The sequence below is a fragment of the Mustelus asterias genome, unplaced genomic scaffold (assembly GCF_964213995.1).
Source record: "Mustelus asterias unplaced genomic scaffold, sMusAst1.hap1.1 HAP1_SCAFFOLD_379, whole genome shotgun sequence".
In the NCBI taxonomy this organism is placed as follows: Eukaryota; Metazoa; Chordata; class Chondrichthyes; order Carcharhiniformes; family Triakidae; genus Mustelus; species Mustelus asterias.
The window spans coordinates 287,592-431,770 of record NW_027590335.1 but is presented as its reverse complement, the minus strand read 5'-3'; the positions used below and the strand labels follow the sequence as shown (position 1 = coordinate 431,770).

Here is a 144,179-nt window from a genome sequence, read left to right as displayed (position 1 = left end):
GGTGTCAGTGTGTTACAGTGTAACAGGAAGGTGTCAGTGTGTTACAGTAAACAGGAAGGTGTCAGTGTGTTACAGTGTAACAGGAAGGTGTCAGTGTGTTACAGTGTAACAGGAAGGTGTCAGTGTGATACAGTGTAACAGGAAGGTGTCAGTGTGTTACAGTGTAACAGGAAGGTGTCAGTGTGTTACAGTGTAACAGGAAGGTGTCAGTGTGTTACAGTGTAACAGGAAGGTGTCAGTGTGATACAGTGTAACAGGAAGGTGTCAGTGTGTTACAGTGTAACAGGAAGGTGTCAGTGTGTTACAGTGTAACAGGAAGGTGTCAGTGTGTTACAGTGTAACAGGAAGGTGTCAGTGTGTTACAGTGTAACAGGAAGGTGTCAGTGTGTTACAGTGTAACAGGATGGTGTCAGTGTGTTACAGTGTAACAGGAAGGTGTCAGTGTGTTACAGTGTAACAGGATGGTGTCAGTGTGTTACAGTGTAACAGGAAGGTGTCAGTGTGATACAGTGTAACAGGAAGGTGTCAGTGTGATACAGTGTAACAGGATGGTGTCAGTGTGTTACAGTGTAACAGGAAGGTGTCAGTGTGTTACAGTGTAACAGGAAGGTGTCAGTGTGATACAGTGTAACAGGAAGGTGTCAGTGTGTTACAGTGTAACAGGAAGGTGTCAGTGTGATACAGTGTAACAGGAAGGTGTCAGTGTGTTACAGTGTAACAGGAAGGTGTCAGTGTGTTACAGTGTAACAGGAAGGTGTCAGTGTGTTACAGTGTAACAGGAAGGTGTCAGTGTGATACAGTGTAACTGGAAGGTGTCAGTGTGTTACAGTGTAACAAAAAGGTGTCAGTGTGTTACAGTGTAACAGGAAGGTATCAGTGTGTTACAGTGTAACAGGAAGGTGTCAGTGTGTTACAGTGTAACAGGAAGGTGTCAGTGTGATACAGTGTAACAGGAAGGTGTCAGTGTGTTACAGTGTAACAGGAAGGTGTCAGTGTGTTACAGTGTAACAGGAAGGTGTCACTGTGTTACAGTGTAACAGGAAGGTGTCAGTGTGTTACAGTGTAACAGGAAGGTGTCAGTGTGATACAGTGTAACAGGAAGGTGTCAGTGTGTTACAGTGTAACAAAAAGGTGTCAGTGTGTTACAGTGTAACAGGAAGGTGTCAGTGTGTTACAGTGTAACAGGAAGGTGTCAGTGTGATACAGTGTAACAGGAAGGTGTCAGTGTGATACAGTGTAACAGGAAGGTGTCAGTGTGATACAGTGTAACAGGAAGGTGTCAGTGTGTTACAGTGTAACAGGAAGGTGTCAGTGTGATACAGTGTAACAGGAAGGTGTCAGTGTGTTACAGTGTAACAGGAAGGTGTCAGTGTGATACAGTGTAACAGGAAGGTGTCAGTGTGATACAGTGTAACAGGAAGGTGTCAGTGTGATACAGTGTAACAGGAAGGTGTCAGTGTGTTACAGTGTAACAAAAAGGTGTCAGTGTGTTACAGTGTAACAGGAAGGTGTCAGTGTGTTACAGTGTAACAGGAAGGTGTCAGTGTGTTACAGTGTAACAGGAAGGTGTCAGCGTGATACAGTGTAACAGGAAGGTGTCAGTGTGATACAGTGTAACAGGAAGGTGTCAGTGTGATACAGTGTAACAGGAAGGTGTCAGTGTGATACAGTGTAACAGGAAGGTGTCAGTGTGATACAGTGTAACTGGAAGGTGTCAGTGTGTTTCAGTGTAACAGGAAGGTGTCAGTGTGTTACAGTGTAACTGGAAGGTGTCAGTGTGATACAGTGTAACAGGAAGGTGTCAGTGTGATACAGTGTAACAGGAAGGTGTCAGTGTGATACAGTGTAACTGGAAGGTGTCAGTGTGTTTCAGTGTAACAGGAAGGTGTCAGTGTTTTTCAGTGTAACAGGAAGGTGTCAGTGTGTTACAGTGTAACAGGAAGGTGTCAGTGTGTTACAGTGTAACAGGAAGGTGTCAGTGTGATACAGTGTAACAGGAAGGTGTCAGTGTGATACAGTGTAACAGGAAGGTGTCAGTGTGATACAGTGTAACAGGAAGGTGTCAGTGTGTTACAGTGTAACAGGAAGGTGTCAGTGTGTTTCAGTGTAACAGGAAGGTGTCAGTGTGTTACAGTGTAACAGGAAGGTGTCAGTGTGTTACAGTGTAACAGGAAGGTGTCAGTGTGTTACAGTGTAACAGGAAGGTGTCAGTGTGATACAGTGTAACAGGAAGGTGTCAGTTTGTTGCAGTGTAACAGGAAGGTGTCAGTGTTATACAGTGTAACAGGAAGGTGTCAGTGTGATACAGTGTAACAGGAAGGTCTCACTGTGTTACAGTGTAACAGGAAGGTGTCAGTGTGATACAGTGTAACAGGAAGGTGTCAGTGTGTTACAGTGTAACAGGAAGGTGTCAGTGTGTTACAGTAAACAGGAAGGTGTCAGTGTGTTACAGTGTAACAGGAAGGTGTCAGTGTGTTACAGTGTAACAGGAAGGTGTCAGTGTGATACAGTGTAACAGGAAGGTGTCAGTGTGTTACAGTGTAACAGGAAGGTGTCAGTGTGTTACAGTGTAACAGGAAGGTGTCAGTGTGTTACAGTGTAACAGGAAGGTGTCAGTGTGATACAGTGTAACAGGAAGGTGTCAGTGTGTTACAGTGTAACAGGAAGGTGTCAGTGTGTTACAGTGTAACAGGAAGGTGTCAGTGTGTTACAGTGTAACAGGAAGGTGTCAGTGTGTTACAGTGTAACAGGAAGGTGTCAGTGTGTTACAGTGTAACAGGAAGGTGTCAGTGTGTTACAGTGTAACAGGAAGGTGTCAGTGTGTTACAGTGTAACGGGAAGGTGTCAGTGTGTTACAGTGTAACAGGAAGGTGTCAGTGTGATACAGTGTAACAGGAAGGTGTCAGTGTGTTACAGTGTAACAGGAAGGTGTCAGTGTGTTACAGTGTAACAGGAAGGTTACAGTGTAACAGGAAGGTGTCAGTGTGATACAGTGTAACAGGAAGGTGTCAGTGTGATACAGTGTAACAGGAAGGTGTGAGTGTGTTACAGTGTAACAGGAAGGTGTCAGTGTGTTGCAGTGTAACAGGAAGGTGTCAGTGTGATACAGTGTAACAGGAAGGTGTCAGTGTTTTTCAGTGTAACAGGAAGGTGTCAGTGTGTTACAGTGTAACAGGAAGGTGTCAGTGTGTTACAGTGTAACAGGAAGGTGTCAGTGTGTTACAGTGTAACAGGAAGGTGTCAGTGTGTTACAGTGTAACAGGAAGGTGTCAGTGTGTTACAGTGTAACAGGAAGGTGTCAGTGTGTTACAGTGTAACAGGAAGGTGTCACTGTTTTTTATTCATTCCTGGGGCATGGGCATCGCTGGCTGGGCCAGCATTAATTGCCCATCGCTGGTTCCCCTGGAGGGTAGTTGATAGTCAACCACATGGCTGTGGCCCTGGAGTCACATGCAGGCCAGACCAGGTAAGGACGGCAGATTTCCTTCCCTAAAGGACTTCAGTGAACCAGGTGGGTTTTTCCGACAATTGACAATGGTTTCATGTCACCAGTAGATTCTTAATTCCAGATTTTAAAAATTGAATTCAAATTCTGCCGTCTGTTGTGGCGGGATTCGAATGCTGGTTCCCAGAACATTATCTGCGTCAGTGGAGCGGTGGAACCGCAGGGTAATATAGGAGGACTCCTGTTGAGGGGGGATTTATCATTCTGGGTTTTGTTTCTTATTGACTCTGTGTTGAATGAAAGAGATTGTAACAGGAAACATCAAACCATTCATGAGGTGGACTCATTGCTGCTGTCAAAATGTAGAATTCTGATTAAATATTCGGATCCTTTGAAAGGGGTGTGTCGGAGCAGTGGGAAAGCAATCATCTCGCAAGATTAATTGAATGTGAATAGTGCCGTGTGTGACAGGGAAATGAGGAAGATTGGGTTTGGGTGTGATTCTGGCTCTGGAACGATCACTGCTAATGATTGAATATCGCTGGGATGTGTCGAAGTTAAATGAAGAAAGCAAAGTGATCTGTCCCAGGGTGTGGGGACTCTGTCCTCACTCACACTGGTTCTCTGTCTCTGACTCTCTCTCTCTGTCACTCAATCCCCTCCTGCCTCTGTCCCCAGCTCTCTCATTAACGCAGAGCCTGACTCGTTATTCTCTGTTTTGCTCCCAGTATCAATGTCAATGGGGCTGCTGACAGAGTGAGTTTTGCTTGATCCTGCGTGTCCCGTTCTATTGTATTAACTAGAAAGCATTAGAAATCCACTTTCAGATTCAGACAGACAAGATGATTAGATTGAAGAAAGGCACAGTCTTTGGGCTTTGATCTGTATTGCTTCATGGAGTTCCAGGGCAGGTGTGATCTGAGTGATGGAGCTTCCCAGAATAAAGACTAAAGCTGATTAAACACAAATCAGTGAGATACACACAACCTGGAGGGAACTCTGTGCAGCCGTTAACTGTATTATGCTGGTGAATGACATTGCTCTGTTAGACTGATCTATTCTCAATCTTCGATAGGGAACACAGATCATTGTGCAGAGAGAGATCCCGTGGGTCCACTTTGCTTTAATGCACCCAGCGCTACCTGATCCTGGCCAGAGAATCACCTACAATCACCTTCCTGTTCCCACACTGCTTCCTTGGCCTCCTGTTTCTGATCTACACACTGCTCTTTACTGCAATCATCTGAAAACACAGTAAGAAGTCTCACGACTGTGTTTACCCCAGTCCAACACCGGCATCTCCACATCATCATCTGAAAACACAGCGTTAGTGTTTACATGTCCCCGACCATTCCCCAGTCAACAGCCCCGACACCTCCCTCAACTCCTGCACTGTCCACTAATGATCTGACTGCTTATTCACACCCAGTACCGGAGGCGCAGAAATTCCTCCAATTAAATATTGGGATTGTTTCCCATTCTTGCTCAAACCTCTGTCCTGTTACATTGATAACATTCTTTGACTTTATTTACTGTATAATACACAAGACACCAAGAACCAAAAGAGAAAATGCTGGAAAATCTCAGCTGGTCTGGCAGCCTCTGTGAGAAGAGGAAAGACAACCCTTTGTTGAAGGGTTGATAAAGGGCTGTCAAAGGGTCATCTGGACTTGAAGCGTCAGCTCTTTTCTCTCCTTACAGATGCTGCCAGACCCGCTGAGATTTTCCAGCATTTTCTCTTTTGGTTTCAGATTCCAGCATTTGCAATAATTTTGCTTTTACACAAAACACCAATTATAGACTCTGCGCGTTCTCCCCGTGTCTGCGGGGGTTTCCTCTGGGTGCTCCGGTTTCCTCCTACAGTCTGAAAGATGCACTGGTTAGGTGCATTGACCATGCTAAATTATCCCTCAGTATACCCGAACAGGTGCCGGAGTGTGGCGACTAGGGGATTTTCACAGTGACTTCATTGCAGTGTTAATCTCAGCCTACTTGTGGCACTAATGGATAAACTTTAAGTTTAAGCTGATAAAAACACTGTGGGTAGGTACATGAGAACAAATATGCAGAATTAGAAGGCTTGAAAACATCAGAGCTGTGTGTGTGATCTTTGCTCAAAACAAAAGTGTAACTAAGACTTGATCAAATGACACATTCCCCTTCCAATGATGCCATGCTGCTCTCTCTTAAAGGCATGTTACAACATCCCCCTTTCTGTTTTAGAGATGCTTTCCCCCCTTGCAAATAATTATAACTATCTACAGTACATGTTTGTGGTTAGCTACCATTAGAAAGTACATCGAATTGATGAATCTATCACTCTGTGAAGTGGAGAGGTAATCTGCTGGTGCACTCAGATCTTGGAATGGTGACCTTCCTTGTCTGGAGATTTCTTTAATTGCTCACAGTGATCTATGGGGTCATCATTCTTCAATCTCGTTTCTGGTTCCATTTGGGATCTTGTCCCAACGTGAAAGGGGTTTCCAATGGTTGAGGAACTAGAATCGATCTGATTTGTCCTCAGCTCTGTCTCACAATTGAACTTGACTCTGTGGCCTGGTGCTCGGCTCCTCCCTCTGCGACTGGATCCTGAATTTCCTAACCCACAGGCCACAATCAGTAAGGATAGGCAACAACACCTCCTCCACAATCATCCTCAACACCAGTGCCCCACAAGGCTGTGTTCTCAGCCGCCTACTATACTCCTTATACACCTATGACTGTGTGGACAAATTCCCCTCCAATTTGATTTTCAAGTTTGCTGACGACACCACCGTAGTGGGTCTGATCTCAAACAATGACGAGACAGAGTACAGGGATGAGACAGAGAATCTGGTGAACTGGTGCGGCAACAATAATCTCTCCCTCAATGTCAACAAACAAAAGAGATTATCATCAACTTCAGGAAGCGTAAAGGAGAACATGCCCCTGTCTACATCAACGGGGACGAAGTAGAAAGGGTCGAGAGCTTCAAGTTTTTAGATGTCCAGATTACCAACAACCTGCCCTTCACGCTGATACCATAGTTAAGAAAGCCCCACCAACGCCTCTACTTTCTCAGAAGACTAAGGAAATTTGGCATGTCAGCTACGACTCTCACCAACTTTTACAGATGCCCCATAGAAAGCATTCTTTCTGGTTGTATCACAGCTTGGTATGGCTCCTGCTCTGCCCAAGACCGCAAGGAACTACAAAAGGTTGTGAATGTAGCCCAATCCATCACGCAAACCAGCCTCCCATCCATTGACTCTGTCTACACTTCCCGCTGCCTCGGCAAAGCAGCCACAGAATTAAGGACCCCACGCACCCCGGACATTCTCTCTTCCACCTTCTTCCATTGGGAAAAAGATACAGAAGTCTGAGGTCACGTCCCAACCGACTCAAGAACAGCTTCTTCCCTGCTGCTGGCAGACTTGTGAATGGACCTACCTCGCATTAAGTTGATCTTTCTCTACACCCTAGCTATGACTGTAACACTACATTCTGCACTCTCTCCTTTCCTTCTCTATGAATGGTATGCTTTGTCTGTATAGCCTGCAAGAAACAATACTTTTCACTGTATGTTAATACATGTGACAATAATAAATCATATCTCTCTCTGGGCACATGCAAATTGAAAATAGCCCTTTGGGTGTGCAGGACAGTTGTGCTTGACGTTTGGAAAATTGTTGAATAATGGGGTACTTGGTACTTCAACAAGATGATGCCGGTGAAGTTAGTAAGACATGAGAAAGGTCGGATGTGGTTTTTGGATCGAGGATGGGCAGGAACTTCATGTGGAATGAGTGGTGTTTCGTTCTGATTTGGCAAATGCTCTTGAATGACTCACATTTCTTCAATATCATTGTTCTTTCCCAGCCAATAGACTGCCTCTCTTGTGAGTCTTCTTGTCTGATATATGCCCATGTGATGAATGATGGCCGTGTTGAAGAGAATCATGTTGCAAAGATTCCAGTATGATGACCTGGCTGCCTTTAAAAATGACTCCCAGGAGATGCCTCCTTCAACCGGTCAGGTCAAAATCACCTGTTGGTGGACATACTGAATTGAGTCTGGCCATCTAAGGATGCGGAAGCTTTGGAGAGAGCGCAATGAAGGTTCACCAGGATGTTGCCTGGTCTCGAGGGTGTTGACTATGAGGAGAGGTTGAATAAACCTGGATTGTTTTCACTGGAAAGACGGAGGCTGAGGGGAGACCTGATAGAGGGTTTACAAAATGATGAGAGGCACAGACAGGGTGGAGAGTCAGAGGCTTTTCCCCAGGGTGGAAGTGTCAGTTACAAGGGGCACAGGTTCAAGGTGAGAGGGGGACAGTTTATGGGAGATGTGCGGGGGGGAGGTTTCTCACGCAGAGAGTGGTGGGTGCCTGGAACGCGCTGCCAGAGGAGGTGGTGTAAGGAGGCACATTGGCAACATTTAAGAGGCATCTGGATGGGTGCATGAATAGGGAGGGAATAGAGGGATACGGACCGAGTAAGAGCAGAAGGTTTTTTTAGTTTAGTTAGAGCATCATGATCAGCACAGGCTTGGAGGGCCGAAGGGCCTGTTCCTGTGCTGTACTGTTCTTTGTTCTGTCCTAGTTTTCCACAGTCTCTGTGGTGTTGAATCTTTTGCTGTTTCTTCCTGAAGCTGTTGACATTTGCATTGTGTAAAATGCACCACGTCAGTTATAGAGTCAGAGAGGTTTACAGCGTGGAAACAGGCCCTTCGGCCCAACTGGTCCATGCCGTCCTTTTTTTAAGCCCCTAAGCTAGTCCCAATTGCCCATTTGGCCCATATCCCTCTATACCCATCGTACCCATGTAACTGTCTAAATGCTTTTTAAAAGACAAAATTGTACCCGCCTCTACTACTACCTCTGGCAGCTTGTTCCAGACACTCACCACCCTCCTTGTGAAAAAATTGCCCCTCTGGACACTTTTGTATAGAACATAGAACATAGAACATTACAGCGCAGAACAGGCCCTTCGGCCCACGATGTTGCACCGACCAGTTAAAAAAAAACTGTGACCCTCCAACCTAAACCAATTTCTTTTCGTCCATGAACCTATCTACGGATCTCTTAAACGCCCCCAAACTAGGCGCATTTACAACTGATGCTGGCAGGGCATTCCAATCCCTCACCACCCTCTGGGTAAAGAACCTACCCCTGACATCGGTTCTATAACTACCCCCCCTCAATTTAAAGCCATGCCCCCTCGTGCTGGATTTCTCCATCAGAGGAAAAAGGCTATCACTATCCACCCTATCTAAACCTCTAATCATCTTATATGTTTCAATAAGATCCCCTCTTAGCCGCCGCCTTTCCAGCGAAAACAATCCCAAATCCCTCAGCCTCTCCTCATAGGATTTCCCCTCCATACCAGGCAACATCCTGGTAAACCTCCTCTGCACCCTCTCCAAAGCCTCCACATCCTTCCTGTAATGTGGGGACCAGAACTGCACACAGTACTCCAAGTGCGGCCGCACCAGAGTTGTGTACAGTTGCAACATAACGCTACGACTCCTAAATTCAATCCCCCTACCAATAAACGCCAAGACACCATATGCCTTCTTAACAACCTTATCTACTTGATTCCCAACTTTCAGGGATCTATGCACACATACACCTAGATCCCTCTGCTCCTCCACACTATTCAAAGTCCTCCCGTTAGCCCTATACTCAACACATCTGTTATTCCTACCAAAGTGAATTACCTCACACTTCTCCGCATTAAACTCCATCCGCCACCTCTCGGCCCAACTTTGCAACCTGTCTAAGTCTTCCTGCAAACTACGACACCCTTCCTCACTGTCTACCACACCACCGACTTTGGTGTCATCAGCAAATTTGCTAATCCACCCAACTATACCCTCATCCAGATCATTAATAAATATTACAAACAGCAGTGGCCCCAAAACAGATCCCTGAGGTACACCACTTGTAACCGCACTCCATGATGAATATTTACTATCAACCACCACCCTCTGTTTCCTATCCGCTAGCCAATTCCTGATCCAATTTCCTAGATCACCCCCAATCCCATACATCTGCATTTTCTGTAGAAGCCTACCATGGTGAACCTTATCAAACGCCTTACTAAAATCCATATATACCACGTCCACTGCCTTGCCCCCATCCACCTCCTTGGTCACTTTCTCAAAAAACTCAATAAGGTTAGTAAGGCACGACCTACCTGCCACAAAACCATGCTGACTATCACCTATCAATTCATTACTCTCCAAATAACTATAAATCCTATCCCTTATAATTTTTTCCAACATCTTGCCGACAACAGAAGTGAGACTCACCGGTCTATAATTCCCGGGGAAGTCTCTGTTCCCCTTCTTAAACAATGGGACAACATTCGCTAACCTCCAATCTTCTGGTACTATACCAGAGGCCAACGACGACCTGAAGATCAGAGCCAGAGGCTCTGCAATCACTTCTCTTGCCTCCCAGAGAATCCTTGGATAAATCCCATCCGGACCAGGGGATTTATCTATTTTCAGACCCTCCAGAATATCCTGCACATCCTCCTTATCAACTGTAATACTGTCTATTCTACTCCCCTGCAACCCAGTGTCCTCCTCAGCTATATTCATGTCCCCTTGCGTATCTCTCCCCTCTCACCTTAAAACTATGCCCTCTAGTTTTAGACTCCCCTACCTTTGGGAAAATATATTGACTATCTCGCTGATCTGTGCCCCTCATTATTTTATAGACCTCTATAAGAGTCTTCTATGCTCCAGAATATTTCTAATAGGGACGGCACGGTAGCACAGTGGTTAGCACTGCTGTTTCACAGCTCCAGGGACCTGGGTTCGATTCCCGGCTTGGGTCACTGTCTGTGTGGAGTTTGCACATTCTCCTCGTGTCTGCGTGGGTTTTCTCCGGGTGCTCCGGTTTCCTCCCACAGTCCAAAGATGTGCGGGTTAGGTTGATTGGCCATGCTACAATTGCCCTTAGTGTCCTGGGATGTGTAGGTTAGAGGGATTAGTGGGTAAATATGTAGGGATATGGGGGTAGGGCCTGGGTGGGATTGTGGTCGGTGCAGACTCGATGGGCCGAATGGCCTCTTTCTGTGCTGTAGGGTTTCTAAGATTCTTTCTAAGATTCTAATCCAATGACTACAATTTAATCACTGCCGGGGGAGGTAGTGGAAGCGGATACGGTAGTGAGTTTTAAGGGGCGTCTGGACAAATACATGAATAGGATGGGAACAGAGGGATATGGTCCCCGGAAGGGTAGGGGGCACTGTCTAATTTACAATTAAACTTGTTTGGAGAACAAGTTTAATTTCAATCCCAATGAAATTAATCTGTAGGTGTGAGGAAATGTCTTCTGTTTTGACTGGGTTGGCAATCTGCTCAGTGTATCTGACCTGGCCTGTACCCTATCTCATAGTCCTAACCTTCAATCTTTACCAAGAGACATTGTAAATCTTGGCAGTGCACTGCTCAATAGTTTTACCAAATCATATCCAGTGACTTGTAGTTGGTCTCCACCACAAATCTTTCACCAAACAGATAGGTATGAAGTCGCATTGTTCCAAATACTAAAGCTAATGTTTCCCACTCAATGGTGAACAAAGAACAAAGAAAATTACAGCACAGGAACAGGCCCTTCGGCCCCTCCAAACCTGCACCGACCATGCTGCCCGACTGAACTAAAACCCCCGATCCTTCCGGGGACCATATCCCTCTATTCCCATCCTATTCATGTATTTGTCAAGATGCCCCTTAAAAGTCACGACCGTATCCACTTCCACTCCCTCCCCCGGCAGCGAGTTCCAGGCACCCACCACTCTCTGTGTAAAAGATCTGCCTCGTACATCTCCTTTAAACCTTGCCCCTCGCACCTTAAACCTGTGCCCCCTAGTAATTGACTCTTCCACCCTGGGAAAAAGAGTCGTAGTAATTGGATTAGAAACATAGAAAATAGGATCAGGAGGAGGCCATTCGGCCCTTCGAGCCTCCTCTGCCATTCAATGTGATCATTGCTAATGCTTGATCTCAATGCCAGACTCTCCCTATCACACCTTGAGCGACGAGAAAGCTGTCTATTTCCTTCTTGAACACATTCAGTGACTTGGCCTCCACAGCTTTCTGTGGTACAGCATTCCACATGTTCATCACCCTCTGAGTGAAGAGGTTTCCCCTCATCTCAGTCCTAAATAATCCACCCTGTATCCTGAGGCTGTGACCCCTTGTTCTAGATCCCCCAAGCCCCCCACACAGCCAGAGGAAACAGCACACGTTACACCCAGTCTGCCCCGCCCTGTCACAATTTTATACCTTTCAATTCTATGATGCACAGAGGTTTTGAAGACATTGTAACCACTTTGCCTTTTTGTAGTGTGCTTGCGCCCAGACATTTCTGTGAGGCACCTATCTCCAGGATAGCTGTTGTCTCCCTAGGATGAGAACATTGCATTGGCAGTGCTCCTGTTAGTGACTGTGTCACTGCTTTGAAGAGGTGCTGGTGACCTTCCAGCTCCTTTAGTCAGGAGATTTCTTTAGTGAAATGGAGACTGTGTGGAGATAAGAAATTGAGGAATCCCAGACATCTTTGAAGCTGGTCATTAACTTGAGGAGTTGGGATTGTCTGTACTTGGATCAGGAAAAATGCCAGAACGGGAATAGGTAAAATGGATGAATGTGACAGCAGCAGCAGGGTACGGCTGGGATGAGAACTAGTTTACTTTAACACAACTGTCCTTTCAGAAAAATGCCACACATATTGTTAAACTCCCTCAGTACTGACCCTCTGACAGTGCGGCACTCCCTCAGTACTGACCCTCTGACAGTGCGGCACTCCCTCAGTACTGACCCTCTGACAGTGCGGCACTCCCTCAGTACTGACCCTCTGACAGTGCGGCACTCTCTCAATACTGACCCTCTGACAGTGCGGTACTCTCTCAGCACTGACCCTCTGACAGTGCAGCACTCCCTCAGTACTGACCCTCTGACAGTGCGGTACTCCCTCAGCACTGACCCTCTGACAGTGCAGCACTCCCTCAGTACTGACCCTCTGACAGTGCGGCACTCCCTCAGTACTGACCCTCTGACAGTGCGGCACTCCCTCAGTACTGACCCTCTGACAGTGCGGCACTCCCTCAGCACTGACCCTCTGACAGTGCAGCACTCCCTCAGTACTGACCCTCTGACAGTGCGGTACTCCCTCAGTACTGACCCTCTGACAGTGCGGCACTCCCTCAGCACTGACCCTCTGACAGTGCGGCACTCCCTCAGTACTGACCCTCTGACAGTGCAGCACTCCCTCAGTACTGACCCTCTGACAGTGCGGCACTCTCTCAGTACTGACACTCTGACAGTGCAGCACTCCGTCAGTACTGACCCTCTGACAGTGCGGCACTCCCTCAGTACTGACCCTCTGACAGTGCAGCACTCTCTCAATACTGACCCTCTGACAGTGCGGCACTCCCTCAGTACTGACCCTCTGACAATGCGGCACTCCCTCAGTACTGACCCTCTGACAGTGCGGCACTCCCTCAGTACTGACCCTCTGACAGTGCGGCACTCTCTCAATACTGAACCTCTGACAGTGCGGCACTCCCTCAGTACTGACCCTCTGACAGTGCGGCACTCCCTCAGTACTGACCCTCTGACAGTGCGGCACTCCCTCAGTACTGACCCTCTGACAGTGCGGCACTCCCTCAGTACTGACCCTCTGACAGTGCGGCACTCCCTCAGTACTGACCCTCTGACAGTGCGGCACTCTCTCAATACTGACCCTCTGACAGTGCGGTACTCTCTCAGCACTGACCCTCTGACAGTGCAGCACTCCCTCAGTACTGACCCTCTGACAGTGCGGTACTCCCTCAGCACTGACCCTCTGACAGTGCAGCACTCCCTCAGTACTGACCCTCTGACAGTGCGGCACTCCCTCAGTACTGACCCTCTGAGAGTGCGGCACTCCCTCAGTACTGACCCTCTGACAGTGCGGCACTCCCTCAGCACTGACCCTCTGACAGTGCAGCACTCCCTCAGTACTGACCCTCTGACAGTGCGGTACTCCCTCAGTACTGACCCTCTGACAGTGCAGCACTCTCTCAATTCTGACCCTCTGACAGTGCGGCACTCCCTCAGTACTGACCCTCTGACAATGCGGCACTCCCTCAGTACTGACCCTCTGACAGTGCGGCACTCCCTCAGTACTGACCCTCTGACAGTGCGGCACTCTCTCAATACTGACCCTCTGACAGTGCGGCACTCCCTCAGTACTGACCCTCTGACAGTGCGGCACTCCCTCAGTACTGACCCTCTGACAGTGCGGCACTCCCTCAGTACTGACCCTCTGACAGTGCGGCACTCCCTCAGTACTGACCCTCTGACAGTGCGGCACTCCCTCAGTACTGACCCTCTGACAGTGCGGCACTCCCTCAGTACTGACCCTCTGACAGTGCGGCGCTCCCTCAGTACTGACCCTCTGACAGTGCGGCACTCCCTCAGTACTGACCCTCTGACAGTGCGGCGCTCCCTCAGTACTGACCCTCTGACAGTGCGGCACTCCCTCAGTACTGTCCCTCTGACAGTGGGGCACTCCCTCAGCGCTGACCCTCTGACAGTGCGGCACTCCCTCAGTACTGTCCCTCTGACAGTGGGGCACTCCCTCAGTACTGACCCTCTGACAGTGCGGCACTCCCTCAGTACTGACCCTCTGACAGTGCGGCACTCCCTCAGCACTGACCCTCTGACAGTGCAGCACTCTCTCAGTACTGACCCTCTGACAGTGCAGCACTCCCTCAGCACTGACCCTCTGACAGTGCGGCACACCCTCAGCACTGACCCTCTGACAGTGCAGCACTCCCTCAGCACTGACCCTCTGACAGTGCGGCACTCCCTCAGCACTGACCCTCTGACAGTGCGGCACTCCCTCAGTACTGACCCTCTGACAGTGCGGCACTCCCTCAGTACTGACCGTCTGACAGTGCAGCACTCCCTCAGCACTGACCCTCTGACAGTGCGGCACTCCCTCAGTACTGACCCTCTGACAGTGCGGCACTCTCTCAATACTGACCCTCTGACAGTGCAGCACTCCCTCAGTACTGACCCTCTGACAGTGCGGCACTCTCTCAATACTGACCCTCTGACAGTGCGGCACTCTCTCAATACTGACCCTCTGACAGTGCGGCACTCCCTCAGTACTGACCCTCTGACAGTGCGGCACTCCCTCAGTACTGACCCTCTGACAGTGCGGCACTCCCTCAGTACTGACCCTCTGACAGTGCGGCACTCCCTCAGTACTGACCCTCTGACAGTGCGGCACTCTCTCAATACTGACCCTCTGACAGTGCGGTACTCTCTCAGCACTGACCCTCTGACAGTGCAGCACTCCCTCAGTACTGACCCTCTGACAGTGCGGTACTCCCTCAGCACTGACCCTCTGACAGTGCAGCACTCCCTCAGTACTGACCCTCTGACAGTGCGGCACTCCCTCAGTACTGACCCTCTGAGAGTGCGGCACTCCCTCAGTACTGACCCTCTGACAGTGCGGCACTCCCTCAGCACTGACCCTCTGACAGTGCAGCACTCCCTCAGTACTGACCCTCTGACAGTGCGGTACTCCCTCAGTACTGACCCTCTGACAGTGCAGCACTCTCTCAATTCTGACCCTCTGACATTGCGGCACTCCCTCAGTACTGACCCTCTGACAATGCGGCACTCCCTCAGTACTGACCCTCTGACAGTGCGGCACTCCCTCAGTACTGACCCTCTGACAGTGCGGCACTCTCTCAATACTGACCCTCTGACAGTGCGGCACTCCCTCAGTACTGACCCTCTGACAGTGCGGCACTCCCTCAGTACTGACCCTCTGACAGTGCGGCACTCCCTCAGTACTGACCCTCTGACAGTGCGGCACTCCCTCAGTACTGACCCTCTGACAGTGCGGCACTCCCTCAGTACTGACCCTCTGACAGTGCGGCACTCCCTCAGTACTGACCCTCTGACAGTGCGGCGCTCCCTCAGTACTGACCCTCTGACAGTGCGGCACTCCCTCAGTACTGACCCTCTGACAGTGCGGCGCTCCCTCAGTACTGACCCTCTGACAGTGCGGCACTCCCTCAGTACTGTCCCTCTGACAGTGGGGCACTCCCTCAGCGCTGACCCTCTGACAGTGCGGCACTCCCTCAGTACTGTCCCTCTGACAGTGGGGCACTCCCTCAGTACTGACCCTCTGACAGTGCGGCACTCCCTCAGTACTGACCCTCTGACAGTGCGGCACTCCCTCAGCACTGACCCTCTGACAGTGCAGCACTCTCTCAGTACTGACCCTCTGACAGTGCAGCACTCCCTCAGCACTGACCCTCTGACAGTGCGGCACACCCTCAGCACTGACCCTCTGACAGTGCAGCACTCCCTCAGCACTGACCCTCTGACAGTGCGGCACTCCCTCAGCACTGACCCTCTGACAGTGCGGCACTCCCTCAGTACTGACCCTCTGACAGTGCGGCACTCCCTCAGTACTGACCGTCTGACAGTGCAGCACTCCCTCAGCACTGACCCTCTGACAGTGCGGCACTCCCTCAGTACTGACCCTCTGACAGTGCGGCACTCTCTCAATACTGACCCTCTGACAGTGCAGCACTCCCTCAGTACTGACCCTCTGACAGTGCGGCACTCTCTCAATACTGACCCTCTGACAGTGCGGCACTCTCTCAATACTGACCCTCTGACAGTGCAGCACTCTCTCAGTACTGACGCTGTAACGTTTCCATTGGGGGCTGCTCTTCATTTCAGCCTTTGTGTTTTCACACTTTGTTGCCATGGTAACGGTTATGTCCTCTTGTCGGTTTTTAATTGTTGAACAAGGGGAAGTAAAATTCCTGGTGATGAATTGGTGCTGGGATCACATCGCCAATGTGTTACCGACACTTCCGGAGGTTCCACTGGGAAATCACGGATAAGCTGATTGAGAAAGATCTGACTGAAGAAAAGGAATGATCTGTCAATGTACAGGGAGCCCGGCTGATCGGATCCCACCCTGGAGGTTTGAAGGTCACACCTGCAGTGAAGGATGTTCGCAGTCACAGCATTATTACAGTCATCAGGTTTAAATCTGATAAAGGGGTTGAGTGTTGTGCATATCAGACTGGGAAAGGTCAGGACAGAACCCTCACCGTGTCTGTGCCTCCAGTCCCTCAGAGATTGCTCTGCCACAATGCGATGGAAAAGCACTCCAGATAGAATCTGGATTCAGTCCTGTTCGATCAGACACAGTGACAGTGTCACGGTTTAATTCCAAATCACAAAGTCAAGGATGCGGGGCTGCCTGACAGAATCCACACTGACATTCGCTTCCGGTACTGAGGGAGACAGTGTTTTCCAGCAGCAAGCCTCAGGGACCACTGCACTGTCAGAGGGTCAGTGCTGAGGGAGTGCCGCACTATCAGAGGGTCAGTGCTGAGGGAGTGCCGCACTGTCAGAGGGTCAGTGCTGAGGGAGTGCCGCACTGTCAGAGGGTCAGTACTGGGGAGTGCCGCACTATCAGAGGGTCAGTGCTGAGGGAGTGCCGCACTGTCAGAGGGTCAGTGCTGAGGGAGTGCCGCACTGTCAGAGGGTCAGTGCTGAGGGAGTGCCGCACTGTCAGAGGGTCAGTACTGGGGAGTGCCGCACTATCAGAGGGTCAGTGCTGAGGGAGTGCCGCACTGTCAGAGGGTCAGGACTGAGGGAGTGCCGCACTGTCAGAGAGTCAGTACTGAGGGAGTGCCGCACTGTCAGAGGGTCAGTTCTGAGGGAGTGCTGCACTGTCAGAGGGTCAGTACTGAGGGAGTGCCGCACTGTCAGAGGGTCAGTACTGAGGGAATACTGCACTGTCAGAGGGTCAGTGCTGAGGGAGTGCCGCACTGTCAGAGTGTCAGGACTGAGGGAGAGCCGCACTGTCAGAGGGTCAGTGCTGAGGGAGTGCCGCACTCTCAGAGGGTCAGTACTGAAGGAGTGCCGCACTGTCAGAGGGTCAGTGCTGAGGGAGCGCCGCACTGTCAGAGGGTCAGTGCTGAGGGAGTGCCGCACTGTCAGAGTGTCAGGACTGAGAGAGTGCCGCACTGTCAGAGGGTCAGTACTGAGGGAGTGCCGCACTGTCAGAGGGTCAGTGCTGAGGGAGTGCCGCACTGTCAGAGGGTCAGTACTGAGGGAGTGCCGCACTGTCAGAGGGTCAGTACTGAGGGAGTGCCGCACTGTCAGAGGGTCAGTACTGAGGGAGTGCCGCACTGTCAGAGGGTCAGTACTGAGGGAGTGCCGCACTGTCAGAGGGTCAGTACTGAGGGAGTGCCGCACTGTCAGAGGGTCAGTGCTGAGGGAGTGCCGCACTGTCAGAGGGTCAGTGCTGAGGGAGTACCGCACTGTCAGAGGGTCAGTGCTGAGGGAGTGCCGCACTGTCAGAGGGTCAGTGCTGAGGGAGTGCCGCACTGTCAGACGGTCAGTGCTGAGGGAGTGCCGCACTGTCAGAGGGTCAGTGCTGAGGGAGTGCCGCACTGTCAGAGGGTCAGTGCTGAGGGAGTGCCGCACTGTCAGAGGAATGGAGTGAGGTGGAAGATGAATGTGTGGCTGAGGGACTGGTGCAGGGGGCAGGGATTCAGGTTCCTGGACCATTGGGACCTCTTTAGGGGCAGGGGTGATCTGTATACAAAAAACGGGTGGAACTTGAATCACAGGGGGATTATCCCCGGGTCCATCCCCGGGTCCGGATGGATTGCATCCCAGGGTATTGAAAGAACTGTCAGAGGTAATAGTGGATGCGTTAGTGATTATTTATCAAAACTCGTTGGATTCTGGGGTAGTGCCGGTTGATTGGAAAACGGCTAATGTTACGCCGCTGTTTAAAAAAGGAAGGAGACAAAAGGCGGGTAACTATAGGCCGGTCAGCTTAACGTCTGTAGTAGGGAAAATGCTGGAATCCATTATTAAAGAGGAGATAGCAGGGCATCTGGATAGAAATGGTTCGATCAATCAGACGCAGCATGGATTCATGAGGGGAAAGTCGTGCTTGACGAACATGTTGGATTTTTATGAAGATGTGACTGGGGCGGTTGATGGAGGAGAACCGGTGGATGCGGTGTTTTTGGATTTCCAAAAGGCGTTTGATAAGGTGCCCCATAAAAGGCTGCTGAAGAAGATTAGGGCACACGGAGTTGGGGGTAGTGTGTTAAAGTGGATTGGGGACTGGCTATCCGACAGGAAGCAAAGAGTCGGAATAAATGGGTGTTTTTCCGGTTGGAGGAAGGTAACTAGTGGCGTGCCGCAGGGATCGGTACTCGGGCCGCAACTATTTACCATTTATATAGATGATCTGGAGGAGGGGACGGAGTGTAGGGTAACGAAGTTTGCAGACGACACAAAGATAAGTGGAAAATTGAATCGTGTGGAGGACGGAGAAGATCTGCAGAGAGATTTGGACAGGCTGAGTGAGTGGGCGAGGATATGGCAAATGGAGTATAACGTTGATAAATGCGAGGTTATACACTTTGGAGGAAATAATAACAAATGGGATTACTATCTCAATGGAAACAAATTAAAACATGCTACCGTGCAAAGGGACCTGGGGGTCCTTGTGCATGAGACGCAAAAGCCCAGTCTGCAGGTACAACAGGTGATCAAGAAGGCAAATGGGATGTTGGCCTATATTGCGAGGGGGATAGAATATAAAAGCAGGGATGTCTTGATGCACCTGTACAGGGCATTGGTGAGGCCGCAGCTGGAATACTGTGTGCAGTATTGGTCCCCTTATATGAGGAAGGATATATTGGCATTGGAGGGAGTGCAGAGAAGGTTCACCAGGTTGATACCGGAGATGAGGGGTTTGGATTATGAGGAGAGGCTGAGGAGATTGGGTTTGTACTCGTTGGAGTTTAGAAGGATGAGGGGGGATCTTATGGAGACTTATAAGATAATGCGGGGGCTGGATAGGGTGGAGGCGGAGAGATTCTTTCCACTTAGTAAGGAAGTTAAAACTAGAGGACACAGCCTCAAAATAAAGGGGGGTCGGTTTAAGACAGAGTTGAGGAGGAACTTCTTCTCCCAGAGGGTGGTGAATCTCTGGAATTCTCTGCCCACTGAGGTGGTGGAGGCTACCTCACTGAATATGTTTAAAGCGCGGATGGATGGATTCCTGATCGGTAAGGGAATTAAGGGTTATGGGGATCAGGCGGGTAAGTGGTACTGATCCACGTCAGATCAGCCATGATCTTATTGAATGGCGGGGCAGGCTCGAGGGGCTAGATGGCCTACTCCTGCTCCTATTTCTTATGTTCTTATGTCAGTACTGAGGGAGTGCCGCACTGTCAGAGGGTCAGTACTGAGGGAGTGCTGCACTGTCAGAGGGTCAGTACTGGGGGAGTGCCGCACTGTCAGAGGGTCAGTAGTGAGGGACCACTGCACTGTCAGAGGGTCAGTACTGAGGGAGTGCCGCACTGTCAGAGGGTCCGTACGGAGGGAGTGCCGCACTGTCAGAGGATCAGTGCTGAGGGACCACTGCACTGTCAGAGGGTCAGTACTGAGGGAGTGCCGCACTGTCAGAAGATCAGTACTGAGGGACCACTGCACTGTTAGAGGGTCAGTACTGAGGGACCACTGCACAGTCAGAGGATCAGTGCTAAGGGAGTGCCGCACTGTCAGAGGGTCAGTACTGAGGGAGTGCCGCACTGTCAGAGGGTCAGTGCTGAGGGAGTGCCGCACTGTCAGAGGGTCAGTGCTGAGGGAGTGCCGCACAGTCAGAGGGTCAGTACTGAGGGAGTGCCGCACTGTCAGGGGGTCAGTGCTGAGGGAGTGCCGCATTGTCAGAGGGTCAGTGCTGAGGGAGTGCCGCACAGTCAGAGGGTCAGTACTGAGGGAGTGCCGCACTGTCAGGGGGTCAGTGCTGAGGGAGTGCCGCATTGTCAGAGGGTCAGTGCTGAGGGAGTGCTGCACTGTCAGAGGGTCAGTGCTGAGGGAGTGCCGCACAGTCAGAGGGTCAGTGCTGAGGGAGTGCCGCACTGTCAGAGGGTCAGTGCTGAGGGAGTGCCGCACTGTCAGAGGGTCAGTACTGAGGGAATGCCGCACTGTCAGAGGGTCAGTACTGAGGGAGTGTCGCACTGTCAGAGGGTCAGTACTGAGGGAGTGCCGCACTGTCAGAGGGTCCGTACTGAGGGAGTGCCGCACTGTCAGAGGGTCAGTACTGAGGGAGTGCCGCACTGTCAGAGGGTCCGTACTGAGGGAGTGCCGCACTGTCAGAGGGTCAGTACTGAGGGAGTGCCGCACTGTCAGAGGGTCAGTGCTGAGGGAGTGCCGCACTGTCAGAGGGTCAGTGCTGAGGGAGTGCCGCACTGTCAGAGGGTCAGTACTGAGGGAGTGCCGCACTGTCAGAGGGTCAGGACTGAGGAAGTGCCGCACTGTCAGAGGGTCAGTGCTGTGGGAGTGCCGCACTGTCAGAGGGTCAGTGCTGTGGGAGTGCCGCACTGTCAGAGGGTCAGTGCTGTGGGAGTGCCGCACTGTCAGAGGGTCAGTACTGAGGGAGTGCCGCACTGTCAGAGGGTCAGTACTGAGGGAGTGCCGCACTGTCAGAGGGTCAGTGCCGAGGGAGTGCCGCACTGTCAGAGGGTCAGTGCTGAGGGAGTGCCGCACTGTCAGAGGGTCAGTGCTGAGGGAGTGCCGCACTGTCAGAGGGTCAGTGCTGAGGGAGTGCCGCACTGTCAGAGGGTCAGGACTGCGGGATTTCGCCCTGTCAGAGGGTCAGTACTGAGGGAGTGCCACACTGTCAGAGGGTCAGTACTGAGGGAGTGCCGTACTGTCAGAGGGTCAGTGCTGTGGGAGTGCCGCACTGTCAGAGGGTCAGTACTGAGGGAGTGCCGCACTGTCAGAGGGTCAGGACTGAGGAAGTGCCGCACTGTCAGAGGGTCAGTACTGAGGGAGTGCCGCACTGTCAGAGGGTCAGTGCTGCGGGAGTGCCGTACTGTCAGAGGGTCAGTGCTGTGGGAGTGCCGCACTGTCAGAGGGTCAGTGCTGTGGGAGTGCCGCACTGTCAGAGGGTCAGTACTGAGGGAGTGCCGCACTGTCAGAGGGTCAGGACTGAGGAAGTGCCGCACTGTCAGAGGGTCAGTACTGAGGGAGTGCCGCACTGTCAGAGGGTCAGTGCTGAGGGAGTGCCGCACTGTCAGAGGGTCAGTGCTGAGGGAGTGCCGCACTGTCAGAGGGTCAGTGCTGAGGGAGTGCCGCACTGTCAGAGGGTCAGTGCTGAGGGAGTGCCGCACTGTCAGAGGGTCAGGACTGCGGGATTTCGCCCTGTCAGAGGGTCAGTACTGAGAGAGTGCCGCACTGTCAGAGGGTCAGTACTGAGGGAGCGCCGCACTGTCAGAGGGTCAGGACTGAGGAAGTGCCGCACTGTCAGAGGGTCAGTACTGAGGGAGTGCCGCACTGTCAGAGGGTCCGTACTGAGGGAGTGCCGCACTGTCAGAGGGTCAGGACTGAGGGAGTGCCGCACTGTCAGAGGGTCAGGACTGAGGGAGTGCCGCACTGTCAGAGGGTCAGTACTGAGGGAGTGCCGCACTGTCAGAGGGTCAGTACTGAGGGAGTGCCGCACTGTCAGAGGCTCAGTGCTGAGGGAGTGCCGCACTGTCAGAGGGTCAGTACTGAGGGAGTGCTGCACTGTCAGAGGGTCAGTACTGAGGGAGAGCCGCACTGTCAGAGGGTCAGTACTGAGGGAGTGCCGCATTGTCAGAGGGTCAGGACAGAGGGAGTGCCGCACTGTCAGAGGGTCAGTACTGAGGGAGTGCCACACTGTCAGAGGGTCAGTACTGAGGGAGTGCCGCACTGTCAGAGGGTCAGTACTGAGGGAGTGCCGCACCGTCACAGGGTCAGTACTGAGGGAGTGCCGCACTGTCAGAGGGTCAGTACTGAGGGAGTGCCGCACTGTCAGAGGGTCAGTGCTGAGGGAGTGCTGCACTGTCAGAGGGTCAGTGCTAAGGAAGTGCCGCACTGTCAGAGGGTCAGTACTGAGGGAGTGCCGCACTGTCAGAGGGTCAGTACTGAGGGAGTGCCACACTGTCAGAGGGTCAGTACTGAGGGAGTGCTGCACTGTCAGAGAGTCAGTACTGAGGGAGTGCTGCACTGTCAGAGGGTCAGTGCTGAGGGAGAGCCGCACTGTCAGAGGGTCAGTACTGAGGGAGCGCCGCACTGTCAGAGGGTCAGTACTGAGGGAGTGCTGCACTGTCAGAGGGTCAGTACTGAGGGAGTGCCGCACTTTCAGAGGGTCAGTGCTGAGGGAGTGCCGCACTGTCAGAGGGTCAGTACTGAGGGAGTGCCGCACTGCCAGAGGGTCAGTACTGAGGGAGTGCTGCACTGTCAGAGGGTCAGTGCTGAGGGAGAGCCGCACTGTCAGAGGGTCAGTACTGAGGGAGCGCCGCACTGTCAGAGGGTCAGTACTGAGGGAGTGCTGCACTGTCAGAGGGTCAGTACTGAGGGAGTGCCGCACTGTCAGAGGGTCAGGACTGAGGGAGTGCCGCACTGTCAGAGGGTCAGTACTGAGGGAGTGCCGCACTGTCAGAGGGTCAGGACTGAGGGAGTGCCGCACTGTCAGAGGGTCAGTGCTGAGGCAGTTTAACAATATGTGTGGCATTTTTCTGAAAGGACAGTTGTGTTAAAGTAAACAGCCGTACCCTGCTGCTGCTGACCCTTCCACTGCTGCGGGGGTGCTGAGGCACTGCAAAAAACAGGGGCCTGGAATGCGCTGCCAGGCAAGGTGGTGGAGGCGGACACACTGGGAACGTTTAAGACTTATCTAGATAGCCACATGAACGGAGTGGGAATGGAGGGATACAAAAGAATGGTCTAGTTTGGACCAGGGAGCGGCACGGGCTTGGAGGGCCGAAGGGCCTGTTCCTGTGCTGTATTGTTCTTTGTTCTTTATTCTTTGTCTCCGTCCCGCTGGCATCGTCCCCCGTCCCTGACGAAGGAGCAGCGCTCCGAAAGCTTATGGTATTTGCTACCAAGTAAACCTGTTGGACTTTAACCTGGTGTTAAAACTCTCACTGTGTTTACGCCAGTCCAACGCCGGCATCTCCACATCAGAACTCGGCGCTGACGGACCGGCGCAAGCGCAGTGGCGCCCTCAGCATTGCGCTGCCGGCTTCTCCAGCGGAAATAGGCCCCACCCACAGAAATCTAATGATATTCACATTGGGGGCCTCTGCAGTGCACAGAGTGTGGGAGTTTCTTCTCTGAATTCCCCCTGAAAAAACAGCGTGAATTACTCCAGTTTTACCGTGGGTTCGACATTTTGTGGGAGAATTCCAGCTCTAATGCCTCTCCTGACACAGGCTGAGTGAGCACTGCTTTTCAAACAAACAATTAAAACTTTACAGACACATGGAAGACATTTTCCCAAGGCCTTGGTGATAGATTGGCAGGTGAGGGAGCAGGGACCTGAGACCGGTGGCACATTCCTGTCTCCGGCTGTTTTCCTGGGGACTGCCTGTCTCTGACTCCAGTGATCAACACTGACACTGCCACAGCAATGAAGCTGCTATATTCACCCTCCCAGCTCCCAAACCCAGCCACGGCACTCCAAAACCTGGTTCCTTTATAAAGCAACTTGCATCATTTCACATTGAAATCCCACTGCTTCTGCACATGGCATCAAGACCATAAAATGGCCCTGACATCTGCAAACATCCAGGCATTGAGCAAGTCTTTAAACAATCAATATCCCAGCTCGATAAATCTGCACTGGTCTCTGCAATAGAAGAGCTAATTTGCCTTTAAGCTTTGCTGATTCCTGATGTGTTGTTTCATACTGATCCTTTGTGTGTTAAACTTTACTAGACTTTGTCAGCATTTAATCAGTTGTTGGATCGAACAGTGGCTCATTAGAAACAGGCCAACAATAGGATCATCCAGAGTCATTCACAGTTCAACTATCGATCCCCCTGCTGCCACTGGCTGATGGCTACAGGGCCACACCATTGGTTTGGTTTTCAAATATCTCTCCCCTGAATAAGAACCCATCACCTGGGGTTTTAATCCATTCATGGACGAAAAGAAATTGGTTTAGGTTGGAGGGTCACAGTTTTTTTTTTTAACTGGTCGGTGCAACATCGTGGGCCGAAGGGCCTGTTCTGCGCTGTAATGTTCTATGTTCTATCCCAGCAGCAACATCCACACAACAACACACACAGGCTGCCTGGCAGCTCTGCGCGCCTTTCATTTGTATAGCGCCGGTGGCAGCCTTGAAGATTCCCAAAGCGCTTTACGATCAATGAATACACTGTTTCCAGCGTCACTCAAACAGCATTGCCAAAAAAAGACAGACGCAAAGCTTGTGTTGGGAACTGAGTCCTTCAGTTAGATTTTGATGGAAGTTTGAATATTTAATTAGATTTCATGGATAAAATGTATAAGAGAAAAGGGGAGGCCGTGGTGTGATGGTATAGTCCTTGGGCTAGTAATCCAGTGACCCAGAGTAATGCTCTTGTGATCCAGAATTGAATCTCACCACGGCTAAAAAGTGGAATGTGACCACGAAACCATTGTCGATTGTCGGAAAAACCCATCTGGTTCACTCATGTCCTTTAGGGAAGGAAATCTGCTGTCCTTACCCGGTCTGGTCTACTTGTGACTCCAGAGCTACAGCAACGTGGTTGACTCTCAACTGCCCTCTGAAATGGCCGAGCAATTTCAGACAGACAGAGGCCGAGACAGAGGGTGGTAGTGGAAGGGTCTTTTTCCGGCTGGATGCCTGTGACTAGTGGTGTTCCGGCAGGGCTCTGTATTGGGACCTCTGCTGTTTGTGATTTATATAAACGATCTGGAAGAAGGTGTAACTGGGGTGATCAGTAAGTTTGCGGACGACACAAAATTGGCAGGACTTGCAGATAGTGAGGAACATTGTCAGAGGCTACAGAAGGATATAGATAGGCTGGAAATTTGGGCAAAGAAATGGCAGATGGAGTTCAATCCAGATCAATGCGAAGTGATGCATTTTGGTAGAAATAATGTAGGGGGGAGCTATACGATAAATGGCACAACCATAAAGGGTGTAGATACGCAGAGGGACCTGGGTGTGCAAGTCCACAGATCCTTGAAGGTGACGTCACAGGTGGAGAAGGTAGTGAAGAAGGCATATGGCATGCTTGCCTTTATAGGACGGGGCATAGAGTATAAAAGTTGGGGTCTGATGTTGCAGTTGTATAGAACGTTGGTTCGGCCGCATTTGGAATACTGCGTCCAGTTCTGGTCGCCACACTACCAGAAGGACGTGGAGGCCTTGGAGAGAGTACAGAGGAGGTTTAGCAGGATGTTGCCTGGTATGGAGGGGCTTAGTTATGAGGAGAGATTGGGTAAACTGGGGTTGTTCTCCCTGGAAAGACGGAGGATGAGGGGAGTCTCAATAGAGGTGTATAAAATTATGAAAGGCATAATTTGGACTTCACTTGCTCTCTGTCTTGCTTTTGCCTGACCTGTCTGGTACTAGGATTACTGACACTGCCTTTACTACTTAATGTGCTCTCTTTAACTCCTGTGCTGTCCTCAACCTTCTCTTCTGTCTCCCGACTGCTTTGGGTCCCACCCCCCTGCCAAACTAGTTTAAACCCTCCCCAGTGGCTCGAGCAAATCTCCCTGCCAGGATGTTAGTCCCCCTCCAGTTCAGGTGTAACCCGTCCCTCTTGAACAGGTCACCCCTTTCCTAGAAGAGATCCCAATGATCCAAAAATCTAAATTCCTGCCCCCTGCACCAGCTCTCAATTGTCCACCACCATTCACGGCTGGATGTGGCAGGACTGCAGAGCTTAGATCTGATCCATTGGTTGTGGGATCGCTTAGCTCTGTCTATCACTTGCTATTTTTGCCATTTAGCACATGTGTTGTCCTGTGTTGTAGCTTCACCAGGTTGACACCTCATTTTTAGGGATGCCTGGTGCTGCTCCTGACATGCCCTCCTGCACTCTCCATTGAACCAGGGTTGATCCCCTGGCTTGATGGTCATGGTTGAGTGGGGTTATGCCGGGCCATGAGATTGCAGATTGTGCTGGAGTTCTGCTGCTGTTGATGGCCCACAGCGCCTCCTGGATGCCCAGTCTGGAGTTGCGAGATCTGTTTGAAATCTGTCCCATTCAGCACGGTGATAGTGCCTCATAACACGATGGAGGGGTCCTCAATGTGAAGTTGGAACTTTGTCTCCACAAGGGCTGTGCGGTGGTCATTCTTACCGACACTGTCATGGACAGATACATCTGCGGCCGGCAGGTGAGGATGAGGTCAGTATGTTTTTCCCTCCAGGCAACATCCTTGTAAATCTCCTCTGCACCCTTTCAATCTTTTCCACATCCTTCCTATAATGAGGCGACCAGAACTGAGCACAGTACTCCAAGTGGGGTCTGACGAGGATCTTATACAGCTGCATCATTATCCCCAGACTCCTAAACTCAATCCCTCGATTGATGAAGGCCAGCACACCATACGCCGCCTTAACCACCTCCTCCACCTGCGGGGCCGATTTCAGAGTCCTATGGACCCGGACCCCAAGGTCCTTCTGATCTTCTACAGTACTAAGAGCCTTTCCCTTTATATTGTACTCCTTCATCCCATTTGACCTGCCAAAATGGATCACTGTGCATTTATCTGGGTTGAAGTCCATCTGCCACTTCTCCGCCCAGTCTTGCATCCTATCTATGTCCCTCTGTAACCTCTGACATCCCTCCAGACTATCCACAACTCCACCAACCTTCGTGTCATCGGCAAACTTACCAACCCATCCCTCCACTTCCTCATCCAGGTCATTTATGAAAATAACAAACAGCAAGGGTCCCAGAACAGATCCCTGGGGCACACCACTGGTGACCGACCTCCATTTAGAAAAAGACCAATTCTATACCCACTCTCTGCCTCGTTTGGGCAAGCCAGTTCTGGATCCACAGGGCAGCAGCCCCTTGGATCCCATGCCCTCTCACTTTTTCTAGAAGCCTCTAGAAGCCTTTTCTAGAAGCCTTATCGAATGCCTTGCTAAAATCCATATAAACCACATCGACCGCTTTCCCTTCGTCAATGTGTTTAGTCACATTTTCGAAGAACTCCACCAGGCTCGTAAGGCACGATCTGCCTTTGACAAAGCCATGCTGAGTATTCTTGAGCATACTAAACCTCTCTAAATGCTCATAAACCCTGCCCCTCAGGATCTTCTCCATCAGCTTACCAACCACTGAGGTTAGACTCACCGGTCGGTAATTTCCTGGGCTATCCCTATTCCCCTTCTTGAAATAGGAACCACATCTGCAATCCTCCAATCCTCCGGCACCTCTCACGTCTCCATCGACGACGTAAAGATCATCGCCAGAGGCTCTGCAATCTCTTCCCTCGCCTCCCACAGTAACCTGGGGGTACATCCCATCCGGACCCGGCGACTTATCTATCTTGATGCCATTCAAAGATTCCAGCACAACCTTTTTGTTAAAGTCCACATACTCAATCCTTTCAGTCCACCGCACGCCCGCAGTACATCCACCCAGGTCTTTCTCCTCTGTGAAAACCGAGGCAAAATACTCTTCAAGCACCTCTGCCATTTCTACTGGTTCCGTACAGATTTTCTCACCTTCACCTTTTATAGGCCCTATTCCTTCACGTCTCATCCTTTTACTCTTCACATATTTATAGAACGCCTTAGGGTTTTCCTTAATCCTACCTGCCAAGGCCTTCTCGTGACCCCTTCTGGCTCTCCTAATTTCCTTCTTTAGTCCCTTCCTTCAAGCCGTATACTCATCTAGATCCGTATCTTTTCCAAGCTCTCTGAACCTTTTGTACGCTTTCCTTTTCTTCTCGACTAGGTCCCGCACAGCTTTCATGCACCACGGTTCCTTTAACTGACCAGCTCCTCCCTGTCTGCTCAGAACGTTATCCTGTAGAACTCTAGACAGACATTCCTTGAAAAACTGCCACCTCTCTTCAGTACATTTCCCCAAGAATACCTCCTTCCAATTCAACATAGAACATAGAACAGTACAGCACAGAACAGGCCCTTCGGCCCACGATGTTGTGCCGAGCTTTATCTGAAACCAAGATCAAGCTATCCCACTCCCTATCATCCTGGTGTGCTCCATGTGCCTATCCAATAACCGCTTAAATGTTCCTAAAGTGTCTGACTCCACTATCACTGCAGGCAGTCCATTCCACACCCCAACCACTCTCTGCGTAAAGAACCTACCTCTGATATCCGTCCTGTATCTCCCACCACGAACCCTATAGTTATGCCCCCTTGTAATAGCTCCATCCACCCGAGGAAATAGTCTTTGAACGTTCACTCTATCTATCCCCTTCATCATTTTATACACCTCTATTAAGTCTCCCCTCAGCCTCCTCCGCTCCAGAGAGAACAGCCCTAGCTCCCTCAACCTTTCCTCATATGACCTACCCTCCAAACCAGGCAGCATCCTGGTAAATCTCCTCTGCACTCTTTCCAGCGCTTCCACATCCTTCTTATAGTGAGGTGACCAGAACTGCACACAATATTCCAAATGTGGTCTCACCAAGGTCCTGTACAGTTGCAGCATAACCCCACGGCTCTTAAACTCCAACCCCCTGTTAATAAATGCTAACACACTATAGGCCTTCTTCACAGCTCTATCCACTTGACTGGCAACCTTTAGAGATCTGTGGATATGGACCCCAAGATCTCTCTGTTCCTCCACAGTCTTCAGAACCCTACCTTTGACCCTGTAATCCACATTTAAATTAGTCTTACCAAAATGAATCACCTCACATTTATCATGGTTAAACTCCATTTGCCATTTTTCAGCCCAGCTTTGCATCCTATCTATGTCTCTTTGCAGCCTACAACAGCCCTCCACCTCATCCACTACTCCACCAATCTTGGCGTCATCAGCAAATTTACTGATCCACCCTTCAGCCCCCTCCTCTAAGTCATTAATAAAAATCACAAAGAGCAGAGGACCAAGCACTGATCCCTGCGGCACACCGCTAGCAACCTGCCTCCAATCCGAAAATTTTCCATCGACCACCACCCTCTGTCTTCGGCCAGACAGCCAGTTACCTATCCAATCGGCCAACTTTCCCTCTATCCCACACCTCCTCACTTTCATCAAAAGCCGACCATGGGGGACCTTATCAAACGCCTTACTAAAATCCATGTATATGACATCAACTGCCCTACCTTCATCAACACACTTAGTTACCTCCTCAAAAAATTCTATCAAATTTGTGAGGCACGACTTGCCCTTCACGAATCCGTGCTGACTATCTCGGATTAATCCGCATCTTTCTAAATGGTCGTAAATCCCATCCCTAAGGACCCTTTCCATCAATTTACCAACCACCGAAGTAAGACTAACCGGTCTATAATTACCAGGGTCATTTCTATTCCCTTTCTTAAACAGAGGAACAACATTCGCCATTCTCCAGTCCTCTGGCACCATCCCCGTGGACAGCGAGGACCCAAAGATCAACGCCAAAGGCTCTGCAATCTCATCCCTTGCCTCCCAAAGAATCCTAGGATACATTTCATCAGGCCCAGGGGACTTATCGACCTTCAGTTTATTCAAAACTGCCAAGACATCCTCCCTCCGAACATCTATTTCCTCCAGCCTATTAGCCTGTAACACCTTCTCTTCCTCAAAAACATGGCCCCTCTCCTTGGTGAACACTGAAGAAAAGTATTCATTCATCACCTCGCCTATCTCTACTGACTCCATACACAAGTTCCCACTACTGTCCTTGACCGGCCCTAACCTCACCCTGGTCATTCTTTTATTCCTCACATAAGAGTAAAAAGCCTTGGGGTTTTCCTTGATCCGACCCGCCAAGGACTTCTCATGTCCCCTCCTAGCTCTCCTAAGCTCCTAAGGGGCGGCACGGTAGCACAGTGGTTAGCACTGCTGCTTCACAGCTCCAGGGTCCCGGGTTCGATTCCCGGCTCGGGTCACTGTCTGTGTGGAGTTTGCACATTCTCCTCGTGTCTGCGTGGGTTTCCTCCGGGTGCTCCGGTTTCCTCCCACAGTCCAAAGATGTGCGGGTTAGGTTGATTGGCCAGGTTAAAAAAAATTGCCCCTTAGAGTCCTGGGATGCGTAGGTTAGAGGGATTAGCGGGTAAAATATGCGGGGGTAGGGCCTGGGTGGGATTGTGGTTGGTGCAGACTCGATGGGCCGAATGGCCTCCTTCTGCACTGTAGGGTTTCTATGAAGCCCCTTTTTCAGCTCATTCCTTGCTAACTTGTAACCCTCAATCGAGCCATCTGAACCTTGTTTCCTCATCCCTACATAAGCTTCCCTCTTCCTTTTCACAAGACATTCCACCTCTTTTGTGAACCATGGTTCCCTCACTCGGCCATTTCCTCCCTGCCTGACAGGGACATACCTATCAAGGACATCCAGTATTTGTTCCTTGAAAAAGTTCCACTTTTCATTAGTTCCTTTCTCTGACAGTTTCTGTTCCCAACTTATGCCCCCTAATTCTTGCCTAATCGCATCATAATTACCCCTCCCCCAATTGTAAACCTTGCCATGCCGTCCGGCCCTATCCCTCTCCATTGCAATAACAAAAGACACCGAATTGTGGTCACTATCTCCAAATTGCTCTCCCACAACCAAATCTAACACTTGGCCCGGTTCATTTCCCAGTACCAAATCCAATGTGGCCTCACCTCTAGTCGGCCCATCCACATATTGTGTCAGGAAACCCTCCCGCACACACTGCACAAAAACTGCCCCATCCAAACTATTTGACCTACAAAGGTTCCAATCAATATTTGGAAAGTTAAAGTCCCCCATGACAACTACCCTGTGACCCCCACACATATCCATAATCTGCTTAGCAATTTCTTCCTCCACATCTCTATTACTATTTGGGGGCCTATAGTAAACTCCTAGCAACGTGACCGCTCCTTTCCTATTTCTAACTTCAGCCCATATTACCTCAGTGTGCAGATCCCCCACGAAGTGCCTTTCCGCAGCCGTTAAACTATCCTTGATTAACAATGCCACTCCTCCACCTCTTTTACCAGCTTCCCTACACTTAGTGAAACATCTATACCCCGGAACGTCCAACAACCATTCCTGTCCTTGTTCTACCCACGTCTCCGTAATGGCCACAACATCGTAGTCCCAAGTACCAATCCACGCCCCAAGTTCATCTACCTTGTTCCGGATGCTCCTTGCATTGAAGTAGACACACTTCAACCCACCTTCCTGTCTACCAGTACCCACCCTTGACCCTGAAACCTTCCCCAATACCTCACCACCCTCACTGACTTCTGGACTACAACTCCCTTTCCCACTCCCCTGACAAATTAGTTTAAACCCCCCTGAAGAGCCGTAACAAATTTCCCTCCGAGGATATTGGTGCCCCTCTGGTTCAGGTGCACCCCGTCCTGTTTGTACAGGTCCCACCTTCCCCAGAATGTGTTCCAATTATCCACGTATCTGAAACCCTCCCTCCTACACCATCCCTGCAACCACATGTTTAACTGCACTCTCTCCCTGTTCCTCAACTCGCTATCACGTGGTACCGGCAACGTACCAGAGATGACCACATGTTTCATCTTGGCTCTCAGCTTCCAGCCCAGCTCCAGAAATTCCTGCTTTAAATCCCCGTCCCTTCTCTTACCGATGTCATTGGTACCAATGTGCACCACGACTTGTGACTGTTTCCCCTCCCCCTTCAGAATCTGGAAAACACGGTCTGAGACATCACGGACCTTGGCATCCGGTAGGCAACATACCATCCGTGAGTCTCTTTTGCTGCCACAGAACCTCCTATCTATCCCTCTAACTAACGAGTCCCCAATAACTATCGCCCTCCCGCTCTCCCCCTTTCCCTCCCGAGCCACAGAGACGGACACAGTGCTGGAGATCCTCTCACTGCGGCTCCCCACTGGTATGTCATCCCCCTCAACCGTATCCAAAGCGGAATACTTGTGGCTAAGGGGAACGACCACCGGGGATCCCTGCACGGACTGCTTCCTCCCAGCCCCTCTCACCGTCACCCATCTGTTTTCAATCCTCGGAGTAACTGTATTCCTAAAGCTTGTGTCTATGGCCATCTCTGCGTCCCTGATGATCCTAAGTTAATCCAACTCCAGCTCCAGTTCCCTAACACGGTTTTGGAGGAGCTGCAGATGGGTGCACTTCCCACAGGTGTAATCAGTAGGGACACTGTCGTCGTCCCTCACCTCAAACATAGTGCAAGAGGAACATTGCACTGCCTGCACACCCATCCCCTCGAGATACCTTGCCAGTACCAGGTAGAAAGTGCAAAAATGAATTCAACTCACCCCTGCTCGCCCTTTCAGCCTAAGCCCTGTGAGCCAAAGTCTTATAGCTCACACTCTGCTTCCCACACACTACACTGCCCGCTCCCGACGCTGCCCGCTGTATACTGCAGCCTACCTTTTATACTTCACGCGCTTAAAAAACCCTTCCCAGACTCCTTTGCTGCCCACTTCTAGTTTTCACTTTAAACTTGAAAAACTGCTGTTAAAGTAAAGGCCAAAAAAATACACACACTAGCTGACTAATTAAATAAATAAACAATTCAATTAATCTCTCACCAGCACTGCTGTCTTCAATCACCCCTCTCAGCTTGCTCCAGTGGATCAATGATTCACTCCTCTAATTGGCTGCCTTATGTCTTCATATTTCCCCTTACTCCATATAAACGCTTTCCTAGCTTGCCTGATCCTCTCTTTTTCCAATGCAAGCCTAAAGGAGATAGAGTTATGATCGCTATCCCCAAGATGCTCTCCCACTCCCATTACATCTCTTGTCTCCCTGAGCAGTCTAGGATAGATGCCATCAGGCCCTGGAGATTTGTCAGTTTTAAGGTTCCCTAAAAAACCTAACACTTCCTCCCTTGTAACGGAGATTCTAACGGGTCAACACCTCCCTCTGAGACACTCCCAGTCAACAAGTCCCTCTCCTTCGTGAATACCGATGCAAAGTATTCATTTAGGATCTCCCCTATTCCCTAGGGTTCTAAGCATAATTCCCCTCCTTTGTCCCTGAGAGGTCCGACTTTTTCCCTGACAACTCTTTTGTTCCTAACGTATGAATAAAATGCCTTAGGATTCTCCTTAATCCTGCCTGCCAAGAACATTTCGTGACCTCTTTTTGCCCTTCTAACTCCCCGTTTGAGTTCCTTCCTACTCTCTCTGTATTCCTCCAGAGCTCCATCTATTTTCAGTTGCCTGGACCTAACGTACGCCTCTCTTTTCTTTTTGATCAGATCCTCAATTTCCCTGGTTATCCACGGCTCTCGAATCCTACCTTTCCTATCCTTCCTTTTTACAGGCACATGCCTATCCTGCAGCCCTAACAACTGTTCCTTAAAAGACTCCTACATGCCAGATGTGGACTTACCCCCGAACAGCCTCTCCCAATCAATGGCCCCCAATTCCTGCCTAATCCGGCTATAGTTAGCCTTCCCCCAATTTCGCACCCTACCCTTAGGACAACACTCGTCCTTGTCCATTACTATCCCAAAGTTAACAGAGTTGTGGTCACTGTTTGCCACATGTTCCCCTACCGAAACTTTGACGACCTGACTGGGCTCATTTCCCAGAACTAGATCCAGTATAGCCACCTCTCTAGTTGGGCTATCTACATACTGTTCCAAAGAACCTTCCAGTACTCATTTTACAAATTCCTCCCCGTCCAGACCCCCAGCCCTAAGCACTTTTCAGTCTATACCAGGGAAATTGAAGTCTCCCACTACAACAACCCTATTTTTTCTGCACATATCCAGAATCTCCTGACATATCCGTTCCTCCACTTCCTGTGGGCTGTTGGGTGGTCTGTAGTACACCCCCAGCATAGTGACTGCACCCTTCCTGTTTCTGAGCTCCACCCACAGCGACTCATTACATGACCCCTCTAAATTGTCCACCCTCTGCACCGCTGTAATATGCTGCCTAACTAATACCGCTACTCCCCCACCTTTTTTATCTCCTTCAAACAAGGACAGCATTAGGAGTTAATATAGGGAATATGTTACCAGCATAAATTGTTCCAGACAGCAAGTTAATCACAGCTGTGTTTGCAAACTTCAAAAGTTCAAGCACACATTTTTTAAAAAAATCATAGGAGATTCATAGGATGTTAACCCCTTAACATCTCATTCCCTCCTTTTATCATTCCATGATAACACTAACCTCTTTAGAGGTGAATTTGTGCTCTATGATATGCTAGGCATTGGCAGACACTCTTCAATAAGCCTAGCAGTAAGCAAATTACCAGGATAATGACTCCCAGGTACTGGGAAACTGTTGTCATTGGGGCATGTAATTTTTCTCCCTTCCCAACCCCAACCTTCACATTCCTTTGATAAGATGAAGGCGTTCTGTATGAACATCCCAGTTTGTGTAGTGGAACAAGAAACCTTTTTTCTTTCCGACTGGGATAGGTAATATTAAACTGCTGAATGCAGTAGCCACGGCCAACGGGTATGGCCCCGTTTCTTATCAGGCAGATAGATCCTCTTTGTTGATTTTTTTTACAACAAAGGGGGGTGGGGAGTCTGATCTACCGTAGTTGGGTTGGTAATGGTTCTTAAAGGAATTCGTTATATTACACCTCTCTGCAAGTTGAGCAATATTTTTGCCCGGAGGTACCCATAGAGGGGCGTCCTGTCCGTTAACTTTTATGAAGCCTATAGGATCGAACACAGCCCTCATTCCGTTTTTAGTCTCGTTTTGATACAAAATCCATTCCATCATTTCCTGGGGGTTGAGAGGAATAGGGAACAGAGGAATCCCTTCTTTAGCATGTGGTGCTATGTGTGAGCAGACCCAACACCCACTTATATTAAACTTTACAGCAAACTCGTTAGACATGAACAAAAAGGTGTTGGAGTGAAATCGTCCATTAGTCAGTCCATCTTTCAAACTTCTCTTCTGTACTGATTCGGAGGGCGGAAAAAGGGCCAAGAATTAGGAAACACACCTTCGTGATTATTCACTCAGCTGTGGGGGTCCCCTGCTTGCAATTACTTAAATGGATCCAGCGATTCTGTCCTTTAACTGCCGTCGGAGTTTGGAGAAGCACTCGAAACGGTCCTTTCCACTTAAAGAGGCCATTTGGCCCATCGAGTCTGCACCGACCACAATCCCACCCAGGCCCTACCCTGATATTCCCACATATTTACCCGCTAATCCCTCTAACCTACGCATCCCAGGACACTAAGGGGCAATTTAGCATGGCCAATTAACCTAACCCGCACATCTTTGGACGGTGGGAGGAAACCGGAGCACCCGGAGGAAACTCACACAGACACGGGGAGAATGTGCAAACTCCACACAGACAGTGACCCAAGCCGGGAATCGAACCCAGACCCCTGGAGCTGTGAAGCAGCAGTGCTAACCACTGTGCTACCGTGCCGCCCACTTATCAGCACGAGGTCTCCTATCTGTGGTCCAGGGAAGTAGTCCTGTGGGTTAGAACCTTGATCCGGTGTCCGTGGAGTTGATCCAAAAGCGCACTGTACCTGTGAATGAAGAAACTTTGAAGACGATGTTAGCTGTCGGAAGTACTTCTGCATTTCATCACCCACAACGTGTAAATCTATCTGGGTGGGCAGGCTTGTATTGGCGTCCCAAGGTGTTCTACTGGGTCGGCCATAAATTATCTCTGCCGCCGAGAGTCCAGTGGTAGAGTGGGGCGTTATTCTCATGTGGTACAGAGCTAGGGGCAAAACCTTTAACCAGTTAAGGCCGGTTTCAGATGTTAACTTAGTCAATTTAGCTATGAGAGTTCCATTAGCTCTCTCCACTATTCCTGCTGCCTGGGGGTGGTAGGCACAGTGGAATTGTTGTTGGATGTGTAATGCATCACACAATTCCTTGTTGACTTTTCCTACAAAGTGGGGGCCATTATCTGAACTAATTTGTCGAGGCACCCCAAACCTTGGTATTACTTCAGCTAGCAACAATTTTACTATCGTCGAGGCCTTGTTATTTGTTGTTGGGAAAGCCTCTATCCGTCTACTAAATACATCAACAATCACAGGACAATACTTATAGCAATGTACACACGGCAATTCAATAAAATCTAGCTGAATACATTCAAACGGTCCACCTGGCAAGGGTGTTCATCCTGGCGAGCATCTCACCCCTTGACCAACATTGTTTTGCTGGCATGTCAAACATGATGCTATACGAGACTGGGCTGCCTCAGCTAGTCGGGGGTGCCACCAGGTACGGAGCATAAGGGGGATTTTAACTTGACTAATATTGACTGGAATTGTTATAGCTCTAGCTCGTTAGAGGGGTCAGTTTTTGTTCAAAGCGTGCAGGAAGGTTTTTTGACTCAGTATGTAGACAGGCCAACTAGAGGTGAGGCTATATTGGATCTGGTGCTGGGAAATGAGCCAGACCAGGTGCTAGACTTGGAAGTTGGTGTGCATTTTGGTGATAGTGACCACAATTCGGTTACGTTCACCTTAGTGATGGAAAGGGATAGGCATGAACCTCGGGCCAGTGGTTTTAGCTGGGGGAAGGGTAATTATGAGGCTATTAGGAGAGAATTAGGAAACATAGGTTGGACTAGGAGATTACAGGGACTGGGAACGTCCGACATGTGGAGTTTTTTCAAGGAGCAGCTACTGCGAGTCTGTGATAGGTATGTCCCTGTCAGGCAAGGAGGAATTGGTAGGGCTAGGGAACCGTGGTGCACCAAAAAAGTTTCTTTGTTGGTTAAAAAGAAAAAGGAGGCTTATGTTCGGATGAGACGTGAGCACTCGGGTAGTGCACTAGAAAGCTTTAGATTGGCTAAGAGGAAGTTGAAGAGCGAGCTTAGAAGGGCTAAAAGGGGACATGAGAAGACTTTGGCGGATAGGGTTAAAGAGAATCCTAAGGCGTTCTATAGGTATGTCAAGAACAGAAGGTTGGTTAGGGCAAGTTTAGGGCCAGTTATAGATGGCAGAGGGAAGTTATGTGTGGAACCGGAGGAGATTGGTGAAGCATTGAACCAATATTTCTCTTCGGTGTTCACGCAAGGGGACATGAATATAGCTGAGGAGGACACTGGGTTGCAAGGGAGTAGAATAGACAGTATTACAGTTGATAAGGAGGATGTGCAGGATATTCTGGAGGGTCTGAAAATAGATAAATCCCCTGGTCCGGATGGGATTTATCCAAGGATTCTCTGGGAGGCAAGAGAAGTGATTGCAGAGCCTCTGGCTCTGATCTTCAGGTCGTCGTTGGCCTCTGGTATAGTACCAGAAGATTGGAGGTTAGCGAATGTTGTCCCATTGTTTAAGAAGGGGAACAGAGACTTCCCCGGGAATTATAGACCGGTGAGTCTCACTTCTGTTGTCGGCAAGATGTTGGAAAAAATTATAAGGGATAGGATTTATAGTTATTTGGAGAGTAATGAATTGATAGGTGATAGTCAGCATGGTTTTGTGGCAGGTAGGTCGTGCCTTACTAACCTTATTGAGTTTTTTGAGAAAGTGACCAAGGAGGTGGATGGGGGCAAGGCAGTGGACGTGGTATATATGGATTTTAGTAAGGCGTTTGATAAGGTTCACCATGGTAGGCTTCTGCAGAAAATGCAGATGTATGGGATTGGGGGTGATCTAGGAAATTGGATCAGGAATTGGCTAGCGGATAGGAAACAGAGGGTGGTGGTTGATAGTAAATATTCATCATGGAGTGCGGTTACAAGTGGTGTACCTCAGGGATCTGTTTTGGGGCCACTGCTGTTTGTAATATTTATTAATGATCTGGATGAGGGTATAGTTGGGTGGATTAGCAAATTTGCTGATGACACCAAAGTCGGTGGTGTGGTAGACAGTGAGGAAGGGTGTCGTAGTTTGCAGGAAGACTTAGACAGGTTGCAAAGTTGGGCCGAGAGGTGGCGGATGGAGTTTAATGCGGAGAAGTGTGAGGTAATTCACTTTGGTAGGAATAACAGATGTGTTGAGTATAGGGCTAACGGGAGGACTTTGAATAGTGTGGAGGAGCAGAGGGATCTAGGTGTATGTGTGCATAGATCCCTGAAAGTTGGGAATCAAGTAGATAAGGTTGTTAAGAAGGCATATGGTGTCTTGGCGTTTATTGGTAGGGGGATTGAATTTAGGAGTCGTAGCGTTATGTTGCAACTGTACACAACTCTGGTGCGGCCGCACTTGGAGTACTGTGTGCAGTTCTGGTCCCCACATTACAGGAAGGATGTGGAGGCTTTGGAGAGGGTGCAGAGGAGGTTTACCAGGATGTTGCCTGGTATGGAGGGGAGATCCTATGAGGAGAGGCTGAGGGATTTGGGATTGTTTTCGCTGGAAAGGCGGCGGCTAAGAGGGGATCTTATTGAAACATATAAGATGATTAGAGGTTTAGATAGGGTGGATAGTGATAGCCTTTTTCCTCTGATGGAGAAATCCAGCACGAGGGGGCATGGCTTTAAATTGAGGGGGGGTAGTTATAGAACCGATGTCAGGGGTAGGTTCTTTACCCAGAGGGTGGTGAGGGATTGGAATGCCCTGCCAGCATCAGTAGTAAATGCGCCTAGTTTGGGGGCGTTTAAGAGATCCGTAGATAGGTTCATGGACGAAAAGAAATTGGTTTAGGTTGGAGGGTCACAGTTTTTTTTTTAACTGGTCGGTGCAACATCGAGGGCCGAAGGGCCTGTTCTGCGCTGTAATGTTCTATGTTCTATGTTCTATAATACCATTCATTCCCTCCTTGCCAAAGTGGGTATCGGAATGAAGACAATCAAGCAATAAAGGCAGTAATGCATCAGGTATACACACTTGGCCAATTGGAGTAACCCAAAGGCCTAATGACGCAGAATGCGAACATCCATGCTCCTTCCAAATGTCCTTTTCAGAGGCAGGGGCGTCCCCCCTGTAAGCGCTGAACAGTGACAATATCTGGCATGCCTGGTGTGTTCAAAGAAAATTAAGCTCTTCATGTGAGTCAACCAAAGTATTACCGTCAGAACAGTAAGGCAGTGAAAGATGTACCCAGACACTGGTCTTAATACTTTTGTACAAATTCTAATACAAAGAGTGTTTAATTTTTTCAGGGATCATGTCACAGTGAGAGATCTAACCTTTTTAAACAGGTAATTTTATTATTGATCCTGATTGGCAGATTATTAATTTATTCCTGAAAACTTCAGTTCCTTTGAGGATAAATTTAATCCCTGTTAATATTGTTCAATATTCACTCTGCAGGAACCGGTTCCCAGGTGCAGGCATGGAGTTACTGAACTTGTCTGAAGTCCACAAAAAGCAGCACCTGCAGTAGCTGTGAGCCACCAGCAGATGGTGGCATTGTGTCACTTTAATCTCAAGACAGTGAAAGAGGGTTTTTCTCTGGTTTCCCCTATGGGTTTTAAAAGGATCCTGTCCCTCTCTCCCTGATGTAACTTTATTGTTGGAATCGGAAGGGGGAAATACCACTGCCACAAATTTAACATCACGCAATTAATTATACATAAAAGGAGTGTTTACTGACTTTGAAAAGTGTTGAATAAGCAAGGTGGGACAAACACAAGTCTATAAGAAGGTGCATCTGTTCCCTCTTTCCCTCAATATGGAGAGTCCGAGAGCGGGAACTGCGAGAGGTTAATTTACGAAACCAACAACAGCACGAGGGCTGAGAAGGACTTGGAGTATTTTTACACAATGTTGCCTTCCTCTGTGCACTTCCTATTCATGTTTCTCTCAACAGTAAGTTGACCAATGTGGATTCAGGAGCGTTTACACAAACCACTTTCTGCCAATTTAATACAAATTGTCTGAATTCATTTCCAAATGTTTCAGCGAACTTAATTGCTAATCCTCAGAAAAAACTGAGCAATGTTGAAAATTACACTGGAAATTATTGAGCCAATGAGACATTTTCTAATTGAATTAGCGAAATGTAAATGACTCCTGGACACAATGGGCCATTTACAGAGTAAACTTCAATTGGCATCTTTCAAATTGATCTAAAAAGGGCTGGAAGAGTTGAGCCTCAATATACTGGTTACATTGTATAAGTTCCAGTTAACTCCAGTTTTATAAACTTGTGTTACTAATTGTGTTGCTATCTTCCCCGACACATTATTTTCAATACCCTAATCTGGTAAAGTTGGCTCCCATTTTGCATAAAAACCTTCCTGGTTTTTCACACATCCGAGGTGGAAAGGAAAGTTTCTGACTCAAAAAATGCAGAATGGGTACTTAATCTGCCATTGAAATGTCTTCAGTTTGGTGTCGGTGAGCCGGGAATACATGCTGAAGCAGCTGTTTTTTAACTTGTATTTATATATTTTTAAACTCTTTCCTACAGTTCCACATCTTCCTCCTGCAACCAACACTGAAAAGGCTGAGCTTCCTTCAGTTTTCCTGAGTGAAAATATTTTGGTGTTACAAATATAAATTGTTTAATGAGCCACTGAAGTCTAGAAATTCAAAACTCACCACCACTGCATTCACTAACTTTATGAGCACCTCACCAGTATTTATTTTGTTTTACTGTAACTCCTGACAAGATCAGAGGTTGAAAATTTAAATTTTTGGGCAAGTATTTGTTTCATAATGAGGCCAAGTAGGGATTTGTTTGCAGTCCCTCCATGTGAAAGTAGTTCATTGTACCTGGAGCAGCCGGAAATATTTCTGTAGCAATGTCATCAAGTGCTGCGCAAATGCAAGTTTTCTTTTACTGTTTGGTTGGGGTTGGATTTGGGGAGCGGTCGAAGGGCGAGGTTACCGTCTCCAATCCTCCTCCTCCTGTTCATCCGTATCGGTATTTTGGAACAACATTGGCAGACCTGATATGTCAGGAGATACCTCCGGTTTTTTACCTTTCCTTTGTTCGGCTTGCCGTTCTAATCCTTGTTTTCTGTTTCGTCTTTCCCTTTCCAGCCTTTCTTGTTTAACCCTTTCACTCATTTCATGATCCTCACACTGCAACTTCAATTGTTGGGTTTATCACATTCACTGATCCCTCTCCGACGTGTATTATCCCCCCCAGGCCGCCCCCCCCCCTCAATCTACCAAAATGCATCACCTCGCATTTGTCTAAATTAAACTCCATCTGCTTTCTATAATAGGGTGACCAGAATTGCACACAGTATTCCAAGTGTGGCCTTACCAATGTCTTGTACAACTTCAACAATACGTCCCATCTCCTGTATTCAATGTTCTGACTGGTGGAACCAAGCATGCCGAATGCCTTCTTCACCACTCTGTCCACCTGTGACTCCACTTTCAAGGAGCTATGAACATATACCCCTAGATCTTTGTTCTGTAACTCTCTCCAAAGCCCTACCATTAACTGAGTAAGTCCTGTCCTGGTTCAATCTACCAAAATGCATCACCTTGCATTTGTCTAAATTCAACTCCATTTGCCATTCGTCAGCCCACTGGCCCAATTGATCAAGATCCCGTTGCAATTGGAGATAACTTTCTTCACTGTCCACTATGCCACCAATCTTAGTGTCATCTGCAAACTTACTAACCATGTCTCCTATATTCTCATCCAAATCATTAATATAAATGACAAATAACAGTGGGCCCAGCACTGATCCCTGAGGCACACCACTGGTCACAGGCCTCCAGTCTGAAAAACAACTCTCTACAACCACCCTCTGGCTTCTGTCAAGAAGCCAATTTTGTATCCATTTAGATACTTCACCCTGGATCCCATGAGTTTTAACCTTATGTAACAACCTACCATGCGGTACCTTGTCAAAGGCCTTGCTAAAGTCCATGTAGACAACATCAACTGCACTGCCCTCATCTACCTTCTTGGTTACCCCTTCAAAAAACTCAATCAAATTTGTGAGACATGATTTTCCACTCACAAAGCCGTGCTGACTGTCCCTAATCAGTCCTTGCATCTCTAAATGCCTGTAGATCCTGTCTCTCAAAATACCTTCCAACAACTTACCCACCACAGATGTGAGGCTCACCGGCCTGTAGTTCCCAGGCTTTTCCCTGCAGCCCTTTTTAAACAAAGGCACAACATTTGCCACCCTCCAATCTTCAGGCACCTCACCCGTGACTATCGATGATTCAAATATCTCTGCTTGGGGACCCGCAATTTCCTCCCTCGCCCCCCCACAACGTCCTGGGATACACTTCATCAGGTCCTGGGGATTTATCTACCTTGATGCGCTTTAAGACTTCCAGCACCTCCTTCTCTGTAATATGTACACTCCTCAAGACATCACTATTTATTTCCCCAAGTTCCCTAACATCCATGCTTTTAGGATCTCACCCATCTCTCGTGGTTTCCTTGTCCATGTTTGATCTGAAGCCATGAGACTTCATGGAGTCCGGAATCGATGTTGAGGAGTGATTTTAACTTCCCCCTTCATAGACTGGGATTCCTTTTGTGTCAGGGGCTTGGACGGGGCAGAGTTTGTTCAGTGTGTCCAAGAGTGCTTCTTGAGGCAATACGTAGATCGTCCAACTTGGGAAGGGGCTATCTTAGACCTGGTTCTGGGAAACGAGTCGGACAGGTGATTGGTGTCTCAGTGGGGAACCATTTTGGGAACAGTGATCACAATTCTATAAGTTTCAAGGTACTTGTAGAATAGGATAGAAGTAATCCCAGAGTGAAAGTACTAAACTGGGGGAAGGCTAACTACGAGAGTATTTTAACAAAGAGGTTGTGCTGGAATCTTTGAATGGCATCAAGATAGATAAGTCGCCGGGTCCGGATGGGATGTACCCCAGGTTACTGTGGGAGGCGAGGGAAGAGATTGCAGAGCCTCTGGCGATGATCTTTGCGTCGTCGATGGAGATGGGAGAGGTGCCAGAGGATTGGGGGATTGCGGATGTGGTTCGTATTTTCAAGAAGGGGAATAGGGATAGCCCAGGAAATTACCGACCGGTGAGCCTAACCTCAGTGGTTGGTAAGCTGATGGAGAAGATCCTGAGGGACAAGATTTATGAACATTTGGAGAGGTTTAGTATGCTCAAGAATACTCAGCATGGCTTTGTCAAAGGCAGATCGTGCCTTACGAGCCTGGTGGAGTTCTTCAAAAATGTGACTAAACACATTGACGAAGGGAAGGCGGTAGATGTGGTTTATATGGATTTTAGCAAGGCGTTCGATAAGGTCCCCCATGCAAGGCTTCTAGAAAAAGTGAGAGGGCATGGGATCCAAGGGGCTGCTGCCCGGTAGATCCAGAACTGGCTTGCCCAAAGGAGGCAGAGAGTGGATGGAGATGGGTCTTTTGCTAAATGGAGGTCGGTCACCAGTGGTGTGCCCCAGGGATCTGTTCTGGGACCCTTGCTGTTTGTCATTTTCATAAATGACCTGGATGAGGAAGTGGAGGGATGGGTTGGTAAGTTTGCCGACGACACAAAGGTTGGTGGGGTTGTGGATAGTCTGGAGGGATCATAGAAATCATAGAAACCCTACAGTGCAGAAGGAGGCCATTCGGCCCATCGAGTCTGCACTGACCACAATCCCACCCAGGCCCTACCCCCACATATTTACCTGCTAATCCCTCTAACCTACGCATCTCAGGGGCAATTTTAACCTGGCCAATCAACCTAACCCGCACATCTTTGGACTGTGGGAGGAAACCGGAGCACCCGGAGGAAACCCACGCAGACACGAGGAGAATGTGCAACCTCCACACAGACAGTGATGTCAGAAGTTACAGCGGGACATAGATAGGATGCAAGACTGGGCGGAGAAGTGACAGATGGACTTCAGATAAATGCATAGTGGTCCATTTTGGCAGGTCAAATGGGATGAAGGAGTACAATATAAAGGGAAAGACTCTTAGTACTGTAGAGGATCAGAAGGACCTTGGGGTCCGGGTCCATAGGACTCTAAAATCTGCCCCGCAGGTGGTGGTTAAGAAGGCGTATGGTGTGTTGGCCTTTATCAATCGAGGGATTGAGTTTAGGAGTCCGGGGATAATGATGCAGCTATATAAGACCCTCGTCAGACCCCACTTGGAGTACTGTGCTCAGTTCTGGTCGCCTCATTACAGGAAGGATGTGGAAAAGATTGAAAGGGTGCAGAGGAGATTTACAAGGATGTTGCCTGGATTGAGTGGCATGCCTTATGAGGATAGGCTGAGGGAGCTCGGTCTTTTCTCCTTGGAGAGACGTAGGATGAGAGGAGACCTAATAGAGGTATATAAGATGTTGAGAGGCATAGATCGGGTGGACTCTCAGAGGCTTTTTCCCAGGGTGGAAATGGCTGCTACGAGAGGACACAGGTTTAAGGTGCTGGGGGGTAGGTACAGGGGAGATGTTAGGGGGAAGTTTTTCACACAGAAGGTGGTGGGTGAGTGGAATCGGCTGCCGTCAGTGGTGGTGGAGGCAAACTCAATAGGGTCTTTTAAGAGGCTCCTGGATGAGTACATGGGACTTAATAGGATGGAGTCATGTCTCTGTGATGCCCACAACATCGTACCGGCCAATTTCAATGTGCGCAACAAGCGCATTAACCGTGTTCCGTATACTGGGCGCATTGAGGTACAACACCCTCAGTCCCGCATTGACCACCTCCCGTATCATACTTGGCACCTTTTTTGCTCTGCCTGAGGTTAGATTCCTGCCACCTTCTATACTCTGCTCTATTACGTGGTCTGGAAACTTTACTAACCTCTCCTGAGCCCCCAGCTCCATTAACCTGCACTTCTACCCTCTCCTTTAACTTTGATTTTCTACTGTGGAGCCAGATGAGGTGGGTGAGGTCCTTAACGAGTACTTTGCATCAGTATTCACAAAGGAGAAGGAAGTGGTGGATGGTGAGTGTAGAAAGGAGGATGTTGACATTCTCCGACATGTTGAGATAAAAAGGGAGGCGGTTTTGAAAAACAGTAAGGTGGACAAGTCCCCAGGGCCAGATAGGGTCTATTCCAGAATACTGAGAGAGGCGAGGGGAGAAATTGCTGAGGCCTTGGCCAAAATCTTTGTATCCTCTTTAGTCACGGGCGAGGTACCAGAGGATTGGAGAGTAGCTAACATTGTTCCTCTGTTTAAGAAGGGAAATTACAGCCTGTGAGCCTCACATCAGTGGTGGGGAAATTATTGGAGAAGATTCTTAGGGACAGGATGTACTCACATCTGGAAGAGAATAGGCTTATTAGCGATAGGCAGCATGGTTCTGTGAAGGGGAGGTCGTGTCTCACAAACTTGATTGAGTTCTTTGAGGAACTGACAAGAAAAATTGACCATGGCAGGGCAGCGGATGTTGTGTACATGGACTTTAGTAAAGCCTTCGATAAGGTTCCTCATGGCAGGCTGATACAGAAGGTGAAATCATATGGGATCCGAGGTGAGCTGGTAAGATGGATACAGAACAGGCTTGGGCACAGAAAGCAGAGAGTAGCAGTGGAAGGATACTTTTCTAACTGGAGGTCTGTGACAAGCGGTGTTCCACAAGGATCAGTGCTGGGGCCTCTGTTGTTTGTAATATATATAAATGATTTGGAGGAAAATGTAGGTGGTCTGATTAGTAAATTTGCAGATGATACAAAAATTGGGAGAGTAGCGGATAGTGAGGAGGATTGTCAGAGGATACAGCAGGATGTAAATCGCCTGGAGACCTGGACCGAAAGATGGCAGATGGAATTTAACCAGGACAAATGTGAGGTGATGCGATTTGGAAGGTCTGCTGCAGAAGGAAAGTATTCAGTAAATGGTAGAGCCCTTAGAAATATTAGCACAGAGAGGGATCTGGGCGTGCAGATCCACAGTTCCCTGAGGTGGCAACTCAGATGGACAAGGTGGTCAAGAAGGTATATGGCACGCTGGCCTTCATCGGTCGGGGAGTTGAGGAATTGGAAAATCATGTTGCAGCTGTATAAGACTTTGGTTCGGCCCCATTTGGAGTATTGTGAACATTTCTGGTCACCACACTACTGGAAGGATGTTGATGCATTGGAAAGGGTGCAGAAGAGATTTACCAGGATGCTGCCTGGTTTGGAGGATATGGACTATGAAGAAAGATTGAACAAACTTGGATTGTTTTCACTGGAGCGTCGGAGGATGAGGGGGGACCTGATAGAGGTTTACAAGATTACGACAGGCTTGGATAGAGTGGAGAGTCAGAGTCTTTTTCCCAGGGTCAAAGGGTCAACTACTCGGGGGCACAGGTTGAGAGTGAGAGGGGGAAAGTTTAACAGAGATGTGAGGGGCACGTTTTCCACACAGAGGGTGGTGAATGCCTGGAACGCGCTGCCGGAGGAGGTGGTGGAAGCAGATTCTATAACAACGTTCAAGAGGCATCTGGATAGATACATGAATAGGCAGGGAATAGAGGGATATGGACCACACAGAGACAAGAAAATATTAGAGAGGCATCTGTGTTGGCACAGACTTGGTGGGCCGAAGGGCCTGGTCCTGTGCCGTACTGTTCTTTGTTGAGTCCCATGGAAACATCCTCCTGACTGTATAACCACTGTGCCACCACCTCTGCTGGGTCTGTCCTGCCGGTGAGACAGGACCTACCCAGGGATGGTGGTGTCTGGAATGTTATCTGGAAGGTATGGTTCCGTGAGAATGACGATGTCAGGCTGTTGCTTGGCTCGTCTCTCCGAATTTTGGCACTGGGCCCCAGATGTTCGGAAGGACGATGTTACAGCGTTGACAGGGCTGGACTTCCCGGTATTGTTTCCGGTGCCTCAGTCGATGCCAGATAGTCCGTCTGGTTTCATTTCTTTCAAAATTCATCATGTTTTGAGACAACGGAGTATCTCGCTCGGCCAGTTCAGAGTCACCCACATTGCTGAGGCTCTGGAGTCACAGGTAGGCCAGACCGGGGAAGGACGGCAGATTCCCTTCCCTCAAGGACATTAGTGAACCAGATGGGTCATGGTCACCATTACTAAGAGATAAATTTCACCAGCTGCTGTGCTGGGATTCGAACCTGTGTCCCCACAGTATTAGCCTGGGGATTAATAGTCCAGTGACATTACACCAGTGTCTCTCCCTGCTGTTAGCAAATGGCAGAGCAGGCTGGAGGGGCTGGAACATCCGCATGGACAGGAGGGGCTGGAACATCCGCATGGACAGGAGGGGCTGGAACATCCGCATGGACAGGAGGGGCTGGAACATCCGCATGGACAGGAGGGGCTGGAACATCCGCATGGACAGGAGGGGCTGGAACATCCGCATGGACAGGAGGGGCTGGAACATCCGCATGGACAGGAGGGGCTGGAACATCCGCATGGACAGGAGGGGCTGGAACATCCGCATGGACAGGAGGGGCTGGAACATCCGCATGGACAGGAGGGGCTGGAACATCCGCATGGACAGGAGGGGCTGGAACATCCGCATGGACAGGAGGGGCTGGAACATCCGCATGGACAGGAGGGGCTGGAACATCCGCATGGACAGGAGGGGCTGGAACATCCGCATGGACAGGAGGGGCTGGAACATCCGCATGGACAGGAGGGGCTGGAACATCCGCATGGACAGGAGGGGCTGGAACATCCGCATGGACAGGAGGGGCTGGAACATCCGCATGGACAGGAGGGGCTGGAACATCCGCATGGACAGGAGGGGCTGGAACATCCGCATGGACAGGAGGGGCTGGAACATCCGCATGGACAGGAGGGGCTGGAACATCCGCATGGACAGGAGGGGCTGGAACATCCGCATGGACAGGAGGGGCTGGAACATCCGCATGGACAGGAGGGGCTGGAACATCCGCATGGACAGGAGGGGCTGGAACATCCGCATGGACAGGAGGGGCTGGAACATCCGCATGGACAGGAGGGGCTGGAACATCCGCATGGACAGGAGGGGCTGGAACATCCGCATGGACAGGAGGGGCTGGAACATCCGCATGGACAGGAGGGGCTGGAACATCCGCATGGACAGGAGGGGCTGGAACATCCGCATGGACAGGAGGGGCTGGAATATCCGCATGGACAGGAGGGGCTGAAAGGCCAGGTTATTTTTTATTGAATATTGAGATACCCATTCAGGAAAAAACATTCAACCAATGGGAACGGGAACAACATTCCTGACATTATATTTCAAAACAGAACGGAGTGTCAGACCCTACGGCCGAGCACAGAGTGAGAGAGTTCAATCAGACTCTACGGCCGAGCACAGAGTTCAATCAGACCCTACGGCCGAGCACAAAGAGTGAGAGTTCAATCAGACCCTATGACCGAGCACAGAGAGTGAGAGTTCAATCAGACACTACGGCCGAGCACAGAGAGAGTTCAATCAGACCCTATGGCTGAGCACAGAGAGAGTTCAATCAGGCCCTACGGCCGAGCACAGAGTGAGAGAGTTCAATCAGACCCTACGGCCGAGCACAGAGTAAGAGAGTTCAATCAGACCCTACGGCCGAGCACAGAGTGTCGTCAGGGGTAAACAGTATTTACAGATGTTACAAATCAGAGATAAATGAGGAGCCGAATTCTCCAAGTCCTGGTGTGACAGCTCATAGAGTCACCTCAATTAATTCCCATCCAATCCCAGCACAGGTCAGTGTGATGTCCGTCCAATCCCAGCACAGATCAGAGAGATTTCTGTCCAATCCCAGCACAGATCAGAGAGATTTCAGTCCAATCCCAGCACAGATCAGAGAGATTTCAGTCCAATCCCAGCACAGATCAGAGAGATTTCAGTCCAATCCCAGCACAGATCAGAGAGATTTCTTGCCGGGTAGTTTGCGGCGGTCCTTGATGGCATTTCTTTTTCTTTTCTTAGCGAGGAATGTCTCCACCTTGCCACTCCTCTTCAGCTCCAGGTATTTCTCCTTCAGCTCCAGTTTCCGCTGCTCAGCTGTGAACAGGAACAGACATGGAGTTTCCTCACCAGCAGAGTTCAGACAGCAAGTCAAATACACTTGGCTCAGGAACGAGACTATAGAACAGTGTGTGTGCGTGTGTGTGGGAGACCCGTACCCCAGTGAGAGTCAGTGTGTGTGTGGAACCCGTACCCCAGTGAGAGTCAGTGTGTGGGAGACCCGTACCCCAGTGAGAGTCAGTGTGTGTGGAACCCGTACCCCAGTGAGAGTCAGTGTGTGTGGAACCCGTACCCCAGTGAGAGTCAGTGTGTGTGGGACCCGTACCCCAGTGAGAGTCAGTGTGTGTGTGGAACCCGTACCCCAGTGAGAGTCAGTGTGTGTGGAACCCGTACCCCAGTGAGAGTCAGTGTGTGTGGAACCCGTACCCCAGTGAGAGTCAGTGTGTGTGGGACCCGTACCCCAGTGAGAGTCAGTGTGTGTGGGACCCGTACCCCAGTGAGAGTCAGTGTGTGTGGGACCCGTACCCCAGTGAGAGTCAGTGTGTGTGGGACCCGTACCCCAGTGAGAGTCAGTGTGTGTGGGACCCGTACCCCAGTGAGAGTCAGTGTGTGTGGAACCCGTACCCCAGTGAGAGTCAGTGTGTGTGGGACCCGTACCCCAGTGAGAGTCAGTGTGTGTGGAACCCGTACCCCAGTGAGAGTCAGTGTGTGTGGGACCCGTACCCCAGTGAGAGTCAGTGTGTGTGGAACCCGTACCCCAGTGAGAGTCAGTGTGTGTGGGACCCGTACCCCAGTGAGAGTCAGTGTGTGTGGAACCCGTGCCCCAGTGAGAGTCAGTGTGTGTGGGACCCGTACCCCAGTGAGAGTCAGTGTGTGTGGAACCCGTACCCCAGTGAGAGTCAGTGCGTGTGGGACCCGTACCCCAGTGAGAGTCAGTGTGTGTGGGACCCGTACCCCAGTGAGAGTCAGTGTGTGTGGGACCCGTACCCCAGTGAGAGTCAGTGTGTGTGGGACCCGTACCCCAGTGAGAGTCAGTGTGTGTGGGACCTGTACCCCAGTGAGAGTCAGTGTGGGTGAGACCCGTACCCCAGTGAGAGTCAGTGTGTGTGGGACCCGTACCCCAGTGAGAGTCAGTGTGTGTGGGACCCGTACCCCAGTGAGAGTCAGTGTGTGTGGGACCCGTACCCCAGTGAGAGTCAGTATGTGTGGGAGACCCGTACCCCAGTGAGAGTCAGTGTGTGTGGGACCCGTACCCCAGTGAGAGTTAGTGTGTGTGGGACCCGTACCCCAGTGAGAGTCAGTGTGTGTGGGACCCGTACCCCAGTGAGAGTCAGTGTGTGGAACCCGTACCCCAGTGAGAGTCAGTGTGTGTGGGACCCGTACCCCAGTGAGAGTCAGTGTGTGTGGGACCCGTACCCCAGTGAGAGTCAGTATGTGTGGGAGACCCGTACCCCAGTGAGAGTCAGTGTGTGTGGGACCCGTACCCCAGTGAGAGTCAGTGTGTGGAACCCGTACCCCAGTGAGAGTCAGTGTGTGTGGGACCCGGACCCCAGTGAGAGTCAGTGTGTGTGGGACCCGTACCCCAGTGAGAGTCAGTGTGTGTGGGACCCGTACCCCAGTGAGAGTCAGTGTGTGTGGAACCCGTACCCCAGTGAGAGTCAGTGTGTGTGGGACCCGGACCCCAGTGAGAGTCAGTATGTGTGGAACCCGTACCCCAGTGAGAGTCAGTGTGTGTGGAACCCGTACCCCAGTGAGAGTCAGTGTGTGTGGAACCCGTACCCCAGTGAGAGTCAGTGTGTGTGACCCGTACCCCAGTGAGAGTCAGTGTGTGTGGGACCCGTACCCTAGTGAGAGTCAGTGTGTGTGACCCGTACCCCAGTGAGAGTCAGTGTGTGTGACCCGTACCCCAGTGAGAGTCAGTGTGTGTGACCCGTACCCCAGTGAGAGTCAGTGTGTGTGGGACCCGTACCCCAGTGAGAGTCAGTGTGTGTGACCCGTACCCCAGTGAGAGTGACCCGTACCCCAGTGAGAGTCAGTGTGTGTGGGACCCGTACCCCAGTGAGAGTCAGTGTGTGAGAGACCCGTACCCCAGTGAGAGTCAGTGTGTGTGGGACCCGTACCCCAGTGAGAGTCAGTGTGTGTGTGGGACCCGTACCCCAGTGAGAGTCAGTGTGTGTGGGACCCGTACCCCAGTGAGAGTCAGTGTGTGTGGGACCCGTACCCCAGTGAGAGTCAGTGTGTGTGGGACCCGTACCCCAGTGAGAGTCAGTATGTGTGGGAGACCCGTACCCCAGTGAGAGTCAGTGTGTGTGGGACCCGTACCCCAGTGAGAGTCAGTGTGTGTGGGACCCGTACCCCAGTGAGAGTCAGTGTGTGTGGGACCAGTACCCCAGTGAGAGTCAGTGTGTGTGTGGGACCCGTACCCCAGTGAGAGTCAGTGTGTGTGGGACCCGTACCCCAGTGAGAGTCAGTGTGTGTGGGACCCGTACCCCAGTGAGAGTCAGTGTGTGTGGGACCCGTACCCCAGTGAGAGTCAGTGTGTGTGAAACCCGTACCCCAGTGAGAGTCAGTGTGTGTGAAACCCGTACCCCAGTGAGAGTCAGTGTGTGTGGGACCCGTACCCCAGTGAGAGTCAGTGTGTGTGGGACCCGTACCCCAGTGAGAGTCAGTGTGTGTGGGAGACCCGTACCCCAGTGAGAGTCAGTGTGTGTGGGACCCGTACCCCAGTGAGAGTCAGTGTGTGTGTGACCCGTACCCCAGTGAGAGTCAGTGTGTGTGACCCGTACCCCAGTGAGAGTGACCCGTACCCCAGTGAGAGTCAGTGTGTGTGGGACCCGTACCCCAGTGAGAGTCAGTGTGTGTGTGGGACCCGTACCCCAGTGAGAGTCAGTGTGTGTGGAATCCGTACCCCAGTGAGAGTCAGTGTGTGTGGAACCCGTACCCCAGTGAGAGTCAGTGTGTGTGGGACCCGTACCCCAGTGAGAGTCAGTGTGTGTGGAACCCGTACCCCAGTGAGAGTCAGTGTGTGTGGAACCCGTACCCCAGTGAGAGTCAGTGTGTGTGGGACCCGTACCCCAGTGAGAGTCAGTGTGTGTGGGACCCGTACCCCAGTGAGAGTCAGTGTGTGTGGAACCCGTACCCCAGTGAGAGTCAGTGTGTGTGGGACCCGTACCCCAGTGAGAGTCAGTGTGTGTGGGACCCGTACCCCAGTGAGAGTCAGTGTGTGTGTGGGACCCGTACCCCAGTGAGAGTCGGTGTGTGTGGAACCCGTACCCCAGTGAGAGTCAGTGTGTGTGGAATCCGTACCCCAGTGAGAGTCAGTGTGTGTGGAACCCATACCCCAGTGAGAGTCAGTGTGTGTGGAACCCGTACCCCAGTGAGAGTCAGTGTGTGTGGAACCCGTACCCCAGTGAGAGTCAGTGTGTGTGGGACCCGTACCCCAGTGAGAGTCAGTGTGTGTGGGACCCGTACCTCAGTGAGAGTCAGTGTGTGTGGGACCCGTACTCCAGTGAGAGTCAGTATGTGTGGGAGACCCGTACCCCAGTGAGAGTCAGTGTGTGTGGGACCCGTACCCCAGTGAGAGTCAGTGTGTGTGGGACCTGTACCCCAGTGAGAGTCAGTGTGTGTGGGACCCGTACCCCAGTGAGAGTCAGTGTGTGTGGGACCCGTACCCCAGTGGGAGTCAGTGTGTGTGGGACCCGTACCCCAGTGAGAGTCAGTGTGTGTGGGACCCGTACCCCAGTGAGAGTCAGTGTGTGTGGGACCCGTACACCAGTGAGAGTCAGTGTGTGGGAGACCCATACCCCAGTGAGAGTCAGTGTGTGTGACCCGTACCCCAGTGAGAGTCAGTGTGTGTGGGACCCGTACTCCAGTGAGAGTCAGTGTGTGTGGGACCTGTACCCCAGTGAGAGTCAGTGTGTGTGACCCGTACCCCAGTGAGAGTCAGTGTGTGTGGGACCCGTACCCCAGTGAGAGTCAGTGTGTGTGGGACCCGTACTCCAGTGAGAGTCAGTGTGTGTGGGACCCGTACCCCAGTGAGAGTCAGTGTGTGTGGGACCCGTACCCCAGTGAGAGTCAGTGTGTGTGGGACCCGTACCCCAGTGAGAGTCAGTGTGTGTGGGACCCGTACCCCAGTGAGAGTCAGTGTGTGTGGGACCCGTACCCCAGTGAGAGTCAGTGTGTGTGGGACCCGTACCCCAGTGAGAGTCAGTGTGTGTGGGACCCGTACCCCAGTGAGAGTCAGTGTGTGTGGAACCCGTACCCCAGTGAGAGTCAGTGTGTGTGGGACCCGTACCCCAGTGAGAGTCAGTGTGTGTGACCCGTACCCCAGTGAGAGTCAGTGTGTGTGTGACCCGTACCCCAGTGAGAGTCAGTGTGTGGGACCCGTACCCCAGTGAGAGTCAGTGTGTGTGGAACCCGTACCCCAGTGAGAGTCAGTGTGTGTGACCCGTACCCCAGTGAGAGTCAATGTGTGTGACCCGTACCCCAGTGAGAGTGACCCGTACCCCAGTGAGAGTCAGTGTGTGTGGGACCCGTACCCCAGTGAGAGTCAGTGTGTGTGGGACCCGTACCCCAGTGAGAGTCAGTGTGTGTGGAACCCGTACCCCAGTGAGAGACAGTGTGTGAGAGACCCGTACCCCAGTGAGAGTCAGTGTGTGTGGGACCCGTACCCCAGTGAGTCAGTGTGTGTGGGACCCGTACCCCAGTGAGAGTCAGTGTGTGTGTGGGACCCGTACCCCAGTGAGAGTCAGTGTGTGTGGAACCCGTACCCCAGTGAGAGTCAGTGTGTGTGGAACCCGTACCCCAGTGAGAGTCAGTGTGTGTGGAACCCGTACCCCAGTGAGAGTCAGTGTGTGTGTGACCCGTACCCCAGTGAGAGTCAGTGTGTGTGGAATCCGTACCCCAGTGAGAGTCAGTGTGTGTGGAACCCGTACCCCAGTGAGAGTCAGTGTGTGTGGGACCCGTACCCCAGTGAGAGTCAGTGTGTGTGGGACCCGTACCCCAGTGAGAGTCAGTGTGTGTGGGACCCGTACCCCAGTGAGAGTCAGTGTGTGTGGGACCCGTACCCCAGTGAGAGTCAGTGTGTGTGGGACCCGTACCCCAGTGAGAGTCAGTGTGTGTGGGACCCGTACCCCAGTGAGAGTCAGTGTGTGTGGGACCTGTACCCCAGTGAGAGTCAGTGTGTGTGGGACCCGTACTCCAGTGAGAGTCAGTATGTGTGGGACCCGTACCCCAGTGAGAGTCAGTGTGTGTGGGACCCGTACCCCAGTGAGAGTCAGTGTGTGTGGGACCCGTACACCAGTGAGAGTCAGTGTGTGTGGGACCCAGACCCCAGTGAGAGTCAGTGTGTGTGACCCGTACCCCAGTGAGAGTCAGTGTGTGTGGGACCCGTACCCCAGTGAGAGTCAGTGTGTGTGGGAGACCCGTACCCCAGTGAGAGTCAGTGTGTGTGGAACCCGTACCCCAGTGAGAGTCAGTGTGTGTGGGACCCGTACCCCAGTGAGAGTCAGTGTGTGGGACCCGTACCCCAGTGAGAGTCAGTGTGTGTGACCCGTACCCCAGTGAGAGTCAGTGTGTGTGGGACCCGTACACCAGTGAGAGTCAGTGTGTGTGGGACCCATACCCCAGTGAGAGTCAGTGTGTGTGACCCGTACCCCAGTGAGAGTCAGTGTGTGTGGGACCCGTACCCCAGTGAGAGTCAGTGTGTGTGACCCGTACCCCAGTGAGAGTCAGTGTGTTGACCCGTACCCCAGTGAGAGTCAGTGTGTGTGGGACCCGTACACCAGTGAGAGTCAGTGTGTGTGGGACCCATACCCCAGTGAGAGTCAGTGTGTGTGACCCGTACCCCAGTGAGAGTCAGTGTGTGTGGGACCCGTACCCCAGTGAGAGTCAGTGTGTGTGGGAGACCCGTATCCCAGTGAGAGTCAGTGTGTGTGACCCGTACCCCAGTGAGAGTCAGTGTGTGGGACCCGTACCCCAGTGAGAGTCAGTGTGTGGGACCCGTACCCCAGTGAGAGTCAGTGTGTGTGACCCGTACCCCAGTGAGAGTCAGTGTGTGTGACCCGTACCCTAGTGAGAGTCAGTGTGTGTGACCCGTACCCCAGTGAGAGTCAGTGTGTGTGACCCGTACCCCAGTGAGAGTGACCCGTACCCCAGTGAGAGTCAGTGTGTGTGGGACCCGTACCCCAGTGAGAGTCAGTGTGTGTGGAACCCGTACCCCAGTGAGAGTCAGTGTGTGAGAGACCCGTACCCCAGTGAGAGTCAGTGTGTGTGACCCGTACCCCAGTGAGAGTCAGTGTGTGTGTGGGACCCGTACCCCAGTGAGAGTCGGTGTGTGTGGAACCCGTACCCCAGTGAGAGTCAGTGTGTGTGGAATCCGTACCCCAGTGAGAGTCAGTGTGTGGGACCCATACCCCAGTGAGAGTCAGTGTGTGTGGGACCCGTACCCCAGTGAGAGTCGGTGTGTGTGGAACCCGTACCCCAGTGAGAGTCAGTGTGTGTGGAACCCGTACCCCAGTGAGAGTCAGTGTGTGTGGAACCCGTACCCCAGTGAGAGTCAGTGTGTGTGGAACCCGTACCCCAGTGAGAGTCAGTGTGTGTGGAACCCGTACCCAGTGAGAGTCAGTGTGTGTGGAACCCGTACCCCAGTGAGAGTCAGTGTGTGTGGGACCCGTTCCCCAGTGAGAGTCAGTGTGTGTGGAATCCGTACCCCAGTGAGAGTCAGTGTGTGTGGGACCCGTACCCCAGTGAGAGTCAGTGTGTGTGGAATTCGTACCCCAGTGAGAGTCGGTGTGTGTGGAACCCGTACCCCAGTGAGAGTCAGTGTGTGTGGAATCCGTACCCCAGTGAGAGTGTGTGTGTGTGGGACCCGTACCCCAGTGAGAGTCAGTGTGTGTGTGGGACCCGTACCCCAGTGAGAGTCGGTGTGTGTGGAACCCGTACCCCAGTGAGAGTCGGTGTGTGTGGAACCCGTACCCCAGTGAGAGTCAGTGTGTGTGGAACCCGTACCCCAGTGAGAGTCAGTGTGTGTGGAACCTGTACCCCAGTGAGAGTCAGTGTGTGGGACCCGTACCCCAGTGAGAGTCAGTGTGTGTGGGACCTGTACCCCAGTGAGAGTCAGTGTGTGTGGGACCCGTACCCCAGTGAGAGCCAGTGTGTGTGGGACCCGTACCCCAGTGAGAGTCGGTGTGTGTGGAACCCGTACCCCAGTGAGAGTCAGTGTGTGTGGGACCCGTACCCCAGTGAGAGTCAGTGTGTGTGGAACCCGTACCCCAGTGAGAGTCAGTGTGTGAGAGACCCGTACCCCAGTGAGAGTCAGTGTGTGTGGGACCCGTACCCCAGTGAGTCAGTGTGTGTGGGACCCGTACCCCAGTGAGAGTCAGTGTGTGTGTGGGACCCGTACCCCAGTGAGAGTCAGTGTGTGTGGAATCCGTACCCCAGTGAGAGTCAGTGTGTGTGGAACCCATACCCCAGTGAGAGTCAGTGTGTGTGGAACCCGTACCCCAGTGAGAGTCAGTGTGTGTGGAACCCGTACCCCAGTGAGAGTCAGTGTGTGTTGGACCCGTACCCCAGTGAGAGTCAGTGTGTGTGGAACCCGTACCCCAGTGAGAGTCAGTGTGTGTGAAACCCGTACCCCAGTGAGAGTCAGTGTGTGTGGGACCCGTACCCCAGTGAGAGTCAGTGTGTGTGAAACCCGTACCCCAGTGAGAGTCAGTGTGTGTGGGACCCGTACCCCACTGAGGGTCAGTGTGTGTGGGACCCGTACCCCAGTGAGAGTCAGTGTGTGTGGGACCCGTACCCCAGTGAGAGTCAGTGTGTGTGGGACCAGTACCCCAGTGAGAGTCAGTGTGTGTGGAACCCGTTCCCCAGTGAGAGTCAGTGTGTGTGGGACCCGTACCCCAGTGAGAGTCAGTGTGTGTGGGACCCGTACCCCAGTGAGAGTCAGTGTGTGTGGGACCCGTACCCCAGTGAGAGTCAGTGTGTGTGGGACCCGTACTCCAGTGAGAGTCAGTATGTGTGGGAGACCCGTACCCCAGTGAGAGTCAGTGTGTGTGGGACCCGTACCCCAGTGAGAGTCAGTGTGTGTGGAACCCGTACCCCAGTGAGAGTCAGTGTGTGGGACCCGTACTCCAGTGAGAGTCAGTATGTGTGGGAGACCCGTACCCCAGTGAGAGTCAGTGTGTGTGACCCGTACCCCAGTGAGAGTCAGTGTGTGTGTGGGACCCGTACCCCAGTGAGAGTCAGTGTGTGTGGAATCCGTACCCCAGTGAGAGTCAGTGTGTGGGACCCGTACCCCAGTGAGAGTCAGTGTGTGTGGGACCCGTACCCCAGTGAGAGTCGGTGTGTGTGGAACCCGTACCCCAGTGAGAGTCAGTGTGTGTGGAACCCGTACCCCAGTGAGAGTCAGTGTGTGTGGAACCCGTACCCCAGTGAGAGTCAGTGTGTGTGGAACCCGTACCCAGTGAGAGTCAGTGTGTGTGGAACCCGTACCCCAGTGAGAGTCAGTGTGTGTGGGACCCGTTCCCCAGTGAGAGTCAGTGTGTGTGGAATCCGTACCCCAGTGAGAGTCAGTGTGTGTGGGACCCGTACCCCAGTGAGAGTCAGTGTGTGTGGAATCCGTACCCCAGTGAGAGTCGGTGTGTGTGGAACCCGTACCCCAGTGAGAGTCAGTGTGTGTGGAATCCGTACCCCAGTGAGAGTCAGTGTGTGTGGGACCCGTACCCCAGTGAGAGTCAGTGTGTGTGTGGGACCCGTACCCCAGTGAGAGTCGGTGTGTGTGGAACCCGTACCCCAGTGAGAGTCGGTGTGTGTGGAACCCGTACCCCAGTGAGAGTCAGTGTGTGTGGAACCCGTACCCCAGTGAGAGTCAGTGTGTGTGGGACCCGTACCCCAGTGAGAGTCAGTGTGTGTGGGACCCGTACCCCAGTGAGAGTCGGTGTGTGTGGAACCCGTACCCCAGTGAGAGTCGGTGTGTGTGGAACCCGTACCCCAGTGAGAGTCAGTGTGTGTGGAACCCGTACCCCAGTGAGAGTCAGTGTGTGTGGGACCTGTACCCCAGTGAGAGTCAGTGTGTGTGGGACCCGTACCCCAGTGAGAGTCAGTGTGTGTGGGACCCGTACCCCAGTGAGAGTCAGTGTGTGTGGGACCTGTACCCCAGTGAGAGTCAGTGTGTGTGGGACCCGTACCCCAGTGAGAGTCAGTGTGTGTGGAACCCGTGCCCCAGTGAGAGTCAGTATGTGTGGGAGACCCGTACCCCAGTGAGAGTCAGTGTGTGTGGAACCCGTACCCCAGTGAGAGTCAGTGTGTGTGGGACCCGTACCCCAGTGAGAGTCAGTGTGTGTGGGACCTGTACCCCAGTGAGAGTCAGTGTGTGTGGGACCCGTACCCCAGTGAGAGTCAGTGTGTGTGGGACCCGTACCCCAGTGAGAGTCAGTGTGTGTGGGACCCGTACCCCAGTGAGAGTCAGTGTGTGTGGGACCCGTACCCCAGTGAGAGTCAGTGTGTGTGGGACCCGTACCCCAGTGAGAGTCAGTGTGTGTGGGACCCGTACCCCAGTGAGAGTCAGTGTGTATATTCTGCTGAGAGATCATTCTCACATTCTGGATGTTTAAGAACAAAGAAAATTACAGCACAGGAACAGGCCCTTCGGCCCCTCCAAGCCTGCACCGACCATGCTGCCCGACTTAACTAAAACCCCCTACCCTTCCGGGGACCATATCCCTCTATTCCCATCCTATTCATGTATTTGTCAAGACGCCCTTAAAATTCACTACCTTATCCGCTTCCACTACCTCCCCCGGCACGAGTTCCAGGCATCCACCACCCTCTGTGTAAAAAATCTGCCTCGTACATCTCCTTTAAACCTTGCCTCTCGCACCTTAAACCTGTGCCCCCCAGGAATAGACTCTTCCACCGTGGGAAAAAGTTTCTGACTATCCACTCTGTCCATGCCTCTCATAATCTTGTAGACTCCTATCAGGTCTCCCCTCAACCTCCGTCGCTCCAGTGAGAACAAACCAAGTTTCTCCAACCTCTCCTCATTGCTGATGCCCTCCATACCAGGCAACATCCTGGTAAATCTTTTCTGTACCCTCTCCAAAGCCTCCACATCCTTCTGGTAGTGTGGCGACCAGAATTGAACACTATATTCCAAGTGCGGCCTCACTAAGGTTCTATAAAGCTGCAACATGACTTGCCAATTTTCAAACTCAATGCCCCGGCCGATGAAGGCAAGCATGCCGTATGCCTTCTTGACTAACTTCTCCACCTGCATTGCCACTTTCAGTGACCTGTGTACCCGTACACCCAGTTCCCTCTGCCTATCAATACTCTTAAGGGTTCTGCCATTTACTGTATGTTTCCTATATTTATTAGACCTTCCAAAATGCATTACCTCACATTTGTCCGGATTAAACTCCATCTGAGTCTCCAACTGATCTATATCCTGCTGTATCCTCTGATGGTCATCGCTATCCGCAAATCCACCAACCTTTGTGTCATCCGCAAACTTACTAATCAATCCAGTTACATTCTCCTCCAAATGATTTATATATATTACAAACAGTCCGACTTACATTTTTTCAGGAAGTATGGCTTGCTGCCTTGTTGTACTCGCGTCCTCTGGTTTTGTTTAAACTCCTTCAGTCGCTCTTTCTGTTGTCGCTGCTTCTTCTGTGCCTCGTCCCGGTGTATCTGAGAGTGAGAATGGGAGAATGGTCAGTCTCTAGTGGACAGGCGGGGAGGGACAGAGACACAGCGGACCTGCACAACACTGCAGCAATATCCCAGCTACAGGAGGTATTGACAGGGTCGCCAGGGGCTTGGTGTGAAGGTCACACAGACAGCGTAACGGGTGTTCTGAACAAGAGTCATCAAGACTCGATTTCCCCCCTCCACAGATGCTGCCAGACCTGCTGAGTGTGACAGCGTTTGCTGTGTTTGTACCAGGTTTGAATTGTGCCAGGACACAAAGCAAAATTAGACTTCAGCCCAAAACCACACCTTAAATTACAGCAATAACAAGGAGTGGGCAATCGAATCCCCCCTCATGCATTCCATTTCCCTATTCCCTGCTGAAGCTGCACGCGAGCTTTCTGTGATTTATGCATGAGGACCCCCTCCCCCCCCAGTCCCTCTGTGCTGCAGCTTTCTGCAGCCTTTCTCCATTTAAATCATATCCAGCTCCTTTATCCTTCCGACCAAAGTGACTAACTTCACATTTCCCTACATTATCTTCCATCTGCCAAGTTTTTGCCCACTCACCTAACCTGTCTGCAAGATATAACAAGCTACAAGATGAAGGCATGTAAAATCGCCGGCTCCAACGCACCCCTCCCTGATGAACTCAATCCATTCTACGCCCGTTTTGAGCAAGAGGTCAGCGAGAGCACGCCCTCCACCCTGGAAGCCCTGGATGAACCTGTATCTGGGGTCACCGTTGCAGATGTCAGAGCAGCTTTCTCGAAGGTCAACCCACGGAAGGTGACTGGCCCGGATGGGGTACCCGGACGAGTACTCAGATCCTGCGTGGATCAGTTGGCGGGGGTATTCACAGACATCTTCAACCTCTCTTTACAACAATCTGAGGTCCCTATCTGCTTCAAGAAGACGACCATCATCCCGGTACCTAAGAAAAACCAAGCAGCGTGCCTTAATGACTATCGGCCGGTGGCTCTGACATCCATCATTATGAAGTGCTTCGAAAGGTTAGCCATGGCACAAATCAATTCCGGCCTCTCAGATTGCCTGGATCCACTAGTTTGCTTACCGCCGCAACAGGTCCACAGCAGACGCCATCTCCCTGGCCCTGCACTCAACCCTGGAACACCTACATAACAAGGACACCTATATCAGACTCCTATTTATTGACTGCAGCTCAGCCTTCAACACTATTATTCCCACGAAACTCATCTCCAAACTCCGTGGCCTGGGCCTGGGCACCTCCCTCTGCGACTGGATCCTGAACTTACGAGTCATAGAGGTTTACAGCGTGGAAACAGGCCCTTCGGCCCAACTTGTCCATGCCACCCTTTCTTTTTTAAGCTGATCCCAATTGCCCGCATTTGGCCCATATCCCTCTATACCCATCGTACCCATAGAACATAGAACATTACAGCGCAGTACAGGCCCTTCGGCCCTCGATGTTGCGCCGACCAGTGGAACCAATCTAAAGCCCCTCTAATCTACACTATTCCAATATCATCCATATGTTTATCCAATAACCACTTGAACGCTCTCAACGTTGACGAGTCCACCACTGCTGCAGGCAGGGCATTCCACGCCCTTACTACTCTCTGAGTATAGAACCTACCTCTAACATCTGTCCTATATCTCTCACCCCTCAATTTAAAGCTATGTCCCCTCGTGCTAGCCAACACCATCCGAGGAAAAAGGCTCTCACTATCCACCCTATCTAATCCTCTGATCATCTTGTATGCCTCTATTAAGTCACCTCTTAACCTTCTTCTCTCTAACGAAAACAACCTCAAGCTCCTCAGCCTTTCCTCACACGATTTTCCCACCATACCAGGCGACATCCTGGTAAATCTCCTCTGCACCCTTTCCAACACTTCCACATCTTTCCTATAATACGGCGACCAGAACTGTACGCAATACTCCAAATGCGGCCGCACCAGAGTTTTGTACAGTTGCAGCATGACCTCCTGGCTCTGAAACTCAATCCCTCTACCAATAAAATCTAACACACCGTACGCCTTCTTAACAACCCTATCAACCTGGGTGCCAACTTTCAGGGATCTATGCACATGGACACCCAGATCCCTCTGTTCATCCACACTACCAAGTATCTTACCATTAGCCCAGTACTCTGTATTCCTGTTACTCCTTCCAAAGTGTAAGTTACCCACGTAACTATCGAAATGCTTTTTAAAAGATAAAATTGTACCCGCCTCTACTACTACCTCTGGCAGCTTATTCCAGACACTCACCACCCTCTGTGAAAAAATTGCCCCTCTGGACACTTTTGTATCTCTCCTCTCTCACCTTAAACCTATGCCCTCTAGTTTTAGACTCTCCTACCTTTGGGAAAAGATATTGACTATCTCGCTGATCTGTGCCCCTCATTATTTTATAGACCTCTATAAGGTCACCCCATAGCCTCCGACGCTCCAGAGAAAAAAGTCCCAGTCTCTCCAGCCTCTCCTTATAACTCAATCCATCAAGTCCCGGTAGCATTCTAGTAAATCTCTTCTGCACTCTTTCTAGTTTAATAATATCCTTTCTATAATAGGGTGACCAGAATTGCACACAGTATTCCAAGTGTGGCCTGACCAATGTCTTGTTCAACTTCAACAAGACGTCCCAACTCCTGTATTCAATGTTCTGACCGATGAAACCAAGCATGCCGAATGCCTTCTTCACCACTCTGTCCACCTGTGACTCCACTTTCAAGGAGCTATGAACATGTACCCCTAGATCTCTTTGTTCTGTAACTCTCCCCAACGCGTTACCATTAACTGAGTAAGTCCTGCCCTGGTTCAATCTACCAAAATACATCACCTCGCATTTGTCTAAATTAAACTCCATCTGCCATTCGTCAGCCCACTGGCCCAATTGATCAAGATCCCGTTGCAATTGGAGATAACTTTCTTCACTGTCCACTGTGCCACCAATCTTAGTATCATCTGCAAACTTACTAACCATGCCCCCTATATTCTCATCCAAATCATTAATATAAATGACAAATAACAGTGACCCAGCACTGATCCCTGATCCAGTTTGAAAAACAACTCTCTACAACCACGACAGAAGCCAATTTTGTATCCATTTAGATACCTCATCCTGGATACCGTGAGATTTAACCTTATGCAGCAATCTGCCAACTTCCTAACTCACAGACCACAATCAGTAAGGATAGGCAACAACCCCTCCTCCACGATCATCCTCAACACCAGTGCCCCACAAGGCTGTGTTCTCAGCCCCCTACTATACTCTTTATACACCTATGACTGCGGCCAAATTCCCCTCCAATTTGATTTACAAGTTTGCTGATGACACCATCGTAGTGGGTTGGATCTCAAACAATGATGAGACAGAGTACAGGGATGAGATAGAGAATCTGGTGAACTGGTGAAGCAACAATAATCTCTCCCTCAATGTCAACAAAATGAAGGAGATTGTCATCGACTTCAGGAAGCGTAAAGGAGGACATGCCCCTGTCTACATCAACGGGGATGAAGTAGAAAGGGTCGAGAGCTTCAGGTTTTTAGGTGTCCAGATCACCAACCTGTCCTGGTCCCCCCCATGCTGACACTATAGTTAAGAAAGCCCACCAACACCTCTACTTTCTCAGAAGACTAAGGAAATTTGGCATGTCAGCTACGACTCTCACCAACTTTTACAGATGCACCATAGAAAGCATTCTTTCTGGTTGTATCACAGCTTGGTATGGCTCCTGCTCTGCCCAAGACAGCAAGGAACTACAAAAGGTTGTGAATGTAGCCCAATCCATCACTCAAACCAGCCTCCCATCCATTGACTCTGTCTTCCTGCTGCCTCGGCAAAGCAGACAGCATAATTAAGGACTCCACGCACCCGGACATTCTCTCTTCCACCTTCTCCCGTCAGGAAAGGTCTGAGGTCACGTACCAACCAACTCGAACAGCTTCTTCCCTGCTGCCATCAGACTTTTGAATGGACCTTGCATTAAGTTGATCTTTCTCTACCCCCTAGCTATGACTGTAACACTACATTCTGCACTCTCTCCTTTCCTTTGCTATGGATGTATGCTTTGTGTAGCGCGCAAGAAACAATACTTTTCACTATATGCTAATACATGTGACAATAATAAATCAAATCAAATGTCTATATCCCTCTGTAGACTCTCTATCACCCTCACCACTTGCCTTCCCACCTATTTGTGTTATCACAAACTTGGCAATAGTCCATTCACTTCCCTTGTCACGGTCATTAATATATATTGTAAATAATTGTGGCCCCAGCACTGATCTCTGTGGCACTCTGCGAGTTACAGGTTGCCATCCTGAAAATGCCTCTTATCCCAACTCTCTGTCCTCTATCAGTTAACCAATCCTCTATCCATGCTAATATACTACCCCCAACACCATGGGTTCTTATTGTATTAAGCAGCCTTTAATAATAATTCTGACATTTTCCCTCGGGCAGACACTCAGCGAACCAGCCTGGACTTTCCTGCTTTCTGTCTCCCTCCTTTTTCAAATTAAGGAGTTACATTGGCTGTGTCCAATCGAATGGAACCTTTCCCGAATCCAGGGAATTTTGGAAAAAAGCAGGGGTCCCAGGGATCAGGAACTTCACTTATTTAGACAGACTGGAGGAGTCGGGTTCGCTTTACTTGCAGAAGAAAATATTGAGAGATTTGACCAAAAGCGTTCGAATGAAGGGTCAGGACAGAGTGGAGGCAGAGAAACTCTCCCATTGGTGGAAGCATCGAGAACCAGAGAACATCGATTGAAGATGATTGCTTAAAGCAATGGGGGAGGCAGGGTGAAGGATCTGGAATGTTCTGTCTGAGAGTGTGGGGTGGATGGGGGGGTGGGCGGGGGGGCAGGGTGAAGGATCTGGAATGTTCTGTCTGGGGGAGACAGGGTGAAGGATCTGGAATGTTCTGTCTGGGGGAGGCAGGGTGAAGGATCTGGAATGTTCTGTCTGGGGGAGGCAGGGTGAAGGATCTGGAATGTTCTGTCTGAGAGTGTGGGGTGGATGGGGGGGTGGGCGGGGGGGGGGGGGCAGGGTGAAGGATCTGGAATGAAATTCCGAAGTGGGAGGGAGAGGAGGCAGAGGTCGTGGTGCATACTGGTACCACTGACATAGTAAGAAGTTTAACAACACCAGGTTAAAGGCCAACAGGTTTATTTGGTAGCAAAAGCCATGCAGCGTCTGCGACAACGGATGAATGAACACCGCTCGACAATCACCAGGCAAGACTGTTCTCTTCCTGTTGGGGAGCACTTCAGCGGTCACGGGCATTCAGCCTCTGATCTTCGGGTAAGCGTTCTCCAAGGCGGCCTTCGCGACACACGACAGCGCAGAGTCGCTGAGCAGAAACTGATAGCCAAGTTCCGCACACACGAGGACGGCCTCAACCGGGATATTGGGTTCATGTCACACTATTTGTAACCCCCACAGAGTTTCACTGGCTGTCTTGTCTGGAGACAATACACATCTTTTTAGCCTGTCTTGATGCTCTCTCCACTCACGTTCTTTTGTGAGGCCGATTCACCTCAGTGAATCGGCCTCATTGCGTCTTGGAAGTACAGCAGAGAGGGAGAGATTCGCGAGAGGAGTGCTGCGGGTAAGCGCTGTTATTTTTAACTTACTTTTTCGCGGGTTTTTTCTTTAAAAATATCTAAACCCGGAAGTGGTCGCGCAGGGAGGTCTGGGAGAGAGAGATTTTTTTTTTTAAAAGTTACTCACCTCAGTGAATCGGCCTCATTGCGTCTTGGAAGTGCAGCAGAGAGGGAGAGATTCGCGAGAGGAGTGCTGCGGGTAAGCGCTGTTATTTTTAACTTACTTTTTCGCGGGTTTTTTCTTTAAAAATATCTAAACCCGGAAGTGGTCGCGCAGGGAGGTCTGGGAGAGAGAGATTTTTTTTTCCCCAATAAATTGGAACAGAGAGGAATCCCGATACTCTACACTTGTAGAGTATCCCACCCTCCCTCCTCCTCTAACCTTAAAAAAAAGACCCAGTGAGAGCAGGGCTTTGGAGAAAACAGGAGGAGGAAAGGTAAGTTTAAAATTTTCATTCACTTTTTTTTTCCCTGTGTGTTTAAAGGGGCAATTATGAGTGTGAGGCCAGTATGTTGTTCCCAATGCAGGATGTGGGAGGTCCTGGAGGCTCCTAGCCTCCCGGACGACCATATCTGTGCTGGGTGTGTTGAGCTGCGGTTCCTAAGGGACCATGTTAGGGAACTGGAATTGCAGCTCGAGGACCTTCGCCGGGTTAGGGATAGTGAGGAGGTCATTGACAGGAGCTATCAGCAGGTGGTCACACCGGGACCACGGGAGGAGGGTAACTGGGTAACAGTGAGGAAGGAGAAAGCTCAGTTGATGGTGAGCACCCCGGTGGATGTGCCCCTTAATAATAAGTACTCCTGTCTGAGTACTACTGGGGTGGACAGCCCACCTGGGGGAAGCAGCGGTGGCAGTGTCTCTGGAGCTGAGCCTGGCCCAGTAGTGCAAAAGGGTAAGGAAAGGAGGGTAGTGCTAATTGGGGACTCTACGGTGAGGGGGTCAGATAGGCGTTTTTGCGGACACAGACGGGACTCTCGGATGGTGGTTTGTCTCCCTGGTGCAGGGGTCCGGGATGTCTCTGGTCGAGTCCCAGAAATCCTGAAGGGGGAGGGAGAGGAGCCGAAGGTCGTGATGCATATAGGTACTGCTGACATAGGTAGGAAGAGGGAAGGGGTCATGAAAAGAGAATATAGGGAGTTAGGTAGACAGCTGAGAAAGAGGAATGCAAAGGTAGTAATCTCGGGATTGCTGCCTGTGCCGTGGGAGAGTGAGAACAGGAATCGGTGGAGAATGAATGCGTGGCTGAGGGACTGGAGCAAGGGACAAGTATTTGGGTACTTGGATCATTGGGACCTCTTTAGGGGCAGGTGTGACCTGTTTAAAAAAGACGGGTGGCACTTGAATCCCAGGGGGACCAATATCCTGGCGGGAAGGTTGGCTAAGGCTACTGGAGAGACTTTAAACTAGAAAGGTTGGGGGGAGGGAATCGAAATGAGGGGACTGAGAGCGAGGAGGTTAGCTCGCAAATAGATAAGGAATGTAAACAGGGTAAGAGGGAGGTTAGACGAGTGATGGAGAAGGGAAGTGCTCAGGCTGAAGGTCTGAGATGTGTCTATTTTAATGCCAGGAGTGTAGTGAATAAAGTGGATGAGCTTAGAGCGTGGATTGCTGCTTCGAATTGTGATGTGGTGGCCATTACGGAGACTTGGATGTCTCAGGGACAGGACTGGGTGCTTCAGGTGCCGGGTTTTAGATGTTTCAGGAAGGACAGGGAGGGAGGCAAGAGAGGGGGGGGAGTGGCACTGTTGATCAGGGATAGTGTCACGGCTGTAGAGAAGGTGGACGCCGTGGAGGGATTGACTACGGAGTCTCTGTGGGTGGAGGTTAGGAACAGGAAGGGGTCGGTAACTTTGCTGGGTGTTTTCTATAGGCCGCCCAATAGTAACAGAGATGTTGAGGAGCAGATGGGGGAACAGATCCTGGAGAGATGTAGGAATAACAGAGTTGTCGTGATGGGAGATTTTAATTTCCCAAACATAGATTGGAATATCCCTAGGGCTAGGGGTTTGGATGGAGAGGAGTTTGTTAGGTGTGTCCAGGAGAGTTTCCTGACACAGTATGTGGATAAGCCTACTAGAGGAGAGGCTGTACTTGATCTGGTGCTGGCTAATGAACCTGGACAGGTGGAGGATCTCTCGGTGGGTGAGCATCTTGGGGATAGCGATCATAATTCTATCTCCTTCACGATAGCATTGGAAAGAGATAGGATCAGGCAGGCTAGGAAAGTGTTTCTCTGGAGTAAAGGGAAATACAGTGTCATCAGGGAGGAAATTAGACGGGTAAATTGGAAGGAGGCATTCTTGGGGAAAAGTACCGAAGGAAAGTGGAGGATTTTCAAGGAATGTTTGTCTGGAGCTCTGCATGACAACGTTCCGATGAGACAGGGGGGTGTTGGTAGGGTACGGGAACCGTGGTGCACGAAGGTTGTGATGAACCTGGTGAATAAGAAAAGAGAGGCGTACAGAAGGTTCAGAGAGCTAGGAGGTGTTAAGGATTTAGAGGAGTATACGGGATGTAGGAAGGAGCTTAAGAAGGAAATTAGGAGAGCGAGAAGGGGTCATGAGAAGGCCTTGGCGGGTAAGATTAAGGAGAATCCCAAGGCTTTCTACAAATATGTCAAGAGTAAAAGGATGAGATGTGAAGGCATAGGACCCTTAAAAGGTGAAGGGAGAAAAGTTTGTGCGGAACCGTTAGAAATGGCGGAGCTGCTTAATGAATACTTTACCTCGGTATTCACGGTGGAAAGGGATCTGGGTGGTTGTACTGCTGGTTTGCGGTGGACAGAAAGGATCGAGCATGTGGACGTAAAGAAAGAGGATGTGTTGGAACTATTGAATGGCATCAAGGTTGGTAAGTCGCCGGGACCGGATGGGATGTACCCCAGGTTACTGTGGGAGGCGAGGGAGGAGATTGCGGAGCCTTTGGCGATGATCTTTGCATCATCGATGGAGACGGGAGAGGTTCCGGAGGATTGCAGATGTGGTCCCTATATTCAAGAAAGGGAACAGGGACAGCCCGGGAAATTACCGACCGGTGAGTCTAACCTCAGTGGTTGGTAAGTTGATGGAGAGGATCCTGAGAGACAGGATTTATGATCATCTAGAGAAGTTTAGTATGATCAAAAGTAGTCAGCACGGCTTTGTCAAGGGCAGGTCGTGCCTTACGAGCCTGGTTGAGTTCTTTGAAAATGTGACCAAACACATTGACGAAGGAAGAGCGGTGGATGTGGTCTATATGGACTTCAGCAAGGCGTTCGATAAGGTCCCCCATGCAAGACTTCTTGAGAAAGTGAGAGGGCATGGGATCCAAGGGGCTGTTGCCTTGTGGATCCAGAACTGGCTTGCCTGCAGAATAAGTCACGGGCATTCGGCCTCTGATATTCGGGTAAGCGTTCTCCAAGGCGGCCTTCGCGACACACGACAGCGCAGAGTCGCGGAGCAGAAACTGATAGCCAGGTTCCGCACACACAAGGACGGCCTCAACCGGGATATTGGGTTTATGTCACACTATTTCACATAAATATTTCTGCTTTTTTCCTCCTGAGTCTTTATCATGCGATCCTAGAATCAGAATTTATGTCACACTATTTGTAACTCCCACAGTTGCGTGGACCTGCAGAGTTTCACTGGCTGTCTTGTCTGGAGACAATACACATCTTTTTGGCCTGTCTTGATGCTCTCTCCACTCCCATTGTTTTGTTTCTTGGAGACTGGATTGGTTGTGGGTATTCGCATTCCAACCATTATTCATGTAAATTGAGTCTGTGTCTTATAAGTTCTGTTTGTGAACAGAATTCCCACTCACCTGAGGAAGGGGCTCAGAGCCTCGAAAGCTTGTGTGGCTTTTGCTACCAAATAAACCTGTTGGACTTTAACCTGGTGTTGTTAAACTTCTTACTGTGTTTACCCCAGTCCAACGCCGGCATCTCCACATCTTGCCTGCAGAAGGCAGAGAGTGGCTGTGGAGGGGTCTTTCTCTGCATGGAGGTCAGTGACCAGTGGAGTGCCCCAGGGATCTGTTCTGGGACCCTTGCTGTTTGTCATTTTCATAAATGACCTGGATGAGGAAGTGGAGGGATGGGTTGGTAAGTTTGCTGACGACACCAAGGTAGGTGGTGTTGTGGATAGTTTGGAGGGATGTCAGAAGTTGCAGCGAGACATAGATAGAATGCAAGACTGGGCGGAGAAGTGGCAGATGGACTTCAACCCGGATAAGTGTGTGGTGATCCATTTTGGCAGATCCAATGGGATGAAGCAGCAGTATAATATGAAGGGTACCATTCTTAGCAGTGTAGAGGATCAGAAGGACCTTGGGGTCCGGGTCCATAGGACTCTTAAATCGGCCTCGCAGGTGGAGGATGCGGTCAAGAAGGCGTACGGCGTACTGGCCTTCATTAATCGAGGGATTGAGTTTAGGAGTCGGGAGATAATGCTGCAGCTTTATAGGACCCTGGTTAGACCCCACTTGGAGTACTGCGCGCAGTTCTGGTCACCTCATTACAGGAAAGATGTTGAAGCCATTGAAAGGGTGCAGAGGAGATTTACAAGGATGTTGCCTGGATTGGGGGGCATGCCTTATGAGGATAGGTTGAGGGAGCTTGGTCTCTTCTCCCTGGAGAGACGAAGGATGAGAGGTGACCTGATAGAGGTTTACAAGATGTTGAGAGGTCTGGATAGGGTAGACTCTCAGAGGCTATTTCCAAGGGCTGAAATGGTTGCTACGAGAGGACACAGGTTTAAGGTGCTGGGGGGTAGGTACAGAGGAGATGTCAGGGGTAAGTTTTTCACTCAGAGGGTGGTGGGTGAGTGGAATCGGCTGACGTCGGTGGTGGTGGAGGCAAACTCGTTGGGGTCTTTTAAGAGACTTCTGGATGAGTACATGGGATTTAATGGGATTGAGGGCTATAGATAGGCCTAGAGGTGGGGATGTGATCGGCGCAACTTGTGGGCCGAAGGGCCTGTTTGTGCTGTGGCTTTCTATGTTCTATGTTCTATGTTTCTTAAAGACTTGATTAGTTGTAAGTATTCGCATTCCAACCATTATTCATGTAAATTGAGTCTGTGTCTTTATATGCTCTGTTTGTGAACAGAATTCCCACTCACCTGAAGAAGGGGCTTGGAGCTCCGAAAGCTTGTGTGGCTTTTGCTACCAAATAAACCTGTTGGACTTTAACCTGGTGTTGTTAAACTTCTTACTGTGTTTACCCCAGTCCAACGCCGGCATCTCCACATCATGACCACTGACATAGGCAGGAAAGGGGAAGGGGTTATGAAAGGAGAATATAGGAAGTTAGGTAGGGAGTTAAGAAGAAGGAACGCAAAGGTAGTAATCCCAGGATTGCTGCCTGTGCCACGAGACAGTGAGGGAAGGAACGGAATAATGTGCAGGATAAATGCGTGGCTGAGGTATTGGAGCAGGGGGCAGGGATTCAGGTTCCTGGATCATTGGGACCTCTTTAGGGGCAGGTGCGACCTGTACAAAAAGGACGGGTTTCACTTAAATCCCAGGGGGACCAATATCCTGGCGGGAAGGTTTGCTAAGGTTACTGGGGACAGTTTAAACTAGAATGGTTGGGGGGTGGGAACCAAAATGAGGTGACTGGGAGAGGGGAGGTTAGCGTAAAAATAAAAGGGGGTTGTAGACAGTGTGAGAGGGAGGATAGGCAGGTGACGGAGAAGGGGAGCGCTCAGACCGAAGGGTTGAGATGTGTGTATTTTAACGCAAGGAGTGTAGTGAACAAAATGGATGAGCTTAGAGCGTGGATCACTACTTGGGAGTGTGATGTGGTGGTCATTACAGAGACTTGGTTATCTCAGGGACAGGACTGGATACTTCAAGTGCCGGGTTTCAGATGTTTCAGGAGGGACAGGGAAGGAGGCAAAAGGGGCGGGGGAGTGGCACTGTTGATCAGGGATAGTGTCACGGCTGTAGAAAAGATGGACGCCACAGAGGGATTGTCTACAGAATCTCTGTGCGTGGAGGTTAGGAACAGGAAGGGGTCGGTAACTTTACTGGGTGTTTTCTTTAGGCCGCCCAATAGTAGCAGGGATGTGGAGGAGCAGATTGGGAAGCAGATCCTGGAGAGATGTGATAATAACAGAGTGGTCGTGTTGGGAGATTTTAATTTCCCAAATATCGATTGGAATATCCCTAGGGTGAGGGGTTTAGATGGGGAGGAGTTTGTTAGGTGTGTTCAGGAGGGCTTCCTGACACAGTATGTGGATAAGCCGACAAGAGGAGAGGCTGTACTTGATTTGGTATTAGGGAATAAACCTGGGCAGGTGTCAGATCTCTCAGTGGGAGAGCATTTTGGGGATAGTGATCATAACTCTATCTCCTTTAAATTAGCATTGGAGAGAGATAGAATCAGTCAAGCTAGGAAAGTGTTTATTTGGAGTAAGGGCAATTATGAGGCTATTAGGCAGGAAATTAGAGGCATAAATTGGAAGGAGGTTTTCTCAGGGAAATGTACAGAAGAAATGTGGCAAATTTTCAAGGAAAATTTGTCTGGAGCTCTGCACAGCAACATTCCAATGAGACAGGGGAGTTATGGTAGGTTACAGGAACCATGGTGCACGAAAGCTGTAACGAATTTAGTCAAGAAGAAAAGAAAAGCCTACAAAAGGTTCAGGGAGCTAGGTAATGTTAGAAATCTAGAAGAGTATATGACTAGTAGGAAGGAACTTAAGAGGGAAATTAGAAGAGCAAGAAGGGGTCATGAGAAGGCCTTGGCAGACAGGATAAAGGAAAACCCCAAGGCATTCTACACGTATGTTAAGAGCAAGAGGATAAGATGTGAAGGAGTAGGACCTATCAAATGTGACGGTGGGAAAGTCTGTATAGAACCGGTAGAAATAGCAGAGGTACTCAATGAATACTTTACTTCAGTATTCACAGTGGAAAGGGATCTTGGTAGTTGCAGTGCAGACTTACAGTGGACTGAGAAGATTGAGCAGGTGGACATTAGGAAAGAGGGTGTGTTGGAGCTTTTGAAAAGTATCAAGTTAGATAAATCGCCGGGACCGGATGGGATGTACTCCAGGTTACTGTGGGAGGCGAGGGAAGAGATTGCTGAGCCTCTGGCGATGATCTTTGCGTCAACAATGGAGACGGGAGAGGTTCTGAAGGATTGCGGATGTGGTTCCGTTATGCAAGAAAGGGAGAAGAGATAGCCCGGGAAATTATAGACCAGTGAGTCTCACCTCAGTGGTTGGTAAGTTGATAGAGAAGATCCTGAGAAGCAGGATTTATGAATATCTGGAGAGGAATAGTATGATCAGAAATAGCCAGCACGGCTTTGTCCAAGGCAGATCATGCCTTACGAGCCTAATTGAATTTTTTGAAGATGTAACTAGACACATAGACGAGGGAAGAGCGGTAGATGAAGTTTATATGGATTTCAGCAAGGCGTTTGATAAGGTGCTTCATGCAAGGCTTATTGAGAAAGTGAAGGAGCATGGGATACTAGGGGACATTGCCTTGTGGATTCAGAACTGGCTTGCCCACAGAAGGCAAAGAGTGGTTGTAGATGGGTCTTTTTCAGCATGGAGGTCGGTCACCAGTGGAGTGCCCCAGGGATCTGTTCTGGGACCCTTGCTCTTTGTGATTTTTATAAATGACCTGAATGAGGAAGTGGAAGGATGGGTTGGCAAGTTTGCTGATGACACAAAGGTTGGTGGTGTTGTGGATAGTGTAGAGGGATGTCAGCAGTTGCAACGAGACATAGATAAGATGCAAGACTGGGCGGAGAAGTAGCAGATGGACTTCAACCCAGATAAGTGTGTGGTGGTTCATTTTGGCAGGTCGAATAGGATGAAAGAATCTAATATTAAGGGTAAGACGCTTGGCAGTGTGGAAGATCAGAAGGATCTTGGGGTCCGGGTTCATAGGACGCTCAAAGCAGCGTCGCAGGTAGAGGCTGTGGTTAAGAAGGCGTATGGAATACTGGCCTTCATCAATAGAGGAATTGAGTTTATAAATCGGGAGATAATGCTGCAGCTGTATAGGACCCTGGTCAGACCCCACCTGGAGTACTGTGCCCAGTTCTGGTCGCCTCATTACAGAAAGGATGTGGAAGCCATAGAAAGGGTGCAGAGGAGATTTACAAGGATGTTGCCTGGATTAGGTGGCATGCCTTATCAGGATAGGTTGAGAGAGCTAGGTCTTTTCTCCTTGGAGAAGCGGAGGATGAGAGGTGACCTGATAGAGGTGTATAAGATGTTGAGAGGTATTGATAGAGTGGATTCTCAGAGGCTTTTACCCAGGGCTGAAATGGTTGCCACAAGAGGTCACAGGTTTAGGGTGCTGGGGAGTAGGTACAGAGGAGATGTTAGGGGTAAGTTTTTCACTCAGAGGGTGGTGGGTGCGTGGAATCGGCTGCCGGTAGTGGTGGTGGAGGCGGATTCGATAGGGTCTTTTAAGAGACTTTTGGATAAGTTCATGGAAGTTAGTAAGATAGAGGGTTATAGGTAAGCCTAGTAGGGAGGGAGATGTTCGGCGCAACTTGTGGGCCGAAGGGCCTGTTTGTGATGTAGCTTTTCTATGTTCTGTCTGAGTGTAATGGGGGGGGGGGGGGGGGGGGAGAGAGGAGAGTGGGGAGGCAGGGTGAAGGATCTGGAATGTTCTGTCTGGGGGAGACAGGGTGAAGGATCTGGAATGTTCTGTCTGGGGGAGACGGTGAAGGATCTGGAATGTTCTGTCTGGGGGAGACAGGGTGAAGGATCTGGAATGTTCTGTCTGGGGGGACAGGGTGAAGGATCTGGAATGTTCTGTCTGGGGGGACAGGGTGAAGGATCTGGAATGTTCTGTCTGGGGGAGACAGGGTGAAGGATCTGGAATGTTCTGTCTGGGGGAGACAGGGTGAAGGATCTGGAATGTTCTGTCTGGGGGAGACAGGGTGAAGGATCTGGAATGTTCTGTCTGGGGGAGACAGGGTGAAGGATCTGGAATGTTCTGTCTGGGGGAGACAGGGTGAAGGATCTGGAATGTTCTGTCTGGGGGAGACAGGGTGAAGGATCTGGAATGTTCTGTCTGGGGGAGACAGGGTGAAGAATCTGGAATGTTCTGTCTGGGGGAGACGGTGAAGGATCTGGAATGTTCTGTCTGGGGGAGACGGTGAAGGATCTGGAATGTTCTGTCTGGGGGAGACAGGGTGAAGGATCTGGAATGTTCTGTCTGGGGGAGACAGGGTGAAGGATCTGGAATGTTCTGTCTGGGGGAGACAGGGTGAAGGATCTGGAATGTTCTGTCTGGGGGAGACAGGGTGAAGGATCTGGAATGTTCTGTCTGGGGGAGACGGTGAAGGATCTGGAATGTTCGGGGTTCCAGGGAAATTGTGAAGCGGATGAGTGTACTTGGTGACTTGTTCCTTTAGTCCTGACGTGGGGACTTGTGTCTGCGTTCCTTCAGTGTCGCTGGGTCAAAATCCTGCAACTCGCTCACTAACAGCACTGTGGCTGTACTTACACCTCAGGGACAGCAGCTGTTCAAGAAGGCAGCACACTATCACCTCCTGAAGGGCAAATACGGATGGGCAATAACTGCATCGCGTCCTCCCTCCCTATCCACAAAGTATAAACTCTTACAAGACTGGACAGGGTAGATGCAGGAAGGATGCTCCCGATGGTGTGGGTTTCCAGAACCAGGGGTCACAAAGAACAAGAACAAAGAACAATACAGCACAGGAACAGGCCCTTCGGCCCTCCAAGCCCGCGCCACTCATGTGCCCAACCAGACCATTCTTTTGTATCCCTCCATTCCCACTGCGTTCATATGGCTATCTAGATAAGTCTTAAACGTTCCCAGTGTGTCCGCCTCAATCACCTTGCTCGGCAGCGCATTCCAGGCCCCCACCACCCTCTGTGTAAAATACGTCCCCCTGACATGTGTTGAACCTTGCCCCCCTCACCTTGAACCCGTGACCCCTTGTGTTTGTCACCTCCGACCTGGGAAAAAGCTTCCCACTGTTCACCCTATCTATGCCCTTCAGAATTGTATACACCTCTATTAGTTCGCCCCTCCGAGGACACAGGGTAGACGGCCCTCCGAGGACACAGGGTAGACGGCCCTCCGAGGACACAGGGTAGACGGCCCTCCGAGGACACAGGGTAGACGGCCCTCCGAGGACACAGGGTAGACGGCCCTCCGAGGACACAGGGTAGACGGCCCTCCGAGGGTACAGGGCAGACGGCCCTCCGAGGGTACAGGTAGACGGCCCTCCGAGGGTACAGGGCAGACAGCCCTCCGAGGGTACAGAGCAGACGGTTTAGGACAGAGATTAGAAGAGGTTTCTTCACCCAGGGAGTGGTCAGCCTGTGGAATTCGCTACCACAGCAGGAGTTGTGTGATTTCAGGAAGAAATTAGATATAGCTCTTGGGGCTAAAGGGATCAAGGACAAAGGTGGGATCAGCCATGATCAAAATGAATGGTGGAGCAGGCTTGAAGGGCCAAATGGCCTCCACCTGCTTCTAGTTTCTATTTCCCCCTTGTCCCCCCTCCAAATCCACCTACCATCCTCTGCAGTAAACACTCCAGCTTCTGTTTCTGCCGTGGGTCCTTGGCTTTTCGCAATTTCTTCCGAATAACCTGCAGGAGAGACAGGAAAATCAGATTGAAGGAGTGTCTGAACTCCTGGGGCAAAGCAGCGATTAGTCAGAGATTAGACCCAGCCGCACATCTTCCTGCCATGTCCAAATGACCAAGTCGCCACAATCCCAGGCTGCTTTCCGCTTTGAGGGGGAGAGCTGACTGGTGGTGATTTAACTTGAGGGTCACCTCACCTCAGGCAAGGGGCAAGGTAGAGAAGATGGGGCCTTCATGAATAACCTCAGCCGGTACAGGAATTGAACCCGCACTGTTGGTGTCTCTCTGTATCACAAACTAGCCGTCCAGCCAACTGAGCTAAACGGACTGGTGTCTAAATAACAGCTGTAACCCTGTCCATCCACCCGAATAAATGAAGTGGGACTGGCCAGTCAGGAGCCTGGACAATGCAGCTGACACTCTGACTGAATGGGGTCAGGACCCCAGCCTGCCCAGTACCTGCCCCCAGGTCCCCCAGTGTCCAGCCATTGTCCGAGGGGATACCATCCCCGCCAGGGGCTGGGAGGGCCCGGGGGTGGGGGGGGGGGGCTCACCCTGATCGCCAGCGACCACTCAGCCATTCACTGACCTCTTTCTCCTTGTCCCGGATCTCGCTGAGGAAAGAGTAAGTTTTATTGTAGATATCAGGATCAAACTCTCCAGACAGATCATCAAACCGGGGATCTCGCATCAGCTGCGGAGAAACAGGAGCAGAAACAGCAGAGAGAGAGAGAGTGAGTGTTCAGTATCAACCAGACAACCCCAAACCCTCCACACCGAGCGTCCACATCCCTCCCCCACACCGGGGGTCCACATCCCTCCCCCCATCCCCCACACCGAGCGTCCACATCCCCCCCCATCCCCCACACCGAGCGTCCACATACCCCCCCATCCCCCACACCGAGCGTCCACATCCCCCCCCACCATCCCCCACACCGAGCGTCCACATCCCTCCCCCCATCCCCCACACCGAGCGTCCACATCCCCCCCCATCCCCCACACCGAGCGTCCACATCCCCCTCCCATCCCCCACACCGAGCGTCCACATCCCCCCCATCCCCCACACCGAGCGTCCACATCCCCCCCCCCATCCCCCACACCGAGCGTCCACATCCCCCCCCCCCATCCCTCACACCGAGCGTCCACATCCCCCCCCCATCCCCCACACCGAGCGTCCACACCCCCCCCATCCCCCACACCGAGCGTCCACATCCCCCCATCCCCCACACCGAGCGTCCACATCCCTCCCCCCCATCCCCCACACCGAGCGTCCACATCCCCCCCATCCTCCACACCGAGCGTCCACATCCCCCCCCCCATCCCCCACACCGAGCGTCCACATCCCCCCCCCCCATCCCCCACACCGAGCGTCCACATCCCTCCCCCCATCCCCCACACCGAGCGTCCACATCCCCCCCATCCCCCACACCGAGCGTCCACATCCCTCCCCCCCATCACCCACACCGAGCGTCCACATCCCCCCCCCCATCCCCCACACCGAGCGTCCACATCCCCCCCCCCCATACCGGGGGTCCACATCGCCCCCCCCATCCCCCACACCGAGCGTCCACATCCCCCCCCCCATCCCCCACACCGAGCGTCCACATCCCTCCCCCTCACCGAGCGTCCACATCCCTCCCCCCATCCCCCACACCGAGCGTCCACATCCCCCCCCATCCCCCACACCGAGCGTCCACATCCCCCCCATCCCCCACACCGAGCGTCCACATCCCTCCCCCCATCCCCCACACCGAGCGTCCACATCCCCCCCATCCCCCACACCGAGCGTCCACATCCCCCCCATCCCCCACACCGAGCGTCCACATCCCCCCCATCCCCCACACCGAGCGTCCACATCCCCCCATCCCCCACACCGAGCGTCCACATCCCCCCATCCCCCACACCGAGCGTCCACATCCCCCCCCCCATCCCCCACACCGAGCGTCCACATCCCCCCCCCATCCCCCACACCGAGCGTCCACATCGCCCCCCCATCCCCCACACCGAGCGTCCACATCCCCCCCCATCCCCCACACCGAGCGTCCACATCCCCCCCCCATCCCCCACACCGAGCGTCCACATCCCCCCCCCCATCCCCCACACTGAGCGTCCACATCCCCCCCCCCATCCCCCACACTGAGCGTCCACATCCCCCCCCCCATCCCCCACACCGAGCGTCCACATCCCCCCCCCCATCCCCCACACTGAGCGTCCACATCCCCCCCCCCATTGAGCGTCCACATCCCCCCCCCCATCCCCCACACTGAGCGTCCACATCCCCCCCCCCCATACCGAGCGTCCACATCCCCCCCCCCCCATCCCCCACACTGAGCGTCCACATCCCCCCCCCCCATCCCCCACACCGAGCGTCCACATCCCCCCCATCCCCCACACCGAGCGTCCACATCCACCCCCCCCATCCCCCACACCGAGCGTCCACATCCCCTCCCCCATCCCCCACACCGAGCGTCCACATCCCTCCCCCCATCCCCCACACCGAGCGTCCACATCCCCCCCATCCCCCACACCGGGGGTCCACATCCCTCCCCCCATCCCCCACACCGAGCGTCCACATCCCCCCCATCCCCCACACCGAGCGTCCACATCCCCCCATCCCCCACACCGAGCGTCCACATCCCCCCCATCCCCCACACCGAGCGTCCACATCCCCCCATCCCCCACACCGAGCGTCCACATCCACCCCCCCCATCCCCCACACCGAGCGTCCACATCCCTCCCCCCATCCCCCACACCGAGCGTCCACATCCCCCCCCCCATCCCCCACACCGAGCGTCCACATCCCTCCCCCCCCATCCCCCACACCGAGCGTCCCCATCCCCCCATCCCCCACACCGAGCGTCCACATCCCCCCCCCCATCCCCCACACCGAGCGTCCACATCCCCCCCCCCATCCCCCACACCGAGCGTCCACATCCCTCCCCCCATCCCCCACACCGAGCGTCCACATCCCCCCCCACACCGAGCGTCCACATCCCTCCCCCCCCCCCCACACCGAGCGTCCACATCCCCCCCCACTCCCCCACACCGAGCGTCCACATCCCCCCCATCCCCCACACCGAGCGTCCACATCCCCCCCCCATCCCCCACACCGAGCGTCCACACCCCCCCCATCCCCCACACCGAGCGTCCACATCCCCCCCCATCCCCCTCACCGAGCGTCCACATCCCTCCCCCCATCCCCCACACCGAGCGTCCACATCCCCCCCATCCCCCACACCGAGCGTCCACAGCCCCCCCCCATCCCCCACACCGAGCGTCCACATCCCTCCCCCCATCCCCCACACCGAGCGTCCACACCCCCCCCCCCCCCATCCCCCACACCGAGCGTCCACATCCCTCCCCCCCCCCCACACCGAGCGTCCACATCCCCCCCCCCATCCCCCACACCGAGCGTCCACATCCCCCCATCCCCCACACCGAGCGTCCACATCCCCCCCCCCCATCCCCCACACCGAGCGTCCACATCCCTCCCCCCATCCCCCACACCGAGCGTCCACATCCCCCCCCCATCCCCCACACCGAGCGTCCACATCCCCCCATCCCCCACACCGAGTGTCCACATCCCCCCCCCATCCCCCACACCGAGCGTCCACATCCCCCCCCCATCCCCCACACCGAGCGTCCACATCCCCCCCCCATCCCCCACACCGAGCGTCCACATCCCCCCCCCCCCATCCCCCACACCGAGCGTCCACATCCCCCCCCCCATCCCCCACACCGAGCGTCCACATCCCTCCCCCCATCCCCACACCGAGCGTCCACATCCCCCCCCATCCCCCACACCGAGCGTCCACATCCCCCCCCCCCCATTCCCCACACCGAGCGTCCACATCCCTCCCCCCCATCACCCACACCGAGCGTCCACATCCCCCCCATCCCCCACACCGAGCGTCCACATCCCCCCCCCCATCCCCCACACCGGGGGTCCACATCCCCCCCCCCATCCCCCACACCGAGCGTCCACATCCCCCCCCCCATCCCCCACACCGAGCGTCCACATCCCTCCCCCCATCCCCCCCACCGAGCGTCCACGTCCCTCCCCCTCCCCCACACCAGGACACGGAGGGTCCGCGTCCCAAATCCCCCCCTTGTTCCGCACTCACCTCTTTCCGCACAGGGACCACTTTCCGCAGGAAGGGGACTGGCCGGCTGGCCGACATCTCCAGGGGTCTGGGGAAAGAGAAGCTGCAGCACTCACCCCGAGTGTGAAGATTAACCCAGCAGAGAGTAGCCCCAACCCCACAGACACCCAGCAGAGTGACCCCAATCCCACAGACACCCAGCAGAGAGTGACCCCAACCCCACAGACACCCAGCAGAGTGACCCCAACCCCACAGACACCCAGCAGAGAGTGACCCCAACCCCACAGACACCCAGCAGAGAGTGACCCCAAACCCACTGAGACACCCAGCAGAGAGTGACCCCAAACCCAGACACCCAACAGGCAGTGACCCCAACCCCACAGACACCCAGCAGGCAGTGATCCCAAACCCACTGAGACACCCAGCAGGCAGAGTGACCCCAACCCCACAGACACCCAGCAGAGAGTGACCCCAAACCCACTGAGACACCCAGCAGAGAGTGACCCCAAACCCACTGACACCCAGCAGGCAGAGTGACCCCAACCCCACAGACACACAGCAGGCAGTGATCCCAAACCCACTGAGACACCCAGCAGGCAGAGTGACCCCAACCACACAGACACCCAGCAGAGAGTGACCCCAAACCCACTGAGACACCCAGCAGAGAGTGACCCCAAACCCAGAGACACCCAGCAGGCAGTGATCCCAAACCCACTGAGACACCCAGCAGAGAGTGACCCCAAACCCAGAGACACCCAGCAGGCAGTGATCCCAAACCCACTGAGACACCCAGCAGGCAGAGTGACCCCAACCACACAGACACCCAGCAGAGAGTGACCCCAAACCCACTGAGACACCCAGCAGAGAGTGACCCCAAACCCACTGAGACACCCAGCAGAGAGTGACCCCAAACCCACTGAGACACCCAGCAGAGAGTGACCCCAAACCCACAGACACCCAGCAGGCAGAGTGACCCCAACCACACAGACACCCAGCAGAGAGTGACCCCAAACCCACTGAGACACCCAGCAGAGAGTGACCCCAAACCCACTGAGACACCCAGCAGGCAGAGTGACCCCAAACCCACTGAGACACCCAGCAGAGTGCCCCAACCCCACAGACACCCAGCAGAGAGTGACCCCAAACCCACTGAGGACACCCAGCAGAGAGTGACCCCAAACCCACTGAGACACCCAGCAGGCAGAGTGACCCCAAACCCACTGAGACACCCAGCAGAGAGTGACCCCAAACCAACTGAGATACCCAGCAGAGAGTGACCCCAACCCCACAGACACCCAGCAGGCAGTGATCCCAAACCCACTGAGACACCCAGCAGGCAGAGTGACCCCAACCCCACAGACACACAGCAGGCAGTGACCCCAAACCCACTGAGACACCGAGCAGGCAGAGTGACCCCAACCACACAGACACCCAGCAGAGAGTGACCCCAAACCCACTGAGACACCCAGCAGAGAGTGACCCCAAACCCAGAGACACCCAGCAGGCAGTGATCCCAAACCCACTGAGACACCCAGCAGAGAGTGACCCCAAACCCAACTGACACCAACAGAGAGAGTGACCCAACCCCACAGACACCCAGCAGAGAGTGCCCCAACCCCACAGACACCCAGCAGGCAGTGATCCCAAACCCACAGACACCCAGCAGAGAGTGACCCCAAACCCACTGACACCAGCAGAGAGTGACCCAACCCCCCAGACACCCAGCAGAGTGCCCCAACCCCACAGACACCCAGCAGAGAGTGACCCCAAACCCACTGAGACACCCAGCAGAGAGTAACCCCAAACCCACTGAGACACCCAGCAGAGAGTGACCCAAACCCACTGAGACACCCAGCAGAGAGTGACCCCAACCCCTGAGACACCCAGCAGGCAGAGTGACCCCAAACCCACTGAGACACCCAGCAGGCAGTGATCCCAAACCCACTGAAATACCCAGCAGAGAGTGACCCAAACCCACTGAGACACCCAGCAGGCAGAGTGACCCCAAACCCACTGAGACACCCAGCAGAGAGTGACCCCAATCCCACAGAGACACCCAGCAGAGAGTGACCCCAAACCCACAGACACCCAGCAGGCAGAGTGCCCCAAACCCACTGAAACACCCAGCAGAGAGTGACCCCAAACCCACTGAGACACCCAGCAGAGAGTGACCCCAAACCCACTGAGACACCCAGCAGGCAGAGTGACCCCAAACCCACAGACACCCAGCAGGCAGAGTGCCCCAAACCCACTGAGACACCCAGCAGAGAGTGACCCCAAACCCACTGAGACACCCAGCAGGCAGTGATCCCAAACCCACTGAGACACCCAGCAGAGAGTGACCCCAAACCCACTGAGATACCCAGCAGAGAGTGACCCCAATCCCACTGAGGTACCCAGCAGAGAGTGACCCCAATCCCACTGAGATACCCAGCACTCACTACACATCACACGGCACAATCAACAACTCCCCCACATACAGGGGGCTCTGTGATTCCCCCACACGGTGACGGGACGGGGGTCTGTGAATCCCCCACACGGTGACGGGACGGGGGTCTGTGATTCCCCCACACGGGGACGGGACGGGGGGGTCTGTGATTCCCCCACACGGTGACGGGACGGGGGGGTCTGTGATTCCCCCACACGGGGACGGGGGGGGTCTGTGATTCCCCCACACGGGGACGGGCGGGGGGGGGGTCTGTGATTCCCCCACACGGTGACGGGACAGGGGTCTGTGATTCCCCCACACGGTGACGGGACGGGGGTCTGTGATTCCCCACACGGGGACGGGACGGGGGGGTCTGTGATTCCCCCACACGGTGACGGGACGGGGGTTCTGTGATTCCCCCACACGGGGACGGGACGGGGGTCTGTGATTCCACCACACGGGGACGGGACGGGGGGGTCTGTGATTCCCCCACACGGTGACGGGACGGGGGGGTCTGTGATTCCCCCACACGGGGACGGGGGGGGTCTGTGATTCCCCCACACGGGGACGGGACGGGGGGGGGGTCTGTGATTCCCCCACACGGTGACGGGACAGGGGTCTGTGATTCCCCCACACAGTGACGGGACGGAGGGGTCTGTGATTCCCCCACACGGTGACGGGGGGTCTGTGAATCCCCCACACGGTGACGGGACGGGGGGGGGGTCTGTGATTCCCCCACACGGGGACGGGACGGGGGGGGTCTGTGATTCCCCCACACGGGGACGGGACGGGACAGGGGGTCTGTGATTCCCCCACACGGGGACGGGACGGGGGGGGGGTCTGTGATTCCCCCACACGGGGACGGGACGGGGGGGGGTCTGTGATTCCCCCACACGGGGACGGGACGGGGGGGGTCTGTGATTCCCCCACACGGTGACGGGACGGGGGTCTGTGATTCCCCCACACGGTGACGGGGGGGTCTGTGATTCCCCACACGGGGACGGGGTGGGTCTGTTGATTCCCCCACACGGTGACGGGGGGGGTCTGTGATTCCCCCACACGGTGACGGGGGGGGGTCTGTGATTCCCCACACGGTGACGGGACGGGGGGGTCTGTGATTCCCCCACACGGTGACGGGGGGGGTCTGTGATTCCCCACACGGTGACGGGGGGTCTGTGATTCCCCCACACGGGGACGGGACGGGGGGTCTGTGATTCCCCCACACGGTGACGGGGGGGGTCTGCGATTCCCCACACGGTGATGGGGGGGGGTCTGTGATTCCCCCATACGGTGACGGGGGGGGGGTCTGTGATTCCCCCACACGGTGACGGGGGGGGGGGGGGGTCTGTGATTCCCCCACACGGTGACGGGGGGGGGGGGGGGTCTGTGATTCCCCCACACGGTGACGGGGGGGGGCTCTGTGATTCTCCACACGGTGACGGGGGGGGGTCTGTGATTCCCCCACACGGTGACGGGGGGGGGTCTGTGATTCCCCCACACGGTGACGGGGGGGGGTCTGTGATTCTCCCATACGGTGACGGGGGGGTCTGTGATTCCCCACACGGTGACGGGGGGGGGGTCCGTGATTCCCCCACACGGTGACGGGACGGGGGTCTGTGATTCCCCACACGGTGACGGGACGGGGTCTGTGATTCCACCACACGGGGACGGGACGGGGGGGTCTGTGATTCCCCCACACGGTGACGGGACGGGGGGGGTCTGTGATTCCCCCACACGGGGACGGGGGGGGTCTGTGATTCCCCCACACGGGGACGGGACGGGGGGGGGGTCTGTGATTCCCCACACGGTGACGGGACAGGGGTCTGTGATTCCCCCACACGGTGACGGGACGGAGGGGTCTGTGATTCCCCCACACGGTGACGGGGGGGTCTGTGAATCCCCCACACGGTGACGGGACGGGGGGGGGGTCTGTGATTCTCCCACACGGGGACGGGACGGGGGGGGTCTGTGATTCCCCACACGGGGACGGGACGGGGGGTCTGTGATTCCCCCACACGGGGACGGGACGGGGGGGGGGTCTGTGATTCCCCCACACGGGGGACGGGACGGGGGGTCTGTGATTCCCCCACACGGGGACGGACGGGGGGGGTCTGTGATTCCCCCACACGGTGACGGGACGGGGGTCTGTGATTCCCCCACACGGTGACGCGGGGGGTCTGTGATTCCCCCACACGGGGACGGGGTGGGTCTGTGATTTCCCCCACACGGTGACGGGGGGGGTCTGTGATTCCCCCACACGGTGGACGGGACGGGGTCTGTGATTCCCCCACACGGTGACGGGGGGGTCTGTGATTCCCCACACGGTGACGGGGGGGTCTGTGATTCCCCCACACGGGGACGGGACGGGGGGTCTGTGATTCCCCCACACGGTGACGGGACGGGGGGGTCTGTGATTCCCCCACACGGGGACGGGGGGGGTCTGTGATTCCCCCACACGGTGACGGGGGGGGTCTGCGATTCTCCCACACGGTGACGGGGGGGTCTGTGATTCCCCCACACGGTGATGGGACGGGGGGGTCTGCGATTCCCCCACACGGTGATGGGACGGGGTCTGTGATTCCCCCACACGGTGACGGGGGGGGGTCTGTGATTCCCCCACACGGTGACGGGGGGGGGGTCTGTGATTCCCCCACACGGTGACGGGGGGGGGGTCTGTGATTCCCCCACACGGTGACGGGGGGGGGGGGGGGGGTCTGTGATTCCCCCACACGGTGACGGGGGGGGGTCTGTGATTCTCCCACACGGTGACGGGGGGGGTCTGTGATTCCCCCACACGGTGACGGGGGGGGGGGGGGGGGGGGGGGTCTGTGATTCCCCCACACGGTGACGGGGGGGGGGGGGGTCTGTGATTCCCCCACACGGTGACGGGGGGGGGTCTGTGATTCTCCCATACGGTGACGGGGGGGTCTGTGATTCCCCCACACGGTGACGGGGGGGGGGTCGTGATTCCCCCACACGGTGACGGGACGGGGGGGTCTGTGATTCCCCCACACGGTGACGGGACGGGGGGGGTCTGTGATTCCCCACACGGTGACGGGACGGGGGGTCTGTGATTCCCCACACGGTGACGGGACGGGGGGTCTGTGATTCCCCCACACGGTGACGGGACGGGGGGGTCTGTGATTCCCCCACACGGTGACGGGACGGGGGTCTGTGATTCCCCCACACGGTGACGGGACGGGGGGTCTGTGATTCCCCCACACGGTGACGGGACGGGGGGGTCTGTGATTCCCCCACACGGTGACGGGACGGGGGTCTGTGATTCCCCCACACGGTGACGGGACGGGGGGGTCTGTGATTCCCCCACACGGTGACGGGGGGGGTCTGTGATTCTCCCACACGGTGACGGGGGGGGTCTGTGATTCCCCCACACGGTGACGGGGGGGGGTCGTGATTCCCCCACACGGTGACGGGACGGGGGTCTGTGATTCCCCCACACGGTGACGGGACGGGGGGTCTGTGATTCCCCCACACGGTGACGGGACGGGGGGGTCTGTGATTCCCCCACACGGTGACGGGACGGGGGGGTCTGTGATTCCCCCACACGGGGACGGGGGGGGTCTGTGATTCCCCACACGGGGACGGGACGGGGGGGGGGTCTGTGATTCCCCCACACGGTGACGGGACAGGGGTCTGTGATTCCCCCACACGGTGACGGGACGGAGGGGTCTGTGATTCCCCCCACACGGTGACGGGGGGGTCTGTGAATCCCCCCACACGGTGACGGGACGGGGGGGGGTCTGTGATTCCCCCACACGGGACGGGACGGGGGGGGTCTGTGATTCCCCCACACGGGGACGGGACGGGACGGGGGTCTGTGATTCCCCACACGGGGACGGGACGGGGGGGGGGGGGCTGTGATTCCCCCACACGGGGACGGGACGGGGGGGGTCTGTGATTCCCCCACACGGGGACGGGACGGGGGGGGTCTGTGATTCCCCCACACGGTGACGGGACGGGGGTCTGTGATCCCCCACACGGTGACGCGGGGGGTCTGTGATTCCCCCACACGGGGACGGGGTGGGTCTGTGATTCCCCCACACGGTGACGGGGGGGGTCTGTGATTCCCCCACACGGTGACGGGGGGTCTGTGATTCCCCCACACGGTGACGGGACGGGGGGGTCTGTGATTCCCCCACACGGTGACGGGGGGGGTCTGTGATTCCCCCACACGGTGACGGGGGGGGTCTGTGATTCCCCACACGGGGACGGGACGGGGGGTCTGTGATTCCCCCACACGGGGACGGGGGGGGGTCTGTGATTCCCCCACACGGTGACGGGGGGGGGTCTGCGATTCTCCCACACGGTGACGGGGGGGGTCTATTCCCCCCACACGGTGATGGACGGGGGGGTCTGCGATTCCCCCACACGGTGATGGGACGGGGGTCTGTGATTCCCCCCACACGGTGACGGGGGTGGGGTCTGTGATTCCCCCACACGGTGACGGGGGGGGGGTCTGTGATTCCCCCACACGGTGACGGGGGGGGGGTCTGTGATTCCCCCACACGGTGACGGGGGGGGGGGGGGGGGGGGGTCTGTGATTCCCCCACACGGTGACGGGGGGGGGGGTCTGTGATTCCCCCACACGGTGACGGGGGGGGGGTCTGTGATTCCCCCACACGGTGACGGGGGGGGGGGGGGGGGGGTCTGTGATTCCCCCACACGGTGACGGGGGGGGGGGGGGGTCTGTGATTCCTCCACACGGTGACGGGGGGGGGGTCTGTGATTCTCCCACACGGTGACGGGGGGGGTCGTGATTCCCCCACACGGTGACGGGACGGGGGTCTGTGATTCCCCCAACACGGTGACGGGACGGGGGGGTCTGTGATTCCCCCACACGGTGACGGGACGGGGGGGTCTGTGATTCCCCCACACGGTGACGGGACGGGGGGGTCTGTGATTCCCCCACACGGTGACGGGACGGGGGGGTCTGTGATTCCCCCACACGGTGACGGGACGGGGGTCTGTGATTCCCCCACACGGTGACGGGACGGGGGGGTCTGTGATTCCCCCACACGGTGACGGGACGGGGGGTCTGTGATTCCCCCACACGGTGACGGGACGGGGGGGTCTGTGATTCCCCCACACGGTGACGGGACGGGGGTCTGTGATTCCCCCACACGGTGACGGGACGGGGGGGTCTGTGATTCCCCCACACGGTGATGGGACGGGGGGGTCTGTGATTCCCCCACACGGTGACGGGGGGGGGTCTGTGATTCCCCCACACGGTGATGGGACGGGGGGGTCTGTGATTCCCCCACACGGTGACGGGACGGGGGGGTCTGTGATTCCCCCACACGGTGACAGGACGGGGGTCTGTGATTCCCCCACACGGTGATGGGACGGGGGTCTGTGATTTCCCCCCACACGGTGATGGGACGGGGGTCTGTGATTTCCCCCCACACGGTGATGGGACGGGGGTCTGTGATTCCCCCACACGGGGATGGGACGGGGGTCTGTGATTCTCCCACACGGTGACGGGACGGGGGGTGGTCTGTGATTCCCCCACACGGTGACGGGACGGGGGGGGTCTGTGATTCCCCCACACGGTGACGGGACAGGGGTCTGTGATTCCCCCACACGGGGATGGGACGGGGGTCTGTGATTCTCCCACACGGTGACGGGACGGGGGTCTGTGATTCTCCCACACGGTGATGGGACGGGGGTCTGTGATTCCCCCACACGGGGACGGGACGGGGGGTCTGTGACTCCCCCACACGGTGATGGGACGGGGGTCTGTGATTCCCCCACACGGGGACGGGGGGGTCTGTGATTCCCCCACACGGTGACGGGGGGGGTCTGTGATTCCCCCACACGGTGATGGGACGGGGGGGTCTGTGATTCACCCACACGGTGACGGGACGGGGGTCTGTGATTCCCCCACACGGTGATGGGACGGGGGGGTCTGTGACTCCCCCACACGGTGACGGGACGGGGGGATCTGTGACTCCCCCACACGGTGACGGGACGGGGGGGGTCTGTGATTCCCCCACACGGTGATGGGACGTGGGTCTGTGATTCCCCCACACGGTGACGGCACGGGGGTCTGTGATTCCCCCACACGGTGACGGGACGGGGGTCTGTGATTCCCCCACACGGTGACGGGACGGGGGTCTGTGATTCCCCCACACGGTGATGGGACGGGGGTCTGTGATTCCCCCACACGGTGACGGGACGGGGGTCTGTGATTCCCCCACACGGTGACGGGGGGGTCTGTGATTCCCCCACACGGTGACGGGACGGGGGTCTGTGATTCTCCCACACGGTGACGGGGGGGTCTGTGATTCCCCCACACGGTGACGGGACGGGGGTCTGTGATTCCCCCACACGGTGACGGGACGGGGGTCTGTGATTCCCCCACACGGTGATGGGACGGGGGTCTGTGATTCCCCCACACGGTGACGGGACGGGGGTCTGTGATTCCCCCACACGGTGACGGGGGGGGTCTGTGATTCCCCCACACGGTGACGGGACGGGGGTCTGTGATTCCCCCACACGGTGACGGGACGGGGGTCTGTGATTCTCCCACACGGTGACGGGGGGGGTCTGTGATTCCCCCACACGGTGACGGGGGCGGTCTGTGACTCCCCCACACGGTGACGGGACGGGGGGGGTCTGTGATTCCCCCACACGGTGACAGGACGGGGGGGTGTCTGTGATTCCCCCACACGGTGACGGGACGGGGGGGGGGGTCTGTGATTCCCCGACACGGTGACGGGACGGGGGGGGGGGGGGGTCTGTGATTCCCCCACACGGTGATGGGTCGGGGGGGTCTGTGACTCCCCCACACGGGGATGGGATGGAAATCATAGAAACCCTACAGTGCAGAAGGAGGCCATTCGGCCCATCGAGTCTGCACCGACCAGATCCCACCCAGGCCCTACCCCCACATATTTACCCGCTAATCCCTCTAACCTACACATCCCAGGACTCTAAGGGGCAATTTTTTTTTTAACCTGGCCAATCAACCTAACCCGCACATCTTCGGACTGTGGGAGGAAACCGGAGCACCCGGAGGAAACCCATGCAGACATGAGGAGAATGTGCAAACTCCACACAGACAGTGACCCGAGCCGGGAATCGAACCCAGGACCCTGGAGCTGTGAAGCAGCAATGCTAACCACTGTGCCACCCCTGGGGGGGGGTCTGTGATTCCCCCACACGGGGACGGAACGGGGGTCTGTGATTCCCCCACACGGTGACGGGACGGGGGGGGTCTGTGATTCCCCCACACGGTGACGGGACGGGACGGGTCTGTGATTCCCCTACACGGTGACGGGACGGGGGTCTGTGATTCCCCCACACGGTGACGGGACGGGGGTCTGTGATTCCCCCACACGGTGACGGGACGGGGGTCTGTGATTCCCCCACACGGTGACGGGACGGGGTGCGATGTGTGAGCATTCCTACCTGTTCTTCTGGGGACGGTTGCGTTTCTTGCGACTGTCCCCATTACCCGCTCCAAATGCCACCTGGTTGTAAACTTTCAGCCCCACTTTGCTCTGCAACTCCTGAAGCTGTTCAAAGGACAGTGTGGAAAGTTCTAGAGAAAGAGAGCAGAGATTCAGTTGGACAGAGTGGAAAGTCACAGGGTGAAGGTGATGCCTGAACGAGGCAGTGAGGATCAGAAACATGCTGACAGTGGGGTTACTGGCTGGAGCATTAACAGTTACTCAGACCAGTTAGTCACCTTTTTGAATGGAGTGGGCAGTTTGACCATCTGCGGCTGAGGAATCAGAGTCTGAATCTTCACTCCCTGTGGATTCACTCTCATGATCTTCACCAGAGGCCTCAGCTTGTCCGCACGGGTCCTCCAGCTCCTCACCATCATCGCGGCCAGCTACAGGCTGCAATCTCTCAGCGACTTCCATTGAACTGCAGACGGTCTCCGCTGACCTTTCACCCCGCTCTGACACCTTCTTCCTCACCGGCCTGCGTACAGGAGGGTTCGTGCGTCCCATCACCAACCTGTGCACAACAATCAAAACCAAACTTTCAACAAACCTTTTGGGCTGTAAAGTGAGCTCACCGTCACTGGAGAGCTCAGAATTCCCCGTCAGAGGGTCAGTGCTGAGGGAGTGCTGCACTGTCGGAGGGTCAGTACTGAGGGAGCGCCGCACTGTCAGAGGGTCAGTGCTGAGGGAGCGCTGCACTGTCAGAGGGTCAGTACTGAGGGAGCGCCGCACTGTCAGAGGGTCAGTGCTGAGGGAATGCCGCACTGTCAGAGGGTCAGTGCTGAGCGAGTGCCGCACTGTCAGAGGGTCAGTGCTGAGGGAGTGCCGCACTGTCAGAGGGTCAGTACTGAGGGAGTGCCGCACTGTCAGAGGGTCAGTGCTGAGGGAGTGCCGCACTGTCAGAGGGTCAGTACTGAGGGAGTGCCGCACTGTCAGAGGGTCAGTGCTGAGGGAGTGCTGCACTGTCAGAGGGTCAGTGCTGAGGGAGTGCCGCACTGTCAGAGGGTCAGTACTGAGGGAGTGCCGCACTGTCAGAGGGTCAGTGCTGAGGGAGTGCCGCACTGTCAGAGGGTCAGTGCTGAGGGAGTGCCGCACTGTCAGAGGGTCAGCACTGAGGGAGTGCCGCACTGTCAGAGGGTCAGTGCTGAGGGAGTGCCGCACTGTCAGAGGGTCAGTACTGAGGGAGTGCCGCCCTGTCAGAGGGTCAGTACTGAGGGAGTGCCGCACTGTCAGAGGGTCAGTACTGAGGGAGTGCCGCACTGTCAGAGGGTCAGTACTGAGGGAGTGCCGCACTGTCAGAGGGTCAGTGCTGAGGGAGTGCCGCACTGTCAGAGGGTCAGTGCTGAGGGAGTGCCGCACTGTCAGAGGGTCAGTACTGAGGGAGTGCCGCACTGTCAGAGGGTCAGTACTGAGGAGTGCCGCACTGTCAGGGGGTCAGTACTGAGGGAGTGCCGCACTGTCAGAGGGTCAGTGCTGAGGGAGTGCCGCACTGTCAGAGGGTCAGTGCTGAGGGAGTGCCGCACTGTCAGAGGGTCAGTACTGAGGGAGTGCCGCACTGTCAGAGGGTCAGTGCTGAGGAGTGCCGCACTGTCAGGGGGTCAGTACTGAGGGAGTGCCGCACTGTCAGAGCGTCAGTACTGAGGGAGTGCCACACTGTCAGAGGGTCAGTGCTGAGGGAGTGCCGCACTGTCAGAGGGTCAGTGCTGAGGGAGTGCCGCACTGTCAGAGGGTCAGTACTGAGGGAGTGCCGCACTGTCAGAGGGTCAGTGCTGAGGAGTGCCGCACTGTCAGGGGGTCAGTACTGAGGGAGCGCCGCACTGTCAGAGGGTCAGTAGGGAGTGCAGCACTGTCAGAGGGTCAGTACTGAGGGAGTGCCGCACTGTCAGAGGGTCAGTACTGAGGGAGTGCCGCACTGTCAGAGGGTCAGTACTGAGGGAGTGCCGCACTGTCAGAGGGTCAGTGCTGAGGGAGTGCCGCACTGTCAGAGGGTCAGTAGGGAGTGCAGCACTGTCAGAGGGTCAGTACTGAGGGAGTGCCGCACTGTCAGAGGGTCAGTACTGAGGGAGTGCCGCACTGTCAGAGGGTCAGTACTGAGGGAGTGCCGCACTGTCAGAGGGTCAGTGCTGAGGGAGTGCCGCACTGTCAGAGGGTCAGTACTGAGGGAGTGCCGCACTGTCAGAGGGTCAGTGCTGAGGGAGTGCTGCACTGTCAGAGGGTCAGTACTGAGGGAGTGCTGCACTGTCAGAGGGTCAGTACTGAGGGAGCGCCGCACTGTCAGAGTGTCAGTACTGAGCGAGTGCTGCACTGTCAGAGGGTCAGTGCTGAGGGAGTGCCGCACTGTCAGAGGGTCAGTAGGGAGTGCAGCAGTGTCGGTATTTGAATTTTCATGAGTTAGATGTGAAGACAGTTCTCTCAGGGTAATATTTGTGAGTGCTGCAGTTGTTTTAATGTCACAGGTATCATGTTTGTAATTAATTGCCATCTTTGGCACAGCAGTCATCTGTGAGCCAATGTGTCAGATTGCAACATAGTTCAGGGACATCAGTATGTAATCCAGGCTATATGTTCCCGTGCTTCACAGAGGGTGTGCTGTACAGTTGAAAGTGTCATCTTCAAAAGAAGACATGACATTATAAGCCCTGTCTGTCTGCTCTGTTGGATGCAGAAGAGACGATAAGGTCTACTCGATGAAGTGACCCGAGGCTGGAATTGAATCCGGGTGCTGTGAGGCAGCAGTGCTAACCACTGTGTCACCGTGCTGCCCCGGGTCCCTGGCGCTGTGAGGCAGCAGTGCTAACCACTGTCACCGTGCTGCCCCGGGTCCCTGGCGCTGTGAGGCAGCAGCGCTAACCACTGTGTCACCGTGCTGCCCCGGGTCCCTGGCGCTGTGAGGGAGCAGTGCTAACCACTGTGCCACCGTGCTGCCCCGGGTCCCTGGCGCTGTGAGGCAGCAGTGCTAACCACTGTGCCACCGTGCTGCCCCGGGTCCCTGGCACTGTGAGGCAGCAGTGCTAACCACTGTGCCACCGTGCTGCCCCGGGTCCCTGGCGCTGTGAGGCAGCAGTGCTAACCACTGTGTCACCGTGCTGCCCCGGGTCCCTGGCGCTGTGAGGCAGCAGCGCTAACCACTGTGTCACCGTGCTGCCCCGGGTCCCTGGCGCTGTGAGGGAGCAGTGCTAACCACTGTGCCACCGTGCTGCCCCGGGTCCCTGGCACTGTGAGGCAGCAGTGCTAACCACTGTCACCGTGCTGCCCCGGGTCCCTGGCTCTGTGAGGGAGCAGTGCTAACCACTGTGTCACCGTGCTGCCCCGGGTCCCTGGCGCTGTGAGGCAGCAGCGCTAACCACTGTGTCACCGTGCTGCCCCGGGTCCCTGGCGCTGTGAGGCAGCAGCGCTAACCACTGTGTCACCGTGCTGCCCCGGGTCCCTGGCGCTGTGAGGGAGCAGTGCTAACCACTGTGCCACCGTGCTGCCCCGGGTCCCTGGCGCTGTGAGGGAGCAGTGCTAACCCACTGTGCCACCGTGCTGCCCCGGGTCCCTGGCGCTGTGAGGCAGCAGTGCTAACCCACTGTGCCACCGTGCTGCCCCGGGTCCCTGGCGCTGTGAGGCAGCAGCGCTAACCACTGTGCCACCGTGCTGCCCCGGGTCCCTGGCGCTGTGAGGGAGCAGCGCTAACCACTGTGTCACCGTGCTGCCCCGGGTCCCTGGCGCTGTGAGGCAGCAGTGCTAACCACTGTGCCACCGTGCTGCCCCGGGTCCCTGGCGCTGTGAGGCAGCAGCGCTAACCACTGTGTCACCGTGCTGCCCCGGGTCCCTGGCGCTGTGAGGGAGCAGTGCTAACCACTGTGCCACCGTGCTGCCCCGGGTCCCTGGCGCTGTGAGGGAGCAGTGCTAACCACTGTGTCACCGTGCTGCCCCGGGTCCCTGGCACTGTGAGGCAGCAGTGCTAACCACTGTCACCGTGCTGCCCCGGGTCCCTGGCACTGTGAGGCAGCAGTGCTAACCACTGTGTCACCGTGCTGCCCCGGGTCCCTGGCGCTGTGAGGCAGCAGCGCTAACCACTGTGTCACCGTGCTGCCCCGGGTCCCTGGCGCTGTGAGGGAGCAGTGCTAACCACTGTGCCACCGTGCTGCCCCGGCTCCCTGGCGCTGTGAGGGAGCAGTGCTAACCCACTGTGCCACCGTGCTGCCCCGGGTCCCTGGCGCTGTGAGGCAGCAGCGCTAACCACTGTGTCACCGTGCTGCCCCGGGTCCCTGGCACTGTGAGGCAGCAGTGCTAACCCACTGTGCCACCGTGCTGCCCCGGGTCCCTGGCGCTGTGAGGCAGCAGCGCTAACCACTGTGCCACCGTGCTGCCCCGGGTCCCTGGCGCTGTGAGGGAGCAGTGCTAACCACTGTGCCACCGTGCTGCCCCGGGTCCCTGGCGCTGTGAGGGAGCAGTGCTAACCACTGTGCCACCGTGCTGCCCCGGGTCCCTGGCGCTGTGAGGGAGCAGTGCTAACCACTGTGCCACCGTGCTGCCCCGGGTCCCTGGCGCTGTGAGGCAGCAGCGCTAACCACTGTGCCACCGTGCTGCCCCGGGTCCCTGGCGCTGTGAGGGAGCAGTGCTAACCACTGTGCCACCGTGCTGCCCCGGGTCCCTGGCACTGTGAGGCAGCAGTGCTAACCACTGTGTCACCGTGCTGCCCCGGGTCCCTGGCTCTGTGAGGGAGCAGTGCTAACCACTGTGCCACCGTGCTGCCCCGGGTCCCTGGCGCTGTGAGGCAGCAGTGCTAACCACTGTGTCACCGTGCTGCCCCGGGTCCCTGGCGCTGTGAGGCAGCAGTGCTAACCACTGTGTCACCGTGCTGCCCCGGGTCCCTGGCTCTGTGAGGGAGCAGCGTTAACCACTGTGTCACCGTGCTGCCCCGGGTCCCGGGCGCTGTGAGGCAGCAGCGCTAACCACTGTGCCACCGTGCCTCCCCGGGACACTGGCTCGGGGAACTCGGGGGACTCGGGGACACTGGGACGGGGACCCGGGGACCCTGGGTCGGGGACCCGGGGACCCTGGGTCGGGGACCCGGGGACCCTGGGTCGGGGACCCGGGGACACTGGGTCGGGGACCCGGGGACACTGGGTCGGGGACCCGGGGACACTGGGTCGGGGACCCGGGGACACTGGGTCGGGGACCCGGGGACACTGGGTCGGGGACCCGGGGACACTGGGTCGGGGACCCGGGGACACTGGGTCGGGGACCCGGGGACACTGGGTCGGGGACCCGGGGACACTGGGTCGGGGACCCGGGGACACTGGGTCGGGGACCCGGGGACACTGGGTCGGGGACCCGGGGACACTGGGTCGGGGACCCGGGGACACTGGGTCGGGGACCCGGGGACACTGGGTCGGGGACCCGGGGACACTGGGTCGGGGACCCGGGGACACTGGGTCGGGGACCCGGGGACACTGGGTCGGGGACCCGGGGACACTGGGTCGGGGACCCGGGGACACTGGGTCGGGGACCCGGGGACACTGGGTCGGGGACCCGGGGACACTGGGTCGGGGACCCGGGGACACTGGGTCGGGGACCCGGGGACACTGGGTCGGGGACCCGGGGACACTGGGTCGGGGACCCGGGGACACTGGGTCGGGGACCCGGGGACACTGGGTCGGGGACCCGGGGACACTGGGTCGGGGACCCGGGGTCGGGGACCCGGGGACGCTGGGTCGGGGACCCGGGGACGCTGGGTCGGGGACCCGGGGACGCTGGGTCGGGGACCCGGGGACGCTGGGTCGGGGACCCGGGGACGCTGGGTCGGGGACCCGGGGACGCTGGGTCGGGGACCCGGGGACGCTGGGTCGGGGACCCGGGGACGCTGGGTCGGGGACCCGGGGACGCTGGGTCGGGGACCCGGGGACGCTGGGTCGGGGACCCGGGGACGCTGGGTCGGGGACCCGGGGACGCTGGGTCGGGGACCCGGGGACGCTGGGTCGGGGACCCGGGGACGCTGGGTCGGGGACCCGGGGACGCTGGGTCGGGGACCCGGGGACGCTGGGTCGGGGACCCGGGGACGCTGGGTCGGGGACCCGGGGACGCTGGGTCGGGGACCCGGGGACGCTGGGTCGGGGACCCGGGGACGCTGGGTCGGGGACCCGGGGACGCTGGGTCGGGGACCCGGGGACGCTGGGTCGGGGACCCGGGGACGCTGGGTCGGGGACCCGGGGACGCTGGGTCGGGGACCCGGGGACGCTGGGTCGGGGACCCGGGGTCGGGGACCCGGGGACGCTGGGTCGGGGACCCGGGGACGCTGGGTCGGGGACCCGGGGACGCTGGGTCGGGGACCCGGGGACGCTGGGTCGGGGACCCGGGGACGCTGGGTCGGGGACCCGGGGACGCTGGGTCGGGGACCCGGGGACGCTGGGTCGGGGACCCGGGGACGCTGGGTCGGGGACCCGGGGACGCTGGGTCGGGGACCCGGGGACGCTGGGTCGGGGACCCGGGGACGCTGGGTCGGGGACCCGGGGTCGCTGGGTCGGGGACCCGGGGACGCTGGGTCGGGGACCCGGGGTCGCTGGGTCGGGGACTCGGGGTCGCTGGGTCGGGGACACTGGGTCGGGGACTCGGGGACACTGGGTCGGGGACACTGGGTCGGGGACTCGGGGACACTGGGTCGGGGACACTGGGTCGGGGACTCGGGGACACTGTGTCGGGGACACTGGGTCGGGGACTCGGGGACACTGGGTCGGGGACACTGGGTCGGGGACTCGGGGACACTGGGTCGGGTCACTGGGTCGGGGACTCGGGGACACTGGGTCGGGGACACTGGGTCGGGGACTCGGGGACACTGGGTCGGGGACACTGGGTCGGGGACAGTGGGTCGGGGACAGTGGGTCGGGGACAGTGGGTCGGGGACTCGGGGACACTGGGTCGGGGACTCGGGGACACTGGGTCGGGGACACTGGGTCGGGGACTCGGGGACACTGGGTCGGGGACACTGGGTCGGGGACTCGGGGACACTGGGTCGGGGACTCGGGGACACTGGGTCGGGGACTCGGGGACACTGGGTCGGGGACTCGGGGACACTGGGTCGGGGACTCGGGGACACTGGGTCGGGGACTCGGGGACACTGGGTCGGGGACTCGGGGACACTGGGTCGGGGACTCGGGGACACTGGGTCGGGGACTCGGGGACACTGGGTCGGGGACTCGGGGACACTGGGTCGGGGACTCGGGGACACTGGGTCGGGGACTCGGGGACACTGGGTCGGGGACTCGGGGACACTGGGTCGGGGACTCGGGGACACTGGGTCGGGGACTCGGGGACACTGGGTCGGGGACTCGGGGACACTGGGTCGGGGACTCGGGGACACTGGGTCGGGGACTCGGGGACACTGGGTCGGGGACTCGGGGACACTGGGTCGGGGACTCGGGGACACTGGGTCGGGGACTCGGGGACACTGGGTCGGGGACTCGGGGACACTGGGTCGGGGACTCGGGGACACTGGGTCGGGGACTCGGGGACACTGGGTCGGGGACACTGGGTCCCTGGGTCGGGGACTCGGGTACCCTGGGTCGGGGACTCGGGGACCCTGTGTCGGGGACTCGGGGACCCTGGGTCGGGGACTCGGGGACCCTGGGTCGGGGACACTGGGTCACTGGGTCGGGGACACTGGGTCGGGGACACTGGGTCACTGGGTCGGGGACACGGGGTCACTGGGTCGGGGACACGGGGTCACTGGGTCGGGGACTCGGGGACACTGGGTCGGGGACTCGGGGACACTGGGTCGGGGACTCGGGGACACTGGGTCGGGGACACTGGGTCGGGGACTCGGGGACCCTGGGTCGGGGACTCGGGGACACTGGGTCGGGGACTCGGGGTCACTGGGTCGGGGACACGGGGTCACTGGGTCGGGGACACGGGGTCACTGGGTCGGGGACACGGGGTCACTGGGTCGGGGACACGGGGTCACTGGGTCGGGGACACGGGGTCACTGGGTCGGGGACACGGGGTCACTGGGTCGGGGACACGGGGTCACTGGGTCGGGGACACGGGGTCACTGGGTCGGGGACACGGGGTCACTGGGTCGGGGACACGGGGTCACTGGGTCGGGGACACGGGGACACTGGGTCGGGGACACGGGGTCACTGGGTCGGGGACCGGGGGACACTGGGTGGGGGACACTGGGTGGGGGACACTGGGTGGGGGACACTGGGTGGGGGACACTGGGTGGGGGACACTGGGTGGGGGACACTGGGTGGGGGACACTGGGTGGGGGACACTGGGTGGGGGACACTGGGTGGGGGACACTGGGTGGGGGACACTGGGACACTGGGTGGGGGACACTGGGACACTGGGTGGGGGACACTGGGACACTGGGTGGGGGACACTGGGTGGGGGACACTGGGACACTGGGTGGGGGACACTGGGTGGGGGACACTGGGACACTGGGTGGGGGACACTGGGACACTGGGTGGGGGACACTGGGACACTGGGTGGGGGACACTGGGACACTGGGTGGGGGACACTGGGAGGGGGACACTGGGTGGGGGACACTGGGTGGGGGACACTGGGTGGGGGACACTGGGTGGGGGACATTGGGTGGGGGACACTGGGTGGGGGACACTGGGACACTGGGTGGGGGACACTGGGACACTGGGTGGGGGAGACTGGGACACTGGCTGGGGGACACTGGGTGGGGGACACTGGGACACTGGGTGGGGGACACTGGGACACTGGGTGGGGGACACTGGGTGGGGGACACTGGGTGGGGGACACTGGGTGGGGGACACTGGGACACTGGGTGGGGGACACTGGGACACTGGGTGGGGGACACTGGGTGGGGGACACTGGGACACTGGGTGGGGGACACTGGGACACTGGGTGGGGGACACTGGGACACTGGGTGGGGGACACTGGGACACTGGGTGGGGGACACTGGGACACTGGGTGGGGGACACTGGGACACTGGGTGGGGGACACTGGGACACTGGGTGGGGGACACTGGGTGGGGGACACTGGGTGGGGGACACTGGGTCACTGGGTGGGGGACACTGGGACACTGGGTGGGGGACACTGGGTGGGGGACACTGGGACACTGGGTGGGGGACACTGGGACACTGGGTGGGGGACACTGGGACACTGGGTGGGGGACACTGGGACACTGGGTGGGGGACACTGGGACACTGGGTGGGGGACACTGGGACACTGGGTGGGGGACACTGGGTGGGGGACACTGGGACACTGGGTGGGGGACACTGGGAGGGTGACACTGGGTCACTGGGTGGGGGACACTGGGACACTGGGTGGGGGACACTGGGTGGGGGACACTGGGTGGGGGACACTGGGACACTGGGACACTGGGTGGGGGACACTGGGTGGGGGACACTGGGTGGGGGACACTGGGACGGGGACACTGGGTCGGGGGCACTGGGACACTGGGTCGGGGGCACTGGGACACTGGGTCGGGGGCACTGGGACACTGGGTCGGGGGCACTGGGACTCTGGGTCGGGGGCACTGGGACGGGGACTCGGGGGCACTGGGTCGGGGACTCGGGGGCACTGGGTCGGGGACTCGGGGGCACTGGGTCGGGGACTCGGGGGCACTGGGTCGGGGACTCGGGGGCACTGGGTCGGGGACTCGGGGGCACTGGGTCGGGGACTCGGGGACACTGGGTCGGGGACTCGGGGACACTGGGTCGGGGACTCGGGGACACTGGGTCGGGGACCCGGGGACACTGGGTCGGGGACCCGGGGACACTGGGTCGGGGACCCGGGGACACTGGGTCGGGGACCCGGGGACACTGGGTCGGGGACCCGGGGACACTGGGTCGGGGACCCGGGGACACTGGGTCGGGGACCCGGGGACACTGGGTCGGGGACCCGGGGACACTGGGTCGGGGACCCGGGGACACTGGGTCGGGGACCCGGGGACACTGGGTCGGGGACCCGGGGACACTGGGTCGGGGACCCGGGGACACTGGGTCGGGGACCCGGGGACACTGGGTCGGGGACCCGGGGACACTGGGTCGGGGACCCGGGGACACTGGGTCGGGGACCCGGGGACACTGGGTCGGGGACCCGGGGACACTGGGTCGGGGACCCGGGGACACTGGGTCGGGGACCCGGGGACACTGGGTCGGGGACCCGGGGACACTGGGTCGGGGACCCGGGGACACTGGGTCGGGGACCCGGGGACACTGGGTCGGGGACCCGGGGACACTGGGTCGGGGACCCGGGGACACTGGGTCGGGGACCCGGGGACACTGGGTCGGGGACCCGGGGACACTGGGTCGGGGACACTGGGTCGGGGACACTGGGTCGGGGACACTGGGTCGGGGACTCGGGGACACTGGGTCGGGGACACGGGGTCACTGGGTCGGGGACACGGGGTCACTGGGTCGGGGACCCGGGGTCACTGGGTCGGGGACCCGGGGACACTGGGTCGGGGACCCGGGGTCACTGGGTCGGGGACCCGGGGACACTGGGTCGGGGACCCGGGGACACTGGGTCGGGGACCCGGGGACACTGGGTCGGGGACCCGGGGACACTGGGTCGGGGACACTGGGTCGGGGACACTGGGTGGGGGACACTGGGTGGGGGACACTGGGTGGGGGACACTGGGTGGGGGACACTGGGTGGGGGACACTGGGTGGGGGACACTGGGTGGGGGACACTGGGTGGGGGACACTGGGTGGGGGACACTGGGTGGGGGACACTGGGTGGGGGACACTGGGTGGGGGACACTGGGTGGGGGACACTGGGTGGGGGACACTGGGTGGGGGACACTGGGTGGGGGACACTGGGTGGGGGACACTGGGTGGGGGACACTGGGTGGGGGACACTGGGTGGGGGACACTGGGTGGGGGACACTGGGACACTGGGTGGGGGACACTGGGACACTGGGTGGGGGACACTGGGACACTGGGTGGGGGACACTGGGACACTGGGTGGGGGACACTGGGACACTGGGTGGGGGACACTGGGACACTGGGTGGGGGACACTGGGACACTGGGTGGGGGACACTGGGACACTGGGTGGGGGACACTGGGACACTGGGTGGGGGACACTGGGTGGGGGACACTGGGACACTGGGTGGGGGACACTGGGACACTGGGTGGGGGACACTGGGACACTGGGTGGGGGACACTGGGACACTGGGTGGGGGACACTGGGACACTGGGTGGGGGACACTGGGACACTGGGACACTGGGTCGGGGACACTGGGACACTGGGTCGGGGACACTGGGACACTGGGTCGGGGACACTGGGACACTGGGTCGGGGACACTGGGACACTGGGTCGGGGACACTGGGACACTGGGTCGGGGACACTGGGACACTGGGTCGGGGACACTGGGTCGGGGACACTGGGACACTGGGTCGGGGACACTGGGACACTGGGTCGGGGACACTGGGACACTGGATCGGGGACACTGGGACACTGGGTCGGGGACACTGGGACACTGGGTCGGGGACACTGGGACACTGGGTCGGGGACACTGGGACACTGGGTCGGGGACACTGGGACACTGGGTCGGGGACACTGGGACACTGGGTCGGGGACACTGGGTCGGGGACACTGGGACACTGGGTCGGGGACACTGGGTCGGGGACTCGGGGGCACTGGGTGGGGGACACTGGGACACTGGGTGGGGGACACTGGGACACTGGGTGGGGACACTGGGACAGGGACACTGGGTGGGGACACTGGGACACTGGGTGGGGGACACTGGGACACTGGGTGGGGGACACTGGGACACTGGGTGGGGGACACTGGGACACTGGGTGGGGGACACTGGGACACTGGGTGGGGGACACTGGGTGGGGGACACTGGGACACTGGGTGGGGGACACTGGGACACTGGGTGGGGGACACTGGGAGGGGGACACTGGGACACTGGGTGGGGGACACTGGGACACTGGGTGGGGGACACTGGGTGGGGGACACTGGGTGGGGGACACTGGGTGGGGGACACTGGGACGGGGACACTGGGACACTGGGTCGGGGACTCGGGGACACCGGGTCGGGGACTCGGGGACACCGGGTCGGGGACTCGGGGACACCGGGTCGGGGACTCGGGGACACCGGGTCGGGGACTCGGGGACACCGGGTCGGGGACTCGGGGACACCGGGTCGGGGACTCGGGGACACCGGGTCGGGGACTCGGGGACACCGGGTCGGGGACTCGGGGACACCGGGTCGGGGACTCGGGGACACCGGGTCGGGGACTCGGGGACACCGGGTCGGGGACTCGGGGACACCGGGTCGGGGACTCGGGGACACCGGGTCGGGGACTCGGGGACACCGGGTCGGGGACTCGGGGACACCGGGTCGGGGACTCGGGGACACCGGGTCGGGGACTCGGGGACACCGGGTCGGGGACTCGGGGACACCGGGTCGGGGACTCGGGGACACCGGGTCGGGGACTCGGGGACACCGGGTCGGGGACTCGGGGACACCGGGTCGGGGACTCGGGGACACCGGGTCGGGGACTCGGGGACACCGGGTCGGGGACTCGGGGACACCGGGTCGGGGACTCGGGGACACCGGGTCGGGGACTCGGGGACACCGGGTCGGGGACTCGGGGACACCGGGTCGGGGACTCGGGGACACCGGGTCGGGGACTCGGGGACACCGGGTCGGGGACTCGGGGACACTGGGTCGGGGACTCGGGGACACTGGGTCGGGGACTCGGGGACACTGGGTCGGGGACTCGGGGACACTGGGTCGGGGACCCGGGGACACTGGGTCGGGGACTCGGGGACACTGGGTCGGGGACTCGGGGACACTGGGTCGGGGACTCGGGGACACTGGGTCGGGGACTCGGGGACACTGGGTCGGGGACTCGGGGACACTGGGTCGGGGACTCGGGGACACTGGGTCGGGGACTCGGGGACACTGGGACACTGGGTCGGGGACACTGGGTCGGGGACTCGGGGACACTGGGACACTGGGTCGGGGACTCGGGGACACTGGGACACTGGGTCGGGGACACTGGGTCGGGGACTCGGGGACACTGGGACACTGGGTCGGGGACACTGGGTCGGGGACTCGGGGACACTGGGACACTGGGTCGGGGACACTGGGTCGGGGACACTGGGTCGGGGTCACTGGGTCGGGGACACTGGGTCGGGGACTCGGGGACACTGGGTCGGGGACTCGGGGACACTGGGACACTGGGTCGGGGACTCGGGGACACTGGGTCGGGGACACTGGGTCGGGGACACTGGGTCGGGGTCACTGGGTCGGGGACACTGGGTCGGGGACTCGGGGACACTGGGTCGGGGACTCGGGGACACTGGGACACTGGGTCGGGGACACTGGGTCGGGGACTCGGGGACACTGGGTCGGGGACACTGGGTCGGGGACTCGGGGACACTGGGACACTGGGTCGGGGACACTGGGTCGGGGACTCGGGGACACTGGGACACTGGGTCGGGGACACTGGGTCGGGGACTCGGGGACACTGGGACACTGGGTCGGGGACACTGGGTCGGGGACTCGGGGACACTGGGACACTGGGTCGGGGACACTGGGTCGGGGACACTGGGTCACTGGGTCGGGGACTCGGGGACACTGGGACACTGGGTCGGGGACACTGGGTCGGGGACTCGGGGACACTGGGACACTGGGTCGGGGACACTGGGTCGGGGTCACTGGGTCGGGGACACTGGGTCGGGGACTCGGGGACACTGGGTCGGGGACTCGGGGACACTGGGACACTGGGTCGGGGACACTGGGTCGGGGACTCGGGGACACTGGGACACTGGGTCGGGGACACTGGGACACTGGGTCGGGGTCACTGGGTCGGGGACACTGGGTCGGGGACTCGGGGACACTGGGTCGGGGACTCGGGGACACTGGGTCGGGGACACTGGGTCGGGGACTCGGGGACACTGGGACACTGGGTCGGGGACACTGGGTCACTGGGTCGGGGACACTGGGTCGGGGACACTGGGTCACTGGGTCGGGGACTCGGGGACACTGGGTCGGGGACACTGGGTCGGGGACTCGGGGACACTGGGTCGGGGACACTGGGTCGGGGACTCGGGGACACTGGGTCGGGGACTCGGGGACACTGGGTCGGGGACTCGGGGACACTGGGTCGGGGACTCGGGGACACTGGGTCGGGGACTCGGGGACACTGGGACACTGGGTCGGGGACTCGGGGACACTGGGACACTGGGTCGGGGGCTCGGGGACACTGGGACACTGGGTCGGGGTCACTGGGTCGGGGACACTGGGTCGGGGACTCGGGGACACTGGGTCGGGGACTCGGGGACACTGGGACACTGGGTCGGGGACACTGGGTCGGGGACTCGGGGACACTGGGTCGGGGACACTGGGTCGGGCACACTGGGACACTGGGTCGGGGACACTGGGTCGGGGACTCGGGGACACTGGGTCGGGGACTCGGGGACACTGGGTCGGGGACTCGGGGACACTGGGACACTGGGTCGGGGACACTGGGTCACTGGGTCGGGGACACTGGGTCGGGGACACTGGGTCGGGGACTCGGGGACACTGGGTCGGGGACACTGGGTCGGGGACTCGGGGACACTGGGTCGGGGACTCGGGGACACTGGGTCGGGGACTCGGGGACACTGGGTCGGGGACTCGGGGACACTGGGACACTGGGTCGGGGGCTCGGGGACACTGGGACACTGGGTCGGGGACTCGGGGACACTGGGACACTGGGTCGGGGACACTGGGTCGGGGACTCGGGGACACTGGGTCGGGGACTCGGGGACACTGGGACACTGGGTCGGGGACTCGGGGACACTGGGACACTGGGTCGGGGACTCGGGGACACTGGGACACTGGGTCGGGGACTCGGGGACACTGGGACACTGGGTCGGGGACTCGGGGACACTGGGACACTGGGTCGGGGACTCGGGGACACTGGGTCGGGGACTCGGGGACACTGGGACACTGGGTCGGGGACTCGGGGACACTGGGACACTGGGTCGGGGACACTGGGTCACTGGGTCGGGGACACTGGGTCGGGGTCACTGGGTCACTGGGTCGGGGACTCGGGGACACTGGGTCGGGGACACTGGGTCGGGGACTCGGGGACACTGGGTCGGGGACTCGGGGACACTGGGTCGGGGACTCGGGGACACTGGGTCGGGGACTCGGGGACACTGGGTCGGGGACTCGGGGACACTGGGTCGGGGACTCGGGGACACTGGGTCGGGGACTCGGGGACACTGGGTCGGGGACTCGGGGACACTGGGACACTGGGTCGGGGGCTCGGGGACACTGGGACACTGGGTCGGGGACTCGGGGACACTGGGACACTGGGTCGGGGACACTGGGTCGGGGACTCGGGGACACTGGGTCGGGGACCCGGGGACACTGGGACACTGGGTCGGGGACTCGGGGACACTGGGTCGGGGACTCGGGGACACTGGGTCGGGGACTCGGGGACACTGGGTCGGGGACTCGGGGACACTGGGACACTGGGTCGGGGACTCGGGGACACTGGGACACTGGGTCGGGGACTCGGGGACACTGGGTCGGGGACTCGGGGACACTGGGACACTGGGTCGGGGACACTGGGACACTGGGTCGGGGACACTGGGTCGGGGACACTGGGTCACTGGGTCGGGGACTCGGGGACACTGGGACACTGGGTCGGGGACACTGGGTCACTGGGTCGGGGACACTGGGTCGGGGACACTGGGTCACTGGGTCGGGGACTCGGGGACACTGGGTCGGGGACACTGGGTCGGGGACTCGGGGACACTGGGTCGGGGACTCGGGGACACTGGGTCGGGGACTCGGGGACACTGGGACACTGGGTCGGGGACTCGGGGACACTGGGACACTGGGTCGGGGGCTCGGGGACACTGGGACACTGGGTCGGGGACTCGGGGACACTGGGACACTGGGTCGGGGACACTGGGTCGGGGACTCGGGGACACTGGGTCGGGGACTCGGGGACACTGGGTCGGGGACTCGGGGACACTGGGACACTGGGTCGGGGACTCGGGGACACTGGGACACTGGGTCGGGGACTCGGGGACACTGGGTCGGGGACTCGGGGACACTGGGTCGGGGACACTGGGACACTGGGTCGGGGACTTGGGGACACTGGGACACTGGGTCGGGGACTCGGGGACACTGGGTCGGGGACTCGGGGACACTGGGTCGGGGACACTGGGTCGGGGACTCGGGGACACTGGGTCACTGGGTCGGGGACTCGGGGACACTGGGTCACTGGGTCGGGGACTCGGGGACACTGGGTCGGGGACACTGGGTCGGGGACTCGGGGACACTGGGTCACTGGGTCGGGGACTCGGGGACACTGGGACACTGGGTCGGGGTCACTGGGACACTGGGTCGGGGTCACTGGGTCGGGGTCACTGGGACACTGGGTCGGGGTCACTGGGCGGCGGTGATGATTCAGTGACGCAGCTCGAAACCCCGACTGTGAAAACTGACCAAATCCCAACCTCGGGGAGCAGCAGCCGGGGCCTCTCCTGGCGGGGCCTCTCCTGCCGGGGCCTCTCCTGCCCGGGGCCTCTCCTGGCGGGGCCTCTCCTGGCGGGGCCTCTCCTGCCGGGGCCTCTCCTGGCCGGGGCCTCTCCTGCCGGGGCCTCTCCTGCCCGGGGCCTCTCCTGCCGGGGCCTCTCCTGCCCGGGGCCTCTCCTGGCCGGGGCCTCTCCTGGCCGGGGCCTCTCCTGCCGGGGCCTCTCCTGCCGGGGCCTCTCCTGCCGGGGCCTCTCCTGCCGGGGCCTCTCCTGCCGGGGCCTCTCCTGCCGGGGCCTCTCCGGGAGATCAACACACACACGTTCCTCCTGCACCGGAAGTCAGCGGGTCCATCACCCCGGAAACGGAACTCACCCGGGAGGACACCATGGGAATTAAACCGGAAACGGTGTAGCAGTTGACCCGGAAGCAGAAACGGTGTCGGGGGCACATGCGCAGCGGCAGCCCGCGGGTGGCGACGGGATTGCGGTGCACCATGGGACCGTTCCCACCCTCCCGGCCGGGACCCGGATGGGAGTCGGAGCCTCGCGCAAGGTTGGGAAGTCAATAAGAGCTCGTGCCAGACACACCCCCTCACACACCCCCTCACACAGAGACACACCCCCACACACACCCCCACACACAGAGAGAGACACACCCCCTCACACACCCCCACACACAGAGAGAGACACACCCCCTCACACACCCCCTCACACAGAGAGAGACACACCCCCTCACACACCCCCTCACACAGAGAGAGACACACCCCCTCACACAGAGAGAGACACACCCCCTCACACACCCCCTCACACAGAGAGAGACACACCCCCTCACACAGAGACACACCCCCACACACACCCCCACACACAGAGAGAGACACACCCCCTCACACACCCCCACACACAGAGAGAGACACACCCCCTCACACAGAGAGAGACACATCCCCTCACACACCCCCTCACACAGAGAGAGACACACCCCCTCACACACCCCCTCACACAGAGAGAGACACACCCCCTCACACAGAGAGAGACACACCCCCTCACACACCCCCTCACACAGAGAGAGACACACCCCCTCACACACCCCCTCACACACCCCCACACACAGAGAGAGACACACCCCCTCACACAGAGAGAGACACATCCCCTCACACACCCCCTCACACAGAGAGAGACACACCCCCTCACACACCCCCTCACACAGAGAGAGACACACCCCCTCACACAGAGAGAGACACACCCCCTCACACACCCCCTCACACAGAGAGAGACACACCCCCTCACACACCCCCTCACACAGAGAGAGACACACCCCCTCACACACCCCCTCACACAGAGAGACACACCCCCTCACACACCCCCTCACACAGAGACACACCCCCTCACACACCCCCTCACACAGAGACACACCCCCTCACACAGAGAGACACACCCCCACACACAGAGAGAGACACACCCCCTCACACAGAGAGAGACACACCCCCTCACACAGAGAGACACACCCCCACACACAGAGAGAGACACACCCCCTCACACACCCCCACACACAGAGAGAGACACACCCCCTCACACACCCCCTCACACAGAGAGAGACACACCCCTCACACACCCCCTCACACAGAGAGACACACCCCCACACACAGAGAGAGACACACCCCCTCACACAGAGAGAGACACACCCCCTCACACACCCCCACACACAGAGACACACCCCCACACACAGAGAGAGACACACCCCCTCACACAGAGAGAGACACACCCCCACACACAGAGACACACCCCCTCACACACCCCCACACACAGAGAGACACACCCCCTCACACACCCCCTCACACACCCCCACACACAGAGAGACACACCCCCTCACGCACCCCCACACAGAGAGAGAGACACACCCCCACACACAGAGAGACACACCCCCTCACACAGAGAGAGACACACCCCCTCACACAGAGAGAGACACACCCCCTCACACACCCCCTCACACAGAGAGAGACACACCCCCTCACACACCCCCACACACAGAGACACACCCCCTCACACACCCCCACACACAGAGAGAGACACACCCCCTCACACACCCCCACACACAGAGACACACCCCCTCACACAGAGAGAGACACACCCCCTCACACACCCCCACACAGAGACACACCCCCTCACACAGAGAGAGACACACCCCCTAACACACCCCCACACACAGAGAGAGACACACCCCCTCACACAGAGAGAGACACACCCCCTCACACAGAGAGAAACACACCCCCTCACACACCCCCTCACACACCCCCTCACACAGAGAGAGACACACCCCCTCACACAGAGAGAGACACACCCCCTCACACACCCCCTCACACAGAGAGAGACACACCCCCTCACACAGAGAGAGACACACCCCCACACACAGAGAGAGACACACCCCCTCACACACCCCCACACACAGAGAGACACACCCCCTCACACAGAGAGAGACACACACCCTCACACAGAGAGAGACACACCCCCTCACACAGAGAGAGACACACACCCTCACACACCCCCTCACACAGAGAGAGACACACCCCCTCACACAGAGAGAGACACACCCCCTCACACACCCCCTCACACAGAGAGAGACACACCCCCTCACAGAGAGAGACACACCCCCTCACACAGAGAGACACACCCCCTCACACAGAGACACACCCCCTCACACAGAGAAACACACCCTCACACAGAGAGAGACACCCCCTCACACAGAGAGACACACCCCCTCACAGAGAGAGACACACCCCCTCACACAGAGACACACCCCACACACAGAGAGAGACACACCCCCTCACACAGAGACACACCCCCTCACACAGAGAGACACACCCCCTCACACACCCTCACACAGAGAGAGACACACCCCCTCACACAGAGAGAGACACACCCCCTCACACAGAGAGACACACCCCCTCACACAGAGACACACACCCTCACACAGAGAGAGACACACCCCCTCACACACCCCCTCACACAGAGAGAGACACACCCCCTCACACACCCCCTCACACAGAGAGAGACACACCCCCTCACACAGAGAGACACACACCCTCACACACCCCCACACACAGTGAGACACACCCCCTCACACAGAGAGAGACACACCCCCTCACACACCCCCACACACAGAGAGACACACCCCCTCACACACCCCCACACACAGAGAGACACACCCCCACACACAGAGAGAGACACACCCCCTCACACAGAGAGAGACACACACCCCCACACACAGAGAGAGACACACCCCCTCACACAGAGAGAGACACACCCCCTCACACAGAGAGAGACACACCGCCTCACACAGAGAGAGACACACCCCCTCACACACCCCCTCACACAGAGAGACACACCCCCTCACACAGAGAGAGACACACCCCCTCACACAGAGAGACACACCCCCTCACACAGAGAGACACACCCCCTCACACAGAGAGACACACCCCCTCACACAGAGACACACACCCCCTCACACAGAGAGAGACACACCCCCTCACACAGAGAGAGACACACCCCCTCACAGAGAGACACACCCCCTCACACAGACACACCCCCTCACACAGAGAGAGACACACCCCCTCACACAGAGACACACCCCACACACAGAGAGAGACAAACCCCCTCACACACCCTCACACAGAGAGAGACACACCCCCTCACACAGAGAGAGACACACCCCCTCACACAGAGAGAGACACACCCCCTCACAGAGAGACACACCCCCTCACACAGAGAGAGACACACACCCTCACACAGAGAGAGACACACCCCCTCACACAGAGAGAGACACACCCCCTCACACAGAGACACACCCCTCACACAGAGAGAGACACACCCCCTCACACAGAGAGAGACACACCCCCTCACACAGAGAGAGACACACCCCCTCACACAGAGAGAGAGACACACCCTCACACAGAGAGAGACACACACCCTCACACAGAGAGAGACACACCCCCTCACACAGAGAGAGACACACACCCCCTCACACAGAGAGACACACCCCCTCACACAGAGAGAGACACACCCCCTCACAGACAGAGACACACACCCTCACACAGAGAGAGACACACCCCCTCACACACCCCCTCACACAGAGAGACACACACCCTCACACAGAGAGAGAGACACCCCCTCACACAGAGAGACACACCCCCTCACACAGAGAGACACACCCCCTCACACAGAGAGAGACACACACCCTCACACAGAGAGAGACACACCCCCTCACACAGAGAGAGACACACCCCCTCACACAGAGAGAGACACACCCCCTCACACAGAGAGAGACACACCCCCTCACACAGAGAGAGACACACCCCCTCACACAGAGAGAGACACACCCCCTCACACAGAGAGACACACCCCCTCACACACCCTCACACAGAGAGAGACACACCCCCTCACACAGAGAGACACACCCCCTCACACAGAGAGAGACAAACACCCTCACACGGAGAGAGACACACCCCCTCACACAGAGAGAGACACACCCCCTCACACAGAGAGACACACCCCCTCACACAGAGAGACACACCCCCTCACACAGAGAGACACACCCCCTCACAGAGACACACCCCCTCACACAGAGAGAGACATACACCCTCACACAGAGAGAGACACACCCCCTCACACTGAGAGAGACACACCCCCTCACACAGAGAGAGACACACCCCCTCACACAGAGAGAGACACACCCCCTCACACAGAGAGAGACACACACCCTCACACAGAGAGAGACACACACCCTCACACAGAGAGACACACCCCCTCACACAGAGAGACACACCCCCTCACACAGAGAGAGACACACCCCCTCACAGAGAGAGAGACACACCCCCTCACAGAGAGAGACACACACCCTCACACAGAGAGAGACACACCCCCTCACACACCCCCTCACACAGAGAGACACACACCCTCACACAGAGAGAGATACACCCCCTCACACAGAGAGACACACCCCCTCACACAGAGAGAGACACACCCCCTCAGACAGAGAGAGACACACACCCTCACACAGAGAGAGACACACCCCCTCACACAGAGAGAGACACACCCCCTCACACAGAGAGAGACACACCCCCTCACAGAGAGAGACACACCCCCTCACACAGAGAGAGACACACCCCCTCACACAGAGAGAGACACACCCCCTCACACAGAGAGAGAGACACCCCCTCACACAGAGAGAGACACACCCCCTCACACAGAGAGAGACACACCCCCTCACACAGAGACACACCCCCTCACACAGAGAGACACACCCCCTCACACACCCCCTCACACACCCTCACACAGAGAGAGACACACCCCCTCACACAGAGAGACACACACCCTCACACAGGGAGAGACACACACCCTCACACAGGGAGAGACACACCCCCTCACACAGAGAGAGACAAACACCCTCACACAGAGAGAGACACACCCCCTCACACAGAGAGAGACACACCCCCTCACACAGAGAGACACACCCCCTCACACAGAGAGAGACACACCCCCTCACACAGAGAGAGACATACACCCTCACACAGAGAGAGACACACCCCCTCACACAGAGAGAGACACACCCCCTCACACAGAGAGAGACACACCCCCTCACACAGAGAGAGACACACCCCCTCACACAGAGAGAGACACACCCCCTCACACAGAGAGAGACACACCCCCTCACACAGAGAGAGACACACACCCTCACACAGAGAGAGACACCCCCACACACGGAGAGAGACACACCCCCTCACACAGAGAGAGACACACCCTCACACACAGAGACACACACCCTCACACAGAGAGAGACACCCCCTCACACAGAGAGAGACACACCCCCACACACAGAGAGACACACCCCCACACAGAGAGAGACACACCCCCACACACAGAGAGAGACACACCCCCTCACACAGAGAGAGACACACACCCTCACACAGAGAGAGACACACACCCTCACACAGAGAGAGACACACCCTCACACACAGAGAGAGACACACACCCTCACACACAGAGACACACCCCCTCACACAGAGAGACACACCCCCTCAGAGAGACACACCCCCTCACACAGAGAGACACACCCCCTCACACACCCCCTCACACAGAGAGACACACACCCTCACACACCCCCTCACACAGAGAGACACACCCCCTCACACAGAGAGACACACCCCCTCACACAGAGAGACACACCCCCTCACCGAGAGACACACCCCCTCACACACAGAGACACACACCCAGAGAGACACACCCCCTCACACAGAGACACACACCCCCACACACACAGACACACCCCCACACAGAGAGACACATCCCCTCACACAGAGAGACACACCCCCACACACAGAGAGAGACACACCCCCTCACACAGAGAGACACACACCCCCTCACACACCGAGAGACACACCCCCTCACACAGAGAGACACACCCCCTCACACAGAGAGACACACCCCCTCACACAGAGATACACCCCCTCACACACCCCCACACACAGAGAGACACACCCCCTCACACAGAGAGACACACCCCCTCACAGAGAGACACACCCCCTCACACACACAGAGACACACACCCAGAGAGACACACCCCCTCACACAGAGACACACACCCCCACACACACAGACACATCCCCTCACACAGAGAGACACACCCCCTCACACAGAGACACACCCCCACACACAGAGACACACCCCCACACACACACCCCCACACACAGAGACACACACCCTCACACACAGAGACACACCCCCTCACACACAGACACACCCCCTCACACAGAGACACACCCCCTCACAGAGAGACACACCCCCTCACACACACAGAGACACACACCCAGAGAGACACACCCCCTCACACAGAGACACACACCCCCACACACACAGACACATCCCCTCACACAGAGAGGCACACCCCCTCACACAGAGACACACCCCCACACACAGAGACACACCCCCACACACACACCCCCACACACAGAGACACACACCCTCACACACAGAGACACACCCCCTCACACACAGACACACCCCCTCACACAGAGAGAGACACACCCCCACACACAGAGACACACACCCCCTCACACACAGACACACCCCCTCACACAGAGAGAGACACACCCCCACACACAGAGACACACACCCCCTCACACACAGACACACCCCCACACACAGAGAGACACACCCCCACACACAGAGACACACACCCCCTCACACACAGACACACCCCCACACACAGAGAGACACACCCCCACACACAGAGACACACACCCCCTCACACACAGACACACCCCCACACATAGAGAGACACACCCCCTCACACAGAGAGACACACCCCCTCACACACCCCCACACACAGAGAGACACACCCCCACACACAGAGAGAGAGACACACCCCCTCACACAGAGAGACACACCCCCTCACACAGAGAGAGACACACACCCTCACAGAGAGAGACACACCCCCTCACACACAGAGAGACACACCCCCTCACACAGAGAGACACACCCCCTCACACAGAGAGACACACCCCCTCACACACCCCCACACAGAGAGAGACACACACCCCCACACACAGAGACACACCCCCTCACACACCCCCACACACCGAGAGAGACACACCCCCTCACACACCCCCACACACACAGAGAGACACACCCCCACACACAGAGACACCCCCCCACACACAGAGAGACACACCCCCACACAGAGAGAGAGAGAGACACACCCCCACACACAGAGAGAGACACACCCCCTCACACAGAGAGAGACACACCCCCTCACACAGAGAGAGACACACCCCCACACAGAGAGAGACACACCCCCACACAGAGAGAGAGACACACCCCCTCACACAGAGAGAGACACACCCCCACACACAGAGACACACCCCCACACAGAGAGACACACCCCCACACAGAGAGAGACACACCCCCACACACAGAGACACACCCCCACACACAGAGACACACCCCCACACACAGAGACACACCCCCACACACAGAGACACACCCCCACACACAGAGAGAGACACCCCCTCACACAGAGAGAGACACCCCCTCACACAGAGAGAGACACCCCCTCACACAGAGAGAGACACACCCCCACACACAGAGAAAGACACCCCCCACACACAGAGAGAGACACACCCCCACACACAGAGAGGGACACCCCCCACACACAGAGAGAGACACACCCCCTCACACAGAGAGAGACACGCCCCACACACAGAGACAGACACACACACACACAGAGCAACACACAGAGAGACACAGACACACACACACACACAGAGAGAGCCACACCCACACACACAGAGAGAGACACAGAGACAGACACACAGAGAGAGAAAGACACAGACACACAGAGTGACACCCCCCCACACACAGACACACCCCCACACAGAGAGACAGAGACACACACAGAGAGACACAGACACACACACAGAGACACACCCCCACAGAGAGAGAGAGACACACACAGAGACACACACACACCCCCACACACAGAGAGAGACAGACAGACACACACACAGACAGACACAGACACACCCCCACACAGAGAGACAGAGACACACACAGACAGACACACACACAGAGACACACCCCCACAGAGAGAGAGAGACACACACAGAGACACACACACCCCCACACACAGAGAGAGACAGACAGACACACACACAGACAGACACAGACACACCCCCACACACCGAGAGAGACACACACACACAGACACACACACACACACAGAGACACACACACAGAGACACACACACAGAGACACAGACACACCCACACAGAGAGAGAGAGAGACACAGACACACCCACACACACACAGAGACACAGACACACCCACACAGAGAGAGACACACACACACAGAGAGACACACACACACCCACACACACACAGAGACAGACACACACACAGAGACAGACACACACACACAGGATCAAACACAGTGTGGGAAGCAGCTTTCAGGGAATCAGTCACAATTCACCGCAATGTTCAACACAATAGATTCAACTTTATTCATTTTACCAACACATTGGGAACATTCAGAGAGAAAACAACTAACATCACAATCTGAGCAGAATCTCACCCAGGAAAACAGACTGCGGGGCCCCCGACACGCATGGCCCAGTCCGCAGGGCCCCCGACACGCATGGCCCAGTCCGCGGGGCCCCCGACACGCATGGCCCAGTCCGCGGGGCCCCCGACACGCATGGCCCAGTCCGTGGGGCCCCTGACACGCATGGCCCAGTCCGCGGGGCCCCTGACACGGTGCTCTCCACATGCTGCCGTGTGTCGACGCAGGGCTGGATTACGAGGTGTCCTGTGATGTGTTTGTGCCTCATGTCCCGAGTACGGGTGATTATAAACTGATTGAGCACTGAATGCAGCCATTCTACCCTCTGGTCTGTGCTGTCTCTCGGAAAGCTTCTGCTCAGCCTGTGACTCTGTCACTAGTTAATGTTCACTGCTGCACCTGTTACTCTAATACTTAACTACACTACCTAAAACACTACTGCTAGTTACTGGTCACTAGCTAATGATCTGCCAATAAAGTGTTTGCTTTATTACTAGTTATCAGCTGCTACAGTACCTGTCACTAATGATCTGTTACCAAAGGACTAATTATTAATCACTGGTTACCACCATAACAATCACACTATTGGTGTCCTGTGTGACTCAGTTGGGTGCACTCCTAAATTCCGGGGGCACAGTTGATGCCATCTGTGCCCGCTGGGCACCGCAGGGACTGGGGTGTATTGTAGACCCTGACAATCACATTTTGATTTGATGTTTTAAGTTTCCTTTCTACTTTTATCTTCTATTTTGGGCGGTTCCCCCTCCTTTGAGGGAGCTGCCCTTTTTAAATTGTCTCTAAGTTAATTTAATTTTGTTTAATTGGTTGGTACACAAAAAGAAGTACCTGTTACTCTGTTACTGCTAATTAAGTACTAGTTGCTGCTGTACCTGTTGTTTTATCACCAATTATTAGTTACAAGTTGCTAAGTTAGCTGTGACTAGGTAACTCATTAATGGTCCATCACGTGTTACTCCATCACTAATTATTAACTGCTACAATACCTGTTATTCTAGTCATTGTTATCAGCTGTTACAATATCTGTCACTAGTTAACAGTCATTAATAATCTACCACTTGTTAGCCCCTCCCTAATTATTAACCATTACGCTCCCTGTTTCTGTCACTGCTTGGGAATATTAAACACTGTGTCCCAGGCTCCATGTTCACCCATGTACACATAACACGGGTAACATGTGAAACCATCCCATAATAACAGGGCTGATTTTAACTCACAACTTAAACAGAGTTATTGGACTACAGGTTAATATCCTTCTCGCAGATCACTGAATATTAATGCACACACGTTCAGTAATGCACTCACACAAATATGTGCACTTATACACAAAAGTGTTCACACATTCACATCTCTTACACACACACACACAGACATTCACATCTCACACACACACATTCACATCTCACACACACACATTCACATCTCTTACACACACACACACACACACACAGACATTCACATCTCACACACACACATTCACATCTCACACACACACATTCACATCTCACACACACACACACAGACATTCACATCTCACACACACACATTCACATCTCTTACACACAGACATTCACATCTCACACACACACATTCACATCTCTTACACACACACACAGACATTCACATCTCACACACACACATTCACATCTCACACACACACATTCACATCTCTCACACACACACAGACATTCACACACACACACAGTGTGTAAGAAGGTTCGGGGGACTGAAGTTTCACAACACATGACAATGTGCCATACAACAGGTAAGTCAAAGACTTAGTTTAAAACGCAGACTGTTCCACAGTGCCACCTGAAAGCAGAAAGCGAGAGAGAGACTGGGTTAAATAGTGTTAAACATAAGAAATCTGCATCAGTACAGGCAGACCAACAACCCCCCCAGTACAGGCAGACCAACAACCTCCCAGTACAGGCAGACCCCCCCCCCCCCCCCCCCCCCCAGTACAGGCAGACCAACAACCTCCCAGTACAGGCAGACCAACAACCTCCCAGTACAGGCGGACCAACAGCCCTCCCAGTACAGGCAGACCAACAACCTCCCAGTACAGGCAGACCAACAACCCCCCAGTACAGGCAGACCAACAACCCCCCAGTACAGGCAGACCAACACATGTACATGTGAGACAGCATTTTGGAAGGTCTAATACAGATAGGAAATATACAGTAAACGGCAGAACCCTTAAGAGTATTGATAGGCAGAGGGATCTGGGTGTACAGGTACACAGGTCACTGAAAGTGGCAATGCAGGTGGAGAAGGTAGTCAAGAAGGCATATGGCATGCTTGCCTTCATCGGCCGGGGCATTGAGTTTAAAAATTGGCAAGTTATGTTGCCGCTTTATAGAACCTTAGTTAGGCCGCACTTGGAATATAGTGTTCAATTCTGGTCGCCACACTACCAGAAGGATGTGGAGGCTTTGGAGAGGGTGCAGAAAAGATTTACCAGGATGTTGCCTGGTATGGAGGGCATTAGCTATGAGGAGAGGTTGGAGAAACTTGGTTTGTTCTCACTGGAGCGACGGAGGTTGAGGGGCGACCTGATAGAAGTCTACAAGATTATGAGAGGCATGGACAGAGTGGATAGTCAGAAGCTTTTTCCCAGGGTGGAAGAGTCAATTACTAGGGGGCACAGGTTTAAGGTGCGAGGGGCAAGGTTTAAAGGAGATGTACGAGGCAGATTTTTTACACAGAGGGTGGTGGGTGCCTGGAACTCATTGCCGGGGGAGGTAGTGGAAGCAGATACGGTCGTGACTTTTAAGGGGCGTCTTGACAAATACATGAATAGGATGGGAATAGAGGGATTTGGTCCCCGGAAGGGTAGGGGGTTTTAGTTCAGTTGGGCAGCATGGTCGGTGCAGGATTGGAGGGGCTGAAGGGCCTGTTCCTGTGCTGTAATTTTCTTTGTTCTTACAGGCAGACCAACAACCCCCAGTACAGGCAGCCCAACCCCCAGCACAGGCAGTGTATAGTAAAGACAGGCTATGTATGGTAATTACAGGCTTATATTAATTGCAGATGGTATATGTCATTTCCAGGTTGTGTACAATAATTACCGAGTATACAGTAGTTACACTTGTGGTGTTGAGTCACTTGGGAGGTGGTGGTGATTGCCCAGGTGTAAGTACAGGGAATTACTGTGAACTGGAAGCGAGGTGAGCAGTTACAGTTTAGTTTTGTCGGTTAATGTACAGAACACAGGCATATATTGTAACCAGAGAGATCTGGATGGTGATGGTAAACAGTGCAGAGTTTGGGGAGAGTAGGAATTCAGGATAGAGCGGGAAAGTGATGCTCAATACAGTAAAATAGATATGTTTAAAATAAAGCGAGTGAATTATTACATAAATAATTAACTGTATGGAGATGTTAGTGCAGGTGATTTGCCACATCTGGAGATGTGGAGAGCATTGTGATCTTGGACAGTCACATCTGCACCAAGTGCTGACTTCTTGATCAGATTGAGCTGAGAGTTGTTGTGTACGGGCGTTCTGACGCACTGTGGGGGTGGGGGAGGTTGGGGGGGAGGCAGTTACCTGGACACTTTGATACAAGAGGTTCAAAGTGCAGGATAGCCTCCTCCTGTTCCGAGTTCTGATGTTCTTATCGAGAGTAATTACAGGTGGTGTGGAGTGGATTACAGGCAAAGTAGGGAAAGTACAGGCAGTATAGGGGTGTAGTAATGATAGACAGTGGAAAGTAATTACAAGTGGTTGGCACTGCTGCCTAACAGCACCAGGGACTCGGGTTTAATTCCAGCCTTGTGTGGAGTTTGCACATTCTTCCCGTGTCTGCGTGGTTTTCCTCCGGGTGCTCCAGTTTCCTCCCACATTCCAAAGATGTGCAGATGTAGGTGGATTGGCCATGCTAAATTGCCCCATAGTGTCTCATGATATGAAGGTTAGGGGGATTAGCAGCGTAAATGTGTGGGGTTATGGGGATAGGGCCTGGGTGGGATGTTCTGTCGGAGAGTCAGTGCAGATTCGATGGGCTGAATGGCCTCCTTCTGCACTGTAGGGATTCTATGATATTGAGTAAATATCAGGTATCGGTGTGCCGTGATTACAGGCGGCGGGCCCCGATTACAGGCGGCGGGCCCCGATTACAGGCGGCGGGCCCCGATTACAGGCGGTGTGCCCTGATTACAGGCGGCGGGCCCCGATTACAGGCGGTGTGCCGTGATTACAGGCGGCGGGCCCCGATTACAGGCGGCTGGCCCCAATTATGGCACACCGCCTGTAATCGGGCGGTGCACCTGATTACAGGCGGTGTGCCATGGTTATTGATTATGTAAAACAGTGCAGAGTGAATACAGGTAGTGTATTGGAATTACAGGAAACATATAACTGCAATGAAAACAGACAGTGAACAAGAACTCCAGGTGGAATACAATATTATAGGCAGCCTACGTTAAGGACTGGGAGAATTGATCTGCTCGTGTGTTTACTTTGATAAAAAGTTCAAATCCAGAGGATATGTCACAGAACAAAGTGAAACTGTGAGGGAGCAAGATAAACCATGAGGCAGAGAGTCTGGACACATGGAGACTCACTCTGCCGCTTCTCACCTTGCTGCTGGCCTTGGAGAAGGCTGTCAGTGAGTTGATGCAACTCAGGATTAAATTCCATGCCTGGGTTCAGGAATTCCCACTTTTCAAACATTGATTGAGAGTTGGCTGGCTCCTCCGGGATGAAATCTGCTTCCCAGTCACTGGGCGAGGGGAAGGAGATACCACAGGCTTCCGCAAGGCTGGACTGACTTTCCGAGCCCACCGGGGATGTACTGAGCTCTGTGGGACAGACAGGGAGTGTGGCCTTGATGGAGCTAGGATCAATCTCTTCCCAAAGCCGATCCTTCAGGATCTTATCCACAATGTGTGATTCCAGCCAGAAATCATTGTCCAGGAGTTGGGGCATGCTGTCCAACCAGGGGTCAACTTGCTGCTGGAACTCTGCCCAGTCTGAAGCCACTGCTGTGGATGGTGGCACCCCCTCTCCCGCTGGGGTGCTATAGGCAGCAAAGCTCTCCGCCAGGCAGCTCAGCTGCTCAGCCAAGAGGTTGATCTCTGTCCTTTCCTTCTCCGTGTACTGAGAAGATGTTCGGGCAACACTTAGGACTTCTGGGGTTGGCACAACGTCTGGTACCAAGGGGGCATCAGCGTGGTCCTGGGACGTGGAGGATCTGGGGTAGCCGGGGACAGCATTGATCTCCCCGGAGGGATCAAAGCCTCCAGCGTGCTGAGGGAGCAGGTTGTACTGGAGTGTGCAGGCAGCATTCTGCCCTCCAGCTTGTGTGTCTGCTGCAGTGTTAGCCAATACAGATGGAGCACTGGAGACTACAGAGTCTCCCTGACGCAATACTTCTGACAGAGGGACTGGCTCGGCAAAGCTCCTCTGGTCCAGGGGTGTGTCGGCCTGCTTTCTGTCTGAACTGTTGGAGAATGGTGCTGGTTGACAGGCCGATGGACCATGGGCTGGCCAGCAGAGGGAGAGGAGAGGTGGCCCATTAGCTGCTGAACCGTCCCCAGAGCGAGGACACAGCCTGGGAACCTGCAGAGAAGCCTGAGGATTGGGAAGGCTGCAAGGGCGTGTCATCTCTGGGCACTCATCACAGGGTGAGACATCCAGGTCAGGGGCAAAGATCTTCCGACGCAGATAAACCGCCTCTGATTGGCTGCAAAAAGAAAGAGAAACATTAAAAACCAGATATTCAGCTTATCTCACTGCTAGCAGCCCAGATTCACCGACACTCAATTTGATTGAGTTTTTTGAAGGGGTAACAAAGAAGGTAGATGAGGGCAGTGCAGTTGATGTTGTCTACATGGACTTTAGCAAGACCTTTGACAAGGTACCGCATGGTAAGTTGTTGCATGAAGTTAAATCTCACAGGATCCAGGGTGAGGTAGCCAAATGGATACAGAATTGGCTTGATGACAGAGATAGAGAGTAGTTGTAGAGGGTTGTTTTTCAAACTGGAGGCCTGTGACCAGCGGTGTGCCTCAGGGATCAGTGCTGGGTCCACTGTTATTTGTCATTTATGTTAATGATTTGGATGAGAATATAGGGGGCATGGTTAGTAAGTTTGCAGATGACAGCAAGATTGGTGGCATGGTGGACAGTGAAGAAGGTTATCTCGGATTGCAACAGGATCTTGATCAATTGGGCCAGTGGGCTGACGAATGGCAATTTAGACAAATGCGAGGTGATGCATTTTGGTAGATTGAACCAGGGCAGGACTTACTCAGTTAATGGTAGGGCGTTGGGGAGAGTTACAGAACAAAGAGATCTAGGGGTACATGTTCATAGCTCCTTGAAAGTGGAGTCACAGGTGGACAGAGTGGTGAAGAAGGCATTCGACATGCTTGGTTTCATCGGTCAGAACATTGAATACAGGAGTTGGAATGTCTTGTTGAAGTTGTACAAGACATTGGTAAGGCCACACTTGGAATACTGTGTGCAGTTCTGGTCACCCTATTATAGAAAGGATATTATTAAACTAGAAAGAGTGCAGAAAAGATTTACTAGGATGCTACCAGGACTTGATGGTTTGAGTTATAAGGAGAGGCTGGATAGACCGGGACTTTTTTCTCTGGAACGTAGGAGGCGGTGGGGTGATCTTATAGAGGTCTATAAAATAATGAGGGGCACAGATCAGCTCGATCGTCAATATCTTTTCCCAAAGGTAGAGGAGTCTAAAACTAGAGGGCATAGGTTTAAGGTGAGAGGGGAGAGATACAAAAGTGTCCAGAGGGGCAATTTTTTCACACAGAGGGTGGTGAGTGTCTGGAACGAGCTGCCAGAGGTAGTAGTAGAGGCGGGTACAATTTTGTCTTTTAAAAAGCATTTCGATAGTTACATGGGTAAGATGGGTATAGAGGGATATGGGCCAAATGCGGACAATTGGGATTAGCTTAGGGGTTTTTAAAAAAAGGGCGGCATGGACAAGTTGGGCCAAAGGGCCTGTTTCCATGCTGGAAACCTCTATGACTCACTCAGCACATTCCCATCTCTTTCAACCTCACTGCCAGTTCACAGCACCATCTCCTTTCGACTCAATTTCCCTGCGACCATCGCACACACTCCCAGTCACAAACCCCTGGCTTCAGGGCAACGCATAACCCACATTACCCCATTATCCAGGCAGGAAGTACCAGTGACACACAGCAGAAGTGCCACACTGTCAGAGGGTCAGTACTGAGGGAGTGCTGCACTGTCAGAGGGTCAGTACTGAGGGAGTGCTGCACTGTCAGAGGGTCAGTACTGAGGGAGTGCCGCACTGTCAGAGGGTCAGTACTGAGGGAGTGCCGCACTGTCAGTGGGTCAGTACTGAGGGAGTGCCGCACTGTCAGAGGGTCAGTACTGAGGGAGTCCCGCACTGTCAGAGGGTCAGTGCTGAGGGAGTGCCGCACTGTCAGAGGGTCAGTGCTGAGGGAGTGCCGCACTGTCAGAGGGTCAGTGCTGAGGGAGTGCCGCACTGTCAGAGGGTCAGTACTGAGGGAGCCTGGCATTTTCCCAAGCCGTGTATGGTTAGCTGCTGTCTGCTTACCTGATCAGGAGATGGGAGCACTCCACTGTGTAGCTCGCCCGGTTGAGCTGTGCTCTCGTGTCTACCCATACCCAGCTCGAGTCTCGGTGTTGAATGCGGGACACCATCTTCACCCCTGTCTCACCAACATTCCTCACTGCAACAGTTCAAACACATCACAGTTACTCAGTGAATATCATTCACCACCCAAAACCCTCAGAGGGGATCATTCCTCAGCTGTTCCAGTACAGTTACAACACTGGCATCTACCCAGCAACGTGGAGAATTAGAACAAAGAACAATACAGCACAGGAACAGGCCCTTCGGCCCTCCAAGCCCGGGCCGCTCCCTGGTCCAAACTAGACCATTCTTTTGTATCCCTCCGTTCCCACTCCTTTCATGTGGCTATCTAGATAAGTCTTAAACGTTCCCAGTGTGTCTGCCTCCACCACCTTGCCCGGCAGCGCATTCCAGGCCCCCACCACCCTCTGTGTAAAATATGTCCTTCTGATATCCGTGTTAAACCTCCCCCTCCTCACCTTGAACCTATGACCCCTCGTGAACGTCACCACCGACCTGGGGAAAAGCTTCCCACCGTTCACCCTATCTATGCCTTTCATAATTTTATACACCTCTATTAGGTCACCCCTCATCCTCCGTCTTTCCAGTGAGAACAACCCCAGTTTCCCCAATCTCTCCTCATAACTAAGCCCTTCCATACCAGGCAACATCCTGGTAAACCTCCTCTGCACTCTCTCTAAAGCCTCCACGTCCTTCTGGTAGTGTGGCGACCAGAACTGGGTGCAGTATTCCAAATGCGGCCGAACCAACGTTCTATACAATTGCAACATCAGACCCCAACTTTTATACTCTGTGCCCCGTCCTATAAAGGTAAGCATGCCATATGCCTTATTCACTACCTTCTCCACCTGTGACGTCACCTTCAAGGATCTGTGGACTTGCACACCCAGGTCCCTCTGCGTATCTACACCCTTTATGGTTCTGCCATTTATCGTATAGCTCCCCCCTACGTTAGTTCTACCAAAATGCATCACTTCGCATTGATCTGGATTGAACTCCATCTGCCATTTCTTTGCCCAAATTTCCAGCCTATCTATATCCTTCTGTCGCCTCTGACAATGTTCCTCACTATCTGCAAGTCCAGCCATTTTCGTGTCGTCCGCAAACTTACTGATCACCCCAGTTACACCTTCTTCCAGATCATTTATCCGGGTATGTCCTGTACACAAAAAGCAGGACAAATCCAACCCGGCCAATTACTGCCCAATCAATCTACTCTCGATCATCAGTAAAGTGATGGAAGGGGTCATCGACAGCGCTATCAAGCAGCACCTGCTCAGCAATAGCCTGCTCAGTGACGCCCAGTTTGGGTTTCGCCAGCGTCACTCAGCTCCTGACCTCATTACAGCCTTGGTTCAAACATGGACGAAAGAGCTGAATTCCAGAGGAGAGGTGAGAGTGACAGCCCTTGACATCAAGCTGCATTCGACCGAGTGTGGCATCAAGAAACCCTAGTCAAACTGGAGTCATAGAATCATAGAATCCCTTCAGTGGAGAAGGAGGCCATTCAGCCCATCGAGCCTGTAGCAACAACAATCCCACTTCGGCCCTATCCCCATAACCCCACATATTTATCCTGCTAATTCCCCTGACACTCAGGGGAAATGGCCCGAGCATGATCAATCCACCTAACGTGCACATCTTTGGACTGTGGGAGGAAACCCACGCAGATTGCGCACAGTGGCCTGAGCCAGGAATTGAACCTGGGTATCTGGCACTGTGAGGCAGCGGTGCTAACCACTGTGCCACTGTGCTGCCTGATGGGAATCTGGCAAACACCCTACTGGTTGGAGTGATACCTGGCACAAAGGAAGATGGTGGTTGCAGGCCCATCATCTCAGTCCCGGAACATCTCTGCAGGAGTCCCTCAGGGTCGTGTCCTTGGCCCAACAATCTTCAGCTGCTTCATCAATGGCCTTCCCTCTGTCAGAAGGTCAGAAATGGGGATGTTCACCGATGTTCAGCACCAGGCTCGGGCTGACATCTGGCAAATAACATTTGCGCCACACAAATGCCAGGCAATGACCATCACCAATCAGTTGCCTGGTATGGAGGGGAGATCCTATGAGGAGAGGCTGAGGGATTTGGGATTGTTTTCGCTGGAAAGGCGGCGGCTAAGAGGGGATCTTATTGAAACATATAAGATGATTAGAGGTTTAGATAGGGTGGATAGTGATAGCCTTTTTCCTCTGATGGAGAAATCCAGCACGAGGGGGCATGGCTTTAAATTGAGGGGGGGTAGTTATAGAACCGATGTCAGGGGTAGGTTCTTTACCCAGAGGGTGGTGAGGGATTGGAATGCCCTGCCAGCATCAGTAGTAAATGCGCCTAGTTTGGGGGCGTTTAAGAGATCCGTAGATAGGTTCATGGACGAAAAGAAATTGGTTTAGGTTGGAGGGTCACAGTTTTTTTTTTTAACTGGTCGGTGCAACATCGTGGGCCGAAGGGCCTGTTCTGCGCTGTAATGTTCTATGTTCTATGTTCTATGTTCTATGAGAGGATCTAATTATCTCCCCTTGGCATTCAATGGCATTACCATCGCTGAATCTCCCCATTATCAACATCCTGGGGGTTAACACTGAGCAAAAACTGAACTGGACCCAGCCAGATAAACACTGCAGCCAAAGCAGGGCAGCCTTGACAAGGTTTTTATTGCAGATTCCCTCCTGCAGCCCTTCATTCAAACATTAAAACTCATCATGCCCACACATTCCATCAACAAAGGCAACTGAGAAGTCTTTGCCCCAGCGAGAGTCAGTGTGTGTGGGACCCGTACCCCAGTGAGAGTCAGTGTGTGTGTAACCCGTACCCCAGTGAGAGTCAGTGTGTGTGGGACCCGTACCCCAGTGAGAGTCAGTGTGTGTGGGACCCGTACCCCAGTGAGAGTCAGTGTGTGTGGAACCCGTACCCCAGTGAGAGTCAGTGTGTGTGTGACCCGTATCCCAGTGAGAGTCAGTGTGTGTGGGACCCGTACCCCAGTGAGAGTCAGTGTGTGTGGGACCCGTACCCCAGTGAGAGTCAGTGTGTGTGTGACCCGTACCCCAGTGAGAGTCAGTGTGTGTGGGACCCGTACCCCAGTGAGAGTCAGTGTGTGTGGAACCCGTACCCCAGTGAGAGTCAGTGTGTGTGGGACCCGTACCCCAGTGAGAGTCAGTGTGTGTGGGACCCGTACCCCAGTGAGAGTCAGTGTGTGTGTGACCCATACCCCAGTGAAAGTCAGTGTGTGTGGGTCCCATACCCCAGTGAGAGTCAGTGTGTGTGGGACCCGTACCCCAGTGAGAGTCAGTGTGTGTTGGACCCGTACCCCAGTGAGAGACAGTGTGTCTGGAACCCGTACCCCAGTGAGAGTCAGTGTGTGTTGGACCCGTACCCCAGTGAGAGTCAGTGTGTGTGGAACCCGTACCCCAGTGAGGGTCAGTGTGTGTGGAACCCGTACCCCAGTGAGAGTCAGTGTGTGTGGGACCCGTACCCCAGTGAGAGTCAGGGTGTGTGGGACCCGTACCCCAGTGAGAGTCAGTGTGTGTGGGACCCGTACCCCAGTGAGAGTCAGTGTGTGTCGGACCCGTATCCCAGTGAGAGTCAGTGTATGTGGGACCCGTACCCCAGTGAGAGTCAGTGTGTGTGGGACCCGTACCCCAGTGAGAGTCAGTGTGTGTGGAACCCATATCCCAGTGAGAGTCAGTGTGTGTCGGACCCGTACCCCAGTGAGAGTCAGTGTGTGTGGGACCCGTACCCCAGTGAGAGTCAGTGTGTGTGGAACCCGTACCCCAGTGAGAGTCAGTGTGTGTGGAACACGCACCCCAGTGAGAGTCAGTGTGTGTGGAACCCGTACCCCAGTGAGAGTCAGTGTGTGTGGAACCCGTACCCCAGTGAGAGTCAGTGTGTGTGGAACCCATACCCCAGTGAGAGTCAGTGTGTGTGGAACCCGTACCCCAGTGAGAGTCAGTGTGTGTGGGACCCGTACCCCAGTGAGAGTCAGTGTGTGTGGGACCCGTACCCCAGTGAGAGTCAGTGTGTGTGGAACCCGTATCCCAGTGAGAGTCAGTGTGTGTGGAACCCGTACCCCAGTGAGAGTCAGTGTGTGTGGAACCCTTACCCCAGTGAGAGTCAGTGTGTGTGGAACCCGTACCCCAGTGAGAGTCAGTGTGTGTGGGACCCGTACCCCAGTGAGAGTCAGTGTGTGTGGGACCCGTACCCCAGTGAGAGTCAGGGTGTGTGGGACCCGTACCCCAGCGAGAGTCAGTGTGTGTGGGACCCGTACCCCAGTGAGAGTCAGTGTGTGTGGGACTCGTACCCCAGTGAGAGTCAGTGTGTGTGGAACCCGTACCCCAGTGAGAGTCAGTGTGTGTGGGAACCGTACCCAAGTGAGAGTCAGTGTGTGTGGGACTCGTACCCCAGTGAGAGTCAGGGTGTGTGGAACCCGTACCCCAGTGAGAGTCAGTGTGTGTGGGACCCGTATCCCAGCGAGAGTCAGTGTGTGTGGGACCCGTACCCCAGTGAGAGTCAATGTGTGTGGGACCCGTATCCCAGTGAGAGTCAGTGTGTGTGGGACCCGTACCCCAGTGAGAGTCAGGATGTGTGGGACCCGTGCCCCAGTGAGAGTCAGAGTGTGTGGACCCGTACCCCAGTGAGAGTCAGTGTGTGTGGGACCCGTACCCCAGTGAGAGTCAGAGTGTGTGGAACCCGTACCCCAGTGAGAGTCAGTGTGTGTGAAACCCGTACCCCAGTGAGAGTCAGTGTGTGTGGGACCCATACCCCAGTGACAGGCAGTGTGTGTGGGATCCGTACCCCAGTGAGAGTCAGTGCGTGTGGAACCCGTACCCCAGTGACAGTCAGTGTGTGTGTGACCCGTACCCCAGTGAAAGTCAGTGTGTGTGGGACCCCTACCCCAGTGAGAGTCAGTGTGTGTTGGACCCGTACCCCAGTGAGAGACAGTGTGTCTGGAACCCGTACCCCAGTGAGAGTCAGTGTGTGTTGGACCCGTACCCCAGTGAGAGTCAGTGTGTGTGGAACCCGTACCCCAGTGAGGGTCAGTGTGTGTGGAACCCGTACCCCAGTGAGAGTCAGTGTGTGTGGGACTCGTACCCCAGTGAGAGTCAGGGTGTGTGGGACCCGTACCCCAGTGAGAGTCAGTGTGTGTGGGACCCGTACCCCAGTGAGAGTCAGTGTGTGTCGGACCCGTATCCCAGTGAGAGTCAGTGTATGTGGGACCCGTACCCCAGTGAGAGTCAGTGTGTGTGGGACCCGTACCCCAGTGAGAGTCAGTGTGTGTGGAACCCATATCCCAGTGAGAGTCAGTGTGTGTCGGACCCGTACCCCAGTGAGAGTCAGTGTGTGTGGGACCCGTACCCCAGTGAGAGTCAGTGTGTGTGGAACCCGTACCCCAGTGAGAGTCAGTGTGTGTGGAACACGCACCCCAGTGAGAGTCAGTGTGTGTGGAACCCGTACCCCAGTGAGAGTCAGTGTGTGTGGGACCCGTACCCCAGTGAGAGTCAGTGTGTGTGGAACCCATACCCCAGTGAGAGTCAGTGTGTGTGGAACCCGTACCCCAGTGAGAGTCAGTGTGTGTGGAACCCGTACCCCAGTGAGAGTCAGTGTGTGTGGGACCCGTACCCCAGTGAGAGTCAGTGTGTGTGGGACCCGTACCCCAGTGAGAGTCAGTGTGTGTGGAACCCGTATCCCAGTGAGAGTCAGTGTGTGTGGAACCCGTACCCCAGTGAGAGTCAGTGTGTGTGTGGAACCCGTACCCCAGTGAGAGTCAGTGTGTGTGGGACCCGTACCCCAGTGAGAGTCAGTGTGTGTGGGACCCGTACCCCAGTGAGAGTCAGTGTGTGTGGGACCCGTACCCCAGTGAGAGTCAGTGTGTGGGGAACCCGTACCCCAGTGAGAGTCAGTGTGTGTGGAACCCTTACCCCAGTGAGAGTCAGTGTGTGTGGAACCCATACCCCAGTGAGAGTCAGTGTGTGTGGAACCCGTACCCCAGTGAGAGTCAGTGTGTGTGGGACCCGTACCCCAGTGAGAGTCAGTGTGTGTGGGACCCGTACCCCAGTGAGAGTCAGTGTGTGTGGAACCCGTATCCCAGTGAGAGTCAGTGTGTGTGGAACCCGTACCCCAGTGAGAGTCAGTGTGTGTGGAACCCTTACCCCAGTGAGAGTCAGTGTGTGTGGAACCCGTACCCCAGTGAGAGTCAGTGTGTGTGGGACCCGTACCCCAGTGAGAGTCAGTGTGTGTGGGACCCGTACCCCAGTGAGAGTCAGGGTGTGTGGGACCCGTACCCCAGCGAGAGTCAGTGTGTGTGGGACCCGTACCCCAGTGAGAGTCAGTGTGTGTGGGACTCGTACCCCAGTGAGAGTCAGTGTGTGTGGAACCCGTACCCCAGTGAGAGTCAGTGTGTGTGGGAACCGTACCCAAGTGAGAGTCAGTGTGTGTGGGACTCGTACCCCAGTGAGAGTCAGGGTGTGTGGAACCCGTACCCCAGTGAGAGTCAGTGTGTGTGGGACCCGTATCCCAGCGAGAGTCAGTGTGTGTGGGACCCGTACCCCAGTGAGAGTCAATGTGTGTGGGACCCGTATCCCAGTGAGAGTCAGTGTGTGTGGGACCCGTACCCCAGTGAGAGTCAGGATGTGTGGGACCCGTGCCCCAGTGAGAGTCAGAGTGTGTGGACCCGTACCCCAGTGAGAGTCAGTGTGTGTGGGACCCGTACCCCAGTGAGAGTCAGAGTGTGTGGAACCCGTACCCCAGTGAGAGTCAGTGTGTGTGAAACCCGTACCCCAGTGAGAGTCAGTGTGTGTGGGACCCATACCCCAGTGACAGGCAGTGTGTGTGGGATCCGTACCCCAGTGAGAGTCAGTGCGTGTGGAACCCGTACCCCAGTGACAGTCAGTGTGTGTGTGACCCGTACCCCAGTGAAAGTCAGTGTGTGTGGGACCCCTACCCCAGTGAGAGTCAGTGTGTGTTGGACCCGTACCCCAGTGAGAGACAGTGTGTCTGGAACCCGTACCCCAGTGAGAGTCAGTGTGTGTTGGACCCGTACCCCAGTGAGAGTCAGTGTGTGTGGAACCCGTACCCCAGTGAGGGTCAGTGTGTGTGGAACCCGTACCCCAGTGAGAGTCAGTGTGTGTGGGACTCGTACCCCAGTGAGAGTCAGGGTGTGTGGGACCCGTACCCCAGTGAGAGTCAGTGTGTGTGGGACCCGTACCCCAGTGAGAGTCAGTGTGTGTCGGACCCGTATCCCAGTGAGAGTCAGTGTATGTGGGACCCGTACCCCAGTGAGAGTCAGTGTGTGTGGGACCCGTACCCCAGTGAGAGTCAGTGTGTGTGGAACCCATATCCCAGTGAGAGTCAGTGTGTGTCGGACCCGTACCCCAGTGAGAGTCAGTGTGTGTGGGACCCGTACCCCAGTGAGAGTCAGTGTGTGTGGAACCCGTACCCCAGTGAGAGTCAGTGTGTGTGGAACACGCACCCCAGTGAGAGTCAGTGTGTGTGGAACCCGTACCCCAGTGAGAGTCAGTGTGTGTGGGACCCGTACCCCAGTGAGAGTCAGTGTGTGTGGAACCCATACCCCAGTGAGAGTCAGTGTGTGTGGAACCCGTACCCCAGTGAGAGTCAGTGTGTGTGGAACCCGTACCCCAGTGAGAGTCAGTGTGTGTGGGACCCGTACCCCAGTGAGAGTCAGTGTGTGTGGGACCCGTACCCCAGTGAGAGTCAGTGTGTGTGGAACCCGTATCCCAGTGAGAGTCAGTGTGTGTGGAACCCGTACCCCAGTGAGAGTCAGTGTGTGTGTGGAACCCGTACCCCAGTGAGAGTCAGTGTGTGTGGGACCCGTACCCCAGTGAGAGTCAGTGTGTGTGGGACCCGTACCCCAGTGAGAGTCAGTGTGTGTGGGACCCGTACCCCAGTGAGAGTCAGTGTGTGGGGAACCCGTACCCCAGTGAGAGTCAGTGTGTGTGGAACCCTTACCCCAGTGAGAGTCAGTGTGTGTGGAACCCGGACCCCAGTGAGAGTCAGTGTGTGTGGGACCCGTACCCCAGTGAGAGTCAGTGTGTGTGGGACCCGTACCCCAGTGAGAGTCAGGGTGTGTGGGACCCGTACCCCAGCGAGAGTCAGTGTGTGTGGGACCCGTACCCCAGTGAGAGTCAGTGTGTGTGGGACCCGTACCCCAGTGAGAGTCAGTGTGTGTGGGACTCGTACCCCAGTGAGAGTCAGGGTGTGTGGAACCCGTACCCCAGTGAGAGTCAGTGTGTGTGGGACCCGTATCCCAGCGAGAGTCAGTGTGTGTGGGACCCGTACCCCAGTGAGAGTCAATGTGTGTGGGACCCGTATCCCAGTGAGAGTCAGAGTGTGTGGGACCCGTACCCCAGTGAGAGTCAGGATGTGTGGGACCCGTGCCCCAGTGAGAGTCAGAGTGTGTGGACCCGTACCCCAGTGAGAGTCAGTGTGTGTGGGACCCGTACCCCAGTGAGAGTCAGAGTGTGTGGAACCCGTACCCCAGTGAGAGTCAGTGTGTGTGGGAACCGTACCCCAGTGAGAGTCAGTGTGTGTGAAACCCGTACCCCAGTGAGAGTCAGTGTGTGTGGGACCCATACCCCAGTGACAGGCAGTGTGTGTGGGATCCGTACCCCAGTGAGAGTCAGTGCGTGTGGAACCCGTACCCCAGTGACAGTCAGTGTGTGTGGGACCCGTACCCCAGTGACAGTCAGTGTGTGTGGGACCCGTACCCCAGTGAGAGTCAGGGTGTGTGGGATCCGTACCCCAGTGAGAGTCAGTGCGTGTGGAACCCGTACCCCAGTGACAGTCAGTTTGTGTGGAACCAGTACCCCTGTGAGAGTCAGTGTTTGTGGGACCTATACCTCAGTGAGAGTCCGTGTGTGTGGAACCCGTACCCCAGTGGGAGTCAGTGTGTGTGGGACCTGTCCCCCAGTGAGAGTCAGTGTGGGTGGGATCCATGCCCCAGTGAGAGTCAGTGTGTGTGGAACCCGTACCCCAGTGAGAGTCGGTGTGTGTGGGACCCGTACCTCAGTGAGAGTCAGTGTGGGTGGGATCCATTCCCCAGTGAGAGTCAGTGTATGTGGGACCCGTACCCCAGTGAGAGTCAGTGTGTGTGGGACCCGTACCCCAGTGAGAGTCAGTGTGTGTGGGACCCGTACCCCAGTGAGAGTCAGTGTGTGTGGGACCCGTACCCCAGTGAGAGTCAGTGTGTGTCGGACCCGTATCCCAGTGAGAGTCAGTGTATGTGGGACCCGTACCCCAGTGAGAGTCAGTGTGTGTCGGACCCGTATCCCAGTGAGAGTCAGTGTATGTGGAACCCGTACCCCAGTGAGAGTCAGTGTGTGTGGAACCCGTATCCCAGTGAGAGTCAGTGTGTGTCGGACCCGTATCCCAGTGAGAGTCAGTGTATGTGGGACCCGTACCCCAGTGAGAGTCAGTGTGTGTGGAACCCATATCCCAGTGAGAGTCAGTGTGTGTCGGACCCATACCCCAGTGAGAGTCAGTGTGTGTGGAACCCGTACCTCAGTGAGAGTCAGTGTGTGTGGAACCCGTACCCCAGTGTGAGTCAGTGTGTGTGGAACCCGCACCCCAGTGAGAGTCAGTGTGTGTGGAACCCGTACCCCAGTGAGAGTCAGTGTGTGTGGAACCCGTACCCCAGTGAGAGTCAGTGTGTGGGACCCGTACCCCCGTGAGAGTCAGTGTGTGTGGGACCCGTATCCCAGTGAGAGTCAGTGTGTGTGGAACCCATACCCCAGTGAGAGTCAGTGTGTGTTGGACCCGTACCCCAGTGAGAGACAGTGTGTCTGGAACCCGTACCCCAGTGAGAGTCAGTGTGTGTTGGACCCGTACCCCAGTGAGAGTCAGTGTGTGTGGAACCCGTACCCCAGTGAGGGTCAGTGTGTGTGGAACCCGTACCCCAGTGAGAGTCAGTGTGTGTGGGACTCGTACCCCAGTGAGAGTCAGGGTGTGTGGGACCCGTACCCCAGTGAGAGTCAGTGTGTGTGGGACCCGTACCCCAGTGAGAGTCAGTGTGTGTCGGACCCGTATCCCAGTGAGAGTCAGTGTATGTGGGACCCGTACCCCAGTGAGAGTCAGTGTGTGTGGGACCCGTACCCCAGTGAGAGTCAGTGTGTGTGGAACCCATATCCCAGTGAGAGTCAGTGTGTGTCGGACCCGTACCCCAGTGAGAGTCAGTGTGTGTGGGACCCGTACCCCAGTGAGAGTCAGTGTGTGTGGAACCCGTACCCCAGTGAGAGTCAGTGTGTGTGGAACACGCACCCCAGTGAGAGTCAGTGTGTGTGGAACCCGTACCCCAGTGAGAGTCAGTGTGTGTGGGACCCGTACCCCAGTGAGAGTCAGTGTGTGTGGAACCCATACCCCAGTGAGAGTCAGTGTGTGTGGAACCCGTACCCCAGTGAGAGTCAGTGTGTGTGGAACCCGTACCCCAGTGAGAGTCAGTGTGTGTGGGACCCGTACCCCAGTGAGAGTCAGTGTGTGTGGGACCCGTACCCCAGTGAGAGTCAGTGTGTGTGGAACCCGTATCCCAGTGAGAGTCAGTGTGTGTGGAACCCGTACCCCAGTGAGAGTCAGTGTGTGTGTGGAACCCGTACCCCAGTGAGAGTCAGTGTGTGTGGGACCCGTACCCCAGTGAGAGTCAGTGTGTGTGGGACCCGTACCCCAGTGAGAGTCAGTGTGTGTGGGACCCGTACCCCAGTGAGAGTCAGTGTGTGGGGAACCCGTACCCCAGTGAGAGTCAGTGTGTGTGGAACCCTTACCCCAGTGAGAGTCAGTGTGTGTGGAACCCGGACCCCAGTGAGAGTCAGTGTGTGTGGGACCCGTACCCCAGTGAGAGTCAGTGTGTGTGGGACCCGTACCCCAGTGAGAGTCAGGGTGTGTGGGACCCGTACCCCAGCGAGAGTCAGTGTGTGTGGGACCCGTACCCCAGTGAGAGTCAGTGTGTGTGGGACCCGTACCCCAGTGAGAGTCAGTGTGTGTGGGACTCGTACCCCAGTGAGAGTCAGGGTGTGTGGAACCCGTACCCCAGTGAGAGTCAGTGTGTGTGGGACCCGTATCCCAGCGAGAGTCAGTGTGTGTGGGACCCGTACCCCAGTGAGAGTCAATGTGTGTGGGACCCGTATCCCAGTGAGAGTCAGAGTGTGTGGGACCCGTACCCCAGTGAGAGTCAGGATGTGTGGGACCCGTGCCCCAGTGAGAGTCAGAGTGTGTGGACCCGTACCCCAGTGAGAGTCAGTGTGTGTGGGACCCGTACCCCAGTGAGAGTCAGAGTGTGTGGAACCCGTACCCCAGTGAGAGTCAGTGTGTGTGGGAACCGTACCCCAGTGAGAGTCAGTGTGTGTGAAACCCGTACCCCAGTGAGAGTCAGTGTGTGTGGGACCCATACCCCAGTGACAGGCAGTGTGTGTGGGATCCGTACCCCAGTGAGAGTCAGTGCGTGTGGAACCCGTACCCCAGTGACAGTCAGTGTGTGTGGGACCCGTACCCCAGTGACAGTCAGTGTGTGTGGGACCCGTACCCCAGTGAGAGTCAGGGTGTGTGGGATCCGTACCCCAGTGAGAGTCAGTGCGTGTGGAACCCGTACCCCAGTGACAGTCAGTTTGTGTGGAACCAGTACCCCTGTGAGAGTCAGTGTTTGTGGGACCTATACCTCAGTGAGAGTCCGTGTGTGTGGAACCCGTACCCCAGTGGGAGTCAGTGTGTGTGGGACCTGTCCCCCAGTGAGAGTCAGTGTGGGTGGGATCCATGCCCCAGTGAGAGTCAGTGTGTGTGGAACCCGTACCCCAGTGAGAGTCGGTGTGTGTGGGACCCGTACCTCAGTGAGAGTCAGTGTGGGTGGGATCCATTCCCCAGTGAGAGTCAGTGTATGTGGGACCCGTACCCCAGTGAGAGTCAGTGTGTGTGGGACCCGTACCCCAGTGAGAGTCAGTGTGTGTGGGACCCGTACCCCAGTGAGAGTCAGTGTGTGTGGGACCCGTACCCCAGTGAGAGTCAGTGTGTGTCGGACCCGTATCCCAGTGAGAGTCAGTGTATGTGGGACCCGTACCCCAGTGAGAGTCAGTGTGTGTCGGACCCGTATCCCAGTGAGAGTCAGTGTATGTGGAACCCGTACCCCAGTGAGAGTCAGTGTGTGTGGAACCCGTATCCCAGTGAGAGTCAGTGTGTGTCGGACCCGTATCCCAGTGAGAGTCAGTGTATGTGGGACCCGTACCCCAGTGAGAGTCAGTGTGTGTGGAACCCATATCCCAGTGAGAGTCAGTGTGTGTCGGACCCATACCCCAGTGAGAGTCAGTGTGTGTGGAACCCGTACCCCAGTGAGAGTCAGTGTGTGTGGAACCCGTACCCCAGTGTGAGTCAGTGTGTGTGGAACCCGCACCCCAGTGAGAGTCAGTGTGTGTGGAACCCGTACCCCAGTGAGAGTCAGTGTGTGTGGAACCCGTACCCCAGTGAGAGTCAGTGTGTGGGACCCGTACCCCCGTGAGAGTCAGTGTGTGTGGGACCCGTATCCCAGTGAGAGTCAGTGTGTGTGGAACCCATACCCCAGTGAGAGTCAGTGTGTGTGGAACCCGTACCCCAGTGAGAGTCAGTGTGTGTGGAACCCGTACCCCAGTGAGAGTCAGTGTGTGTGGGACCCGTACCCCAGTGAGAGTCAGTGTGTGTGGGACCCGTACCCCAGTGAGAGTCAGTGTGTGTGGAACCCGTACCCCAGTGAGAGTCAGTGTGTGTGGAACCCGTACCCCAGTGAGAGTCAGTGTGTGTGGAACCCGTACCCCAGTGAGAGTCAGTGTGTGTGGGACCCGTACCCCAGTGAGAGTCAGTGTGTGTGGGACCCGTACCCCAGTGAGAGTCATCGTTATCAGGAACCGTCGGCCTGTAGCCATTTACATGGTTGTTACTTACACAAGTGCCGGTGCTGTGCGCTGCTTAGCGAGAGGTCTGCAGGATGAATTAAGTTGTACCAGGACATACCTTGGAGTTCCTGTCTCTGATAACCCAGGAGATAGACCACACTGCAATAGAAGATTATCTGCTTAGAAACATGGAAACTAGAAGCAGGAGGCCATTCGGCCCTTCCAGCCTGCTACGCCATTCATTTTCATCATGGCTGATCATCGAATTCAATATCCTGATCCCCCCCTCCCCCATATCCCTCGATCCCATTAGCCCCAAGAGCGATATCTAATTTCCCCAAGAGCTACATCTGATTTCTTCTTGAAATCACACAACGTTTTGGCCTCAACTACTTTCCGTGGAATTCCACACATTCACCACCCTCTGGGTGAAGAAATTTCTCCTCACCTCAGTTCTAAAGGGTTTATCCTCAAACTATGACCCCAAGTTCTGGACTCCCCCCACCATTGGGAACATTCTTTCTGAATCTACCCTGTCTAACCCTGTTAGAATTTTATAAGTTTCTATGCGATCCCCTCTCACTCTTCTAACCTCCAGTGAATATAATCCTAACTGACATCGTCTCTCCCCAAATGACATCTGCCATCCCAGGAATCAGCCTGGTAAACCTTCGCTGTGCTCCCTCTATAGCAAGGACATCCTTCCTCAGATAAGGAGACCAAAACTGCACACAATACTCCAGGTGTGGCCTCACCAACACCCTATACAATTGCAGCAAAACATCCCTATCCCTATACTCAAATCCTCTCGCTATGAAGGCCCACGTACTGTTTGCCTTCTTTACTGCCTGCTGTACCTGCACGTTTTCTTTCAGCGACTGATGCACGAGGACTCCAAGGTCTCGCTGAGTATCCACCTCTCTCAATTTACACCCATTCCAGTAATAATGCGTACAGGAAGGTTCTTTGGAACAATATGTAGACAGCCCGACTAGAGAGGGGGCTATACTGTCCTAGTACTGGGGAATGAGCCCGGTCAGGTCTTCAAAGTTTCGGTTGGGGAACATGTGGCAAATAGTGACCACAATTCTGTTAGCTTTAGGATAGTGATGGAAAAGGATGTGTGGTGTCCCAAGGGTAAGGTGTTGGATTGGGGGAAGGCTAACTTTAGTGGGATTAGGCAGAAATTGGCAGCTGTTGATTGGGAGAGGCTGTTTGAGGGTAAATCCACATCTGGCATGTGGGAGTCTTTTAAGGAACAGTTGTTAGGGCTGCAGGACAGGCATGTGCCTGTAAAAAAGAAGGATAGGAAGGGTAGGATTCAAGAACCGTGGATAACCAGGGAAATTGAGGGACTGGTCAAAAAGAAAAGAGAGGCGTATGTTACAGCTTAACGTCTGTAGTAGGGAAAATGCTGGAATCCATATTAAAGAGGAGATAGCAGGGCATCTGGATAGAAATGGTTCGATCAATCAGACGCAGCATGGATTCATGAGGGGAAAGTCGTGCTTGACGAACGTGTTGGATTTTTATGAAGATGTGACTAGGGCGGTTGATGGAGGAGAACCGGTGGATGCGGTGTTTTTGGATTTCCAAAAGGCGTTTGATAAGGTGCCCCATAAAAGGCTGCCGAAGAAGATTAGGGCACACGGAGTTGGGGGTAGTGTGTTAAAGTGGATTGGGGACTGGCTATCCGACAGGAAGCAAAGAGTCGGAATAAATGGGTGTTTTTCCGGTTGGAGGAAGGTAACTAGTGGCGTGCCGCAGGGATCGGTACTCGGGCCGCAACTGTTTACCATTTATATAGATGATCTGGAGGAGGGGACGGAGTGTAGGGTAACGAAGTTTGCAGACGACACAAAGATAAGTGGAAAAGTGAATCTTGTGGAGGACGGAGAAGATCTGCAGAGAGATTTGGACAGGCTGAGTGAGTGGGCGAGGATATGGCAAATGGAGTATAACGTTGAGAAATGCGAGGTTATACACTTTGGAGGAAATAATAACAAATGGGATTACTATCTCAATGGAAACAAATTAAAACATGCTACCGTGCCAAGGGACCTGGGGGTCCTTGTGCATGAGACGCAAAAGCCCAGTCTGCAGGTACAACAGGTGATCAAGAAGGCAAATGGGATGTTGGCCTATATTGCGAGGGGGATAGAATATAAAAGCAGGGATGTCTTGATGCACCTGTACAGGGCATTGGTGAGGCCGCAGCTGGAATACTGTGTGCAGTATTGGTCTCCTTATATGAGGAAGGATATATTGGCATTGGAGGGAGTGCAGAGAAGGTTCACCAGGTTGATACCGGAGATGAGGGGTTTGGATTATGAGGAGAGGCTGAGGAGATTGGGTTTGTACTCGTTGGAGTTTAGAAGGATGAGGGGGGATCTTATGGAGACTTATAAGATAATGCGGGGGCTGGATAGGGTGGAGGCTGAGAGATTCTTTCCACTTAATAAGGAAGTTAAAACTAGAGGACACAGCCTCAAAATAAAGGGGGGTCGGTTTAAGACAGAGTTGAGGAGGAACTTCTTCTCCCAGAGGGTGGTGAATCTCTGGAATTCTCTGCCCACTGAGGTGGTGGAGGCTACCTCGCTGAATATGTTTAAAGCGCGGATGGATGGATTCCTGATCGGTAAGGGAATTAAGGGTTATGGGGATCAGGCGGGTAAGTGGTACTGATCCACGTCAGATCAGCCATGATCTTATTGAATGGCGGGGCAGGCTCGAGGGGCTAGATGGCCTACTCCTGCTCCTATTTCTTATGTTCTTATGTTCTTATGTTAGGTCCAGGCAGCTAAAAACGGAGGTAGCTCTGGAGGAGTACAAAGAAAGTAGGAAAGAACTCAAACGAGGAATTAGAAGGGCAAAAAGGGGTCACGAAATGTCCTTGGCAGTCAGGATTAAGGAGAATCCCAAGGCATTTTATTCATACGTTAGGAACAAAAGGGTTGTCAGGGAAAAAATCGGACCTCTCAGGGACAAAAGTGGGGAATTATGCTTAGAGCCAAAGAAGTAGGGGAGATCCTAAATGAATACTTTGCGTCGGTATTCACAAAGGAGAGGGATGTGTTGACTGGGAGTGTCTCGGAGGGGAGTGTTAACCCGTTAGAGAAAATCTCCATTACCAGGGAGGAAGTGTGAGGTTTTTTAGGGAATATAAAGACTGACAAATCCCCAGGGCCTGATGGAATCTATCCAAGGCTGCTCAGGGAGACGAGAGATGAAATCTCTGGGCCTCTGACGCAAATCTTTGTCTCATCACTGGACACAGGTGAGGTCCCAGAGGATTGGAGGATAGCTAATGTGGTCCCGTTATTTAAGAAGGGTAGGAAGGATAACCCGGGAAATTATAGGCTGGTGAGCTTGACGTCCGTGGTGGGGAAGTTGTTGGAGAAGATCCTTAGAGATAGGATGTATGCGCATTTAGAAAGGAATAAACTCATTAACGATAGTCAGCATGGTTTTGTGAGAGGGAGGTCATGCCTCACTAACCTGGTGGAATTTTTTGAAGAAGTGACTAGAATGGTTGATGAGGGAAGGGCCGTGGATGTCGTCTATATGGACTTTAGTAAAGCGTTTGACAAAGTCCCTCATGGTAGGTTGGTGCAAAAGGTTGAATCTCATGGGATAAAGGGGGAGGTGGCTAGATGGGTGGAGAACTGGCTTGGTCACAGAAGACAGAGGGTGGTAGTGGAAGGGTCTTTTTCCGGCTGGATGCCTGTGACGAGTGGTGTTCCGCAGGGCTCTGTATTGGGACCTCTGCTGTTTGTGATTTATATAAACGATCTGGAAGAAGGTGTAACTGGGGTGATCAGTAAGTTTGCGGACGACACGAAAATGGCTGGACTTGCAGATAGTGAGGAACATTGTCAGAGGCTACAGATGGATATAGATAGGCTGGAAATTTGGGCAAAGAAATGGCAGATGGAGTTCAATCCAGATCAATGCGAAGTGATGCATTTTGGTAGAACTAACATCGGGGGAGCTACACGATAAATGGCAGAACCATAAAGGGTGAAGATACGCAGAGGGACCTGGGTGTGCAAGTCCACAGATCCTTGAAGGTGACGTCCAGGTGGAGAAGGTAGTGAAGAAGGCATATGGCATGTTTGCCTTTATAGGACGGGGCATAGAGTATAAAAGTTGGGGTCTGATGTTGCGGTTGTATAGAACGTTGGTTCGGCCGCATTTGGGATACTGCGCCCAGTTCTGGTCGCCACACTACCAGAAGGACATGGAGGCTTTAGAGAGAGTGCAAAGGAGGTTTACCAGGATGTTGCCTGGTATGGAGGGGCTTGGTTATGAGGAGAGATTGGGTAAACTGGGGTTGTTCTCCTTGGATAGACGGAGGATGAGGGGTGATCTAATAGAGGTGTATAAAATTATGAAAGGCATAGATAGGGTGAACGGTGGGAAGCTTTTCCCCAGGTCGGTGGTGACGTTCATGAGGGGTCATAGGTTCAAGGTGAGGGGCGGGGGAGTTTAACACAGATATCAGAAGGACGTATTTTACACAGAGGGTGGTGGGGGCCTGGAATGCGCTGCCGGGCAAGGTGGTGGAGGCGGACACACTGGGAACGTTTAAGACTTATCTAGATAGCCACATGAACGGAGTGGGAATGGAGGGATACAAAAGAGTGGTCTAGTTTGGACCAGGGAGCGGCACGGGCTTGGAGGGCCGAAGGGCCTGTTCCTGTGCTGCATTGTTCTTTGTTCTTTGTCTTCCTATTCTTGCTACCAAAGTGGATAACCTCACATTTATCCACATTATCCTGCATCTGCCATGCAGATGCCACACACTCAGCCTGTCGAAATCACACTGAAACATCTCTGTATCCTCCTCACAGCTCACCCTCCCACCCAACTTTGTATTTAACATAGAACAGTACAGCACAGAACAGGCCCTTCGGCCCACGATGTTGTGCCGAGCTTTATCTGAAACCAAGATAAAGCTATTCCACTCCCTATCATCCTGGTGTGCTCCACGTGCCTATCCAATAACCGCTTAAAAGTTCCTAAAGTGTCTGACTCCACTATCACTGCAGGCAGTCCATTCCACACCCCAACCACTCTGCGTAAAGAACCTACCTCTGATATCCTTCCTATATCTCCCACCACGAACCCTATAGTTATGCCCCTTGTAATAGCTCCATCCACCCGAGGAAATAGTCTTTGAACGTTCACTCTATCTATCCCCTTCATCATTTTATAAACCTCTATTAAGTCTCCCCTCAGCCTCCTCCGCTCCAGAGAGAACAGCCCGAGCTCCCTCAACCTTTCCTCATAAGACCTACCCTCTAAACCAGGCAGCATCCTGGTAAATCTCCTCTGCACTCTTTCCAGTGCTTCCACATCCTTCTTATAGTGAGGTGACCAGAACTGCACACAATATTCCAAATGTGGTCTCGCCAAGGTCCTGTACAGTTGCAGCATAACCCCACGGCTCTTAAACTCCAACCCCCTGTTAATAAAAGCTAACACACTATAGGCCTTCTTCACAGCTCTATCCACTTGAGTGGCAACCTTTAGAGATCTGTGGATACGGACCCCAAGATCTCTCTGTTCCTCCACAGTCTTCAGAACCCTACCTTTGGCTCTGTAATCCACATTTAAATTAGTCCTACCAAAATGAATCACCTCACATTTATCAGGGTTAAACTCCATCTGCCATTTTTCTGCCCAGCTTTGCAACCTATCTATGTCTCTTTGCAGCCTACAACAGCCCTCCACCTCATCCACTACTCCACCAATCTTGGTGTCATCAGCAAATTTACTGATCCACCCTTCAGCCCCCTCCTCTAAGTCATTAATAAAAATCACGAAGACCAGAGGACCAAGCACTGATCCCTGTGGCACTCCGCTAGCAACCTGCCTCCAGTCCGAAAATTTTCCATCCACCACCACCCTCTGTCTTCGATCAGATACAGTAAGAAGTCTCACAACACCAGGTTAAAGTCCAACAGGTTTATTTGGTAGCAAATACCATAAGCTTTCGGAGCTCAGCTCCTTCGTCAGATGGAGTGGATATCTGTTCTATCAGATCAGATAGCCAGTTACCTATCCAATCGGCCAACTTTCCCTCTATCCCACACCTCCTTACTTTCATCATAAGCCGACCATGGGGGACCTTATCAAACGTCTTACTAAAATCCATGTATATGACATCAACTGCCCTACCTTCATCAACACACTTAGTTACATCCTCAAAAAATTCTATCAAATTTGTGAGGCACGACTTGCCCTTCACGAATCCGTGCTGACTATCCCGGATTAATCCGCATCTTTCTAAATGGTCGTAAATCCCATCCCTAAGGACCTTTTCCATCAATTTACCAACCACCGAAGTAAGACTAACCAGCCTATAATTACCAGGGTCATTTCTATTCCCTTTCTTAAACAGAGGAACAACATTCGCCACTCTCCAGTCCTCTGGCACCATCCCCATGGACAGTGAGGACCCAAAGACCAAAGCCAAAGGCTCTGCAATCTCATCCCTTGCCTCCCAAAGAATCCTAGGATACATTTCATCAGGCCCAGGGGACTTATCGACCTTCAGTTTATTCAAAACTGCTAGTACATCCTCCCTCCGAACATCTACTTCCTCCAGCCTATTAGCCTGTAACACCTTCTCTTCCTCAAAAACATGGCCCCTCTCCTTGGTGAACACTGAAGAAAAGTATTCATTCATCACCTCGCCTATCTCTACTGACTCCATACACAAGTTCCCACTACTGTCCTTGACCGGCCCTAACCTCACCCTGGTCATTCTTTTATTCCTCACATAAGAGTAAAAAGCCTTGGGGTTTTCCTTGATCCGACCCGCCAAGGACTTCTCATGTCCCCTCCTAGCTCTCCTAAGCCCCTTTTTCAGCTCATTCCTTGCTCACTTGTAACCCTCAATCGAGCCATCTGAACCTTGTTTCCTCATCCGCAATCCGTATCATCCACAAATGTGGAGATAATACATTCAGTTCCCTCTTCCAAATCATTAATATTTTATGCGAACAGTTGGGGTCCCAGCACAGATCCCTGCGGAACCCCACTCGTCACTGACTGCCAATTAGTAAGTATTATTGATGAGAAGTTAAGTGAACAGGGACTTCATCCTATTAGAATCATGGAATATAGAATCCCTACAGTGCAGAAGGAGGCCATTCGGCCCATCGAGTCTGCACTGACCACAATCCCACCAAATCCCTATTCCTGTAACCCCACACATTTACCCTGTTAAACCCCCTGACACTAAGGGGCAATTTTAGCATGGCCAATCAACCTAACCCGCACATCTTTGGACTGTGGGAGGAAACTCACGCAGACACGGGGAGAATGTGCAAACGCCACATCGTGACTCAAGCCGGGAATCGAACCCGGTCCCTGGCGCTGTGAGGCAGCAGTGTTAACCACTGTGCCACCGTGCTGCCCAAACATCCACCTTGCTGTACTTGACTGACGGGAACAGTGTAGAGGGAGCTTTACTCTGTATCTAACCCCGTGCTGTACCTGTCCTGGGAGCGTTTGATGGGGACAGTGTAGAGGGAGCTTTACTCTGTATCTAATCTCATGCTGTACCTGTCCTGGGAGTGTTTGATGGGGACAGTGTAGAGGGAGCTTTACTCTGTATCTAACCCCATGCTGTACCTGTCCTGGGAGTGTTTGATGGGGACAGTGTAGAGGGAGCTTTACTCTATATCTAACCCCGTGCTGTACCTGTCGTGGGAGTGTTTGATGGTCGTCATTAAAGTCCAACAGGTTTATTTGGTAGCATTTGCTACCAAATAAACCTGTTGGACTTTAACCTGGTGTTGTTAAAACTCTTACTGTGTTTGATGGGGACAGTGTAGAGGGAGCTTTACTCTCTATCTAACCCCGTGCTGTACCTGTCCTGGGAGTGTTTGATGGGGGGACAGTGTAGAGGGAGCTTTACTCTGTATCTAACCCCGTGCTGTACCTGTCCTGGGAGTGTTTGATGGGGGGACAGTGTAGAAGGAGCTTTACTCTGTATCTAACCCCGTGCTGTACCTGTCCTGGGAGTGTTTGATGGGGGGACAGTGTAGAGGGAGCTTTACTCTGTATCTAACCCCGTGCTGTACCTGTCCTGGGAGTGTTTGATGGGAACAGTGTAGAGGGAGCTTTACTCTGTATCTAACCCCGTGCTG

The 144,179-nt window shown here is 55.2% G+C and overlaps 1 protein-coding gene across 7 annotated transcripts; it reads right to left on the bottom strand.

The window, feature by feature from the left end:
* Nucleotides 1-48,266: 48,266 nt before the first annotated feature.
* On the bottom strand, nucleotides 48,267-106,769 carry rrp36 (ribosomal RNA processing 36). Of its 7 annotated transcripts, none has more exons than XM_078204552.1 (9): nucleotides 106,469-106,769; nucleotides 106,390-106,437; nucleotides 90,203-90,480; nucleotides 89,923-90,055; nucleotides 80,085-80,151; nucleotides 76,550-76,654; nucleotides 75,889-75,963; nucleotides 59,660-59,777; nucleotides 48,267-49,121 (listed from the first exon to the last, which is right to left on the bottom strand). In XM_078204552.1, the coding sequence occupies exons 3-9, from the start codon at nucleotides 90,471-90,473 to the stop codon at nucleotides 48,982-48,984; spliced, it is 909 nt and encodes a 302-aa protein (XP_078060678.1). In that variant the 5' UTR covers nucleotides 90,474-90,480; nucleotides 106,390-106,437; nucleotides 106,469-106,769; the 3' UTR covers nucleotides 48,267-48,981. The 7 variants fall into 7 exon arrangements, with proteins under 7 accessions (XP_078060678.1, XP_078060680.1, XP_078060679.1 ...); XM_078204554.1 differs by having other exon boundaries at nucleotides 106,401-106,437; XM_078204553.1 differs by having other exon boundaries at nucleotides 106,484-106,769.
* Between the last annotated feature and the right edge of the window lie 37,410 nt (nucleotides 106,770-144,179).

Bases quoted from the DNA above. Each gene is read 5' to 3' on its own strand.
- rrp36 (XM_078204551.1), bottom strand. From the start codon at position 90,473: ATGGGACGCACGAACCCTCCTGTACGCAGGCCGGTGAGGAAGAAGGTG. The intron at 75,964-76,549 runs GTCAGTGAATGG...TCTCTCCTGCAG, and splicing joins TCCGGGACAAGGAGAAAGAG to GTTATTCGGAAGAAATTGCG. The intron at 49,122-59,659 runs GTAAGTCGGACT...TCCTGTTCACAG, and splicing joins GCCATACTTCCTGAAAAAAT to CTGAGCAGCGGAAACTGGAG.